We start from the raw sequence: 124,774 nt of genomic DNA, 5'->3' as shown, positions 1-124,774 counted from the left end.
CTCCCACCAGGGGCAGCCTGGGGAAAACCCGAGATTAGCCCCCTTGAACCAAGGGAGGGCGCTCATGTGTGCCCGAGCCCAGGGACTGCTCTTGCCTACGAGGTCGGTCATGTCACGGGCTTCTCCCCTCTGAGGTGTGGACTTTCGGACCGAATGCAACCAGGCAACCTAACGTGTTCAGTGGCTTTCTGCGCCTCTGGAGAAGCCGCACTCTCTCTCGAGCCTGTTACTCCCTCCCTCATTTCCCCTTCCTAAAAGCCTCCAAATAAAATGTTCCTGCTTCATGCTCATCTCCTGAAATGATTTTCTGCGAGAAGGACAAAGGCCCGGGGGCCTGAGGAGGTCGAGGATCGACTCCCTTTCCCTGAAAAGGGCAACCCTTCACTCCGGCCCGAGACCCCGGGAAGGCCTAGTGGGCGTTGTGGGGCTGGCAGGGCTCATCGCGCTCATCAGTGCCAGCGCTCCCGCCAGTCCCGGGGGAGTGACATCTTCTCCTCTGCTTCTCATCAGCCCCCCATGAGGGCCCACTGACTTCAGAGTCATTCCACATTGAATAGAAAAGTCCGCAGGGGGCAGAGAGGCAGGACAGTGGGGAGGGCACTTGCCTTCTATCCAGTTGTCCTGGGCTCGATCTCCGTAAGCACAGGGACGTTAGCCGGCCAGGGTGACCCCTGGGCACAGCCAGGTATGGCCACCCCACCCCACCCCACCCCCACCCCCCAAAAATATATATATATGTATATATAACTACTAAAAAAACTTAAACGAACTACAGATTAAAAACTATCATACACTAAAGAACTGTTAGAGAAAAAAGCCACCCGCACGCGGGCAAAAAGCCCAGAGACTCAGATTCACCTGTGTCACACTGCACTCGCAGCTTAAAGAACTGAGCTCTGCCAAACAGGCTCGTGCCAGTCTCCTACAGAGACTGAAAATGGCACTTGGAGTCTAGAATGTTCCAAGGTAGAATGAGAATTCCGCAAGGAGGAGGGCATCATGGGCCCTTCTTAAAGGGGCAGGCGCCACCCTTCGTGATGCCAGGGTCCGGCTGAGGCTCCGGAGGGCTGCCCTGCAGACACCAGCACTAGCTGGCCAATGTGCCTCTGGTCCCTGCGGGGCCCAGTTCTGGACTCCTGGGCCCTGAGAAAGTGGTTTCAGAAAACGTTTGACAAATGTTTGGCAGTTACAGATCTCCAACTGAGGTCATTCGGCATCCCCCGAGTGTGACCTGGACCCAGTGACTGTGCCCAGGGCCCTCCTCAGGAGCTGGGCCATAAAATCTATGGGCGGGCGGGGGCGGGGGCGGAGGGGCAGAGCGACAGGGCAGAGGCCCTGAGCCCGACCCTGATAGCCCTGCTCTCTGTGACCCCAGTGCTGTGAGCAACACCTGCCGCACTGTGGCCAGGGCGTGGCCCAGCCCACTAAGGCCTGAGAGCTGTACAGAGGAGTCTGGCCTGGCCTGCTCGGATGGGAGCACAAGCTGAATGAGTGCGGGTCCCCTCGAGGATGAGTGAGCAGGAACGGGGGAGTGGTGGGGAGGTGGGGAGGGCAGAGTGACCTAACCTGGGGGCTCAGGACGGGACACTTGGACGGGACACCTGGCCGTGCTCAGGGCCGACTTTGATCTAGTCATCGGGGCTCATGCTGGCAGGACCTGGGGGGGGGGGGTGACGTACAGGGTGGGGTGGGGTCAGCCGCAGGCAAGGCAGGCTCCTTGGCCCTGGGCTACCTTTCCGGTCAAGGATACCTATTTTCTTTCTTTCCTTTTGTTTTTTGGGACACCCGGCAGTGCTCAGGGTTACTCCTGGGTCTGCTCTCGGGAATCACTCCTGGCGGTGCTCAGGGGGACCTATGGGGTGAGCCATGCACCAGGCAAGTGCCAAGTCTTGATGCCAAGGTGCCCACGAAACACAGTGTGCAACAAGGGACTCTACAGAGAACGTCAGGGCCAGCAAACGCTACGAGGAAGTCAATCAATTCTGAAAAAAACACAAAAAGATGCGAAAGGAGGGGCTGAAGTGAGAGCACAGTGCGGAGGGGTTCGCCTTGCTCACGGCTGACCAAGTTCGATCACCAGTCCTGAGCACTGCCAGGAGTAATTCCTGCCATCCCTGAGTGTGACCCAAAAAGCCAAAAAAAGAGAAAAAAACAGCGCGAAAGAAAAAGTGTTTGAGCTTCACGCCCTACCGAGGTCGCCAGTTGCCCCCCACGAGCGGCTCTCCGGCACGGCCATGGCCCCAGAAGCACAGAAACTAATCTCTTAGTTATCTAACTTTTAATAGAAATATTTCCAGGGTTAATAAGTAAAAGAGCAGAAATCCAAACCCAGCTGTAGAAAGCAAATCATTTCACAACGCTTTTTCAGCATGTCTGATTTGGGGGCGGTCGTAAGATCTAAACAATAATGGTGCATCTTTTATCGAAACAATGAATCTAGTCAAAGTCGACAGAGTGTTAACTAGAACTCATCTGCCTCACAGGAATTGGGAGGGGTGGGAGGTGGGGTTCTATTGGGGTTCGCGGTTAAAAATAAGTATTGATAAAGGGAAATGTGTTTGATATTTACACGACTGAGACCTAAACCTGAAAGCTCTGTAACTTTTCCCACAGTGATTCAATAAATAAATAAATTATAAAAAAAAAGAAAAAAAAGAAAATGTGTTTGAGCCTCACTGTCTCCCTGACACTTGAGCACTCAGTGCCGTGTGTGAGCCCAGTAGAGCCAGTATAGTCTCCGGCCTGAACAAGTCCCGACCCTCTCACCCCCATGCTCCTGTGTTTGGACCGTGACCCTAAATCCTGTGATGGGATCGCGTGTGTCCATGACAAAGACGCTAGCAGGCTCACACCCCAGAACATCCCTGCTTCACACAGGCGTGGCACACGGGTCCTGGCCTGCTAGCGGCTGGCAGTGATTCGGCAGGAAGCAGAGGTGTGAGCCTGAATGTGGGTCAAGTCCGTTCCTTCAGCTTGGAGGGGAGGAATGTCCGAGAGGGGGTTTTGAGCACTGCCTCACAAGCATGAGGTCCTGAGTCCAAGCCCCCGGGGTCGCACGTGCACCTGGCACAAAGCCGGCACAAATCCGGCAGCTCTGCTGTCCCAGCTCCACGCAGGAAGGGGGGTGACCCCAGGGGGAGGGCCATGAGAGAGGAGGGGAACACCACAGAAAGGAGGAGGGAACACAGGGCAGGAGTTGAGGGCTGCAGGCCCGGGAGCACTGGGCAGAGAGTAGCCCTGGGGAGCAGGAGAACAGGCGGGTGCCCTTGTCACTGGCCACTCGAGGCAGTCGCACAAGCCGTGTGCAGACCCACGAGGCTGACAGAGCGCCAGGGACGGGGCAACCCCAGCAAGGATTTTTCTTTAAGTTTTGGGCCATGGGGCCAGAACTCTAGTACAGCAGGGAGGGCGTTTGCCTTGCACACAACTGACCCGGGTTCAATCCCGGCATCCCATAGGGACCCCAGAGCACCTCCAGGAGTAAGTCCTGAGTGCAGAGCCAGGAGTGACCCCGGAGCATGTCCAGGTGTGACCCAAAAACGAAACAACAGCAGAGCAAGCGGAAGGGCCCGGAAGCTCTGAGCCACGGAAACGCCAAGGTTGGTTGGTGCCCACTCGCCCCCGACCCCCGCCAGGCCAGGCCGGCCTGGGATCAAGGTGCCCGAGCGTCCCCAGACAGGATCTGTCTCAGCGGCTCGGTGCGTTATCTCAGCCTATCACCCAACTCGACTGGGATTGACTCTGGTTATCTCCTTGACTGGTTATCTTGGGCATCTCCGGGGCCAGCCGCCAAGCTCCGTCCTCCCACCTGGCCAGGGCGGGATCAGGTGTCAGCAGCTGGGCCCTGAACACCCCACCTGCCCGTCCAAACGCAATGCAAGCACAAAGGCCAGGCTCGCCCCCAACTCGTAGGACACGACCAAGCCAGGGGCCCCGGAGAGCACTGGGCCCGAGGTCGGGTCCCAGAGATCCCCAAATTTCCCTTGCTCGACGGCCCGGCCCAGCAATCTGCATCAACCACTGGGCCCGAGCTCTCTGCTTTCCTTCTGCTTGCTCAGCGAAATGCAGCACCTCACACCTGTGTTTGGAGGGGAGGAACTCCAAACTTTTTTTTTTGGCTTTTTGGGTCACACCTGGCGATGCACAAGGGTTATTCCTGGCTCTGCACTCACAGGGGTTACTCCTGGCTCTGCACTCAGGAGTGACTCCTGGCGGTGCTCAGGGGACCATATGGATGCTGGGACTCAACCCGGGCTGGCAACGTGAAAGGCACACGCCCTACCCGCTATGCTATCTCTCCAGCCCCGAACTCCAAACTTTATATAGAAAACAACGTATTTCACAATGCCTTTTCAGCCATTCTGATTGCTGGGGGGTAAATTCTAAACAATCATGGTGCATATTTTTTTTTTTTTTGCTTTTTGGGTCACACCTGGCAATGCACAGGGGTTCCTCCTGGCTCTGCACTCAGGAATCACCCCTGGCGGTGCTCAGGAGACCATATGGGATGCTGGGAATCGAACCCGGGTTGGCCGCGTGCAAGGCAAACGCCCTACCCACTGTGCTATTGCTCCAGCTCTCATGGTGCATCTTTTGTCGAAATAATGAATGTAATCAATGTAGAGAAGAGTTAAGTAGAAATCATCTGCCTCATAGGCATTGGGTGGGTGGGAGCTGGGGTATAGTGGGGTTCTTGGTGGTGAAAAATGAGCACTGGTGAAGGGTGAAGGGAAAGGTGTTTGATCATTGCATGACCGAGACTTAAATCTGAAAGCTTTGTAACTTTTCCCACGGTGATTCAATAAATAAACATAAGAAGAAAAATAAATAAATAAATAAATAAATAAAATTATGAAAAACAAAAAAAGTAAGGTGGAGTTCAAGCCCAATTCAATCAGCTAATCAGTGGCGGAATAAATAGCAGTACTCCTACATTAAAAACAAACAAACAAACAAACAAACAAACGAAAAACACTGTCCTTGTGAGGCGAATGCATCAGCAGCCTGATGGCACCTTCAGACTCCAGATACCCCAAAATTGCTTCTGTGTCTTTGGCCAGAACCCAAAAACTTGGGGCAAAGTTTACCAAGAAAGTAAACAGCCAAAGTTAGGTATGTGTGAAACACACCCACAAGCCCCCTCCGGCTCAGCTGTATCATTGGAGGCATGGCCTCTCTGCTTCCTGATTGAACTGCTTAATGGCCATGATCCCACAGACTCAGAAACAATTCTCGAAACCCAGTGGCTTTTGGCAGAAAGGCGTCTGGTCCCTGCAGTGCTGGGCCCATGGGTTCATGCCTTGGCCTGTTCCCCCTGGCGGCCAGGTGGCCGCCATCCTCCAGAGGTCACTGGACAGTCAGGCTTGGGCCCTCAGTGACAAAACTTGTTGGGCCTCACAGGATGGGGGTGGAGCCAGTCCTGTCCTCCCCGTCCCAACGAGACCCCAAGTCATCGTCCATGAACAGCCTCTCTGACTCCTGATCAAGCTGCTTAATGACTAGGATGCCAGAGACTCAGGAGCAAATCTCGGAACCCAGCAGGTTTGGGCAGAAATCCCTCCAGACTGAAGTGTTCAAATTTGGAATTTCAAAATCATGTGGCCACTACTGCAGCCACACAACATCATAGGTTATTCATAACCAGCAATAGAAAACAAACTGTCTACTGTTGCCTTTTCAGCAGATCTGAGTGTTGGGGTAAAATCTCAAACAATAATTGTGGGTCTGGTGTCAAAATATCGAATGTGATCAAAGTCGAGAGAAAATAATTTGGAAATCATCTGCCCCACACGTAGGGGGAGGGTGTGGGATGGGGATATACTGGGGTTGTTGGTGGTGGAAAATGGGCACTGGTGAAGGTACGGGTGTTTCATTGTATGACCAAGACTTAGACCTGAAAGCTTTGTAACTGCTCTCACGGTGATTCAATAAATAAAATCATAAAAAATAAAAAAAAAGTAAGGTGGAGTTCATGCAGAATTCAATCAGCTAATCAGTGGCTGGATAAATAGCAGTACTCCTAAATAAAAAAAAAAAAAGAGGGAGACAGAGAAATCCAGAAAAACGCCGCCAATCTGTACCCCAAGCACACTCCTCCACAAATGATCTGTTTTTCCCCCAACTGAGATAAAGCTGACATACTATGGGTCATATCCTCCTGCCACTGACCCCCAAAACCTGACGCTCCCTCCTCCCACCCCGGGGACTGATGGCACAAACTCCATCTTTGTGTCACGCCGTACATGAGACATTTGTCACTAGAACCTGATGACTCACTTCAGAACCTCAACAGAAGCCACAAAGATGGGGAGCACTGCTCAGGGAGCACCATTCAGGGGCTGCTCAGACCCTCTCTGCCTCTGTCCCCTGCCTGATCTGGGGACGATGCATAGAAAAATGGCCAGGGGTTGAGAACAGAGGAACCAGGCCTGGAGGAAGCGGGTGCTTGTGTTTTGTTTTCTCTGGAGGCCTGTAACTACGGTTGTTCCTCTTAAGAGACAAAGAAGGCCACAAATAAGCAAACACTCTGAACTCGGTTAGCACCCAACTCTGATTTAACGCCAAGATCTGCTCTAAATGAACCTTGAAAGGGTAAGCTAAATATCTCGCAGGGAAGCAAATAACCTTAGGGGATTATCTGCTCTGGTACTAAAAATGGGGAAAAAAAAGTCTGTTTTGTATTTCTTGAAAATGTCAGCTTGACTCAAAGCTGGGGGTTCCGAAGGCTGTTCTGTTTCATCCCGCAGCACAAATGCTTCCTCTCTGCTAGAGCTTTGGCTCACGTCTGTCCAGCGTCTTCTGGACAGGGAAACACCAGCCCTGGGAGGTGTGGCGTGATGGGACATTGGCACACAGGAAGCACCTCAATTTGGGTCATTTTCCCCCCTTAGGGCTCCGAGGACCCCTTACCCCTCGGGCAGCACCTCACGACATTCTATCAGGAAGTTACATAAAAATCAGTCTTCCGTTCCAAACAAAATTTCAGGAGCTGCAGACACAGTTCAAGACTATATACAGCCTGAAGGCACAGGACATATGCAAATGGCATCTATTCACTGTCATCAGCAAGCCCTGTCACCCGTCTCATGCTGGCATTCAACTTCAAAATATCCAGATAGAGGAAATTTTTATGTGTCAGGGGGAAAAATCAGAGTTAGCAAGAGCTCGAAGAGTAAGCCGGCAAACAGGACTGAGAGAAGGTGACTGGAGGTGAGGCCGGTCTCCCAGCTGCCCTGCAGAACCGGCCAGGGGACACCCCACATGCCTCGGAAAACTCACGGACACCCCACATGCCATGGAATCCCCCCAACGCTCACAGCCGCTCAGTTCTGACTCACACCCGCCCTTCCATGCAAAAGAGCTGAAGGAACAAGGATCCCCAGGTCAAAGCTTCTAGTGTCGGGGCTGGAACGATAGTACAGCGGGGAGGGCATTTGCCTTGCATGCAGCCAACCTGGGTTCAAATTCCGGCATCCCATATGGTCCCCTGAGCACCGCCAGGAGTAACTCCTGAGTGCACAGCCAGGAGTAAGCCCCGTGCCTCTCCGGGTGAAAAAATTAACAATAAAAAGATAACACTGTGGAGGTGTGCAGACTGGGGGCGGGGTGCAGAGGGAGACCTCCCAGAGAGCCTGGCCCAGAGTGAGCATAACATCCCCAAAGACCCCGTAGGATGGCTCCGCCAGGTCTGGGGTGCAGCCTCACACTTGAGTCTAAGCCACCCTGGTCAGGATTCCAAAGAGCCCTCAGAAAAGAACGGAATACTCTGCATTGGAGCAGACCACAGAGGATGATGCAGGGGAAGGAAAGCATTAGGGGGCCTCTTTCGAACTGCTCAGGGGCCCAGGTGACTGTTCAGAGCGGGAACTGTGTCTGCCTGCGGACAGCTAAGCCGGCTCCTGCCCGGCCCTGCCCAGCCCCGAGCACCCAAACAAAACATTCATGTTTAAAAACGGTGTATTACTACAGAGACACCTCTAACAACTCCCACCCGGCGAGGCTCAAGGGATAGGCTCTGCACTCAGGAATTATTCTGGTGGTGGTTTGGGGACCACATGGGATGCCGGGGATTGAACCTGGGTCAGCCTCGTGCAAGGCAAATGCCCTCCCAATGTATATTGCTCCAGCCCTTGTAATTCCTCTTTAAAAGCCCCTAGGGCTCCGAGTGTGTGTGTGTGTGGGGGGGATCGGACACGAGCAGCAGACTCTGTTCTGTGAGGGCTGGAAGGTCCCTCATATTCACACGAGGAAGCCTCAGAGACGGACCTTGGTGAGGGCGCCTGGGCCCTTGGCAAACTCCACCAGGTGGGGCGAGCCCCCCAGCGCCTTGAGCCCAATCTGACTGCTCACATGACACACGCCAGGGTGCCCATGTTCTGGGGTCCCTTGAGCAGAATACCCGGAGTGAGGGCCACTGCGAGCAGCTCAGGTGAGCAGAGCCATGGCTTCCCCCACCGGGATGCGGGCTCGGGGGCCATCGTGGCTCAGGGCGGGAGAGAAGATGTGAATGCAGCATCCACGGGGGGATGTGGGGCCCTTGGTTCCGACCTGTCTCGGGTCTGCCTGTTGGGATGGCCCCACCCCGCCTGCGCAGGGCCAGGAGCGACCCTGGGTGTGACCGAGACAGCCCCTACCCTCAGCTGGGGTGACCAAGCCGCTTCCTCAACGCTTCCGCACTGCTGACTGGGAACAGAAGGAGCAGAGAGGCCTCTCCCAGACATGCAATGAATCGCATGGAAGGTGAACTCCGTGTCCTGTCACCACACAGGGCCGGGCAGGCCCCTGTCCTGTCACCACACAAGGGCATGCAAGCCCTTCCCTGCTCCAAGACTGGGGTGGGGAGAGACCATCGGGGGATCCCAGGAAAGTTCTGGATTCCACAGGCCGAAGCCCAGGGACGTGAGCAAACCCATGGGTAGCTGGGTGACAGCAGCCCAGAACACAAGCGAGCCCCAGGTTCTTTCTCTTAAGGTGCTGCTGAGACCAACATGCTGAGGGGAAAGGGGGCCCGGAAATCTGGTGATGCACCTGCGTTCTGAAAGGTCAAGTCCTGAGACCAGCAGTACCAGTACCACAAATCAACTCACATGGCCAAGAACGCAGGGAAATGCGATCGCGTCTCAAACACACCTGCACAAGCTTCCAATGGCAGAGGGCGCAGAGGGCGCAGGCAGGCACCGGGGGCGCTGGGGCCGTGCACGGGTTCAAGTTGACTCCCTGGCTTGGCACTGGGGGTCACACCAGGCAGGGCTTGGAGGACCATATGGAGTGCCAGGGAACGAACCCGGGTCTGCCAGGGGCAAGGCAAGTGCCCTACCCACCTTACTATCTCTCTGGCCCTGGTATGCCGTTTTTAGAGGACATTATCAAGCTGATGTGTTTCCCCCTTGCATCTTCCCCTTCATTTCGGTATTTATTTTCCCTTTCCCTCCCTTTCTCGCTGAGGCTGAGGGTCACACACTCTAGGTGGTGGTTACCCACTTGGGGGCGGGGGGGGGGGTTCTCACTCGGCCTGCCAGAACTCCAGCCATGCCCAATTTTCCCTATTTACAGCGAAGAACACGTCATAGGAAAAGCATCTGGTTGAAATCTCACATAAATCAATGCTTTTGGGTCTACAGATTGTCTTAAGGGACTAAGCATGGAGAAACCTCACCGCACAGAAGAAAGAGCCAGAGTTCTGGCCCGGGCGCCCCTAAGAGCCAAGCTGACACTTTGAAAGAGAAATATTTCAGAAGTGCTCCCTGTCATAAAGATAGTAAACAAAACATATAAAATCATATTTGCAAACAAAAATCCATCTTTCAGAAAAAGACAACATTTAAAAAAGAAAAACTCCGGGGGGCCATATATATAGTTCAGTGCAAAGGTGCTTCCCTGGCATCAAAGAGTCAAATATGGACCCCTGAGAACCCCCTAGAGTAATTCCTGAGCATCACCAGGTGAGGTCCGAAGCAAAAACCAAAGCAAAGCAAACAAATAAATATGTGCTGAAAATAACTAGTAGGAAACAGGCTGGGACGGGCGTGTGGGAGAAACAGAATTTCCCGCACACCCTGCACCCAGCCCTGAGGTCACACTGCAGAACCTCAAGAGTTTGAATGAAAAATGTAGGCAATTGTATTTCTAGAAAATGAGAATGTAAGATTAGAGGCTTCAGGTCTTGCCAAGACTCAATCAAGGGGAAAGGCAGGTCATGAAAATAAAATCCCTCACAAACCTATGTTTCTTCTGCAGGCCCGTGGGCAGCGGCTGCGCTCCTCGAAGTGGGGGCCCGGGAGAATGCGCAGAACTTCCTCGATTCTGCGCCAACCAGGCCGGGAGAGCAGCTGGGCCAGCCGCATGCTGAGGGGGGCATAGCCGAGATGTCCGTGGGGTTCTGCGGAGGGTTCGAGAGGGACACCTGGAGTCAACCAACTCCTCACTGCCTAATGGGCCATGGGATTTTTCTTTTTTTTTTTTTGGCGTAGGCCATACCCTGCGGTGCTCAGGGCTCCCTCCTGGTGCTGCACTCAGGGATCACAACGTGGGTTGGCCGCATTAAAGGCAAATGTCCTCCACGCTGCCGTCCTGAATTTGACTTTGGGGAGGAACACAGTGTGCTCCAGCCTAGCCCGCTGAGCCCTGCCATCTCCACCCTCTACCCAATTCCCAATCTCTCTCTTCTCTCCTTCTCTCTCTCCCCCCCACCCCCACCCCTACAGCTTTATGCATCAGACCTCGTGGTGCAGAGCTGACGCATGGCTCTGCCCTCACCTCTCCTGGCCCTGAGTCCTTCTGTCTCAAACCAATCTCAGAAAGCTGCTTGGTGCCCCTGTGTGCTGGAAGGTGCCAGTGCCCGGCAGCCCGTGCAGAGGGCAGGGGCGTGGCCAAACCCCAGCACCGCTGGGTCTGAACATTCAACGGTCTGCCCAGGAAAGATTCCATCTGACCCCCACAGAAGAAAAACTGTTCATCGATTTGGTGAGAAACTTCTCCTATGGAAACTTGGCCAACTGGGGGGACGGAATGTGGAGAGCTCTAAGCCCAGCCAAGCTACTCTCAGGCATTCTTCCGGGGGCGAGGCCCCAGGGCACAGCCACGCCCAAATCTCCCAAGAGTGAGAGTGACAGCACCCAGCATCACAGTGACCCCCAGTCTGAAACTCCCCTCTCTCACAGTGACTCTGAGTCCAGCAGCCCCAACTGCCCACGGTGAGTCAGTTGTGTTGTTCCCCAATCCTCTTACTTGAGGCTGGCCTTTTCGCTGACCAGAGGCTTCCTTGAGTCCAGACCAGCCTCCCCCTCCCTGAGGCCTAAGTGGACAAGGGCCCCCGCTTCCCACCCCCAGCCCCCATCTTCAAAAAGTGTCCCCCAACAAGCCCCACTCAGTCCTGGCTTCTGCAAGGGCAGCGCCTTCCCACCAGCAGGACGCCACACCACTGGGGAAATGTGTGTGTATGTCTATGTACGTGTCTGTGTGTATGTTGGTGCGCGTGCATGTGCGTGAAGGCTCGGCTCGCCTATTAGATGGTGTGCATGTGACTGCGTGTGCTCGAAGACTCGGCTCACCTGCTCATTCACATCGTCCATCCAGAGGCGCAGGGTCTTCCGGAAGGTGGGGTAGCTGTTCCTGCCCCCTGCTGGGGCCGCAGCAGCCCGGCCTTCTCCAGGTTCTCTAACGTCAGGATGTGCTCGTAGCCGTATGTCTGCAAGAGAAGTTGGGGAGCCTGCTAGATCTCCCACTTCCGAAGAGGGAGCGAACATTTTCACTCTCATTCTGATACTTTTGTTCTTGAGTCATACCCGGCAGCATGCAAGACAAGTGCCTTACCCCTTTCTAGCTCTTGGTTTGTTTTTGTTTTTTTTTCTTTTCAGGTCACACCCGGCGAAGCTCAGGGGTTACTCCTGGCTCTGCGCTCAGGAATCACTCCTGGCGGTGCTCGGGAAACCATATGGGATGCTGGGAATCGAACCAGGGTCGGCTGCGTGCAAGGCAAACGCCCTACCCGCTGTGCTATTGCTGCAGCCCCTTTCGAGCTCTTTGGACCCCACATTTTCACTTTAAAGCCAGAATGCATGGGCCCAAGGTAAGGAAGATAGATGACAGTGTACTGAAATAACTGAGTAGGAAAAGGAGGCCAAACACACCTCCTGACGTGCTATTTTCCAGATGTCTCCTTTGTTTTGTTTGCTTTTGCCCCCCACTTCCTGTGCTCAGGGGTCAGTGCTGGTGGGGCTCAGGGGACCCATATGGGTGCCGGGGATCGAGCCTAGGTGGGCCACGTGCAAGGCCAACTGCCTTTTTAAAAAATTTCGCCCTTGGCAAATGAGTCACTTAGAAACACTGACCTGGAGAATTTCTCTTTTTTGTAATAATCCAGAACCTTCTGCTTGAGCCCACTGTTGCACACCGACTGCAGGCAAATGAGCCTGAGCACCTTGATGAGTGGATGCTTCTGGGCGATGCAGTCCTCGATATAACTGTTGACCTAGAGTCATGGCAGGTTTGTGCGTGAGCGCCGGGTCTGGGCCTGCAGGCCTGGGCGTTCCCGGGCCCCTCAGAGGCCCGATCAAGGAGAGGCTGGAGATTGGCTCACGCTCCTGCCCACACTCCCTGGACAACCTAAGCTCCAGGGGCTGCGGGCGGGTGCAACTGTCCCACTTGTCAGCCACACCTGAGCAGCATCAGTAAAGTAGCAGGGACTGTGGGGAATTTGGGCGCTTGCTTGCTGCAAGTGAGAATGCGGGATTTATTGACAGGCAGACAGGAAAAGGGATCATACAACCCACGCTCTTAAATTATCCGTGATGGGCTTCAATAGTCTTGGGCTTCAGGGCTGGGTCTTGTTTCTCTGAGGACAGCAAACAGCAATGGAACACATGCACACACACACACGCAATGGAACACACACACACACACACATGCACGAACACACACACAATGGAACACACACACACACACACACCACCCCCGGTCAACAGAAACCTATCTCTTGGCAGAATCTCTTTCCGCACATTTTGCACTGCCCTGACAGGTATTTAGGCCAGACACGGGAATCAAAGTGATTCCTTTCCTACCTCGAGTTCTGTTTGCCAATCTGGTTAACTATCGGCTAAAACGGTTTTAGTGTTCACGTACCTGATCAGTGTCTATTCCAGACATCAACTCCTGCTCCCCGGTTAACTGATCAAAGAAGTCTTCAGACGCTGAAACATAATTCACACACGAGCATCTCAGAAGTGGGAGAAATGCTCATTTCTCCCGGAGGCATGCAAAGTAGCAAGCAAGCACCAAGTTTAAGTCATCACCGGGAAGGCACCTTCCAGAACAGTGAGGCTGACGGCCTGTGCCCCAAGGTGCGCCTAGACACAGAGCCCCGGGGCCTGGGCCCTAGCAGCTCCCCCTTCAATTTCCCAAGGGCATTTTACTTTGGTTCGTTTGGGGGCCACCCCCGGTGGTGCTCAGGGATCACTCCTGGCAGGCTTCGGAGACCATATGGGACTCTGGGACCCAACCCGGGCCGGTTGTGTGCCAGGCACTGCAGTACCGCTCCAACTCCAGCTCCTTGCAACATCCGACTGAAACCAACCTCAGCAATCAGTGCCAGGTCTGGCGAAGCAGTGCTGGTGCCACCCGGAGCCTGGGAGAGCCCTGCTGCACCACCTGACCCCGCAGAACCCAACAGTCACACTCGGAACATTTCTGCGAGGACCCAGCGGCTGGCACAGGGAACAAAGCACAAGTGAAATAGTAGCCGGGGCCCCCAGAAGTAGCAGGGAGCCAGTGACACACCCTGAGCCTGAGCCCGGGACAGGGCACTCACTCGTCACGTCCTGGATGAGCTCGGCGATGGAGGTGTGGTTGGCCAGGGAGCCCCGCGCCACCTGCATGTGGGGTAGCTGGGAGACTAACTGCTTGATCTCGCCCACCGTCTTGGCGTTGTGCCTTTCCTGAGGGAGGGGAGAAGGTCACGACAGTACTGGGGACAGCACTCAGGGCCTCGCACACTCAGGGCCTCGCATACACACACACACACACACACACACAATGTGCCTCAGCCCCAGCCCTGGCTGCCAAGAGTGCATTTTTAAGAGTTTGGGTCTTTGGGTTGCCCAGGGCATGTTTGAATCACGTGCAAGGCAGTGCCCCGGGCTTCCTCCTGGCCTGGAGCTCAAGGATCACTCCTGGCCTGCACCGGGACCACATGGAATGCTGGGGAGTGAACCCAGGTCAGCTGCATGCAAGGTAAGCGCCTGGCCCGTTGTGCTATCCCTCCGGCACCCCCAAATTAATTTTTAGTGTGAGAAACGGACACAAAACGAATTAGGCTATAACCAGATCCCACAGCCACACGAAAATAGAAAAGGCAGGTTGGTGGGTCCAGGGACTCCGACAGCCACTTCCTGCAGCACTGGGAGACCATGTGGACAGGGAGGGAGCCCAGGGGCCACGCAGGCCACACCTGACACTGCATGGTCCCTGCCAGGGATGTGGAGCTCAGAAAACTGCCTTGAAGCCACAAAAGCTAACGCTCGTATAGCCTGAGACCTCAACAACAGCAAATCAAGTGTAAAACGTTTCCTGGGTCCAAGCTATACAGTGGGGGAGGCGCTTGCTCAGTCCCCGGCCTCCCCACAGAACCCCGAGGCCTGCCAGGAGCCAGCCCTGAGCACTGGCAGCGGGAAAGGAGGGAACTGGACACCACGGCGAGCTCGGAGCTGGCACAGTGAATGCCCGACACTTCTTATCCATAGCTTTATAAGTCACGATGAGGAAATAAAAAATTGAGGAACAAAACCCAAGTGAGACAAAAGCAGCTTCAGAAATACAACAACCATGGGGACAGAGTGACAGAACAGTGGCGAGGTGCTCACCTTGCATGCGGCCAGCCTGGGTTCGATCCCCAGCATCCCATGGGGTTGCCTCAGCCCACCAGAAGTGATCCCTGAGCGCAGAGCCAGGATTTAGCCCTGAGCACCTCTGGGTGTGCCTCCCCTCAAAAACAAAATCCAAAGAAATACAAATACTGATATAGTGGAGATAACTCCTAAAAAAGATGAAATCAGGAAATCCATCCTTCAAGGGAAAAAGTGATTTTTAAAAACTTCCCCAGAGTTAAAAAATTCAGCTTCTATCATTTTACTGATTCAGGTTTCAAAAGTGACCTGAACCCAGAATAAAGAGCAGCAGGAGGGCGCGAGGCACTAAGGAAGCTGGGGGCCGGGGACTGTGCTCTCAGTATCACCCGCCGTCCCCGCCTGCTCGGGCTGATCCCGGATTCCCTAGATGCAGGAGCTAGCGGAGATGCCGCCACCGCCAGCGGCTGGGAGGAAGGAGAGAGGGACAGGGAGTGTGGACGGTGACTGGCAAAGGACCTGACACCAGGAGAGGGCCTGGCACCACCCTTCCCCAGGCGCCCGCAGCCTGCCTGCCGCCTGGCCCCAGGCCCCAGTCACCTCAAAGGCAGCCGAGATGACCTTGGCCTTCTTGCTGAGCACGGCGCCCACGGCGTTGAAGTTGCAGTCTCGGATCTCGGCGTGGAGCTCCTCGGCTGAGTTCAGCGGCAGCTTCTTGGCCTCTGTGGGCAGGTCCTGCCCGTCACCCTGCCTCTTCGGGGCGAATTTCTCGGGCGGCAACTTTACATGACCTGCACGGGAGGGGACACCCCAAGTGAGACTCCAGAGACTTCCTGTCAGGGGAGAGCACTGGGCTTTGAGTCACTAGCTGTGCACGAGCAGAGGACGCTCACACTTTTCACGCACGGCTTCCCTGGCCTGGCCCGTGGGCCGCCTTCTGCCACTGCCAGCCCGAACCGAACTCAGGATGGGGCCACCCGAGGAAACATGCCCCTGGGCGGCCCACTGTCTGTCCTGCTGGCGCGTGCAAGTGCATGCAGTCTACACCGACATCTCAACAAGCCAAGAGGAGCCCAGGATGGGGCTGGAGTGATAGCACAGCAGGGAGGGTGTTTGCCTTGCACTGGGCAGACCCTGGTTCGATTCCCAGCATCCCATATGGCCCCCTGAGCACCGCCAGAAGTAACTCCTGAGTGCAGCGCCAGGAGTAACCCCTGTGCATTGCCAAGTGTGACCCCTGTCACTGTCCTCCCATTGTTCATCGATTTTGCTCAAGCGGGCCCAGTAACGTCTCCATTTTGAGACTTGTTACTGTGTTTGGCATATCGAACACGTCACGGGTAGCTTGCCAGGCTTTGCCGTGTGGGCAAGATACTCTCCAAAAAAGAAAAAGAAAAACAAGATCCCAGGAATCACCTCAGCATGGAAGTGTGCATGAGGGCGGAGACAGCTCCGAAGGCTTCTTTCCTTTCTTTTTCCTTTCTCTGATATTTGGGCCACACCTGTCAGTGCTCAAGGCTTATTCCTGGCTCTGTGCTCTGGGCTTATTCTTGGCAGTGACTGGGGGAACCATATGCGGTCCTGGGGACCAAACTCACCCTAACTGCTGTTCTGCCTCTAGCTCCAAATTGGTTCCTTTCAAAAAAACATCTCCAGTTTCAACACAAATCCCGACGTGTCTACATACAATCAGCTCCACTGCTGTGGGTCCAGAGAGACGGGTCATCGGGGGCAGCACACGCTCAAGTCCAGCTGTCTGTTCCTCTGAGCACTGCCCCGTGTGGGCCCTGAGAACTGTGGGGTGGAGCTGAGAATCATAAAGCAACAAGAACTCCTGCATCGGAGAATGTGGGGAGAGAAAGTGACCGACGGAAGGAAAATATTTCTCGGATGCTTTCCAAATCCTAAGTCCCTCCGAACAGCCCGGGCGCCAGCGTCTGGAGACAGCACGCCACGGGACCCGGGGCCTGAGCACATGCTGAGATACACGAGGTCGGCAAGACCTCGCATTCCAGCTCAAAGCAGAGGGGCAGCCGCTGGCCCAGGCAGCCTGCACGCAGCTCCTGCACGGGCCTGCCATCGCCCTCGGTCCAGCCACGGGCGCAGAGCTGGGGGGCTATGGGGAAGCCCAATTTCCCCTTGTTTTTCAGATTTCTCTTAACGGTTTCTTTTGGGGGGGGTTACACCCAGCGATGCATTGGAATTACTCCTGGCTCTGCACTCAGGAATTACTCCTGGCGGTGCTCAGGGGACCATATGGGATGCTGGGAATCGAACCCGGGCTGAGCCGCGTGCAAGGCAAATGCCCTACCCGCTCTGCTATCACTCCAGCCCTCTCCCTTAATTAAATGTTTGATCAGCAGGAAGTGTGTGATATGAAGAGACTGTGAGTTCCCGAAACTCCTTCCTCCCGGAGGCACCCCACGAGTCCCATCTCTCACACCTCCGCACCCCCAACCCCAGCACCTCTGCCAGATCCCCCGAGAGACTTGCAGAAGCACCAGGAGGTGGGGACCCCTCGCACAGGGTGCTCCCGTGCCAGGACAGCTCGGAGCAGGAGTCTGGGGAGGGGCTGTGTGTGTGGCATCACCCCCAGCTGCTACCAGGCACAGCCCTGGTGGCTCCAGGGCCACAGACTGGCCCCACAGAGCAGAAAATCACCGAGATCAGCCCCACGGCCCCTTGGGCACTGCTTACGACTGTCCCCACAAAAGGAAACAACTTAAGAGGTTATCCTTCGGAACAACTGGTAAAAAACAAACCGGAAACACCTTCATAATCATTAAAGAGCAGGAAAACGGGTTGTTGTGTGGAAATGCCTCCACATGTGGTCCTGCTCTGCTTCCGTGGCCGCCGTCACTGAGCCACACATTCACCACTGCAGAAACACACACACACACACACAAGCCATCGCAATCCACTCTGCAATAACAAGCTTGGCACACTGGACAGACAGCACTGTCTGGACTCGACCAGCACTCAGCGGCTGCAGGGCTCTGTGTCCCCAGAGAGACCCCATGCAGTTAGCTGCATCCCCGTCCTTCCAGACCGGGGCTCCATCCCCAGGGCTGTTTCCCCAGCCCACAACCAGGGCCACTCCTGAAGGCGCCGGAATTACCCCTCTTGAGGCCTAGGGCTCCCTGTTCTGAAGAAAAGACACAAATCAGACTGTGGGAAACTTCTCAGACTGTATCCCAGCAGGAGCTACTCCCGGCTCAGTGCTCACTGGACGAGGCAGGAGTGTGGATGGAACTGAGCGCTGGCTGTGTGCCTGGCACTAGCCCTGTGAGCTTTCCTAGTCCCCACTCAGATCTGAAATGCTACAGAATCTAACATCCGGGGCCAAACCTCCGTGACCTTGGACCCAGGCACCCCTCAGAAACGCTCTATTCCTCACGCCTCCCTGGGCGGCCCGAGCAACGGGGCTGCACACCGCATGGCCCTCTGCACAAGGCCTTCACCTCGGTTTCCCCGATGGTGACCTGGCTCGAGCTCGCTTTAACCTTGGGCTGAAAGTCAGTGCCTGACATTTTCAAGTATTCTGACTTACACACAAAGGCCGCACCTTCGAAAACAGACACTTTTGAGATTGATTTTACTCAGCTAACCTATTAGTAACTGATGTCACTTCACTTACTGTTCTGGATGCCATAAATTTCATCGATGAGTCCCTCGTATGTCAGCTGAGTCGAAAGGGGCGTTAATAAATCCACATTTCGATCAAGCAACAAGAGGTTATCAAAAACAGGAAATATGGAATTCTGGCTTCCTGCAAACTCTCTCTTCATCCTGATCATCATATTGGCCACTTGCTGGAAACAAAGTACAGAACCAGGCAGAGCCTTTTTAGCAATGGGCAGATTTTAAAATGAAGCTAAAAAAGAGTCTGGCAATCCAAAATTTAAAAATAAGACGGAAAAAAATCGAACAATAAAATAAAACAAGATAGGCCTGAGACGGTATGGTGGGTAGGATGCTTGCCTTGCAGGTGGCTGACCCAGGTTCAATTCCTGGCACCACATACGATCCCTCAAACCCTGCCAGGAGTGAGCCCCGAGCACTGCTGGGTATGGAGAGGGTGGGAGGAGGGAGAGGGCGAGAGAGGGAGGGATGGAAAAGAAAAGATAAAGAACAGAAAAGAGAAAAGGAAAGAGGGCTGGGAGACAGCAGAGGGGCCAGGGGTCACGCCTTGCACGCAGACAGCCTCAGTTTGGTGGCCCTAGCACAGAGCCAAGAGCACTGCGAGGTGGAGCCCCAATCTCCACCCACAGGAGAGAGGCCCCCCTCCCCGCCCCGGCTCACCCTGGCGCACTCGCCCTTGCCGAAGATCTGGGGGATGGTCCCGTACAGGGCCTGCAGCGTCATCAGGTCCTTGGCCGCGTGGTACAGGCTCGTCTGGTCGCTGTCCAGGTAGCACTCCTGTGGGAGAGGGCCGGGCGCCTGGGCACAGGCTCTGCGAGTCAGCACTGAGGCCCCAAGGCAGCGCCTCTACTGGGGGTGAGCATCGCTGGGCGGGCGAGGAAAGGCTGGCCTCTGCATGCCCGCGTGACCCCACAGCAGGACACTCTGGGCTTGCAGAAGGGCAGGCAGCCTCTCCCACATACAGCAGCGAGTGTCACAGGGGACAGGAGCAGGGCAGCCACGGTCTCGGAGAAGGGCCACAAGGTCCATTTAACACACAGACAAAAAGAAACATCTTTGGCCCAGAAAGAGGGAAGAGGACGCACGCGCCCCCAGCCGGGCGGTTCAGCAGGGCTGACAGAGCACACACGATCCCCAGCGGGGCCTCAAGATCACTCCTGCGCCTCAATCCCTTCATCCAGTAAGTGCAGAGAGCAGAGGAGGGAAACCACGCAACGTGCTTCACCTGCACTCCACCTGATGCGGAGGCACTGCTGGTGCCCATCGCGGGACTCTATTTTTTTTCTTTTTGGGTCACACCCGGCAATGCACAGGGGTTACTCCTGGCTCATGCACTCAGGAACTACTCCTAGTGGTGCTCGGGGGACCGTATGGGATGCTGGGAATCGAATCCGGGTCGGCCTCATGCAAGGCAAACGCGCTACCCACTGTGTTCTTGCTCCCGCCCCTCATCGTGGAATCTTTGACCCTGTCTAAGGCAGCGGCCAACAGGCGTGCAACCCAAAGGCGTGAGGACAAGGGGTGCAGACTGGGGGCGGGGTTCCTAGGGAGACCTCCCAGAAAGCCCGGCCCAGAATGAGCACAGTATCCCCAAAGGTCCCATAGGATGTCTCTGCCAAGTCTGGGGTGTAGCCTCACACTTCAGTCCAAAACATCCTGGTCGGGATGTCCAAAGAGTCCTCAGAAAAGGACCAGAAATTCCGCACTGGAGCAGAGCAGAGAGGAAGATTCAGGGGAAGGAAAGCATTAGGGGGCATCTTTCGAACTGCTCAGGGGCCCAGGTGACTGTTCAGAGCTGGAACTGTGTCTGCCTGCGGACAGCTAAGATGGCTCCTGCCCGGCCCTGCCCAGCCCCGAGCACCCAAACAAAACATTCATGTTTAAAAACGGCGTATTACTACAGAGACACCTCTAACAACTCCCACCCGGCGAGGCTCAAGGGATAGGCTCTGCACTCAGGAATTATTCTGGTGGTGCTTTGGGGACCATATGGGATGCCGGGGATTGAACCTGGGTCAGCTGCGTGCAAGGCAAATGCCCTCCCAATGCATATTGCTCCAGCCCTTGTAATTCCCCTTTAAAAGCCCCTAGGGTGGTGTGTGGGTCCCTCCTGTTCTGAACCCAGGGCTCCCCAGGTGATGCTGGGGCTCTAGCCCTCTAAGCTATCTCCCTACCACCCATAATTCCGTATTAAAAAATATTTTTTAAAGTTAACCACAGGGGCCGATAGCACAGCAGGTAGGGCGTTTGCCTTGCACATGGCCTACTCGGGTGAGATTCCTCTGTCCTTCTCGGAGAGTTCGGCAAGCTACCAAGAGTATCCTGCCCACACAGCAGAGCCTGGCAAGCTCCCTGTGGTGTATTCGATGTGCCAAAAACAGTAACAACAAGTCTCAGAATAGAGACGTCACTGGTGCCCGTTCCAGCAAATCGACGAACAATGGGAGGACAGTGCTACAGTGCTAACAACAGAGGCCAGAGCGATAGTGACCAATGCCAGGCTACTAGACTGCCAGGAGTACCCTCTGAGCATCGCCAGATGTGTCACTCACACACACACACACACACACACACACGTTAACAACACATGTCTACCCTGCATGTTTTGCTCGGTTGTAACTGGGACTGGGGTGAACCTTTGCATTATCAGCCCAGTTCTACTCTTCTCAGTGGATTTCACAGGGCCGTTCAGCCCCCAGGGCCGTTTGCGAGGGCCCAGCGCTAAACCCACGGAGACTACATACACACATTTTTACTCAGTCGCGCCTCTCTGAGCAGCGCCGGGAGCATTGGGGCTGGGCACGGGTTCAGGCTGACTCCCTGGCTCAGCACTGGGGTCACACCAGGCGAGGCTTGGAGGACCATATGGGGTTCCAGGGAACGAACCCGGGTCTGCCAGGGGCAAGGCAAGTGCCCTACCCACCTTACTATCTCTCTGGCCCTGGTACGCCGTTTTTAGAGGACATTATCAAGCTGATGTGTTTCCCCCTTGCATCTTCCCCTTCATTTCGGTACTTATTTTCCCTTTCCCTCCCTTTCTCGCTGAGGCTGAGGGTCGCACACTCTAGGTGGTGGTTACCAACTTGGGAGGGGGGTCTCACTCGGCCGGCCAGAACTGCAGCCATGCCCAATTTTCCCTATTTACAGTGAATAATATGTCATAGGAAAAACATCTGGTTGAATGTGTAAACACACAAAAAATTAAAGGGCCGGCGGTCTATCTCTCCCGCCGCCCGCGTTCGGTGGTCTCAGGCCGTTTCCCCACTCCAGGGAGGTGGATGGCGTTGGTCAGGCGAAGGAAGGAAACGGGGACCAGGCTGGTTGGTCTTAGCAGCAGTTTATTACAGGGAAGAGATGTATGTCATGGAGGCCCCAGGATCTCTCAAGCATGTGCTCCTTCGTTCTCTCAGCTTTGGTCCTCAGCCCCATCTTCCCAGGTTCTCTGATGCACATGTCCCCCCAGAGAGCCCTTAAATCTCCCTTACATAGATCACAGTACCTCTAAAGGGCGCAATATAGTGATGTCATCAAAAGGAGTTACAGAAAGAACATTGAGGCAGCAAACCATACATTGTTTCTTTACATCCACATTGAATCCTGGCCTCACCTTTTACAAGCTACAAGCACTTGGATTAGCACAACAAAGACCAGTCCCTAGAGCTTGGAATCTACATCAGCCTGCCTGGAGCCAGGCATCTACATCCCAAAGATCAGGCCTGGCTAAGCACCTGGGATCTGCATACCTAAGGCCTGCTAGGTTCATGTGAATAAGGGAAACTGCCTCAATATACTGAAATCATTTACTGAAGGCAGTTTGAAGGGGAGAAAGTTCAGTCTCATCCAAGCTAGTCAGGACACACAGGGAAACTGCTTCTAGGACATGTTTCTCCTCTCCTCGTCCAACCAACATATAAGCATACATAATATTAATCATTTTGTATGGACACAATAAGAAATACTTTGAGCTTATAGAATTGCTCTCCTAGGGCCATCTCAATCTCAGACTGCAGTGCTCAGGCCAGATATCTTTCCTATTCCTAGCAGCAGGGTCCTAGTCTCATCGTTACTTTTGGATCATGACAGCATTTGCCTATGATCAAACTCTTAACTTATAGTCAAGAATTGTGGCACCTTGGCCTGGCCCATCGCGATGCCAGGGTAGCACATAACTTACCGGCTTGCCCTGGTTCCATCTAGTCCCTCATCGGGACCCTGCCCTTGGGGTACTAGGAAGTGAGGGCAACTGAGGCTTAAGTTGAGAAAGCAGATGCCCGGGAGTGAATAATATCCAAAGCCAATTAAATTCTAAGTTATAAAGCATAATATGAATTAATTGTCTTCCTGTATCTATACAAAAGGACACTGCATTAAAGTAAACTGCTCAAAAGACATAAGGGAGGAGAAAGGCAATATTAACTTACAGTACAGCTTCAGTGTCTAAGAAGGATGAGACCTTACAAATTGGTTGGGGAAGAGAGCATAGAAGTGGTTACAGACAGACAAAGTAATGGGAGTGACTCGGGAACACTGTGATGGGTGCAACCTGATAAACCTAAGCTCCGTGTACTCCAACAGTTGAAAACTCACATAAATCAATGCTTTTGGGTCTACAGATTCTCTTAAGGGACTAAGCATGGAGAAATCTCACCCTACAGAAGAAAGAGCCAGAGTTCTGGCCCAGGAGCCCCTAAGAGCCAAGCTGACACTTTTAAAGAGAATTTTTTCAGAAGTGCTCCCTGTCATAAAGATAGTAAACAAAACATATAAAATCATATTTGCAAACAAAAATCCACCTTTCAGAAAAAGACAACATTTGAAAAAGAAAAACTCTGGGGGGCCAGATAGGTAGTTCAGTGCGAAGGTGCTTCCCTGGCATCAAAGAGTCAAATATGGACCCCTGAGGACCCCCAAGAGTAATCCCTGAGCATCACCAGGTGAGGACCCAAGCAAAAACCAAAGCAAAGCAAACAAATAAATATGTGCTGAAAATAACCAATAGGAAACAGGCTGGTTCAGGCATGTGAGAGAAACAGAATTTCCGCACACCCTGCACCCAGCCCTGAGGTCACACTGCAGAACCTTGTGAGGGACGGGCCCAAAATGGACTACCACCAGAATTAATTTAGCTTAGCTTAATAGGAACCTGCATTGCAAAATAACTTGTTTTTCAAGGAACAGGTCTAGATAGCTTTTTCAGATCGCTTTATAGGAGTCTGCACTGCAAAATAACTGGTTTTTCTGCCCCTGACCAAGGAATTCAGATACAGGCACAGGTAAAGGGTGGGGGTCAGACCAGATAACCGGATGTCTCTCACAAGACCCATGTTGCAAGACCCAGGACTGCCTTAAAAACCTGTCAGTTCCTAAGCACTGACGCAAAATGCTGATCTTTAAACTATAGGCTAAGAAGTGATGTACCCTTAATGGGATTGGTTAAGAAAGCATATGTTGTTACAAATCTATTGGTTATGAAATGCGCGGGCTTTGCTGCAACGGCCAGTGAAGGCCTATATAAGATCCCCTTTGAAGAAGTTCGGGGTCTTGCCTCACCTAACTGACCTGCGTGTCTGTGTAGGAGGCTTGACCCTGGCTAGCCAGTCTTACAATAAACCTTGCTTGCTGTTTGCAGTCTCTGGAGTCTCTGTCGTTAAAGGGAGATCACGATCCGCGCCCTAACAACCTCAAGAGTTTGAATGAAAAATGTAAGCAATTTCACTTCTAGAAAATGAAAATGTAAGATAAGAGACTTCAGGTCCTGCCAAGTCTCAATCAAGGGGAAAGGCGGGTCATGGAAACAAAATCCCTCACAAATGGCTAACTGGAAAAACGCAGTGACAGACTTGAGTATTTCTGGCTAGAGCGGCCCTGCCTTCCACTCTCGAAGCTTCCTCCACAGCCAGTCAAGTCAGGGTGGGACGGGCACAAGGACAAACATCGACCAGCAGCAGAGAAACACCAGAGATAAACACATTTAAGGACAATTGATTTTTGAGAATTCAGTAAGGGCAATCACAATTTTAAGCCAATTTGTTGAAACAGGAGCGTCTCCATACGCAAGAGGAGCAGCGGCCCGAGAGACAGCACAGGGGAAGGCGCTGGTCTTGCACGCAGCCAACCTGGGTTCTATCCCCGGCAGCACATATGGTCCCCGCGCATGGGCAGGAGTGATCCTTGAGCACAGAACCAGGAGTAAACCTTGAGCACTGCTGGGTGTGGCCCAACTCCCGTCTCTCCCCAAAAGGAAGAAACTGGCGGCTTCCAGGAATCACTGAAATGCCAGTGTCAGTGTCGCCATCACGAACGAGGCAGAAACGAGTGTCAAGTTCAAAGGGCAAACACTGAACTTACTCTGAAGGCGCCCTCCGACTCCATGGAGAGAAGGTCCCCGTCGAAGGGAAAGAGGTCCAGGCTGTACTCCTCCCTGTGGATGAAGGAGCCCAGGACGCCCAGGTCCGTCAGCCGCTGCTCACACAGCAGGCGACGCCGGGGTACAAACAAGATGTGAAAATCTCTTGTGGGGCCACGTCTGTCTTCACTGCAAGAGAAGGACCGTGCATTGGCCCGAGGCCCCAAGGCGAGGACTGCTCCCCAGGGCCCCCCCGTGCCTGACAAACAGTGGGCTGTAAAGAGACGCTTATGAGCTACCCCCCACCACTGACTCGGCCCAAGATTCTAGTTTTCTTGCTCTCTTGATTTTGATGCTTTTTGATGCAGGTATGGCGTTTGCCTTGCACACAACCGACCCGGGCTTGATTCCCAGTTCCCAGCATCCCATATGGTCCCTTGAGCACCACCGGGGGTAATTCCTGAGTACAGAGCCAGGAGTAACCCCTGTGCATTGCCGGGTATCACACAAAAAGAAAAGAAAAAAAAAACCTCTCAGGGTTATTGCAACGGACATCTGTTTCTTGCAGAGAAAACATGTTTTTATTTAATCAAGCAATGTGTTGGCTTGTCTCTAGGAAAATAAAAGGTTGCTCCACACCGTGCCCGATCTCGCGCAAATAGCCCCCATGCTTTTAAGTCCTTAGGGGCCATGTCGATTAAACGTAATGCAGACTGGGCTGGTGCACTTCCTCCACAGATGCTGCAGCATTAATTTTTAATCAGTTTCTCCTGACTTTGCTTATAAAATTTGAGCATATGGTGAAAGGAGCTAGGAAGGCTAGGAAGGAGTTAATTAACTTGCAAAATTGCTTTCTGTAAACAGTTCAGCAGCCTTGAGGTTGCAAAATTGGATTGAACCCAGTAGATGTGTAAGGTATGAGCTAGAATAAGACATAACTATTTAAGGATAGGTAGAATGTTTTGACCATCCTGGAAACTGAAACTATGTGACCAGGTCAAGAAGGTTGGGTCGAGATACTCCAAGAAAAACTGCAAGGAACCCAGCAAACCACGTATTGGCAAAACTTGTGCAAAATAACACGTATTGGCAATATGTGGTCTTTGTTCTCAAACTGTATAAAAGATTACCTGCTTCTGAGTTCGAGGCTCCCAGCCTCTGCCCGTTCTTGGGTATGCTGTGGAGCCCCTGCATGCTGGTCTGAATAAAACCCCGCTTGAATTCCTGCAGGAACGTTGTCTGTCTGGTCTCTCGTGCCTCCCAGGGCTAGGGAACTCCTGCCCAACAATGGTATTCAGTACTTGAAAAGCTGTTTTTTTTTTTTTTTTGCTTTTTGGGTCACACCCGGTAATGCACAGGGGTTACTCCCAGCTCTGTGCTCAGGAATTACCCCTGGCAGTGCTCAGGGGACCATAGGGGATGCTGGGAATCAAACCCGGATTGGCTGCATGCAAGGCAAACACCTATCCGCTGTGCTATTGCTCCAGCCCTAGCTGCTTTTCTTTTTATAACGAAATTTGGGTCCTTCTACTGAGACAGGACGCAGCTTTCTACTGTCCTGAGAGAGGGGGTTTATGTGGTTAGCCCTGCCTCCCCAACCCCCAATACACAAAATTTCCCATTCTCTATTTACAGTTTTTGGGCCACCCCGGCAGGTGCTCAGGGATAACTCCTGGCTATGCACTCAGAAGTCACTCCCGGGAGACTTGGGGACCGCACTGGGTTCCGAGGATCTATCCTTGGCTGACTGCAGAGTATCCTGCTCCTGACCCCCCATTCTCCTCCGACACACTCTCACATCTTTCCAAAGATCCACTTCCTAAAGCGCTGGCAAGCAAAGGTGTCCTGATGAGCACTCAAACCACTAGAGGAATGATTCCGTATGGACCCAGCATCAGCTCTGAGATACCTAAGCACATTTTCAGCCATTATATCCATCAGTTCTAGCCGGGGTCTGACGAAAAAATTGATATTCTTGACATCGGCTGCTGGCAAGAGGCTTCCTTTGAGTGTGAACATTTTCTCCACCTCATGTTCCTAGGAAAGCACACATACAAAAGGTGAACAGAACCCTTAAAACTTACCAGCCGACCCAAACTTGCGCATCACTGCAGGCAGCCAACCTGGGTTGGACTGCTGGCGTCCCACACTGTCCCCAAACACCACCAAGAGTCAATCGTGAGTGCAGAGCCAGGGGTATGCCTGAGCACTGCCAAAGGTGGCCCAAACAAAACAGACCAACAAAAACTCAGGTGTTGTAACACTCCCGCTCCAAAGCACAGTATACTTTAGTGTAGAGTCAGAGAGTGCAGGGGTTAAGGTACATGCCTGACACATGACTGCCAACTTCGCCCCCTGGCACCACAAGGGTCTCTAGCATTGCCATGTGCATCCCTGGAGAGGCCACTGGAGTGGCCTGGGATATTGCTGCCACCACAGCACCAAGCATCATCGAACTGCTAAGAATCACCACCAGGAGGTGCCCTGGGGCAGTGCTCAGGAGACCCGGGGCCAGGGAGAAAGTAGAGCGGGGAAGGTGCTGGCTTTGCATTCAGCTGACCCGGGGTTCTATCCCCAGCACCCCATACTGTCCACTGAGCACTGCCAGGAGTGATCCTGAGTGCAAAGCCAGGAGTAAGTCCTGAGCACTGCCTGGCACGAGCCTCCAAATAAAATTCAAAACCACTTTAGTATAAAAATTTAGATTCCCCAAAGCCAGGTGTATAAATTCAGGCTGAAGTAACCAATCCTGTGTCTGAAAAACTTTGAGCCACATTAAGTAACAATCAGAAGACATGCTGATCCGTCGAGAAGAGGGGGGAGCACACCCACCCTTGAAAGGTCCACTGAAGGCTCCGATGCTGCCCGAGCCCCTGAGCTGCCTGTGCCCATGTAGCCGAGCCAATGCGGTGCCCGCAGCTCTCCTTGAGATGGGGACTTTTGTGCTTTCCTGTCTAATCTTGGGATGTGTGTAGGGGTTCTCTCTGCCTTTGCAGAAGCCCGCGGTCTCTCTTGAAATGTTTCTCTCTCCGCTCGTCCTCTTCCTAAAAGTCACCAAATAAAAGGTTTTTTCCTTCAAATAAATAAACAAAAGGTCCACAGAAGATAAAACATTTACCACTCATACAAGCGTCAGTGATTCTAAAAGCCAGACAGCTCTGCACACCAGTTACTCCAGAAGTGGAACATCACATTACTCTTGCTAGAGTCCAGAATGACAGTTTCAAAAAAAAATAACCAAAACCCTTTTACCTTTAGAAGTGAGCACTGTGCAAGCAAGCTAAACGGTCCTGTGAGATGCTCATCCCAAACTACTGCCTGCGGGAGGGAGAAGCATCCCGTCCTTTGAGTAAAAGGAATTTCAGTAACGGCCAGCAGCAAACAACAGTCATTTGCAAACTCCGGACAAACAAAGCTTGCAGTGAGCAACAGCTGACACACTCATATTCCGGGGCCTGAAGAAAAACACCATCAGGGCAAGGGGCGCGACTGGCCACGGACGCACAGTCACTGTCCTCCACAAAGAGTGTGTCTGCAGGGTCCTGGGGTCGGACTGGGGTCATGGACCCCCGGGTGAACTGCCAAGGAGACCGTGGAGGAGCAGGCAGCTGGGAAAGTGGCTCCAGGGTCGCAGGCGGCGACACCCGCACGCGGGACAGCGGGGAGGGCCTGGACGCGGGGCTGCGCTCGGCCTGCCAGACGGACGCGAGTCGCCCCGTTTCCCTCCCAGGGCCGGGCCGCAGGGCGGGAGCGCAACGCCCCCTCGCTCGGGCTGCACTGGGGGCGCCCCCGGCTCCAGAGGCCGCCGCCTGCCCCGCCCTCCCCTCGCTGCCTGGCCCGGGAATCGCGCAGGGCGTCCAGGGTCTCCCGCGCGGAGGACAGGTGCGGCCTTGGCGCCCCCCAGCCCCGCCGCCACGTGACGCCCGGGTCACGTGAACGTCGTGACGTCACGCCTCCGCCAAAGCCGGAAACGGCCGGGACCCCGTGCCTCTTCCGGGTCTGGGGTTCCGCCTCTTGGTTCCGCCCAGCCCCGACTAACCCACCCCAGGCCCTAGGGGTGGGCGTGGCTCAGGCCAATGTGGGCGTGGTTCAGAGAGATGGGCGTGGCTCGGCCCTGTGGGCGTGGCCCGGGCGGAGATGGGCGTGGCTCGGGTCCACGTGGGCGGGGCCGGGGCTCGACCTCATTTCTCAGCTTCTCCAGCTCTGCGTCCTTCTCCCTGAGCAAAGCACTGGTAATACTGATGGATTTCTGCAGGGAAGCTTTCTCTTCATCGGGGTCTCTTATGAACACGGATTCTCTAAAAGACCAAAGAGTTCAAAATGCCAGAAATCAAGCCAGAGAGAGGCCAGTGCACAACTGCCCTAGAACGTAGGCTCAACGGCTCCCTGGACTGTTGCAGGGGGAGGGGCCCAGGCTTTGATGCTTGCAGTTTAGTGAAATTTTACTTACTGTGAGGGAGAAAAAGTTTGCCTATGTGTACATGCCAGAACCTGCGTATCGTTGTGTCCATTTGAATTTAAAGAAACAAGTTAATAACTTTGGGAGATGGAGAACAGAAAGAAAAAAGAAAAAAAAGGACTTGTTGCACCCCCCCAAAAAAAAGAATTCTTTTAAACACCTAATCCCAGGTTGAAGTGCTATTTCTGGAATAAATTATTACCAAGCAATGACAACAATTAAAACACACACATGCAAAGCAATTATACGAATGTCTTGCAGAGCGGCTTTATGCTGGGAGTATCCATTGGTTCTCACTCATTTCAGTAACTTTCAGCAAGTTCGGAGATTTTGTTTTTGAAACCTTTCTGAGCCTGAACAGGGGCAAAGATTGTTCCGACTAATCCAACAGAGAATGGTTTTCATCCAGTCTCTGGAGAGGACCAAAGTGAGTTGCTCTTAAACAAAAAGGCAATTTGCAAAAGGCCAGAACAGAAAGATGAACATGGTTTCCGGTAGAGGATGAGAGCTCGGGGCCTACAGAGTGGGTGGCCTCACACCCTCGGCCAGACTCTCCTCCGGGCTGGCTTGCAGAGCAGGAGGATTTGGACCTGGCCTGGGGAGAGAGGGCGGCAAGACAGAGAAGGAGCAAAGACACAATAGATACAACCCAACGGGTGCGTGTGTGGCTGTGTGTGTGTGTGTGTGAGCATTTACACCACAAAAGGACGTGTGTGGGAGAGCACAGGGCGGGGACGGACGGCCAGTCAAGACGGGGCAATGCCACAGCCTGGAAAGGACATGAGAGGGGACAGAAGTGTGGCTCCTGGGATGCATATTTGGAGAGAGACAGAGGTGCGTGTGAAGTGGGGGATCTCATTAAAGTCTGGGGTCCAGGACAGCTGTGGATGTTCGTGTCATACTCACTGGTTCAAATCAGTTCAATATTTGTTTTAAAATTTTTTAATAGTTTAAAAATTTTTTACTCCCACAAAAAAAAATAAAGTCATCATTTGTTCCTTTGATTCACTGAACGTTTTTTTTTCTTTGGGGTGGATGTGTGTACACCTGGCCATGCTCAGGGTTTACCCTGGCTCTGGGCTCAGGGTACCACATGGGGTGCCAGGGATTGAACCCAGCTCAGCTGTGTACAAGACAAGATAGTACCAGTTCTACGACTTCCGCGGTCCCTGAAGGAGTGACTTTCCATGGATGGCTGCATAAACATTCCTGGGACATGGGGGGGAAGGGGAACAGAGGTGATGAGACAGCAGAGGGAAATGGACAAGTGGGTAAATGGGTCATTTATTTTTCAAAATTTATTTATGTATTTATTTTTGCCGGGGGTCACGCCCAGCGATGCACAGGGGTTACTCCTGGCTCTGCACTCAGGAATTACTCCTGGTGTTGCTCAGGAGACCATATGGGATGCTGGGAATTGAACCCGGGTCGGCCGCATGCAAGGCAAACGCCCTACTCCGCTGTGCTACCGCTCCAGCACTAAGTTGCATGCCCAAGACGAGTGCCTTAAAAAAGAAAACCAAAATGAAACAAAAAACTGCTTCCCGTTCTGATGGATGTTTCCTCCTCAAGCCAGGGCACCAGTCTAGATTCTGGGGGGCTGTGCGTTGTGTGGAGCATAGGGGAGGATGGGACTCTGGTGTCTGTGTGCCCCCAACTTTGGAGCTGTCTCCTGCAAACAGCACCAGGGATGAACCGACCATTTGGGACCAGCTCTGGGGGGCTGGGAGGATGAGCGGATGGAAGGAGCTGAGACGGACGGCAACCGTGGACGCGCAGCAGACCCCGGCAATCGCCACTCAAGAGTACAGAGGAGGGGGTCTCCCCGCAACCAGAACTCACAGTGGGGTGGGGTGGCGGGTGCGCTGTGTCACAGGGAATTACAGCACAGTAGAATTCATGGGAAACGCATTTCCCTTCCTTGTGTCCTCCATCTTCAGCAGCCTGGCAGTGGGCTGGCCTTGGGGATACTCCTGGGTCCTTGCTGGGGGCTGGGTGGAGGGAGGGAACTCTGCCTCCTGCAAAGCCTGTGCTCCCTGCGGCCCCAGACTTCAGAGCAAAGCTCAGATATGCTTAGGCCCATCTGCCTTTTTCTTTTCTTTTCTTTTCTTTTCTTTTCTTTTCGGGCCACACCTAGTGATGTGAGGGGCTTACTCCTGGCGGTGCACTCAAGCATCACTCCTATTAAAGAGAGGAAAGACTTACCTAGATTCATACAAACCAACATAGTGCCATGGAGCATTAAAGAACATACTGAAGGTACAAAAGAAGAGAAGAGCAAGCATTTCACCTTACTCACGGTGAGGTGCAATCCACCCATTTGCTGTGGGTCCTAGTCAAAAGAAGCTTAAATCTGTAGCGAAAAAGGATACAATTTAGCATCATGTTTAAATCTTGACTTCCATTTTCTAAGAGCACTGTACCAGGAGTCTAGCCAATCTGTCCAATATCTTTTCCATAGAGCTTACCAAAAATTCACTAGAACAATTCTGCAGGCGTAATTCAAATTTTCTTGTAACAATACAGTTTGACAACCTCTAACCTTCTGCACATTCCTTAACATTCATTCCGTCCTGTAAAAAAACATCTTCACTTTCACAGGATCCCTTTCCCTTTTCCCACTGACGATATCTCCATCATTTATCTTTCTGACTTAAGACATACATCTATATTCCTGTCATCCCACAAGTTTGAACTCTTATTTTACTGATCTTAGTTCAACACGATCTCCCAAGTTTGGACACAGCTACCAATAATCTCACTTAACATAACAAAACTGTACTCTGCAGTGCTATTTCAAAAGCATTAGATCAGTTCTAGAGCTACTCAAAAAGTCTTAAAAATGCTCACAATTAAAGCTCTTACAAGGTATTCACTGGGCAAAAGATCACTTGACATTGGAAGTTAACCAGAAGACGTCTTAAAATTTTGATTTCCAGGAAAAAGATTAAAACAGTCCTAGATTATCATGCAACATTAAGGATTTCACACTTGTGTACAAAGCTCTCTGGAGATCAGGGCTGGTGACAAGGCTTTGCATGGAATAAAGTTATCAAAATAGTAGCATGTACTTTCAAGCACTGGACATGCTGACTCACAATATAGTTAGTAAAATTTCCCACCTTTCCCATGAAATTCTCCATTTTCAGAAACTATTACAGCAAGCTGACATCTGAGATGAACCCATTTTATAACTCTAGAAACTCATGTTGAAACTAAACCATTAGCAGCCTCCCTGACTTTGCTGGCAACAAAGTCGCAGCACCCGCCTCCTAGGAGACATCCAGGCGTTCCCAAGTTCCTTTATCACACCACCAGGGCGCCCCCGGGGGCGTGACCTGGGCTCCCGGACACGACTGTCAGCCACAGTCCGAGAAGGCTCACGCCTCGCACCGACAGTCACCATGCCAGTCAGGACCTGGCCTTATGCGATGGCGATTCCCAGTTTCGGGGTGCCTTACTTACCCCGAGAAGAGCCCGTTGGAGACGGCCGGGGCAGCAGAGCAGATCTCGGTGGGACCTCCAAATGTTAGGGTCAAGACGCTCGCTGCCCGTGAAGGAGACTCCAGGAGACTTTCTCATGCAACACGCACAGGGTTTATTGTCCAAGCATGCTGGGGCTCACTACATGTCCTGAAAACAGGACAGAGGCAGAGAGCCCCGAGCCAAAGTACAGTGGGATTTTATAACCAAGAGTAAACAAAGGAATCTGACAGTACAGCAATCTGCAGCTTTACCAAGAACAGCACGACACTTGACAAGATGAACTTCTTCGGAACATCTGAGCACATGTCCCCATATCCGGGCCAGCCACAAGGTCATAGCAGGGTGTAGGTGGGAGCTACCTTATGACTCTTTTGAGCCAGCTTTTGCAGCTCTAGTTTCACAGCTTTTACAGTTCTCTGGTGAACTCTTTCCTACCACTTAACTCTTTCATGACTATTAGCCCGGGCGGCCCTTACATTTCCATCTCTGGCCTTACAGTAGCACAGGGTCCAAGGCATTTGCCTGCAGGAGGGATGTGCTTCATATGCGTCAGCCCCTGCAGCCCCCAAAGGAACGCTGATGAGTAAGGCTCAGTTTGGGCCAGGGAGAGGGCGCCAAGCTTCGGAAGCTTCTGGAGCGTGGGAGCTGACTCCATCACAGCTGCCAGGTGAGGCTCTGCTAGCACCGCTCACCAGCCCACTGCACTGCTGCTCGCTCAAAATTTCACGATTGACTTAGATTTGTTTTGTCTTTTTTAAAATGTTATTTTCTTTGTGAATTTTTTCAATCCTAGTGAAATACAGAGTTGATCATGATTGGATTTCAGTCATATCACGTCCCAACACCTGTCCCTTCACCAGTGGACATCGCTCACCACGAATCTTCCCGGTCTCCCTACTCCCCCAGACAGGCAAGGCCCCTCTCTCTCCCTCCTCCTTTCTGCAGTGCTCTCTCTCTACCCCTCTCTCCCTCTTTTCTCTCTCCCCCTCTCTCTGACACACGCCTTTCGGTTTACAATACAGACATGGAAAGGTTATTATGTGTATCTCTTTACCTACTTTCAACACCCAGTTCCCGTCCAAAGTGATTTCCAACCATTTCCAAGCATTATTGCCAGACTGGTCCCTACTCTATCCTAACTACCCTCTGTCCCCAATGCTTATGGGAGCTTCCAACCATTGACCAGTCCTCCTGGCCCCATTTTCCTAACCTTGGATATCAATCTCATATTTATGTATATATGTATATTATTATCATTTCTGCTCAGGGGACGCAGCTGTCAGCAAAACACCTGTGAGTGATCTCTCACTGTGTGTGTGTCTCTCTCTTCCCAGAGTTCTGGAGCCCAGCAAGCACCGGATTGTCATCAGTGATCATCAGAGAAACTGGCTCCCTGCAGCTGCCCCATTTAGGGGTCCCCGAGAGCAAGAAAACGGACCTTCGCCCACACCCCTCAGCTCAGAGTGCCCACGCCTGACAGGGGGCAGGAACTTCCCAGACACACAGGCACATGTGTTGGCACAGCAGCACTTATCATGGAGGGAGGTACCCCCCAGCACATCAGTCACACTCATGGGGGGCACTGGAATAGGCTGAGCTGGTGGAACGACAACGGTGACGGTTATTGAGGCAGCAATGGCAATGCCAAGGATTGTGGCGGTGGTGATGGTGGCAGGAATAGCTGTCGCATGGTGCTGTGGTGATGATGCTTTGGTGGTGAAAATGGCACCTTTGTTGGGGATGCAGTTGCGGTGATGATGGTGACATGGTGATGCGGACAGAGCTGGCGGGCCGCTCTGCCGATCAGATCATGCTGGTGATCTGGTGATCATGGTCTGAGGCTGGTCATGGTCATTTTCGTGGTGGTGGTAATCATGATGTCGGGCATAAAATGAAGTCATGCACAAGTTCGATGACTCTTGGTGACGATATGGTGAATTTGGCGATGAGATGGCAAGATTAGTGACTTTTGGCATGGCTATTATGGGGGCATTTCCGTTTTGGTTGACTGTGGCACAAATCTGGTGAATTTGGCAATGCTACGGCAAATTTGGTGACTTTGGCACTAGAGCTTTTGGGGTAGTTTGGTTTTGGTTGGCTGTGGCACAAATCCGGTGACTTTGGTGATGCTATGGCAAATTTGGTGTCGTTTATCTCTGCTGTTTTTTGTATTTGTTTTGGTTGGCTGTGGCACAATTCTGGTTAATTTGGTGAACTGGTACATTCAGTGAAGTTTGGCATTGCTATTTTTTTGTTATTTCTGTTTTGATTGGCTGTGGCACAAATCTGGCAAGTTTGATGATATTATGGAAAATTAGGTGATGTTTGGCACCACTATTTTGCTATTTGTGCTTTGTTTGAATGTGGCACAAATCTGGTGAATTTGGCACACGGCGGTAAAATTTGGTGAGGTTTGGCACTGCTGTTTTATATTTCCGATTTTGGTTGACTTTGACACAGATCTGGTGAATTTGGTACACTGTGGCCAAACATGGTGAATCTGGTATTGGTATGGTGAATTCGGTAACGTTTGCCACTGCTGTTTTGGGGAGGTGTTTCCGTTTTGGTTTGCTATGGCACGAATTTGGTGGGCTTGGTGACATTGGGACAAATTTGGTGGAATTTGGTGGCTGTATGGTAAACATGGCCATGATACTGGCAATGTCGGCAATCTAATGCAAGAATTATGATGTCTTTTTATCGAAAAAAGATTTTCAATAAAATTCTTCAGTAAAATGTTTTTATTGAAAGAAAGTTAGAGAAATGTGAGGGGGTGAGAAAGAGATCACGAGGGGGGCTGGATGAAACAAGGCAGACAGGGTCACCTGGGGGCAAAGGCAGGGGTGGCTGGCCAGATCTTGACTCCCCGGCCTTTGACTAAGCTGCAGTTCCCCCAAGCTGCCACGGGAGGGCGCGCTTCTCGCCGGCGGGGGTGATCTGGCCAGATCTTGATTTGATCCAGCTCTTGTCTAAGCTGCAGTTCTGTCGAACTGCCACGGGAGGGCGCCCTTCTCGCTGGGGGGGGGTGGCCCTGGCCTGCTTTTAATTATCCAGCTCCTGTCTGAGTTGCAGTTCTCCAAATCTGCCACGGGAGGGCGCGCTTCTCGCCGGCGGGGGTGATCTGGCCAGATCTTGATTTGATCCAGCTCTTGTCTGAGCTGCAGTTCTGCCGAACTGCCATGGGAGGGCGCCCTTCTCGCTGGCGGGGGTGGCCCTGGCCTGACCTTAATGTTCCAGCTCCTGTCTGTGTTGCAGTTCTCCAAAGCTGCCACGGGAGGGCGCGCTTCTCTCTGGCAGGGTGGCCCTGGCCTGATCTTGATTCTCTAGCCTGCGTCTGAGCTGCTGTTCTCCCAAGATGCCACAGGAGGGCGCCCTTCTCGCGGGCGGGCTGGCCCTGGCCTGATCTTGATGATCCAGCTCTTGTCTGAGCAGAGTCTCCTGCCCCTGCGCCTGGCTCTCCTCACTGGGGCCCCTTGGAGGGGGGAGGGTTGAGTTTCTCTCCCCCCGCCCCGCCCCGAGCAGAGCCACAGCAGCTGAGGACCTCTGGAGCCAGCCACGGCCATGCTGGGCCCACTCTCCACACGTCCGGATGGGCCTCATGCATGAAAGAACTGGCAGAGGAACCCAGGCATGCGGGTCCCAGGGCTGAGGTCTCCAAGCCTACTCAGATCGGGACTGGGCCTTCTCCACCCAGACCCCTTCCTCATCTTCCAGTAGGTAAACGTCACACCCACCAGCTGCCGCAAGGGCCAGGTTGGTCCCATCAACGGCCAAAATCCAGAGACTATAAAACCCAGCTCCCGGAATAATGACATCTTATTATCGCGTTCTTACTTTGGAGAACCCGGCAGGCTAACCGAAAGTATCCTGCCCACATGGCAGAGTCTGGCAAACTTCCCGTGTCCTACTCAATATGCCAAATACCAGTAACCATGACGGGGCTCATTCCCTAATCCTAAAAGAGCATTGAAATGGCTCTTTTTAAATCTCAGGGCTAGGAAGAAGGAGACATTACTGGTGCCTGCTCAAGGAAATCGACGGACAACAGGATGATCCTGATCCTGATCCTGGTGTATATTATGGGCTGGAGCAATAGCACAGCGGGTAGGGGGTTTGCCTTGCACGCTCCGCCCCTCTCGGAGAGCCCGGCAAGCTGCTGAGGGTATCTCGCCCGCATGGCAAAGCCTGGCAAGCTACCCATGACGTATTCAATATGCCAAACACAGTAACAAGTCTCACGATGGAGGCGTTACTGGGCCCGCTCAAGCAAATCGATGAACAGCGGGAGGACCGTGACCATATATACCATGTTCCACAAAATGGGTGCTTACTTATATTTGTGAAGGGACTCGGGAACCATATCCAGCAGTGCTGAGGCTCCTCCGAGCTCTGCTCAGGCATCACTCCTGGAGGGGATGCTGGGGACCATAGGAAGTGCCAGGGAAAAGACTCTGGGTTTGCTGCTTGCTAGGCATCAGCCTTGCCCCAGGGCTCTCTCTCCAATCTAGAGTTTACTGACTTACAACCTCGTATTACAGAATATGCACAGTACGATGTAATATTTGTATATCCTGCCAAGTAACCATGATTCATGTATAGACCGTTTGAATTCCCTACCATAGATTCTAAAGTCAAGGACTGCTATTGGGGATTATGTAGGCTAAAAGTGACGGTCTTGTTCAAGCTCTTTCTCCAGAAAGATCAACCTGAGGACACGTGCGTCAAACGTACAGGAGTTGGTGCTTATAAACATCTTTGGATCTGTTCATTTTGGGTTAAAAATATAGCAACTTCCAGTTTCTTTCCCAGACTTTATGGATTGATGGTGTCTGTACTGCATGGTGTCCCTTTCATTTCTTCTTGTGAAATAGCTATGGAGAATCACTGAAGGTATTCATTTTAGGCTACGTTGGTTAGGAAGCTTTGCAATAATACAATAAAGGTTTTATTTGTTTTGGGTTTTTTTTTGCTTTTTTGGTCACACCTGGCGATGCACAGGGGTTACTCCTGTCTCTGCACTCAAGAGTTATTCCTGGCAGTGCTCAGGGGACCATGTGGGATGCTGGGAAGTGAACCCGGGTCCGCTTCGTGCAAGGCAAAGGTCCTACTCATTGTGCTATCTCTCCAGCCCCCTGTGTAGGGTTTTTTATACCTTTAAACCTCACCAGTGGTTCTTTATTTTCCTTTTTTATAATTTTATTTATTGAATCACCATGATAGCAGTTACAAAGCTTTTGGGTTTAAGTTTTGGTCATACAATGAAACACCCGTACCTTCACCAGTGCTCATTCTTCACCACCAAAACCCCTAGTATACCCCCACCCCACACCCTCCCCTTACCTGTGGAGGAGATGATTTCCACATTACTCTATCTCTACTTTGATTTCATTCAATATTTTGACACTGGATCCACTATTATTATTTGGGATTTTACCCCAAAATTCAGATCTCCTGAAAAGGCATCAGTAGACAATTTGTTTTCTATTCCTGGTTATGAATAACATATGGTGTCGTGTGGCTGCAGTAGTGGCTGTGCGATTTTGAAATTCCAAAATTTTAACAATTAAATCTGGAGGAATTTCTTCCCAAAACCTGCTGGGTTCCAGGATTTGTTCCTGAGTCTGTGGGATCATGGCCATTAAGCAGATTGATCGGGAGCCAGAAAGGCCGTTAGTGGGTGGTGACTAGGGGTCTTGCTGGGATGGGGAGGAAAGGGCTGGTCCCACCCCATCCCGTGAGGCCCCACGTGTCTCATCACTGAGGGCCCAAACTTGACTGTCCAGTGGCCTCTGGAGGATGGCGGCCACCGAGCCGCCAAGGGGGAGCAGGTGGAGGGACAGCACCCTTTCTTCCCTGGAATGGCTGAGCGACAGTAACCTACTGCAGGTTCTGGATGCATTTCTGCCAAAAGCCACTGGATTCCGAGATTTGTGTCTGAGTCTATGGGATCATGGCCGTTAAACAACTTGATCAGAAGCCAGAGAGGCCGTTTGTGGGTGACGACTTGGGGTCTTGTTGGGGAGGAAAGGGCCAGCTCCACCCCCATCCCATGAGGCCCTACGTGTCTCGTCACTGTGGGCCTAAATCTGACTGTCCAGTGGCCTCTGGAGAATGGCGGCCAGCGGGCTGCCAGAGGGAACAGGCCAAGGCACAAAATCTATTCCCACCTGGGGTGGCCCAGCGCCTCTAACTTACTGCAGGGACTGGACACATTTTTGCCAAAAGCCGTTGGGTTTCGAGATTTGTTTCTGATTCTCTGGGATCATGGCCGTTAAGCAGTTCAATCAGGAACCAGAGAGGCCATGTCTCCAATTATATAGCTGAACTGGAGGTGGTTTGTGGGTGTATCTCCCACATATCTTTTACCTGTTTACTTTCTTGGTCAACTCTGCCTCAAGTTTTTGGGGTCTGGCCAAACGCACGGCAGCAATTTGGGGGTACCTGGAAGTCTGAAGGCGCCATCAGGCTGCTGATGCACTCGCCTCACAGGTACAGACTGACCTGCTGGTGGCACCATACCCCCAACCCAGTGCTTCTTAGGGTTTACTCCTGCCTCTGCACTTAGAGATTGCTCCTGCCAGGGCACAGATGACTGGATGGGATTCCTGCCATCGAACCCAGATCAGCCACATGCAAGTACCCTACTCACTGCACTATCTCTTTAGCCCAAGATAAACGCTTTTAAGAAAATGGTTTACAGGTCCAGAGCAATAGTGCAGCTGGTAGGGCATTTGCTTTGGCCAATCTGGCTTCAATCCCTGACATTCCATATAGTCTGACCAAGCACTGTCAGGAGTGATTCCTGAGTGCAGAGCCATGAATAAGCCCTAAGACATCACCAGGGGTGGCACAAACATAAAGAAACAAAAAGAAATTGGTGTATCAGAATTCCATTGTAGAAACTGTTTGACTTATTTGACTCTATAATTCTTGATTGTTAGCCAAAAATCTTTTATAAATGAACCTGAGCATAATCAGTTATCACTGGCAAAAAGAAATAATTTTATTAAGTAGATATAGGACACTTGTTTGCTCAAATTTTAATACTGCTTTACATAGTTTGTGAAACAATTTCAATAATGGTTATTACTAAAAATTTCAATTGATACAGATCTTTCACTTGTCAGACAGTTGATAATCTCCAGAGGAAAATACATCAAAAGCATATATACAATGATAGAAGTTCTTATTATACATGTAGCCTGGATGGTACATTATTTATCACTTTTTACAGAACTAGAAAACATTCAAGTGAAAAAAATAGATTCAAACTGGATGATAAACTTCTGATGGTTGAGGTCCTTCATTTAATTTTTTTGTGATAAGAAAATCCAAAAGAATTAATGTTGAATTTCTCATCATACATCATCTAAACGCACAGTCAAAAAAAGTAAAGCTTATAAAAACAGTAAATTGGTTATTATAGGTGTTTCACAAGTACACTGTTAGGTCATCCATCAACTGCTGGAGATTTCTGCACAGTGCAGAGAATGGGGTGGCCGGGCCGAAACCATTGTTGTCGTAATTGTTCAATTGTTGAGGTCGTCCCCCTTCCTGGAGAGCAGCCTCGGACATCATCTCCACTTTATTGTTGAGGTCCCGATTCTTTCTTTGGAGGTCCACAATCACGGAATTCAGGAAATCAATCTGTGGTAAAGGAGAGCGTGAGACGGTGAGCCATCTGCGGGAGCCATCGGAGCCCGCCACAGAGGAGGCTGGGCCCCGCTTCCAGTCCCCGCCCCAGGGTTTGAGGCAGCCAGAGCTCCCCTTTCCCTTCCTGAGCGCAAGCTCCCGGGTGCCCCAGGGAAGACCCCAGGAGGACATGCTGGGCCCCCTCGGTTCCTCTCAGAGCAGGGAGTCAAGAGGGCCTTCCCTCTCCTACAAAGACAGACTCACTTCTTTAAAATCCACGGGGGGAAAAATCCCACTTTACAAAAGCAAGCATGACTGTCGGCACAAACATTCATGTTTCATTTAAAAACTGGCAGGTTTGGGTCTGAGTGATAGCACAGCGGGAAAGGTGCTTGCCTCGCACGCAGCCAACCCAGGTTTGATCCCTGGCATCCCACAGGGGCCAGCGGAGAGCAGCCAGGAGTGATTCCTGAGTGCAGAGCCAGGAGGAAGCCTGGAGTATCGTCAGGTGTGGCCCCCAAAGAAAGAAGAAAGAAAACCAGAAAAACAGACTGATTCTTTTTCTCCCTCAGGGCAAGTTCTGATGAGGAGTCTCTGAGAGTGCCCAGGCCCCCCCACACTGGAGCCAAGAAACACAGATCTCTCTTCCTCCAGCTGAAAAAAAAAATAAAAAAAACCATGGAAATGTTCAGTTCCCAACAAGCCCATGCAGGGTCCACGTCCACAGCCCACATGTAAAGTTCACTTCAGCCCACATGTGCCGTCCAGGGCCACCGGCTGTTAAGTACAGAAGTGCAGGAAGTGAGGAACTGAGGGTGTGCGGAACTCCTCAGGGCACTGGGACCCAGATGGTCCCCTTCCTCAGAGAGGATTCAAACTATAAAGCGCTGCAGGCCCGGGTGTGATGGAAGAGGGTTGGGGAAGGAGAGACATCAAGGAGGCCCCAAGGCTGACTCCTGCCGCAGGCCAGACCTGAGCCTGCTGATGGTAGGTGCGGGCACTGGGATCTGCAGCCAAGTGTGCACACCCCAGAGGACCCCACCCAGCTGTCTCCCTCGACAGGAGCAAGAAGCAGGAAGGCAGCCCAGAGGACCAGACTCCCCCAGCTCTGCGCCCAGAGCACGCGCAACGTGGCCGGGACAGTCACATGTTGCTGGACGTTTCCGTTTGTGACCGGACCTTCCTGATGGGAAGGAGGCCCTTCAAAGTGGTGTTCGACTCTGGCAAAGTGAAGATTTGCCAATTTTATGGGAGCCCGAAGCCCAGGTTCTGGGAGAGCAGCAGGAGTAAGGGCAGTGGAGGGGTCTGGCTTCTCGGCTCTGGCAAGGACGTGACCCCTTGACTGAAGGGATGTGTCCTTGTCCATGGGGCCTTTCACTCCGTAAGCATCACCTCTTGTGCTGGGAGCGTGTGGGGGTGGGGTTCTGGCAGCAGGTGCCCGGGCCCTGGTTCTCACGCGTGCCAGGTGAGCACAGTCCCTTCTTCCTCAGCTTCCTTCTTTTTGGCTTCTTTTATTGTGATTAATCAATTCATTTGGGAGGGGGGATTTTGGGGTTACAACCGGGCGTTGCTCAGGAGTGACTCCTGGCTCTGCACTCCGGAATTACTCCTGGCTGTGCTTCGGGGACCATATGGGATGCCGGGGATGGAACCTGGGTTGGCCACGTGCAAGGCAAACACCCTTCCTGCTGTGCTATAGCTCCGGCCCCATTCTCGGATATTTTCAATGGTAGATATTCCCCGACTCTTTTGAAGCATACATGCATATATACATATGTACATGTCTGTGTATGTATACATGCTTATCTATAACCTTTGTGGGTAGTCAGTTTGGTTTGTTTGGTGGGTGGGAACTAAGCCCTGGCTCTGTTCTCAGGGATCACTCCTGGCAAGGGAGGAGCAGCCCAGGCCGTCAGCAGTCACTTGAGCCCGGGAAAGTGGGGCTGTGAGGTCAGAGGGCACTGGCTCGCCTTCTCACGGTCATCAAAGAGCCTTGAGACGCTGTGTATGTCAACACATGTGGCTTCTCTTCCTGTCCCGGCCCAGGCTCTGGGCGAGCTAACTGGGGCGTCCAGTCCCTGCCGGGCTCATTGCTCCTCCGAGCAGTCTGGGAGTGGTCAGCTGTTCAGTGATCTGGCCAGGCCGCCCCATGTCCCCCGGATCCTGTGTGGTCACTCCGCGCAGCACCTCCCCAGGGGTCATACAGGGGTCACGCAGGGGTACACTTCCCCTCCTGTCCCATGCGAGAACCAGGGACCAATTACTCCTGGCGGTGCTCAGGGGACCATATGGGATGCCGGGGACTGAACCTGGGTCTGGCATGTGTAAGTCAAACGCCCTCCCCGCTGTGCTATCGCTCTGGCCCAGGATATGGTTTTTCTCAAGGCTGAGGCCGGGCCTATACGCCCTGGTCACCACCATCACCCACCTCATTCTGCAAGTTTGCATTGGTGTTCCTGGTGTCCTCCAGGGAGGCCAGGGTCTCTGTCTTCTCTTGGGACAGTTGTTCCATAAAATGCCTGGCATCTTCCGCTGTCTGCACAGCCTGGAGAGAGAAACCTCGTTGAGCCAGGCCTGGGGGCCAGGGAGGGGTTGGCCGCAGTGGCAGAGCACAGCGCGAAACGCCACACAAACCTGCCACAGTGGTTCCGGCCCCCGCTGGGCGCCGCTCACCCCTCGGGGACTCACGTCTAAACCGCTCAGCGGCAAGACTGATGCCCCGAAACAGCCTAGTGCTCCCAGAGAGCCTCCATTCCTCACACAGAATAAAAATGACATGAGCGGACAGCTAAGCAGGCCTGGTTGGAAAGCGTTGTGGGCAGGGGGGAAAGGAAGGAGAGGAGATGTGAGCCGTGAGCACAGGTGTGGGAGTGGGAGAAAGGCAAACCCTGAGTGAGCTGGGAAGAGAGAACACCTGCCCGGCACCAGGCACCCTCGAGTCCAGGCTGCCCTGCACCGGGCACACTGCTGGTGGCACAGGGCACCCCCGAGTCCCAAGTGAGCAGACTCAGGGCAACCGCTCAAAGTCCCCCCGGAAGACACCGCTTTACTTTACAACTCAGTGCCTCTCTCATGACTTCCCTTACGTCTTGAAGAGCCACAGTGCAATCTTCCGTGAGAACTCCCCCCGGATATGAACATACTGTTCTTTTTGGTTTTATTCACAGCTTATGCCTTGTCCTAGAGGTCAGCAGGCACGTGGTGACGAGCTGTCCCTGCGCCCGCAGCAAACAGCCCGTGACACACGGGTTCCGTGGGGATCCACCGCTCCTTGTGCCGACGAAGAGCAATCCTCTTAACCGCTACAAGGGGGTGCCCGGGGCCAACGGGGGTCGGGCCTGCTCCACTTTACCGTAAATGACGGCAGCGTCTCGAGCTCTCTGATTTTAACGGCGAGCCTGATCTTGTCCTTTCTCAGCAGGCGGTTCTCCTTCTGGGCCTCCAGAAGGTTGGCCGAGACGTGGCTGCTGGTCTGGGCCAGCCGACTGACCTCCTTCTGGAGGAGGAAGTAACTGCCGGCCAGCTGCTCCTTCTCCCGCAGGATCTCGGCCACCTTCTTGTCTGACCGCGCCTTCTCCTCCACCAGGTCCAGGTGCTCGGCCTGCAGCCCCTGGGCACGCACCCGCAGCTCCTCCACCTCCTGCTCCAGCAGCCCCAGGCGGCCTCGCAGCTGGCTGGCCTCGTGGGCGGCCGCCTGGGTCTCCTGGGCACGGGCCTCCCGCTCCTGCACCAGGGCCTGCTGTGCCGCGAGCCAGTCCTCCGCCAGCCGCCGGCACTCCTCCTGCCGCTCGGCGTCAAGCGCCTCCTTGGCCTGCAGCACGCTGGCGTGTGTCTTCTCCAGGCTGCGGGCCGCGTCCCGGGCCTCCTGCAGCGCCGCCTCGAGGGCCAACTGCTTCTCGAGGGCCGACTTCTTCTCGGCCGTGAGCTCCTCGATCTCTTGCACCAGCGACTTCTGATCCCGAGCCAGCTCCTCGTAGGAGCACTGCAGCTTCTGGATGATGTTGTCCTTGTCCTTGGCCAGGGATAGGTTCTCCAGAACCAGCTTCTTCGCATGCTCCTCCAGCTGGCCCCTCTCCTCCAGGCCCTTCTTACACTCGGCCACCAGACCGCTCTTGCTCATCTGCAGCTCCTCCACCAGGGCCTGCAGCCCCACCTTGGCGACCTGCAGGGCGTCGTTCTCCGCGCGCACCCTCTGGAGCTCCTCCTGCACTGCCCTGCCCTCTTCCAGCACTTTCTCTTTCTCCGCCTCGAGGGCTTCTCGGCCGAGCCGCTCCTCCTGCCAGAGCTTCTCTGCGGCCCGCCTGGCCTCGATGACCTTCTCTTTATCGAAAAGAATCGCTTGGTTCAACAGCCAGAGCTTCCTCTGCTCTTCCCGCAGCGAAGAGTTTTTGGCCTCCGCTTCCTTCAACTTCAATAGCAATGACTCTCTCTCTGACTTCAGAGAGAGCTTCTCCTTCGCCAGCAATTGATTCTCTGACCTCAGGGCCCTGCGATCCTCCGACATCAGCTCAATTTCCTCTGATGTTATTAGGGAAGTTAATGACTACAGAAACAAAAGCGGGGAAGAATGGAAACAAGAATGAGATCAAGCAGGCACAAGCAAGCCAAGCACTTCATGTGGCCTAAATACCAGAAATGAAAATGGCAGAGTAGTCTTACCTGCACACGCGTGTATATGCGCGCGCACACACTCACACACTCACACACACACGCACACACACACGCAGGATGGAGAGGCTGAAACAGCTTCACAGGGTCAACATATCTACCTGCCTTTTTTGTGGATGGGGGCCCCACACCTGGAGGTGTTCCGGGCTCGCTCAGGGTTCTGTGCTCAGGGATCACTGCTGGCAGGGCCGGAGGACCATACGGGATGCTGGGGATCAACCCGGGTTGGCTGAGTACAAGGCAGCACTACCCATTCTGACTATCAGCCATTTTATTTTTGAAATGCCGTCTTAAATTATTCCTGACAGCTCCCCGGAAGGTTTAAGTACAGTTGGATCTTGACGTTGGGGCATAAGATTTTTCCCCCCACTTCAATTATTCTATTATAAAATCCATCACTGTCATAGAAGGGATGCATTAAAAAACTAGTTTTCAGTACAATTCAAAGAACTACAAAAAGTATTTTGTTTTTGAACTTTGTGCAGAAGGGGAAGGCAAAAGCAACCACTGCTGGTCAAACGATTTTCACAGGGACAAACAGAGGCAGGAAATGGACTTAGTCCCAAAAGTTATACACTTTATAGAAAATCCAGACTAATCCACCAAGCTTTGGAGACTGAAGCCAACAGGTTTTGCTTGCCAAACACAGTAACAACAAGTCTCAAAATGGAGACATTAGTGGGCCCGCTCGAGCAAATCGATGAACAATGGGAGGCAGTGTTTGCAGTAATTTGGGAGGGACCCAGAGGATCCAGGAGGAGTGGCCGCACACGGGCCAGGGTCTCCCTCACCTGCTCTCCCTGCCCGTCAGCAATGGGTTGTGCGTTTTCTTTTCTGAGTCTCAATGCACACCATAGTTTAACCGCCATGTACTTTCCAGAACTTTCTGCAGCAAGGGCTATCTTCTCTGTCCAGCTCAGCAGCCATGAGCTGCAGCAGGCTACTGGTGTGCGCTGGGCAGCTGACCGCTGACGGTCAGGTTACCGGAATGGGGCTGACCTGAGCATGTACACGAGGCTGCTGGCCACAGAACTGGGCTGTGCAGGTGGTCCAGAGAGGAGACGTAGCCCTGGCTCTGGTGCGTGGTGGAAAGAGGCCGGGCACCAACACACACGCGGGCCATGGCCGCCACTCAGCAGCCCTGGTTTCCTCTGATGTAAGCTCGCTTCCGTTTTCTTTCCACTGGCTTATAGATATGTATACACACACATATATATACAAGCACATATATGTATAGGCATACACATATATGTATAAACTATACATGGGACCAAGCGTGTAAAACTAAAAATGTATCAAAATATGTACATATGAATTAAAATACACTTATTATATGGATATAAAGATGTACACATATGTACATGTTATGTATGTACACACATATATGTGTGTGTACATTATTTTCCTTCTTGTTTTGGGGTTCACACCCGGCAGAGGTCACGGCTTCCTCCTGGGTGCTTGGGGGACCCTGGGGGATGCTGGGGATCCCCCGGTGGGTCACATGCACAGCAAGTGCCCTCTCACTGCACTATTCTAGCCGCTCTATTTCTCCCCACTGAGCTTCGAACCTTAACATTTCTCTGATACACTAAAAAATGCCTTTGAGCAATCAAGTGAAAACACGAAGGCCTGAACTTACTGAGCAAGCTAAAGACAAAACGGACAACCCAAGCTGGGGTCCCTGGGCTTCTATGTGCTCTGCCGGGCGCCCCGGGAGCAACCCCCTTCCAGCTCTCACAGGCGCCAACGGGCGGAGGAAGTGTCTGAGGCTGCAGGCCGAGGCCCCCAACAGAACCCGACCCCGAGACGGCGGCCCTGCGCCCACACACCTTGGCCTTGTCGGCTTGCGTCTTCAGCTCAGCCACCTCCCGCAGCAGGCTCCCGTTCTCCGCCTGCACCGCCTGCAGCTTCTCCTCCGCCTGCAGCTGCAGCTTCTGCAGGGCCTGCAGCGCCTCCTCGTGCTGCGCCTGGCTCTCCGTGGTGGACTTGGCGTGCTCGGCCTGCAGAGCCTGGGACTGGCTGCGGCTCACGTCCACCTTCTCCCCCTGCGGGGAGCCGGGGGCCACCATCAGCCGCAGGCCTCCTGCCTACCCCCAGCACACACGCGCGCACACACATACACACACACACAACGCACACAAACACATAAACATACCCGCACACACACGGGCGACTCTGCTCTGCTCACCAGCACACACACACAATGTTCATGAAAATGAACTTGCACTTAGAACATAGATATTGGGGGCTGAAGGGCTGGCACAGGGTCCAGGCGCCCGAGAACAGCCAGCCGGTTAGACCCTGAGCCAGGAGTACCACCGAGTTTGGAGGGAGCCCCAATAAACATGGTGATCATCTGGGGGCTGGGAGAGAGAGAGCACTGAGTAAGGCCACTTGGCCCTGGTCTGAATCCCGGCACTAACAGGAATATCCTGAGCACAAAGCCAGGAGTCGCCTCCAAGGACTGACAGGCATGGCACTAGTCCCCCACAACCACCATCAAAAAAAATATATTTATACACACACCCCAGGGCCAGAGCAATCACCCAGCGGGGAGGGTGTTTGTCTTGCACAAGGATGACCCGCCTTTGATCCCCAGCATCCCATAGGGGATGCACCGTCAGTAGTAATTCCTGAGTGCAGAGCCAGGAGTGACCCCTGAACGTCCCCAACTGTGACAAAAAAAGACAAAAAACAACAAGAACTACAACAGGAACAAAAAAACCACAGAAAACAAAAATAATCTACCCCGAACTCACACACACAAAAAAACAAACACACACACACACACACAAAAATCCTAAAAAGAAAACCAGAAAAAACACTTTGATCCAGTGCAGGAAGGTGTCTGGAAGGTTCCAGAAAAGCGGCCTTCCCAGTGCATGTCTCTCACCCCCTCCCCTTGATGTGAGCCCCCAGTGCTCCCGGCTGCCAGGGGAGACCGAGCCGAGGGGGCAGGGGCACGGGAGAGGAGCCTGAGGCGCTGCTGAGGGGAGGAAGGAGCCTGGCACTCAGGGAGCATCGCTGGCCACTCACTGATCAGGCAGAGGCGGAGGGCACAGCGCGGACAGAGCAGCGCACCTACCTTTGCTGCCCCAATGGGGGCTCGCGCAGCCCCTGGGGCTTTCTAGCTGACACGCTCGTGAGCCTCAGAGGCAATAGGGCCGAGCTCGCCTGAGGAGGCATCGCTTTACCCTCAGCAAGGGAAAGATCAGCGTCCGACTCCCCTGGTACTCACCAAACTCCGAAGCTCTTTCTCCAAAGCCTCCTTCACTCGAGTGACTTCGTTCAAGTTCTCCTGAAGACTACGAAGCGCTAGCTCCTTCCCCTGCAGCTCCTCAGCCAGGCTCTCGGCCTACCAGAGTGACAAGGATGGAGTGAATGGACCAAAAATACGAACAGGAACAGGAAGGGGAAAACAAAACAGAAAGCACATATGAGAAGCCCATGACCCAACACAACCCCGAAGAACAGAGGCGTGAGGTGAGCGTGATTGCCTGAAGCTCTCAAAGCCAAGGCCTTGGCGCCATCAGTTCTGGTGATGACTGTCTAGTGGTTATTGAAAATGGCTCAAACAGAGGCATTTTCTAGACCTACATTTGGAGTGACCAGAAAATAAGAAAGCCTATGAGAAAGACTGACTTTCCAGGGGCGGGGAGACGGCACAAAGGGCTGGAGTACACACCAGGCCCGAGTTTGAACTGCAGCACCACTGGGCGAGCCTGAGATCGGTCCACAAGCTGAAAAGACCAGCTACTGCTGGGTGGGAGGACCCCAGAGCCGAGAGCATGGCTTGGCGAGGAAGAAGGAAGTAAGCAAGGGAGGAGGGAGGCTAAGGATACGAAGGAGGGAGGGAGGAAACAGGGAAGAAAGAGAAAGGGAGGGGAGGGAGGGAAGAAAAGGTTTATCTCTTTTTTTTTTTTTTTGGCCTGCTCGAGCTAATCGATGAACAACGGGAGGACAGTGACAATGACAGTGACCCTATGGGGTGCTGGAGATCGAACTCACTTAGGCCGTGTGCAAGGCAAATGCCCTTCCCACTGTACTATCACTCTGGCCCCCAAGATTTACTTTCTTGTAGTTTCTTGTCTGTGACTTTAAAAGTTTGAGGGGTTTCAATATGAATTTAAAATGAAGAACCTGTAATCCACTAGGCAGCAGTCACCAGAACTTGACGTTTGTTACATCTTGATGCGAACAAGTGGCTCAACTATCCCCTGCTGTGTCCTAGGAATTGATTCCGTTTGTTTCAGCCGGTGTTTCCGGAATGCCAGCTAAGGAGTCCTAAGTCCTGAGAGGAACTCCCGGGGGTCTCTGGGTCCTTCTGTTATGTCTGTCACTCCTGTCTACAAATCCCACAGCCCTTCCATCTTGGCCAACAGAGAAGTTTCTCCAACAAAGCGCCCAGCGCCGGGAGGGGGGGAGAAACGGGGAGAGGGGGGCGGCTGGGAGGGCATGTCTCTGCCACCACAATCCTATAGGAGGAAAAGGGCATTTCTCGGGGCTCCTTGGTGAGAACTGCAGCTTCCTCGGCTTGGCCCAGATCTCACTGTCTTGTCCTTCCGCAGGGTCAGGGCTACCATGAGAGTCCATGCCCGTGGTCAGCAGGAGGCCATGATGGAAGGCGGACTTGGCCCAAGCACCCCTTAGAGACTGAAAGGGATGAAATCTCTGCAGGGCTGGGCGGGGGCTTGTGCTGCAGGCAGGGAGGGGCCGGCAATGAGAAATACCAAGATGGGCCACGTCACCAGCCCTGAGGGAGCGCAGAGGCTCAGAGGCATTGAGCACGAGCTGGAAACTGAGGCACCTCGGGGACAGGATGGCAAAGCCAGTCACACGAGCAAGTGGTCAGCAAGGTCAGGGAAAGACTCCTGCGGCCAGACTCGAGCCCAAGGGTCTGGGCAGACTTGGTGAGTACACAGGGGGCCCAAGGCGGGGGGGCCGAGGTTTGCTCTGGGGGCTCCTATCTTGTTTTCTCACTGGCCTTGTGAAGAGTTCTCAGTTTCAGAAAGACCCCAGACGGGCCCAATTAGCCGGGGCCAAGGCTTGCATGGCATCCGGGTGCTGGGGACCAATGACAGCCCCAGAATCGTGCCGACACGTTCTCAGTCCCATCAGAGGGAACCGCACGGGACGTGACCGGGAGACCTGTCAGCACCAAGCCGGAACACGGCGGAGAGCAGACTGACACACAGCATGCAGGGAGCGAGCGTGGAAGTGGGCGAGGGCGCCCGGGTACCAACCTGCCGCTCTCGGCCCACTTTGCATTCTCTAACTCCTGAATCTGCCGCTCAGCCACCTGGAGCTGCTGCCTGATCCTCTCCATTCCCAATTTACCTCGGAACTGGCCTTCCGGAGCCCATCGAGCTGCAAGAGCTTCTCCTGGGTGGCCTCCAGCTGCTCCGTGGCGTCGGCCAGGGCCTGGGCTTGCTGACTACACATGGCCCGCAACCCCTCCAGGTGCTTTACCTTTGTCTCCGCCTCCTGCAGCTTGTTCAGGGTGTCCTCCATCTCCACCAGGTGCTGGTCCTCGGTCTGGTCGAGCTTGGCCCGCGCGGCCTCCAGGCTGTTCTTCTGCTCCTGGGCCATCCTGACCAGCCGCGACCTGAGCGTCTGCAGCTCAGAGGCGTGTGCTGCACGCCCAGCCACCTGCTGGGCCTTTAAGTTCTCCACCTCCTGCTGGGACTCGAACTGCAGCCTCTCCATCTGCATCTTGAGCTCGGCCACCTCGGCCGCCTCGGCACCCACGCCCCGGCTCACGGACGCCTTCGGCTCGCCCATGGCCTGTTGGGGCGGGGCGATGGCCGTCTCCAGCTTGGACTTCCACGGGGCGATCAGGTCCACGTTCTCCTTGTTGGCATGGTCCTGCTTGGTCCTCCCCCACTCGTTCTCCTTGGCGAGCTTCTCGGAGGCCGCCTCCTTCTGGTGGGAAAACAAAATTTCCATGAACTTAAAACAGGAAGGAAAAGAAGCAGAAATAGAAATTATTCTTTTGCAAACTGACTGTTTGCTTTTTCTTGTTTTAAGGAATTTCATTGTTTTCATTTCATCATCCTGTTATTCGTCGATTGCCTCGAGCAGGCCCCAGTAACGTCTCTTTCATCCTAGCCGTGAGATTATATTCAAGGCTATTTAGGAGAATGAGACCCATCATTGTTACTGGTATTTGGCATATTTGGTACGCCACGGGGAGTTTGCCAGACTCTGCCCTGTGGGCAGGCTACATTCGATAGCCTGCAAGTTTGTCCAAAATAGGAATGAGACAATAAGGTGTCATAAAACAAAAGTTCTGATAAGATGTCGCGTGGCCGCGAGGTTCCGGGATCTGGATTTTATAGTCTCTGAGTCTTGGCCGCTGATGGGATTACACGGCGCCAGGGGGCCAGGTGGTCGGTGTGACCCCCGCCTACTTAAAAAAACTGGGGTTCTAAAGGATTTGATTTGTGCTGCTTGACTGAAAATCAAAGCTGAGGCAAAGGCGTAGACCCAACTGTCAGAACGAGAGAAAAACGCTCATCAACAGCAGCCTCCGGCCCCAAGGAGCAGAGGTGCCTCCGCCGGGCCCTGCCAGGTGCATGACACCAGGTATCCCTGTCTGATTTGGAGTCTCCAGCAGAAGTGGTCCCGGCGGGGTCGGCCAGGCCACCCCGCATCCTTGCCTGCACCCTGCAAGCCTCTTGACCTGCCCGGGCTTTACCTCCAGGTCGCCTTTGGTGATAGACTCCTCTTCGACTCGGAACTGGAGGTCCTCCACTTTCCTGTGGGGGAGAGGGAGAGTTGTGAGGGGCGTCACTGCTGCCCCCCATGAGGGCCACCATCCTGTAGATGCGCGCCTGACCCAGCCCCCGCCTCCACACACAGGAGGGCTGAGAGAGTCAGCGAGGGCCAGAGCGAGAGTACAGCGGGCAGGGCATTTGTCTTGCACGTGGCCGACCCGGGTTCAATTCGGACCTGAGCAATGCCAGGAGTAATTCCTGAGTGCCGAGGCAGGAGTAACCCCTGAGCATCGCTGGGTTGACCCAAAAAGAAAAAAGAGAAAGCGAGTCCCCTCGGCTGTGAGCACTGGGTGGTACCCGCAGGCTACAGGAGTAAGCTCTGTCGAGCCAACGCCAGACGCAGTGCCATATCAGCCTTTTCTGCCTCGCAGCTAACAGAGGTGGTTAGAGACTGACCAGGTGCGCGTGCCAGTCCCTCCCAGCCAGCGCCTGTCCCCGCATCGGGACAACAACTGAGCCCCTGGGAGAGAAGCAGCAAATGACTCGGGGCCAGGGCGGGGGGGTAGGAGGGGTGAGTTCAGCATGTGGAGCTGAGGGGCTGAGCCGGGCACTGGCAGTGCCCCTGGGCACCACACTGCCAGGAGCCCATCTGAGAAGACGGTCTTGGCCGGCACCCCGTGTCCGTCTGTCTGCAGCCTGGCCTGAGCCCTGCCTGTCTGCTGCCGTGCCCCATGGGTGCTGCAGGTTTCCTCCCGCCCAGGACTTAACCCCAGGGACTCCCACAGGGCCCCACTGGGATACGACAGTTCCCAGCCAGCCAGCACAGGTCTCCTGAACACCAGGCCACGTGGACACAGCAGGGAGGGCCGGGGGTGGCTGGGCTCCAGTGAGCTCCCCCCATGCCCCCCAATGAGGCCACTCTCCGGACTGGGCACCCGCTGGTTTGTGGTTCTCACAGCCCTGGAAGGCCAGGAGCACCCCACCCGAGGCAGCCCCCCAGCTCCTGGCACGGCCTCACCTCTTCTCCTCCTCCAGCTGGTTCAGCAGCTCCACCTTCTCCCAGTCGCTCGCTTTCAGCATGGCCCGCAGCTCGTCCATCTTGGCCTCCAGCTCCAGGATGTACTGTGGAGGCAACTGTGCGTGAGTGTCCTCGCCCGCCCCCGACAGCCCTCTGTGGGCTGGCACCGCCACCTGCCACCGTGGCACGCTGAACGCGTCTCCCACCTAAGATGCAGCATTTCTGGAAGGCGGGACGGGAAACACAGCACGAAAGCACCGGCGGGGACAACTCGGCGCTCCCTGAACCCCCACGGGGCGAGCAGAAGGTGCATGCGATCAAACCACTTGGCGGACGCCACCGCAACGATGGCAGACGGGGACCCACTGCCTCTCCCTGCACTGCCTGCACCAAGCTCGCGCCCAGCCTCTGCTGCAGGTGTCTCTCGGACCCGGCACTGCCGTCTGCACAGACGTCACCTGGTTGTGCCCGTCCTGGCCAGGGCCAGCTCCTGCTCTATCTCCCCCACATGGCTCGTGGCCTTGGACACCTCCACCCGCTCCAGGTCTCGCTTGGCCAGCAGCTGCTCAATGTGCTGCTGCTTCTCCTTCAGCGCCTCCTGGAGGGCGGTGGTGCCGGAGATCTTGCGGGCGCAGCGGGAGGAAGTTACCGGCAACTGGAAAGGAAAAAGAGACGTGAAGGGGGTGGGGGCGGCGGACGCGGGCATGCATGTGGCTATCCTCAGCAAAGCAGATGGAGGAGCGCTGCATCCGTGCATATGGGCCACTGACTCTCAGCAGAAGCGTCTTGAAACCTTCCCGAAGATCCTTGGACGGGACCTGGGCTCCACTGACCTCGGGCCTCATGGGAATCCAGAGACTCTTCTGCAGAGCCGGAGGCAGCCCCCTCCACAGCCCGCTCTGGCCTGAGCTTCCTTAAGGCTGAGCCCTTGGCTTGAGCTTGAGGCCGGCTCCAGCATCTTCAACCTTGCACGTCCGTCCATCAGGGTCTCCCCAGGGCAGCCTGGCCCTTCTCTCTTCCTCTTCCTTCCAGCTCACCTCGCTCTCCCCAGCACCTGCCCCAGGCCTGAACAGCAGTAACCAGAGACTCTTGTCTCTGGGAATGGCCCCGTGCCCCTGAGGGTCACTGGGTGTGACCCCATAAAAGACCCCTGTGCCATCTGCCTTCGAAAGTGGGGGATGAGAGGCTAGAATGGTAAATTTGCGGGGAAGGCGCTGGCCTTGCACGCCGCTGACCCGAGCTGGATCCCAGGTACCCACCCCACAGGGTCCCGAGCCCACCAGGAGTGAGTCCTGAGTGCAGAGCCCGGAGTAAGTCCTGAGCATTGCTGGGGGGTGGCCCAAAATCCAGGAAAAAAAGGAACAAGTGGTGGGTGAGCATTGTGAGGGCTCACGCCCAGCGAGCAGGACAGCAAGGGCAGCTCAGGGGAAGACCAAGCACAAAGGGAAGGAGAGAAGAGGCAAAGACAGTGAGGAGGGGAGGGGGTGGGCTGGAAGGCCGCGGGGACCGGGGGTCCTGTCCGTTCTGTCCTGGGCTCATGGTCACTCATGGTCGCTCTGCAGACCAGTTTCCTTGCGGCACAACGGCCCCTGCAGGCGGGGACACAGCGGGACCTGGTCTTCATTCTTCAGGCACACGGTGGCGGGGGCTGGGGCGGGGGTGGCCGAGGACGTCCGCTCCTTCTGCCTGGCCACCCCTGACCCATTGCCCTGCTGCGAGCCAGCCGCAGGGTCTCTTGCCGCTTCCCTGCATCATCTGAGGTGCTGCCAATTGCCTGCTGACTGACGGGCCCAGCAGGGCCCAGGCTGTCCACCGCTGCTTTGCCTGCTGGGAGCTCTCAAGCTTCCTGTTTCTGTCCGGGGAGCAGCTCATCCTTGCCTCTGCGTAAGGATCTGGCCGTGACTCCCCAATACACTTAAAGTATATTGGTCAGATTAAATGCTCTCCCCAGGGCCAAAGAGTTTTTTTTTGGGGGGGGGGGAAGGTGCTTGCAGAGGTTCAAGATCCAGCACCATCAGGAGTGACCCCAAGAGCAGAGAGCCAGGCATAAGCCCTGAGCACCCCTGAATGTGGCCCCAAAACCAAATAATAAATAAATAAAATTTCTAGGAGGACACGAGCTCTCGGGCCCAGCCATGTGCAGTGCTGCCGGGAAGTGCACTCAACTCTGATTTCAAGGGGTGGCTGGGAAGAGCTTGACAGCCTTGGGGGTCTCCACCAAGACCTGGGCTTAAACCCCCTCAACCGGGAGCAGCCCCCAAGCACCACGCCTGGAGTCCCTGAGCACTGCCAGGTGAGCCCCAAAACCAAAGAGCAAAAATAAAAACTAGGAAAGGCGGGCGGCGGTGTTCCCTGAGCCTCCTGGCCTGAGCGGGTGGGGCAGGCCGGACGCATGCGCTTCCTGGGTCCGAGACAACTCCCTGAGGAAACGAGCACGGGAGGGAAGGGCTTTAAGCAAACCATGGAGATGAGACTGTGAGGTTCAGGCGCTGGAGCAGGGAGAAAGCAGCACCCCTGGCATGGGGGGAGGCGGGCGCTGAGGGGCTGGGCAAGGTCGGGGCCACGAACTGAACTCAGGATGTTGATGCCAAAGCCTCTGCCCTGCGCATGGTGTGTGAGGCCCCAGGCTCCATGCCAGCAAGGCCAGCCCCTCTGTGGGAGCCTGGTACCTCAGAAGAGCAACTCAGCCAACAAGCGAACCGGGAGGCCTCCCACAGGGCACGCACGGACCTGTGTGCATGTATGTATGCATGCACGTACGTTCCTGTGGGCATGTCTACACAAACCCGTGTGCATGTGTGCGTTGTGTTTATGCATGTACGTGCCTGTGTGTATATACCCATCAGCCTGTGTATATACGGTATGCACTACGTGTACATGTATGAGTGGCTGTGTGTGTGTGATCGCTTGTGTGTGCACGTATGGAATTATGTTGTCGAGGTATACTTCCATGAAGTCACACAGACTCATTCTATATCCCTGTCATAGACGCTAACGGTGATGTGCAGTGTAGGAGTGAGCTCCACCCTGCGTAAAGATATGCAAGGCAGGGGCCAAAGGGCTGGAGAGCGAAGCCCCAGCGCTGCCCAGGCTCAATCCCGGAGGCCCGCCAGGAAGAATCCCGAGCACAGAGGCGGGAGAAAGCCCTGGGCTCTGCCAGGTGTGACCCCAGAACAGAACAAAGCAAGACAGCAGGGGGAGGCTGGAGATACGGCTCAGGCGTGGGGCTCTTGCTCGGATGTGGGAGGCCCCGGCTCAACCCCAGCACTGCAAACGGCCTCTTGAAGCACTGCAGGGTGTGGCCCACAGTCAAGCAGAAAAACAAAACCGAATTCCACAAACGGGCTGGCTCGCGAGGGAAGGAGAGGGGCTTCTGAGTCTGCTCCCCTCCTGAATGGCGAGGCGAGGGGAAGGAGGAGTCGGACGTGAGGATGGAGGCAGGCCAGGGAAACCTGGTGGTGGTCAAGCAAGACAGGACTGGCCCCAGGCCTGTGCCCACGGCACGTGGCCTCCTGGCTCCCGTTCCCGTGTCACCTGTTTTGTATCTTCCGTTGCACACACACTCACTCCCTCCTCTTCCGCATCGAGGGTCAATGCAGGGAGCAGAGGAGGTGGCAGGAAGCGCAGCCCCCAGCAAAGCCAGCCCCCCGGGACACGTCTCCATCGTGGGCCCGTTTCCCTGTGGACAATATCTCAGGACACCCTTGCACATTCGGACACACTTTAGTGTTTAGGACTCAGAGAGACGTGAGGGGAGAAGCCACGAGGCCCCAGCTTTGACTTGCGGCCCCGCAATGGACAGAAGTCGAGGCCCCTCTGTGTCGACAGGGGTGCAGAGGGACAGGAGGGAGCAGGGAGGGACGGAGAGAGCAAACGGGCAACGCCAAGCACCAAGCGTTCCCCAGAGTCTCTGGTTCCCGCTCTGACCCTCCGACGCCCCCTTCAGCTCCCCCACTTCATCCCTAAGGCGGCCTGAGCCCTGAGCACCTGAGGAAAGGCCCATCCCTGCTCCTGTCACCGGTGGTGGCTGGGAAGCCACTTGCCTGCCACGTGGAGCTGCTCAGCCCACCCGGTCCTGTTCCGCCTCTCGCCCCTGGGGCCCTGGGAGTCTGTGGGGGCCTGAGCATCGCACAGGGCGGGGGAGGGGGCTGCTTACTAGTTCCGTGTGGCTGGGCCTGCTGCTCACGGATAAGGCCACGGAGCTCACAGAGCTGAGCGAGGAGGCCGACGGGCGGCACTTCAGGCTGGCGGGGGTGGTGGCCATCACACGCCTCCCAGGGGCCGCCTTGGCCTTGGCCGGCGTCGTGGAGGGGAAGCCGATCTTGGTGACTTTGTGAATGCGAACAAACAAGCCATACTTGGGCTGACACTGGAAGTACCTGCGACATCGAGGAGGGGAGGGACAAAAGACACCTTTGGCAAGAGAGACAGGCGCCGACCGCGGAGTCCACTGAGTCCCACAGTCTCACACCCCCACAGACTAACACGCTCCCATAGCCCCACACTCCCACACACTCACACCACAGCCAACACTCCCACACTCTCACACCCCAACCAACAGTCCCACACTCTCACACTCCCACTCACCCCAACAAACACACTCACACCCCAACCAACACTCCCACATTTCCACAGCCCCACACTCACACACACTCACTCCCAAACAAACATTATACCCTCATGCAGCCTCACACTCACACACACTCTCACCCAACAAACACACACTCACACCCCAACCAACACAAACTCACACTCATCCCCCAACCAACACTCCCACACACTCACACCCCAACAAACACACACTCACATCCCAACAAACACTCCCACACTCACCCCAAGAAACACACACACTCACATCGCAACCAACACTCCCACACTCTCACACTTCCACCACAACAAACACTCACACTCACACCCCAACCAACACTCCCACACTCCCACACACTCAAACCCCAACACACACACACTCACACCCAACAAACACTCCCACATGTCCACAGCCCCACACTCACACACACTCAAACCCCAACTAACACACACTCACACACAACCAACACTCCCACACACTCACACCCCAACCAACACACACTCACACCCCAACAAACACTCCCAGACTCACCTCAAGAAACACACACGCTCACAACCCAACACACACTCCCACACTCTCACACTCCCACCCCAACCAACACACTCACACCCCAACCAACACTCCCACATTTCCACAGCCCCACACTCACACACACTCACTCCCAAACAAACATCATACCCTCATGCAGCCTCACACTCACACACACTCTCACCCAACAAACACACACTCACACCCCAACCAACACAAACTCACACTCATCCCCCAACCAACACTCCCACACACTCACACCCCAACGAACACACACTCACATCCCAACAAACACTCCCACACTCACCCCAAGAAACACACATACTCACAACCCAACCAACATTCTCACACTCTCACACTCCCACCCCAACAAACAAACACACCACAAGAAATACTCCCACATTTCCACAGCCCAACACTCACACACACTCACTCCCCAACAAACACTCATACCCTCCCACAGCCCCCACACTCACACACACTCAAACCCCAACTAACACACACTTACACCCCAACCAACACTCCCAAACACTCTCACCCCAACAAACACTCCCACACTCACCCCAAGAAACAAACACACTCACACCCCAACCAACAATCCCACACTCTCACACTCCCACCCCAACATACACACACACTCACAGCACAACAAACACACCCACATTTCCACAGCCCCACACTCACACACACTCACCCCCCAACAAGCACTCATACCCTCCCACAGCCCCACACTCACACACGCACACCCCAACTAACACACACACTCACACCCCAACCGATATTCCCACACTCCCACACTCCCAACGTCCCACACTCACACTCACACCCCAACAAAAACACACTTACACTCAAACCCCAACAAACACTCCCACACTCCCACAGCCCCACAGTCACACACACGCATACCCAACCAACACTTGCACGCTCTCAAACCAACAATGACACACTCTCATTCCCTCACAAATATGCTCACACCCCCAAGCAACACTCACATGCTCATGCCCTCACCAACACTCACAGCCCCACACTCACACGCTCACATACACACACCCTCATACATACATATCCACACTCCGAAGCACACACATTCATACATTCACACACACACTCCCTCGCACGCCGCCCACCCCCACTGCACAAACCAGGGGCGATTCCAAGCAGCCTCCCCGGCATCTGAAGGGCGACAGCAGGCCGGGGGGTTCCTGCGGGCCGAGCACAGCTGCATGTGGGAGCCCCAGGCTGTCCCCACATCCCTGCAGGGTCCCCGAGTGCCACCGGAAGTGGCCCCGCCTAAGAACCAAGTGAAGTGGCCTGCAGTCCCCTCAGCACCTCCCGGGCACCGTGCATTGCCCCAGGCTGTCTGGGGGGGGGCAGGAGGACCCACCTCGTTCCAGCCACGGCGCCATCGTTCTTGCCCAGCGGCTTGTCCAGCTCCACGCCACACCAATTCCCCTTGGCGAAGTACGTCTCCCCGAGGAAGCGCACCACACCGGCCTTCACGCCTCCCACCTGCCAGAGGGACGCGGGTCAGGCACCATGGACTGCGCACAGTGCCCCCACCCCCGCTAAGGAACATTCTGGCTTCAGAGTAGGGATTTCCGGAAGAAACCCCAAAGGTCAAGGTGCCACTTCCCCCCGCAACCCCTACAGGGTGAGCAGACGCTGCTGCTCAGTGTCCATGCAAGGCAGCGGCGTTCACACCCACTCGCTGTCACTGGCGGCCTGGCTGACCACACCCCTGGGAATCTCTGACCCAGGCCAGCCACCTGGTGTGGCGAGGGGGTCCCTGCCCCGCGGGTGTGGGAGCGGAGCCGTGGCAACCCCACCGCTGGAGAACAATTCAGCCAGAAACCAGCTAAAGGAAAATGACTGTTCTCATATCTTAGCAGAGTTCGATTTTCCAGTTCTCCTTCACTATGCCTTGGCTTGATGCTTGGCCCCTGGGACGCAGAGCAAAACAGAATCACAGCGCTGGACACCGACGGGAATGCTGACAAAAAGGGCCAGAGCACCGGGGGAAGGGCACTTGCTTTGTGTGCGGCCACCCTGGGTTCAATCCTCAACACCCAAGATGGTCCCCCTAGCCCGCCAAGAGTGATTCCTCAGTGCAAAGCCTGAGTGACCCATAAGCACTGTCAGGAGTGGCCCCAAAACCAAAAAGTCAAAACAGAAAGGGGAGCGAGAGAGAGAGAGAGAGAGAGAGAGAGAGAGAGAGAGAGAGAGAGAGAGAGAGAGAGAGAGAGAGAAACCTCAACTAATAATGCCTGAGAGCGTGGTTTTCTTTTTTCGGGTCTGGGGCAGGACTGGGTTCACGTGCTCGGGGGTCACTCGCAGCACGAGGGGTAGCAGCGTCACCCAGGACTGTCTCTGTGAGTCCTGAAGTCCCATCTGCAAAGGCCCTGGCACAGCCTCCGTGGCCAGGCGTGGGCCCTGGGAACTGTGAGTGTGACAAAGAATAAAAGAACAAGAGACAGGTGGCTGGGGTGGCGGCCCTGGGCTGAGAAGAGGCTGCAAAGTTCATCGGCAAAGAATCTGGCACAGAACATGCCATCCCTGACCCGGAAACAGCCTCCTGGAACAGCACAGCTGGAAGGCAGTCAAGTCTCTCAAGACCCTGACATTATATCCTGGAAATATCATCTGCCCAAAACTGCTGCAAGCCTGTCTCCAGAACATTCTGTCAGAGCTCAGCTGGAGAGAAGGGAAGTGATCTCCCAAGGTCAGGAGAACCACCGCACATCAGCCCGGAGAAACTCCTCACGGTTGGATTCTGAGACGCCACAGGACGGACAGAGTGACCTCCCGCTCTGAGACACCATAAGACTGACCAGAGCGACTGACTGTTCCGCTCTGCGACCCCTGCCTACTTGCGAGCACAGACGGGACTTGAGGTCAGAGCTGGGCATTTCCAGTGACCCCAATGAGGGTCCCTGAGTCTCCAGAGAGAACCAAAGTAGCACAAGCATGGGGGCAGTCTGTCCACTGCCAGTGACAGGGACTGCAGGGGGCAGGGGACCGTCTTCCACAGGCCTGGAGGCTGGAACAGCCATGTCAGAGCCTTCGAAGGGCTCCTCGGAGGTCAGTCCCGTAAACATCGGGGCCAGCTGGCACAGAACCTGGACTTCCTGTGCGCAGGGAAAAATGGGGCAAAGGGCAGGAGGCCCTTTGGAGAGTCGGGAGGGCGCCAGCCCTGCACGGGAGCTTCGCCTCAGTGCCCCGAGGCCAGCCCCCACTCGCCACGGCCTCCTGACCACGGCTGCGTTAGGCCGTGGAGTGCCAAGCAAACCTTCCTTGAATTAGGAAAAAGACCAAATAAAGTGTTTGGGTTTTCTTTTTTCCCCTTCTTCTTTCAGAGAACAGCCATTATGCTGGTTGTGGTCCCCCAAAAAAACCCCCAAAAACTTTTTTTTGAAAGGCGTGCTCTAGCTGAGGTATGGAGCGATGAAACAGCACAGACAGAGGGCAGGGCGTTGGCCTTGCACACACCTGCCCGGATGTGGTCCCTGAGCACAGGGCCAGGACTCAGCCCTGAGCACCACCACCAATAAATGAATAACTGATCAGAGTTATTCACTGCAGAGCCAGTGGCGGTGTCCCCGCTCCCTTGTTCCAACGACACTGGTGTCCCTGTGTCCGGGTGTGGACGGTTGTGAATGCAAGTTAAAAAAAAAAGTCTTTTTTCTTCTTTGGGTCTTTGGGTCACACCTGGCGATGCTCAGGAATCATTCCTGCATTCAGGAATCATTCCTGCGATGCTTGGGGGACCCTATGGGATACCGGGGAACCCAGGTTTGCTGAGTGCAAGGCAAACGCCCTCTCTGCTGTTCTACTGCTCCAGCCCCCCCAAACAGTCTTTAAACCGTGTGTCTCCTCCAGCTCCAATTCCCTCCCCGTGTTACTCTTTGGCCATCCCTGAACCCTGACCGTGACCCTCCAGGACCCTCCGAGGGCCACCCTGCGCCTGCAGGCAGGTCTCCTCACAGCTCTCCTCTCCGGCCTCCACAGCTCTGACACCGGTCTGGCGATGGCCATCCCTGTGGTCCCCGGGAAGCCACTGGCTCCGGGCCAGCCCCCAGTCTGTCTGGTCAGAGCCGCCCGCCTCAGAGGTTCCCAAGGGGACTTTTCCCGGCCGCTTCCCACGGGTTCTGAAAGCGTTATTGAGTGCTTCTGCTGGGGGAGAACAGTTGTCTACAGCCAAGCGCCTCTGCTTTGGGGACCTGTGCAGAGGAATGGGCTTGGGGTGGACTGAGGATGCCACGTGCAGGGACCTGGTGACCCCCACCAGAAACTCATCTCACGGGGGTGCCCCCTCGCCCCCACCAAAGGGCTTCCAGGAGCTGCTCAGAGAAACACAAGAGCAGGTGCTGAGTCTGAAGATCAAGCAACCAAGTCAGCAAAACATACTTTTGAGAATGTTCTGGAGACGGGTCCCTACCCATGGCCTACCCAGGGTCCATCCCCGACACCCCAGATGGTCCCCTGAACCCTACCAGATCCCTGAGTTCAGCACCAGGAGGAAGCCCTGTGCACTGCCAGGTGTGGCCCAAACACCAAACCACACACGTCTGGAGAGACGGCTCAGGGCTTGCGCACAGCCGGGCACGGAATGGCCCAGAGCGGCTCAGGGTGAGCCCCGTGACGCCCCAAACACAAACATCACAAACCAGAGAAATGGAACCGATTTCCAACTTCGTACATTGGTTTGTTTTTTGAGTCACAGTCAGAGTGCTCAGGGCTTACTTCTGGCTTGGTGCTCAGGGATCACTCCGGGATGTGCTTGGGGGACTGTACATGGGACCAAGACTTAAACCCCGGGTCAGAGGCATCCAAAGCACACGGCCTCCCCACGGCATGACCCCTCCACCCTGTTTTGGCTAAACTGGTAAAACTGGCAGCATCCCCGCACGCATCCATCACGCTGGAAACTGCAGGACCAGGTGTCCTGGCTGCTCGTGCTTCCACCCAAACCGCGAGTCTGGGAAAGCTGATGGACCAGACAGGCGAATGGACACCCACCCGCGACCGCTGCCCTCGGCACTCACCAGCACCCGGTCCCCGAGCTTCAGCTCCTGCTCCCCGTTCTTGAGGGAGCCAGCCTCCGAGAGGTTGGAGATGGACTCGCTGGCCGTCCTGGTCAGGTTGCTGATGTGAGGGGCGGCCGGTGCCTCCTTTGTGGAGGGCTGGGGCGCCTTTGGGGCGGCGGCAGGGGCCGGGGAGGCCGACCGGGGCGGTGTGGCCGGGGCAGCAGGCGCTGGCTGCAGGCCGTTGGTCTCATCTTCAGCCTGCCAGTTCCTGCTCAGCTTGGACGGCCGGGTGAAGATGCCCTTCAGCGGCTCGCACTGGAAGTAGCGCACACCCGCCACCGAGCCGTCGTTCTTGCCGATGGGCTCGTCCAAGACGATCCCGGCCCACTGACCAGGGGCAAACTGGGTCTCCCCGAGGAACTGGATGAATCCAGGCTTGTTCCCCTTCACCCAGACTCGTTCCCCGACCTGGAAGTCGTCCACAAACTCCTCCTGCGTCTCCGAGGAGGGGGCGCTGGGGGTTTTCTCCCCAGGCACGGACTTCTCAACGGGAGCAGCCGCTGGAACAGCAGAAAGGGTCAGAAGGGTCAGAAGGGTCAGGAAGGGCCTGTCCAGGTCCAGTTAAAGTGTGGTTGGGGGTGGCCACACCCAGCAGTGCTTGGGACTACTCCCAGCCAATGCCGGGGGCTGCTTGTGGTGAAGCCTGGCCGGGCCCGCCGTGAAGGGGACGTGCCTACCTACTGCAGCATCCCAGGCCACAGTCATATTTGGGCAGCTGAGGGGAAATCTTTGGACACACCCCGTGATGCTAGGGACCAAGCCAGGCGAAAGCTCCAATACAGTGTCTTATTTCTGCTGTGTCCACTGGCCCATCTTCTTTTTCTTTTAGGGGGGGAGCACTCCAGCCAGTCCGCAGGGCCTATTTCTGGCTCTGCGCTCAGGGTCACTCATGTGAGGTTGAGGCTGGAGAGTCACATGGGGTGCCGGTTGCCCTCCCCACTGTACTGTGGCTACGGCCGGCAATGAGGCCCTTTAGTCCAGGTGAGTCCACCTCCCTCAGCCTGTCCCCAAGCCCGGGCGAGGGGGCTAGCAGTTAGGAGGGAGCGTGTTGGTCGCCTCAGCTGTCACCAGTTGCCGTGACACTAAAGTCACACAACGTGAGACTCATGTGTGAGAGCTGTCCCCAGAGCCGCGAACGTGCCTACAGCTCAGGGAGCCCTTCCCGGGCGAGGACTCGGGAGGGGGTTCCCGGGTGGAAATGAGTCTCCCCTGGCCCGGGCTGAGCGCACTTACCGGCCGAGGGCGCCTTCAGGGCCCAGCTCCCATGCTTGAAGATCTTGGTGGGGGCCTTCAGCCCGCTGGGCCTCAGCAGACTCATGGTCAGGTGGTCAGACGCTGCCGCGGCCACTACCGGGCCCTGACTCTCGAGCCCACTGTGGGGCCTTCTGAGGCGCACTCGTTCTCAGGGATAAATCTCTGAAGAGCAGAGGAGAGAGTCTGTCTCACGGTAGCGACCACAGCAGCTTCCGGAGCCCAGAGAGCTGCCAGTCTGAGACTCGCCACCCCGAGTGCGACCCCCAGCCTCCCGCACAGCTCCCTGAGCCCACCAAGTGTCATTCCTGCACAAAAACTCAATCCCAAACAGACAAACAAACAACAGCAGATTCAGGGCCAGAGGGCAGAGGGGACAGGTACTTGCCCTGCGGGCAGCTGACCCTCACGCCCTCCCTGGCATCACACCCACCCCCAAACACATTCAGGAGCCAGAAATCGTCCCTGATCACTGTGAGTGCCACTGACCACCTTCCCGTCCAGACACTGACTAGCCGGGAGGCGACTCAGCAGTGATGGCTGGTCTTGTGTGTGCATGTGTGCGTATGTATGTGTGTGAGAGGCCCGGGGTTACACACAGAAGCTAAGGCAAGCAACAGGCACACTTTTTTCTATGGGCTGAGAAGTGCCAGGGAAAAGGGCCCAGCAAGACTGCGCCAAAAGGGGGCTGGAGAGCGATAGCACAGTGGGTAGGGCGTTTGCCTTGCACGTGGCCGACCCAGGTTCGATTCCCAGCATCCCATATGGTCCCCTGAGCACTGCCAGGACTGATTCCTGAGTGCAGACCCAGGAGTAAACCCTGTGCATCACCAGGTGTGACCCAAAAAGGAAAAAAAATGCGCCAAAGGGGAGCGAAGGAGGTTTTGGCGTTTCCTTCGTTCCTTGTGACGGTGCCCAAGTTTGATAACCACAAGCCAGTATTAACTGCATTTCTTAACCCACAGAACTGAGGCAGACAGGTGAATGGGGGAAGCGTCGCCATGGCAATGGAACTCCGAGGAAGTCAACAATAGCTTCATGGCCACCAAAAGACCACCTGAGGGCACGGGACCCAGGGTCTGGTCAAAATTAACCCACATTAGGAGGCCCAGAGCAGGCTGGACCCCCCGAGGGAATAGGAACAAAGGCCAGGAAAGGAATTTCTAAGAGGACCTTGGACCACTCAACTCTACCCCCTTGGCAACCACCCTAGCAACGGACTCTAGGTAGCTAGAAACTCCCACCAGGGGCAGCCTGGGGAAAACCCGAGATTAGCCCCCTTGAACCAAGGGAGGGCGCTCATGTGTGCCCGAGCCCAGGGACTGCTCTTGCCTACGAGGTCGGTCATGTCACGGGCTTCTCCCCTCTGAGGTGTGGACTTTCGGACCGAATGCAACCAGGCAACCTAACGTGTTCAGTGGCTTTCTGCGCCTCTGGAGAAGCCGCACTCTCTCTCGAGCCTGTTACTCCCTCCCTCATTTCCCCTTCCTAAAAGCCTCCAAATAAAATGTTCCTGCTTCATGCTCATCTCCTGAAATGATTTTCTGCGAGAAGGACAAAGGCCCGGGGGCCTGAGGAGGTCGAGGATCGACTCCCTTTCCCTGAAAAGGGCAACCCTTCACTCCGGCCCGAGACCCCGGGAAGGCCTAGTGGGCGTTGTGGGGCTGGCAGGGCTCATCGCGCTCATCAGTGCCAGCGCTCCCGCCAGTCCCGGGGGAGTGACATCTTCTCCTCTGCTTCTCATCAGCCCCCCATGAGGGCCCACTGACTTCAGAGTCATTCCACATTGAATAGAAAAGTCCGCAGGGGGCAGAGAGGCAGGACAGTGGGGAGGGCACTTGCCTTCTATCCAGTTGTCCTGGGCTCGATCTCCGTAAGCACAGGGACGTTAGCCGGCCAGGGTGACCCCTGGGCACAGCCAGGTATGGCCACCCCACCCCACCCCACCCCCACCCCCCAAAAATATATATATATGTATATATAACTACTAAAAAAACTTAAACGAACTACAGATTAAAAACTATCATACACTAAAGAACTGTTAGAGAAAAAAGCCACCCGCACGCGGGCAAAAAGCCCAGAGACTCAGATTCACCTGTGTCACACTGCACTCGCAGCTTAAAGAACTGAGCTCTGCCAAACAGGCTCGTGCCAGTCTCCTACAGAGACTGAAAATGGCACTTGGAGTCTAGAATGTTCCAAGGTAGAATGAGAATTCCGCAAGGAGGAGGGCATCATGGGCCCTTCTTAAAGGGGCAGGCGCCACCCTTCGTGATGCCAGGGTCCGGCTGAGGCTCCGGAGGGCTGCCCTGCAGACACCAGCACTAGCTGGCCAATGTGCCTCTGGTCCCTGCGGGGCCCAGTTCTGGACTCCTGGGCCCTGAGAAAGTGGTTTCAGAAAACGTTTGACAAATGTTTGGCAGTTACAGATCTCCAACTGAGGTCATTCGGCATCCCCCGAGTGTGACCTGGACCCAGTGACTGTGCCCAGGGCCCTCCTCAGGAGCTGGGCCATAAAATCTATGGGCGGGCGGGGGCGGGGGCGGAGGGGCAGAGCGACAGGGCAGAGGCCCTGAGCCCGACCCTGATAGCCCTGCTCTCTGTGACCCCAGTGCTGTGAGCAACACCTGTCGCACTGTGGCCAGGGCGTGGCCCAGCCCACTAAGGCCTGAGAGCTGTACAGAGGAGTCTGGCCTGGCCTGCTCGGATGGGAGCACAAGCTGAATGAGTGCGGGTCCCCTCGAGGATGAGTGAGCAGGAACGGGGGAGTGGTGGGGAGGTGGGGAGGGCAGAGTGACCTAACCTGGGGGCTCAGGACGGGACACTTGGACGGGACACCTGGCCGTGCTCAGGGCCGACTTTGATCTAGTCATCGGGGCTCATGCTGGCAGGACCTGGGGGGGGGGGGGTGACGTACAGGGTGGGGTGGGGTCAGCCGCAGGCAAGGCAGGCTCCTTGGCCCTGGGCTACCTTTCCGGTCAAGGATACCTATTTTCTTTCTTTCCTTTTGTTTTTTGGGACACCCGGCAGTGCTCAGGGTTACTCCTGGGTCTGCTCTCGGGAATCACTCCTGGCGGTGCTCAGGGGGACCTATGGGGTGAGCCATGCACCAGGCAAGTGCCAAGTCTTGATGCCAAGGTGCCCACGAAACACAGTGTGCAACAAGGGACTCTACAGAGAACGTCAGGGCCAGCAAACGCTACGAGGAAGTCAATCAATTCTGAAAAAAACACAAAAAGATGCGAAAGGAGGGGCTGAAGTGAGAGCACAGTGCGGAGGGGTTCGCCTTGCTCACGGCTGACCAAGTTCGATCACCAGTCCTGAGCACTGCCAGGAGTAATTCCTGCCATCCCTGAGTGTGACCCAAAAAGCCAAAAAAAGAGAAAAAAACAGCGCGAAAGAAAAAGTGTTTGAGCTTCACGCCCTACCGAGGTCGCCAGTTGCCCCCCACGAGCGGCTCTCCGGCACGGCCATGGCCCCAGAAGCACAGAAACTAATCTCTTAGTTATCTAACTTTTAATAGAAATATTTCCAGGGTTAATAAGTAAAAGAGCAGAAATCCAAACCCAGCTGTAGAAAGCAAATCATTTCACAACGCTTTTTCAGCATGTCTGATTTGGGGGCGGTCGTAAGATCTAAACAATAATGGTGCATCTTTTATCGAAACAATGAATCTAGTCAAAGTCGACAGAGTGTTAACTAGAACTCATCTGCCTCACAGGAATTGGGAGGGGTGGGAGGTGGGGTTCTATTGGGGTTCGCGGTTAAAAATAAGTATTGGTAAAGGGAAATGTGTTTGATATTTACACGACTGAGACCTAAACCTGAAAGCTCTGTAACTTTTCCCACAGTGATTCAATAAATAAATAAATTATAAAAAAAAAGAAAAAAAAGAAAATGTGTTTGAGCCTCACTGTCTCCCTGACACTTGAGCACTCAGTGCCGTGTGTGAGCCCAGTAGAGCCAGTAGAGTCTCCGGCCTGAACAAGTCCCGACCCTCTCACCCCCATGCTCCTGTGTTTGGACCGTGACCCTAAATCCTGTGATGGGATCACGTGTGTCCATGACAAAGACGCTAGCAGGCTCACACCCCAGAACATCCCTGCTTCACACAGGCGTGGCACACGGGTCCTGGCCTGCTAGCGGCTGGCAGTGATTCGGCAGGAAGCAGAGGTGTGAGCCTGAATGTGGGTCAAGTCCGTTCCTTCAGCTTGGAGGGGAGGAATGTCCGAGAGGGGGTTTTGAGCACTGCCTCACAAGCATGAGGTCCTGAGTCCAAGCCCCCGGGGTCGCACGTGCACCTGGCACAAAGCTGGCACAAACCCGGCAGCTCTGCTGTCCCAGCTCCACGCAGGAAGGGGGGTGACCCCAGGGGGAGGGCCATGAGAGAGGAGGGGAACACCACAGAAAGGAGGAGGGAACACAGGGCAGGAGTTGAGGGCTGCAGGCCCGGGAGCACTGGGCAGAGAGTAGCCCTGGGGAGCAGGAGAACAGGCGGGTGCCCTTGTCACTGGCCACTCGAGGCAGTCGCACAAGTCGTGTGCAGACCCACAAGGCTGACAGAGCGCCAGGGACGGGGCAACCCCAGCAAGGATTTTTCTTTAAGTTTTGGGCCATGGGGCCAGAACTCTAGTACAGCAGGGAGGGCGTTTGCCTTGCACACAACTGACCCGGGTTCAATCCCGGCATCCCATAGGGACCCCAGAGCACCTCCAGGAGTAAGTCCTGAGTGCAGAGCCAGGAGTGACCCCGGAGCATGTCCAGGTGTGACCCAAAAACAAAACAACAGCAGAGCAAGCGGAAGGGCACGGAAGCTCTGAGCCACGGAAACGCCAAGGTTGGTTGGTGCCCACTCGCCCCTGACCCCCGCCAGGCCAGGCCGGCCTGGGATCAAGGTGCCCGAGCGTCCCCAGACAGGATCTGTCTCAGCGGCTCGGTGCGTTATCTCAGCCTATCACCCAACTCGACTGGGATTGACTCTGGTTATCTCCTTGACTGGTTATCTTGGGCATCTCCGGGGCCAGCCGCCAAGCTCCGTCCTCCCACCTGGCCAGGGCGGGATCAGGTGTCAGCAGCTGGGCCCTGAACACCCCACCTGCCCGTCCAAACGCAATGCAAGCACAAAGGCCAGGCTCGCCCCCAACTCGTAGGACACGACCAAGCCAGGGGCCCCGGAGAGCACTGGGCCCGAGGTCGGGTCCCAGAGATCCCCAAATTTCCCTTGCTCGACGGCCCGGCCCAGCAATCTGCATCAACCACTGGGCCCGAGCTCTCTGCTTTCCTTCTGCTTGCTCAGCGAAATGCAGCACCTCACACCTGTGTTTGGAGGGGAGGAACTCCAAACTTTTTTTTTTGGCTTTTTGGGTCACACCTGGCGATGCACAAGGGTTATTCCTGGCTCTGCACTCACAGGGGTTACTCCTGGCTCTGCACTCAGGAGTGACTCCTGGCGGTGCTCAGGGGACCATATGGATGCTGGGACTCAACCCGGGCTGGCAACGTGAAAGGCACACGCCCTACCCGCTATGCTATCTCTCCAGCCCCGAACTCCAAACTTTATATAGAAAACAACGTATTTCACAATGCCTTTTCAGCCATTCTGATTGCTGGGGGGTAAATTCTAAACAATCATGGTGCATATTTTTTTTTTTTTTGCTTTTTGGGTCACACCTGGCAATGCACAGGGGTTCCTCCTGGCTCTGCACTCAGGAATCACCCCTGGCGGTGCTCAGGAGACCATATGGGATGCTGGGAATCGAACCCGGGTTGGCCGCGTGCAAGGCAAACGCCCTACCCACTGTGCTATTGCTCCAGCTCTCATGGTGCATCTTTTGTCGAAATAATGAATGTAATCAATGTAGAGAAGAGTTAAGTAGAAATCATCTGCCTCATAGGCATTGGGTGGGTGGGAGCTGGGGTATAGTGGGGTTCTTGGTGGTGAAAAATGAGCACTGGTGAAGGGTGAAGGGAAAGGTGTTTGATCATTGCATGACCGAGACTTAAATCTGAAAGCTTTGTAACTTTTCCCACGGTGATTCAATAAATAAACATAAGAAGAAAAATAAATAAATAAATAAATAAATAAAATTATGAAAAACAAAAAAAGTAAGGTGGAGTTCAAGCCCAATTCAATCAGCTAATCAGTGGCGGAATAAATAGCAGTACTCCTACATTAAAAACAAACAAACAAACAAACAAACGAAAAACACTGTCCTTGTGAGGCGAATGCATCAGCAGCCTGATGGCACCTTCAGACTCCAGATACCCCAAAATTGCTTCTGTGTCTTTGGCCAGAACCCAAAAACTTGGGGCAAAGTTTACCAAGAAAGTAAACAGCCAAAGTTAGGTATGTGTGAAACACACCCACAAGCCCCCTCCGGCTCAGCTGTATCATTGGAGGCATGGCCTCTCTGCTTCCTGATTGAACTGCTTAATGGCCATGATCCCACAGACTCAGAAACAATTCTCGAAACCCAGTGGCTTTTGGCAGAAAGGCGTCTGGTCCCTGCAGTGCTGGGCCCATGGGTTCATGCCTTGGCCTGTTCCCCCTGGCGGCCAGGTGGCCGCCATCCTCCAGAGGTCACTGGACAGTCAGGCTTGGGCCCTCAGTGACAAAACTTGTTGGGCCTCACAGGATGGGGGTGGAGCCAGTCCTGTCCTCCCCGTCCCAACGAGACCCCAAGTCATCGTCCATGAACAGCCTCTCTGACTCCTGATCAAGCTGCTTAATGACCAGGATGCCAGAGACTCAGGAGCAAATCTCGGAACCCAGCAGGTTTGGGCAGAAATCCCTCCAGACTGAAGTGTTCAAATTTGGAATTTCAAAATCATGTGGCCACTACTGCAGCCACACAACATCATAGGTTATTCATAACCAGCAATAGAAAACAAACTGTCTACTGTTGCCTTTTCAGCAGATCTGAGTGTTGGGGTAAAATCTCAAACAATAATTGTGGGTCTGGTGTCAAAATATCGAATGTGATCAAAGTCGAGAGAAAATAATTTGGAAATCATCTGCCCCACACGTAGGGGGAGGGTGTGGGATGGGGATATACTGGGGTTGTTGGTGGTGGAAAATGGGCACTGGTGAAGGTACGGGTGTTTCATTGTATGACCAAGACTTAGACCTGAAAGCTTTGTAACTGCTCTCACGGTGATTCAATAAATAAAATCATAAAAAATAAAAAAAAAGTAAGGTGGAGTTCATGCAGAATTCAATCAGCTAATCAGTGGCTGGATAAATAGCAGTACTCCTAAATAAAAAAAAAAAAAGAGGGAGACAGAGAAATCCAGAAAAACGCCGCCAATCTGTACCCCAAGCACACTCCTCCACAAATGATCTGTTTTTCCCCCAACTGAGATAAAGCTGACATACTATGGGTCATATCCTCCTGCCACTGACCCCCAAAACCTGACGCTCCCTCCTCCCACCCCGGGGACTGATGGCACAAACTCCATCTTTGTGTCACGCCGTACATGAGACATTTGTCACTAGAACCTGATGACTCACTTCAGAACCTCAACAGAAGCCACAAAGATGGGGAGCACTGCTCAGGGAGCACCATTCAGGGGCTGCTCAGACCCTCTCTGCCTCTGTCCCCTGCCTGATCTGGGGACGATGCATAGAAAAATGGCCAGGGGTTGAGAACAGAGGAACCAGGCCTGGAGGAAGCGGGTGCTTGTGTTTTGTTTTCTCTGGAGGCCTGTAACTACGGTTGTTCCTCTTAAGAGACAAAGAAGGCCACAAATAAGCAAACACTCTGAACTCGGTTAGCACCCAACTCTGATTTAACGCCAAGATCTGCTCTAAATGAACCTTGAAAGGGTAAGCTAAATATCTCGCAGGGAAGCAAATAACCTTAGGGGATTATCTGCTCTGGTACTAAAAATGGGGAAAAAAAAGTCTGTTTTGTATTTCTTGAAAATGTCAGCTTGACTCAAAGCTGGGGGTTCCGAAGGCAGTTCTGTTTCATCCCGCAGCACAAATGCTTCCTCTCTGCTAGAGCTTTGGCTCACGTCTGTCCAGCGTCTTCTGGACAGGGAAACACCAGCCCTGGGAGGTGTGGCGTGATGGGACATTGGCACACAGGAAGCACCTCAATTTGGGTCATTTTCCCCCCTTAGGGCTCCGAGGACCCCTTACCCCTCGGGCAGCACCTCACGACATTCTATCAGGAAGTTACATAAAAATCAGTCTTCCGTTCCAAACAAAATTTCAGGAGCTGCAGACACAGTTCAAGACTATATACAGCCTGAAGGCACAGGACATATGCAAATGGCATCTATTCACTGTCATCAGCAAGCCCTGTCACCCGTCTCATGCTGGCATTCAACTTCAAAATATCCAGATAGAGGAAATTTTTATGTGTCAGGGGGAAAAATCAGAGTTAGCAAGAGCTCGAAGAGTAAGCCGGCAAACAGGACTGAGAGAAGGTGACTGGAGGTGAGGCCGGTCTCCCAGCTGCCCTGCAGAACCGGCCAGGGGACACCCCACATGCCTCGGAAAACTCACGGACACCCCACATGCCATGGAATCCCCCCAACGCTCACAGCCGCTCAGTTCTGACTCACACCCGCCCTTCCATGCAAAAGAGCTGAAGGAACAAGGATCCCCAGGTCAAAGCTTCTAGTGTCGGGGCTGGAACGATAGTACAGCGGGGAGGGCATTTGCCTTGCATGCAGCCAACCTGGGTTCAAATTCCGGCATCCCATATGGTCCCCTGAGCACCGCCAGGAGTAACTCCTGAGTGCACAGCCAGGAGTAAGCCCCGTGCCTCTCCGGGTGAAAAAATTAACAATAAAAAGATAACACTGTGGAGGTGTGCAGACTGGGGGCGGGGTGCAGAGGGAGACCTCCCAGAGAGCCTGGCCCAGAGTGAGCATAACATCCCCAAAGACCCCGTAGGATGGCTCCGCCAGGTCTGGGGTGCAGCCTCACACTTGAGTCTAAGCCACCCTGGTCAGGATTCCAAAGAGCCCTCAGAAAAGAACGGAATACTCTGCATTGGAGCAGACCACAGAGGATGATGCAGGGGAAGGAAAGCATTAGGGGGCCTCTTTCGAACTGCTCAGGGGCCCAGGTGACTGTTCAGAGCGGGAACTGTGTCTGCCTGCGGACAGCTAAGCCGGCTCCTGCCCGGCCCTGCCCAGCCCCGAGCACCCAAACAAAACATTCATGTTTAAAAACGGTGTATTACTACAGAGACACCTCTAACAACTCCCACCCGGCGAGGCTCAAGGGATAGGCTCTGCACTCAGGAATTATTCTGGTGGTGGTTTGGGGACCACATGGGATGCCGGGGATTGAACCTGGGTCAGCCTCGTGCAAGGCAAATGCCCTCCCAATGTATATTGCTCCAGCCCTTGTAATTCCTCTTTAAAAGCCCCTAGGGCTCCGAGTGTGTGTGTGTGGGGGGGGGGATCGGACACGAGCAGCAGACTCTGTTCTGTGAGGGCTGGAAGGTCCCTCATATTCACACGAGGAAGCCTCAGAGACGGACCTTGGTGAGGGCGCCTGGGCCCTTGGCAAACTCCACCAGGTGGGGCGAGCCCCCCAGCGCCTTGAGCCCAATCTGACTGCTCACATGACACACGCCAGGGTGCCCATGTTCTGGGGTCCCTTGAGCAGAATACCCGGAGTGAGGGCCACTGCGAGCAGCTCAGGTGAGCAGAGCCATGGCTTCCCCCACCGGGATGCGGGCTCGGGGGCCATCGTGGCTCAGGGCGGGAGAGAAGATGTGAATGCAGCATCCACGGGGGGATGTGGGGCCCTTGGTTCCGACCTGTCTCGGGTCTGCCTGTTGGGATGGCCCCACCCCGCCTGCGCAGGGCCAGGAGCGACCCTGGGTGTGACCGAGACAGCCCCTACCCTCAGCTGGGGTGACCAAGCCGCTTCCTCAACGCTTCCGCACTGCTGACTGGGAACAGAAGGAGCAGAGAGGCCTCTCCCAGACATGCAATGAATCGCATGGAAGGTGAACTCCGTGTCCTGTCACCACACAGGGCCGGGCAGGCCCCTGTCCTGTCACCACACAAGGGCATGCAAGCCCTTCCCTGCTCCAAGACTGGGGTGGGGAGAGACCATCGGGGGATCCCAGGAAAGTTCTGGATTCCACAGGCCGAAGCCCAGGGACGTGAGCAAACCCATGGGTAGCTGGGTGACAGCAGCCCAGAACACAAGCGAGCCCCAGGTTCTTTCTCTTAAGGTGCTGCTGAGACCAACATGCTGAGGGGAAAGGGGGCCCGGAAATCTGGTGATGCACCTGCGTTCTGAAAGGTCAAGTCCTGAGACCAGCAGTACCAGTACCACAAATCAACTCACATGGCCAAGAACGCAGGGAAATGCGATCGCGTCTCAAACACACCTGCACAAGCTTCCAATGGCAGAGGGCGCAGGCAGGCACCGGGGGCGCTGGGGCCGTGCACGGGTTCAAGTTGACTCCCTGGCTTGGCACTGGGGGTCACACCAGGCAGGGCTTGGAGGACCATATGGAGTGCCAGGGAACGAACCCGGGTCTGCCAGGGGCAAGGCAAGTGCCCTACCCACCTTACTATCTCTCTGGCCCTGGTATGCCGTTTTTAGAGGACATTATCAAGCTGATGTGTTTCCCCCTTGCATCTTCCCCTTCATTTCGGTATTTATTTTCCCTTTCCCTCCCTTTCTCGCTGAGGCTGAGGGTCACACACTCTAGGTGGTGGTTACCCACTTGGGGGCGGGGGGGGGGGTTCTCACTCGGCCTGCCAGAACTCCAGCCATGCCCAATTTTCCCTATTTACAGCGAAGAACACGTCATAGGAAAAGCATCTGGTTGAAATCTCACATAAATCAATGCTTTTGGGTCTACAGATTGTCTTAAGGGACTAAGCATGGAGAAACCTCACCGCACAGAAGAAAGAGCCAGAGTTCTGGCCCGGGCGCCCCTAAGAGCCAAGCTGACACTTTGAAAGAGAAATATTTCAGAAGTGCTCCCTGTCATAAAGATAGTAAACAAAACATATAAAATCATATTTGCAAACAAAAATCCATCTTTCAGAAAAAGACAACATTTAAAAAAGAAAAACTCCGGGGGGCCATATATATAGTTCAGTGCAAAGGTGCTTCCCTGGCATCAAAGAGTCAAATATGGACCCCTGAGAACCCCCTAGAGTAATTCCTGAGCATCACCAGGTGAGGTCCGAAGCAAAAACCAAAGCAAAGCAAACAAATAAATATGTGCTGAAAATAACTAGTAGGAAACAGGCTGGGACGGGCGTGTGGGAGAAACAGAATTTCCCGCACACCCTGCACCCAGCCCTGAGGTCACACTGCAGAACCTCAAGAGTTTGAATGAAAAATGTAGGCAATTGTATTTCTAGAAAATGAGAATGTAAGATTAGAGGCTTCAGGTCTTGCCAAGACTCAATCAAGGGGAAAGGCAGGTCATGAAAATAAAATCCCTCACAAACCTATGTTTCTTCTGCAGGCCCGTGGGCAGCGGCTGCGCTCCTCGAAGTGGGGGCCCGGGAGAATGCGCAGAACTTCCTCGATTCTGCGCCAACCAGGCCGGGAGAGCAGCTGGGCCAGCCGCATGCTGAGGGGGGCATAGCCGAGATGTCCGTGGGGTTCTGCGGAGGGTTCGAGAGGGACACCTGGAGTCAACCAACTCCTCACTGCCTAATGGGCCATGGGATTTTTCTTTTTTTTTTTTTGGCGTAGGCCATACCCTGCGGTGCTCAGGGCTCCCTCCTGGTGCTGCACTCAGGGATCACAACGTGGGTTGGCCGCATTAAAGGCAAATGTCCTCCACGCTGCCGTCCTGAATTTGACTTTGGGGAGGAACACAGTGTGCTCCAGCCTAGCCCGCTGAGCCCTGCCATCTCCACCCTCTACCCAATTCCCAATCTCTCTCTTCTCTCCTTCTCTCTCTCCCCCCCACCCCCACCCCTACAGCTTTATGCATCAGACCTCGTGGTGCAGAGCTGACGCATGGCTCTGCCCTCACCTCTCCTGGCCCTGAGTCCTTCTGTCTCAAACCAATCTCAGAAAGCTGCTTGGTGCCCCTGTGTGCTGGAAGGTGCCAGTGCCCGGCAGCCCGTGCAGAGGGCAGGGGCGTGGCCAAACCCCAGCACCGCTGGGTCTGAACATTCAACGGTCTGCCCAGGAAAGATTCCATCTGACCCCCACAGAAGAAAAACTGTTCATCGATTTGGTGAGAAACTTCTCCTATGGAAACTTGGCCAACTGGGGGGACGGAATGTGGAGAGCTCTAAGCCCAGCCAAGCTACTCTCAGGCATTCTTCCGGGGGCGAGGCCCCAGGGCACAGCCACGCCCAAATCTCCCAAGAGTGAGAGTGACAGCACCCAGCATCACAGTGACCCCCAGTCTGAAACTCCCCTCTCTCACAGTGACTCTGAGTCCAGCAGCCCCAACTGCCCACGGTGAGTCAGTTGTGTTGTTCCCCAATCCTCTTACTTGAGGCTGGCCTTTTCGCTGACCAGAGGCTTCCTTGAGTCCAGACCAGCCTCCCCCTCCCTGAGGCCTAAGTGGACAAGGGCCCCCGCTTCCCACCCCCAGCCCCCATCTTCAAAAAGTGTCCCCCAACAAGCCCCACTCAGTCCTGGCTTCTGCAAGGGCAGCGCCTTCCCACCAGCAGGACGCCACACCACTGGGGAAATGTGTGTGTATGTCTATGTACGTGTCTGTGTGTGTGCTGGCGCGCGTGCATGTGCGTGAAGGCTCGGCTCGCCTATTAGATGGTGTGCATGTGACTGCGTGTGCTCGAAGACTCGGCTCACCTGCTCATTCACATCGTCCATCCAGAGGCGCAGGGTCTTCCGGAAGGTGGGGTAGCTGTTCCTGCCCCCTGCTGGGGCCGCAGCAGCCCGGCCTTCTCCAGGTTCTCTAACGTCAGGATGTGCTCGTAGCCGTATGTCTGCAAGAGAAGTTGGGGAGCCTGCTAGATCTCCCACTTCCGAAGAGGGAGCGAACATTTTCACTCTCATTTTGATACTACTCTTTTTGAGTCATACCTGGCAGCATGCAAGACAAGTGCCTTACCCCTTTCTAGCTCTTGGTTTTTGTTTTTTTTTCTTTTCGGGTCACACCCGGCGAAGCTCAGGGGTTACTCCTGGCTCTGCGCTCAGGAATCACTCCTGGCGGTGCTTGGGATGCTGGGAATCGAACCAGGGTCGGCTGCGTGCAAGGCAAACGCCCTACCCGCTGTGCTATTGCTGCAGCCCCTTTCGAGCTCTTTGGACCCCACATTTTCACTTTAAAGCCAGAATGCATGGGCCCAAGGTAAGGAAGATAGATGACAGTGTACTGAAATAACTGAGTAGGAAAAGGAGGCCAAACACACCTCCTGACGTGCTATTTTCCAGATGTCTCCTTTGTTTTGTTTGCTTTTGCCCCCCACTTCCTGTGCTCAGGGATCAGTGCTGGTGAGGCCCAGGGGACCCACATGGGTGCGGGGGATCAAGCCTAGGTGGGCCACGTGCAAGGCCAGCGGCCTTTTTAAAAAATTTCGCCCTTGGCAAATGAGTCACTTAGAAACACTGACCTGGAGAATTTCTCTTTTTTGTAATAATCCAGAACCTTCTGCTTGAGCCCACTGTTGCACACCGACTGCAGGCAAATGAGCCTGAGCACCTTGATGAGTGGATGCTTCTGGGCGATGCAGTCCTCGATATAACTGTTGACCTAGAGTCATGGCAGGTTTGTGCGTGAGCGCCGGGTCTGGGCCTGCAGGCCTGGGCGTTCCCGGGCCCCTCAGAGGCCCGATCAAGGAGAGGCTGGAGATTGGCTCACGCTCCTGCCCACACTCCCTGGACAACCTAAGCTCCAGGGGCTGCGGGCGGGTGCAACTGTCCCACTTGTCAGCCACACCTGAGCAGCATCAGTAAAGTAGCAGGGACTGTGGGGAATTTGGGCGCTTGCTTGCTGCAAGTGAGAATGCGGGATTTATTGACAGGCAGACAGGAAAAGGGATCATACAACCCACGCTCTTAAATTATCCGTGATGGGCTTCAATAGTCTTGGGCTTCAGGGCTGGGTCTTGTTTCTCTGAGGACAGCAAACAGCAATGGAACACATGCACACACACACACGCAATGGAACACACACACACACACACATGCACGAACACACACACAATGGAACACACACACACACACACACCACCCCCGGTCAACAGAAACCTATCTCTTGGCAGAATCTCTTTCCGCACATTTTGCACTGCCCTGACAGGTATTTAGGCCAGACACGGGAATCAAAGTGATTCCTTTCCTACCTCGAGTTCTGTTTGCCAATCTGGTTAACTATCGGCTAAAACGGTTTTAGTGTTCACGTACCTGATCAGTGTCTATTCCAGACATCAACTCCTGCTCCCCGGTTAACTGATCAAAGAAGTCTTCAGACGCTGAAACATAATTCACACACGAGCATCTCAGAAGTGGGAGAAATGCTCATTTCTCCCGGAGGCATGCAAAGTAGCAAGCAAGCACCAAGTTTAAGTCATCACCGGGAAGGCACCTTCCAGAACAGTGAGGCTGACGGCCTGTGCCCCAAGGTGCGCCTAGACACAGAGCCCCGGGGCCTGGGCCCTAGCAGCTCCCCCTTCAATTTCCCAAGGGCATTTTACTTTGGTTCGTTTGGGGGCCACCCCCGGTGGTGCTCAGGGATCACTCCTGGCAGGCTTCGGAGACCATATGGGACTCTGGGACCCAACCCGGGCCGGTTGTGTGCCAGGCACTGCAGTACCGCTCCAACTCCAGCTCCTTGCAACATCCGACTGAAACCAACCTCAGCAATCAGTGCCAGGTCTGGCGAAGCAGTGCTGGTGCCACCCGGAGCCTGGGAGAGCCCTGCTGCACCACCTGACCCCGCAGAACCCAACAGTCACACTCGGAACATTTCTGCGAGGACCCAGCGGCTGGCACAGGGAACAAAGCACAAGTGAAATAGTAGCCGGGGCCCCCAGAAGTAGCAGGGAGCCAGTGACACACCCTGAGCCTGAGCCCGGGACAGGGCACTCACTCGTCACGTCCTGGATGAGCTCGGCGATGGAGGTGTGGTTGGCCAGGGAGCCCCGCGCCACCTGCATGTGGGGTAGCTGGGAGACTAACTGCTTGATCTCGCCCACCGTCTTGGCGTTGTGCCTTTCCTGAGGGAGGGGAGAAGGTCACGACAGTACTGGGGACAGCACTCAGGGCCTCGCACACTCAGGGCCTCGCATACACACACACACACACACACACACAATGTGCCTCAGCCCCAGCCCTGGCTGCCAAGAGTGCATTTTTAAGAGTTTGGGTCTTTGGGTTGCCCAGGGCATGTTTGAATCACGTGCAAGGCAGTGCCCCGGGCTTCCTCCTGGCCTGGAGCTCAAGGATCACTCCTGGCCTGCACCGGGACCACATGGAATGCTGGGGAGTGAACCCAGGTCAGCTGCATGCAAGGTAAGCGCCTGGCCCGTTGTGCTATCCCTCCGGCACCCCCAAATTAATTTTTAGTGTGAGAAACGGACACAAAACGAATTAGGCTATAACCAGATCCCACAGCCACACGAAAATAGAAAAGGCAGGTTGGTGGGTCCAGGGACTCCGACAGCCACTTCCTGCAGCACTGGGAGACCATGTGGACAGGGAGGGAGCCCAGGGGCCACGCAGGCCACACCTGACACTGCATGGTCCCTGCCAGGGATGTGGAGCTCAGAAAACTGCCTTGAAGCCACAAAAGCTAACGCTCGTATAGCCTGAGACCTCAACAACAGCAAATCAAGTGTAAAACGTTTCCTGGGTCCAAGCTATACAGTGGGGGAGGCGCTTGCTCAGTCCCCGGCCTCCCCACAGAACCCCGAGGCCTGCCAGGAGCCAGCCCTGAGCACTGGCAGCGGGAAAGGAGGGAACTGGACACCACGGCGAGCTCGGAGCTGGCACAGTGAATGCCCGACACTTCTTATCCATAGCTTTATAAGTCACGATGAGGAAATAAAAAATTGAGGAACAAAACCCAAGTGAGACAAAAGCAGCTTCAGAAATACAACAACCATGGGGACAGAGTGACAGAACAGTGGCGAGGTGCTCGCCTTGCATGCGGCCAGCCTGGGTTCGATCCCCAGCATCCCATGGGGTTGCCTCAGCCCACCAGAAGTGATCCCTGAGCGCAGAGCCAGGATTTAGCCCTGAGCACCTCTGGGTGTGCCTCCCCTCAAAAACAAAATCCAAAGAAATACAAATACTGATATAGTGGAGATAACTCCTAAAAAAGATGAAATCAGGAAATCCATCCTTCAAGGGAAAAAGTGATTTTTAAAAACTTCCCCAGAGTTAAAAAATTCAGCTTCTATCATTTTACTGATTCAGGTTTCAAAAGTGACCTGAACCCAGAATAAAGAGCAACAGGAGGGCGCGAGGCACTAAGGAAGCTGGGGGCCGGGGACTGTGCTCTCAGTATCACCCGCCGTCCCCGCCTGCTCGGGCTGATCCCGGATTCCCTAGATGCAGGAGCTAGCGGAGATGCCGCCACCGCCAGCGGCTGGGAGGAAGGAGAGAGGGACAGGGAGTGTGGACGGTGACTGGCAAAGGACCTGACACCAGGAGAGGGCCTGGCACCACCCTTCCCCAGGCGCCCGCAGCCTGCCTGCCGCCTGGCCCCAGGCCCCAGTCACCTCAAAGGCAGCCGAGATGACCTTGGCCTTCTTGCTGAGCACGGCGCCCACGGCGTTGAAGTTGCAGTCTCGGATCTCGGCGTGGAGCTCCTCGGCTGAGTTCAGCGGCAGCTTCTTGGCCTCTGTGGGCAGGTCCTGCCCGTCACCCTGCCTCTTCGGGGCGAATTTCTCGGGCGGCAACTTTACATGACCTGCACGGGAGGGGACACCCCAAGTGAGACTCCAGAGACTTCCTGTCAGGGGAGAGCACTGGGCTTTGAGTCACTAGCTGTGCACGAGCAGAGGACGCTCACACTTTTCACGCACGGCTTCCCTGGCCTGGCCCGTGGGCCGCCTTCTGCCACTGCCAGCCCGAACCGAACTCAGGATGGGGCCACCCGAGGAAACATGCCCCTGGGCGGCCCACTGTCTGTCCTGCTGGCGCGTGCAAGTGCATGCAGTCTACACCGACATCTCAACAAGCCAAGAGGAGCCCAGGATGGGGCTGGAGTGATAGCACAGCAGGGAGGGTGTTTGCCTTGCACTGGGCAGACCCTGGTTCGATTCCCAGCATCCCATATGGCCCCCTGAGCACCGCCAGAAGTAACTCCTGAGTGCAGCGCCAGGAGTAACCCCTGTGCATTGCCAAGTGTGACCCCTGTCACTGTCCTCCCATTGTTCATCGATTTTGCTCAAGCGGGCCCAGTAACGTCTCCATTTTGAGACTTGTTACTGTGTTTGGCATATCGAACACGTCACGGGTAGCTTGCCAGGCTTTGCCGTGTGGGCAAGATACTCTCCAAAAAAGAAAAAGAAAAACAAGATCCCAGGAATCACCTCAGCATGGAAGTGTGCATGAGGGCGGAGACAGCTCCGAAGGCTTCTTTCCTTTCTTTTTCCTTTCTCTGATATTTGGGCCACACCTGTCAGTGCTCAAGGCTTATTCCTGGCTCTGTGCTCTGGGCTTATTCTTGGCAGTGACTGGGGGAACCATATGCGGTCCTGGGGACCAAACTCACCCTAACTGCTGTTCTGCCTCTAGCTCCAAATTGGTTCCTTTCAAAAAAACATCTCCAGTTTCAACACAAATCCCGACGTGTCTACATACAATCAGCTCCACTGCTGTGGGTCCAGAGAGACGGGTCATCGGGGGCAGCACACGCTCAAGTCCAGCTGTCTGTTCCTCTGAGCACTGCCCCGTGTGGGCCCTGAGAACTGTGGGGTGGAGCTGAGAATCATAAAGCAACAAGAACTCCTGCATCGGAGAATGTGGGGAGAGAAAGTGACCGACGGAAGGAAAATATTTCTCGGATGCTTTCCAAATCCTAAGTCCCTCCGAACAGCCCGGGCGCCAGCGTCTGGAGACAGCACGCCACGGGACCCGGGGCCTGAGCACATGCTGAGATACACGAGGTCGGCAAGACCTCGCATTCCAGCTCAAAGCAGAGGGGCAGCCGCTGGCCCAGGCAGCCTGCACGCAGCTCCTGCACGGGCCTGCCATCGCCCTCGGTCCAGCCACGGGCGCAGAGCTGGGGGGCTATGGGGAAGCCCAATTTCCCCTTGTTTTTCAGATTTCTCTTAACGGTTTCTTTTGGGGGGGGTTACACCCAGCGATGCATTGGAATTACTCCTGGCTCTGCACTCAGGAATTACTCCTGGCGGTGCTCAGGGGACCATATGGGATGCTGGGAATCGAACCCGGGCTGAGCCGCGTGCAAGGCAAATGCCCTACCCGCTCTGCTATCACTCCAGCCCTCTCCCTTAATTAAATGTTTGATCAGCAGGAAGTGTGTGATATGAAGAGACTGTGAGTTCCCGAAACTCCTTCCTCCCGGAGGCACCCCACGAGTCCCATCTCTCACACCTCCGCACCCCCAACCCCAGCACCTCTGCCAGATCCCCCGAGAGACTTGCAGAAGCACCAGGAGGTGGGGACCCCTCGCACAGGGTGCTCCCGTGCCAGGACAGCTCGGAGCAGGAGTCTGGGGAGGGGCTGTGTGTGTGGCATCACCCCCAGCTGCTACCAGGCACAGCCCTGGTGGCTCCAGGGCCACAGACTGGCCCCACAGAGCAGAAAATCACCGAGATCAGCCCCACGGCCCCTTGGGCACTGCTTACGACTGTCCCCACAAAAGGAAACAACTTAAGAGGTTATCCTTCGGAACAACTGGTAAAAAACAAACCGGAAACACCTTCATAATCATTAAAGAGCAGGAAAACGGGTTGTTGTGTGGAAATGCCTCCACATGTGGTCCTGCTCTGCTTCCGTGGCCGCCGTCACTGAGCCACACATTCACCACTGCAGAAACACACACACACACACACACACAAGCCATCGCAATCCACTCTGCAATAACAAGCTTGGCACACTGGACAGACAGCACTGTCTGGACTCGACCAGCACTCAGCGGCTGCAGGGCTCTGTGTCCCCAGAGAGACCCCATGCAGTTAGCTGCATCCCCGTCCTTCCAGACCGGGGCTCCATCCCCAGGGCTGTTTCCCCAGCCCACAACCAGGGCCACTCCTGAAGGCGCCGGAATTACCCCTCTTGAGGCCTAGGGCTCCCTGTTCTGAAGAAAAGACACAAATCAGACTGTGGGAAACTTCTCAGACTGTATCCCAGCAGGAGCTACTCCCGGCTCAGTGCTCACTGGACGAGGCAGGAGTGTGGATGGAACTGAGCGCTGGCTGTGTGCCTGGCACTAGCCCTGTGAGCTTTCCTAGTCCCCACTCAGATCTGAAATGCTACAGAATCTAACATCCGGGGCCAAACCTCCGTGACCTTGGACCCAGGCACCCCTCAGAAACGCTCTATTCCTCACGCCTCCCTGGGCGGCCCGAGCAACGGGGCTGCACACCGCATGGCCCTCTGCACAAGGCCTTCACCTCGGTTTCCCCGATGGTGACCTGGCTCGAGCTCGCTTTAACCTTGGGCTGAAAGTCAGTGCCTGACATTTTCAAGTATTCTGACTTACACACAAAGGCCGCACCTTCGAAAACAGACACTTTTGAGATTGATTTTACTCAGCTAACCTATTAGTAACTGATGTCACTTCACTTACTGTTCTGGATGCCATAAATTTCATCGATGAGTCCCTCGTATGTCAGCTGAGTCGAAAGGGGCGTTAATAAATCCACATTTCGATCAAGCAACAAGAGGTTATCAAAAACAGGAAATATGGAATTCTGGCTTCCTGCAAACTCTCTCTTCATCCTGATCATCATATTGGCCACTTGCTGGAAACAAAGTACAGAACCAGGCAGAGCCTTTTTAGCAATGGGCGGATTTTAAAATGAAGCTAAAAAAGAGTCTGGCAATCCAAAATTTAAAAATAAGACGGAAAAAAATCGAACAATAAAATAAAACAAGATAGGCCTGAGACGGTATGGTGGGTAGGATGCTTGCCTTGCAGGTGGCTGACCCAGGTTCAATTCCTGGCACCACATACGATCCCTCAAACCCTGCCAGGAGTGAGCCCCGAGCACTGCTGGGTATGGAGAGGGTGGGAGGAGGGAGAGGGCGAGAGAGGGAGGGATGGAAAAGAAAAGATAAAGAACAGAAAAGAGAAAAGGAAAGAGGGCTGGGAGACAGCAGAGGGGCCAGGGGTCACGCCTTGCACGCAGACAGCCTCAGTTTGGTGGCCCTAGCACAGAGCCAAGAGCACTGCGAGGTGGAGCCCCAATCTCCACCCACAGGAGAGAGGCCCCCCTCCCCGCCCCGGCTCACCCTGGCGCACTCGCCCTTGCCGAAGATCTGGGGGATGGTCCCGTACAGGGCCTGCAGCGTCATCAGGTCCTTGGCCGCGTGGTACAGGCTCGTCTGGTCGCTGTCCAGGTAGCACTCCTGTGGGAGAGGGCCGGGCGCCTGGGCACAGGCTCTGCGAGTCAGCACTGAGGCCCCAAGGCAGCGCCTCTACTGGGGGTGAGCATCGCTGGGCGGGCGAGGAAAGGCTGGCCTCTGCATGCCCGCGTGACCCCACAGCAGGACACTCTGGGCTTGCAGAAGGGCAGGCAGCCTCTCCCACATACAGCAGCGAGTGTCACAGGGGACAGGAGCAGGGCAGCCACGGTCTCGGAGAAGGGCCACAAGGTCCATTTAACACACAGACAAAAAGAAACATCTTTGGCCCAGAAAGAGGGAAGAGGACGCACGCGCCCCCAGCCGGGCGGTTCAGCAGGGCTGACAGAGCACACACGATCCCCAGCGGGGCCTCAAGATCACTCCTGCGCCTCAATCCCTTCATCCAGTAAGTGCAGAGAGCAGAGGAGGGAAACCACGCAACGTGCTTCACCTGCACTCCACCTGATGCGGAGGCACTGCTGGTGCCCATCGCGGGACTCTATTTTTTTTCTTTTTGGGTCACACCCGGCAATGCACAGGGGTTACTCCTGGCTCATGCACTCAGGAACTACTCCTAGTGGTGCTCGGGGGACCGTATGGGATGCTGGGAATCGAATCCGGGTCGGCCTCATGCAAGGCAAACGCGCTACCCACTGTGTTCTTGCTCCCGCCCCTCATCGTGGAATCTTTGACCCTGTCTAAGGCAGCGGCCAACAGGCGTGCAACCCAAAGGCGTGAGGACAAGGGGTGCAGACTGGGGGCGGGGTTCCTAGGGAGACCTCCCAGGGAGCCCGGCCCAGAATGAGCACAGTATCCCCAAAGGTCCCATAGGATGTCTCTGCCAAGTCTGGGGTGTAGCCTCACACTTCAGTCCAAAACATCCTGGTCGGGATGTCCAAAGAGTCCTCAGAAAAGGACCAGAAATTCCGCACTGGAGCAGAGCAGAGAGGAAGATTCAGGGGAAGGAAAGCATTAGGGGGCATCTTTCGAACTGCTCAGGGGCCCAGGTGACTGTTCAGAGCTGGAACTGTGTCTGCCTGCGGACAGCTAAGATGGCTCCTGCCCGGCCCTGCCCAGCCCCGAGCACCCAAACAAAACATTCATGTTTAAAAACGGCGTATTACTACAGAGACACCTCTAACAACTCCCACCCGGCGAGGCTCAAGGGATAGGCTCTGCACTCAGGAATTATTCTGGTGGTGCTTTGGGGACCATATGGGATGCCGGGGATTGAACCTGGGTCAGCTGCGTGCAAGGCAAATGCCCTCCCAATGCATATTGCTCCAGCCCTTGTAATTCCCCTTTAAAAGCCCCTAGGGTGGTGTGTGGGTCCCTCCTGTTCTGAACCCAGGGCTCCCCAGGTGATGCTGGGGCTCTAGCCCTCTAAGCTATCTCCCTACCACCCATAATTCCGTATTAAAAAATATTTTTTAAAGTTAACCACAGGGGCCGATAGCACAGCAGGTAGGGCGTTTGCCTTGCACATGGCCTACTCGGGTGAGATTCCTCCGTCCTTCTCGGAGAGTTCGGCAAGCTACCAAGAGTATCCTGCCCACACAGCAGAGCCTGGCAAGCTCCCTGTGGTGTATTCGATGTGCCAAAAACAGTAACAACAAGTCTCAGAATAGAGACGTCACTGGTGCCCGTTCCAGCAAATCGACGAACAATGGGAGGACAGTGCTACAGTGCTAACAACAGAGGCCAGAGCGATAGTGACCAATGCCAGGCTACTAGACTGCCAGGAGTACCCTCTGAGCATCGCCAGATGTGTCACTCACACACACACACACACACACACACGTTAACAACACATGTCTACCCTGCATGTTTTGCTCGGTTGTAACTGGGACTGGGGTGAACCTTTGCATTATCAGCCCAGTTCTACTCTTCTCAGTGGAATTCACAGGGCCGTTCAGCCCCCAGGGCCGTTTGCGAGGGCCCAGCGCTAAACCCACGGAGACTACATACACACATTTTTACTCAGTCCCGCCTCTCTGAGCAGCGCCGGGAGCATTGGGGCTGGGCACGGGTTCAGGCTGACTCCCTGGCTCAGCACTGGGGTCACACCAGGCGAGGCTTGGAGGACCATATGGGGTTCCAGGGAACGAACCCGGGTCTGCCAGGGGCAAGGCAAGTGCCCTACCCACCTTACTATCTCTCTGGCCCTGGTACGCCGTTTTTAGAGGACATTATCAAGCTGATGTGTTTCCCCCTTGCATCTTCCCCTTCATTCCGGTATTTATTTTCCCTTCCCCTCCCTTTCTCGCTGAGGCTGAGGGTCGCACACTCTAGGTGGTGGTTACCCACCTGGGGGCGGGGGGTCTCACTCAGGCTGCCAGAACTCCAGCCATGCCCAATTTTCCCTATTTACAGTGAATAATATGTCATAGGAAAAACATCTGGTTGAATGTGTAAACACACAAAAAATTAAAGGGCCGGCGGTCTATCTCTCCCGCCGCCCGCGTTCGGTGGTCTCAGGCCGTTTCCCCACTCCAGGGAGGTGGATGGCGTTGGTCAGGTGAAGGAAGGAAATGGGGACCAGGCTGGTTGGTCTTAGCAGCAGTTTATTACAGGGAAGAGATGTATGTCATGGAGGCCCCAGGATCTCTCAAGCATGTGCTCCTTCGTTCTCTCAGCTTTGGTCCTCAGCCCCATCTTCCCAGGTTCTCTGATGCACATGTCCCCCCAGAGAGCCCTTAAATCTCCCTTACATAGATCACAGTACCTCTAAAGGGCGCAATATAGTGATGTCATCAAAAGGAGTTACAGAAAGAACATTGAGGCAGCAAACCATACATTGTTTCTTTACATCCACATTGAATCCTGGCCTCACCTTTTACAAGCTACAAGCACTTGGATTAGCACAACAAAGACCAGTCCCTAGAGCTTGGAATCTACATCAGCCTGCCTGGAGCCAGGCATCTACATCCCAAAGATCAGGCCTGGCTAAGCACCTGGGATCTGCATACCTAAGGCCTGCTAGGTTCATGTGAATAAGGGAAACTGCCTCAATATACTGAAATCATTTACTGAAGGCAGTTTGAAGGGGAGAAAGTTCAGTCTCATCCAAGCTAGTCAGGACACACAGGGAAACTGCTTCTAGGACATGTTTCTCCTCTCCTCGTCCAACCAACATATAAGCATACATAATATTAATCATTTTGTATGGACACAATAAGAAATACTTTGAGCTTATAGAATTGCTCTCCTAGGGCCATCTCAATCTCAGACTGCAGTGCTCAGGCCAGATATCTTTCCTATTCCTAGCAGCAGGGTCCTAGTCTCATCGTTACTTTTGGATCATGACAGCATTTGCCTATGATCAAACTCTTAACTTATAGTCAAGAATTGTGGCACCTTGGCCTGGCCCATCGCGATGCCAGGGTAGCACATAACTTACCGGCTTGCCCTGGTTCCATCTAGTCCCTCATCGGGACCCTGCCCTTGGGGTACTAGGAAGTGAGGGCAACTGAGGCTTAAGTTGAGAAAGCAGATGCCCGGGAGTGAATAATATCCAAAGCCAATTAAATTCTAAGTTATAAAGCATAATATGAATTAATTGTCTTCCTGTATCTATACAAAAGGACACTGCATTAAAGTAAACTGCTCAAAAGACATAAGGGAGGAGAAAGGCAATATTAACTTACAGTACAGCTTCAGTGTCTAAGAAGGATGAGACCTTACAAATTGGTTGGGGAAGAGAGCATAGAAGTGGTTACAGACAGACAAAGTAATGGGAGTGACTCGGGAACACTGTGATGGGTGCAACCTGATAAACCTAAGCTCCGTGTACTCCAACAGTTGAAAACTCACATAAATCAATGCTTTTGGGTCTACAGATTCTCTTAAGGGACTAAGCATGGAGAAATCTCACCCTACAGAAGAAAGAGCCAGAGTTCTGGCCCAGGAGCCCCTAAGAGCCAAGCTGACACTTTTAAAGAGAATTTTTTCAGAAGTGCTCCCTGTCATAAAGATAGTAAACAAAACATATAAAATCATATTTGCAAACAAAAATCCACCTTTCAGAAAAAGACAACATTTGAAAAAGAAAAACTCTGGGGGGCCAGATAGGTAGTTCAGTGCGAAGGTGCTTCCCTGGCATCAAAGAGTCAAATATGGACCCCTGAGGACCCCCAAGAGTAATCCCTGAGCATCACCAGGTGAGGACCCAAGCAAAAACCAAAGCAAAGCAAACAAATAAATATGTGCTGAAAATAACCAATAGGAAACAGGCTGGTTCAGGCATGTGAGAGAAACAGAATTTCCGCACACCCTGCACCCAGCCCTGAGGTCACACTGCAGAACCTTGTGAGGGACGGGCCCAAAATGGACTACCACCAGAATTAATTTAGCTTAGCTTAATAGGAACCTGCATTGCAAAATAACTTGTTTTTCAAGGAACAGGTCTAGATAGCTTTTTCAGATCGCTTTATAGGAGTCTGCACTGCAAAATAACTGGTTTTTCTGCCCCTGACCAAGGAATTCAGATACAGGCACAGGTAAAGGGTGGGGGTCAGACCAGATAACCGGATGTCTCTCACAAGACCCATGTTGCAAGACCCAGGACTGCCTTAAAAACCTGTCAGTTCCTAAGCACTGACGCAAAATGCTGATCTTTAAACTATAGGCTAAGAAGTGATGTACCCTTAATGGGATTGGTTAAGAAAGCATATGTTGTTACAAATCTATTGGTTATGAAATGCGCGGGCTTTGCTGCAACGGCCAGTGAAGGCCTATATAAGATCCCCTTTGAAGAAGTTCGGGGTCTTGCCTCACCTAACTGACCTGCGTGTCTGTGTAGGAGGCTTGACCCTGGCTAGCCAGTCTTACAATAAACCTTGCTTGCTGTTTGCAGTCTCTGGAGTCTCTGTCGTTAAAGGGAGATCACGATCCGCGCCCTAACAACCTCAAGAGTTTGAATGAAAAATGTAAGCAATTTCACTTCTAGAAAATGAAAATGTAAGATAAGAGACTTCAGGTCCTGCCAAGTCTCAATCAAGGGGAAAGGCGGGTCATGGAAACAAAATCCCTCACAAATGGCTAACTGGAAAAACGCAGTGACAGACTTGAGTATTTCTGGCTAGAGCGGCCCTGCCTTCCACTCTCGAAGCTTCCTCCACAGCCAGTCAAGTCAGGGTGGGACGGGCACAAGGACAAACATCGACCAGCAGCAGAGAAACACCAGAGATAAACACATTTAAGGACAATTGATTTTTGAGAATTCAGTAAGGGCAATCACAATTTTAAGCCAATTTGTTGAAACAGGAGCGTCTCCATACGCAAGAGGAGCAGCGGCCCGAGAGACAGCACAGGGGAAGGCGCTGGTCTTGCACGCAGCCAACCTGGGTTCTATCCCCGGCAGCACATATGGTCCCCGCGCATGGGCAGGAGTGATCCTTGAGCACAGAACCAGGAGTAAACCTTGAGCACTGCTGGGTGTGGCCCAACTCCCGTCTCTCCCCAAAAGGAAGAAACTGGCGGCTTCCAGGAATCACTGAAATGCCAGTGTCAGTGTCGCCATCACGAACGAGGCAGAAACGAGTGTCAAGTTCAAAGGGCAAACACTGAACTTACTCTGAAGGCGCCCTCCGACTCCATGGAGAGAAGGTCCCCGTCGAAGGGAAAGAGGTCCAGGCTGTACTCCTCCCTGTGGATGAAGGAGCCCAGGACGCCCAGGTCCGTCAGCCGCTGCTCACACAGCAGGCGACGCCGGGGTACAAACAAGATGTGAAAATCTCTTGTGGGGCGACGTCTGTCTTCACTGCAAGAGAAGGACCGTGCATTGGCCCGAGGCCCCAAGGCGAGGACTGCTCCCCAGGGCCCCCCCGTGCCTGACAAACAGTGGGCTGTAAAGAGACGCTTATGAGCTACCCCCCACCACTGACTCGGCCCAAGATTCTAGTTTTCTTGCTCTCTTGATTTTGATGCTTTTTGATGCAGGTATGGCGTTTGCCTTGCACACAACCGACCCGGGCTTGATTCCCAGTTCCCAGCATCCCATATGGTCCCTTGAGCACCACCGGGGGTAATTCCTGAGTACAGAGCCAGGAGTAACCCCTGTGCATTGCCGGGTATCACACAAAAAGAAAAGAAAAAAAAAACCTCTCAGGGTTATTGCAACGGACATCTGTTTCTTGCAGAGAAAACATGTTTTTATTTAATCAAGCAATGTGTTGGCTTGTCTCTAGGAAAATAAAAGGTTGCTCCACACCGTGCCCGATCTCGCGCAAATAGCCCCCATGCTTTTAAGTCCTTAGGGGCCATGTCGATTAAACGTAATGCAGACTGGGCTGGTGCACTTCCTCCACAGATGCTGCAGCATTAATTTTTAATCAGTTTCTCCTGACTTTGCTTATAAAATTTGAGCATATGGTGAAAGGAGCTAGGAAGGCTAGGAAGGAGTTAATTAACTTGCAAAATTGCTTTCTGTAAACAGTTCAGCAGCCTTGAGGTTGCAAAATTGGATTGAACCCAGTAGATGTGTAAGGTATGAGCTAGAATAAGACATAACTATTTAAGGATAGGTAGAATGTTTTGACCATCCTGGAAACTGAAACTATGTGACCAGGTCAAGAAGGTTGGGTCGAGATACTCCAAGAAAAACTGCAAGGAACCCAGCAAACCACGTATTGGCAAAACTTGTGCAAAATAACACGTATTGGCAATATGTGGTCTTTGTTCTCAAACTGTATAAAAGATTACCTGCTTCTGAGTTCGAGGCTCCCAGCCTCTGCCCGTTCTTGGGTATGCTGTGGAGCCCCTGCATGCTGGTCTGAATAAAACCCCGCTTGAATTCCTGCAGGAACGTTGTCTGTCTGGTCTCTCGTGCCTCCCAGGGCTAGGGAACTCCTGCCCAACAATGGTATTCAGTACTTGAAAAGCTGTTTTTTTTTTTTTTTGCTTTTTGGGTCACACCCGGTAATGCACAGGGGTTACTCCCAGCTCTGTGCTCAGGAATTACCCCTGGCAGTGCTCAGGGGACCATAGGGGATGCTGGGAATCAAACCCGGATTGGCTGCATGCAAGGCAAACACCTATCCGCTGTGCTATTGCTCCAGCCCTAGCTGCTTTTCTTTTTATAACGAAATTTGGGTCCTTCTACTGAGACAGGACGCAGCTTTCTACTGTCCTGAGAGAGGGGGTTTATGTGGTTAGCCCTGCCTCCCCAACCCCCAATACACAAAATTTCCCATTCTCTATTTACAGTTTTTGGGCCACCCCGGCAGGTGCTCAGGGATAACTCCTGGCTATGCACTCAGAAGTCACTCCCGGGAGACTTGGGGACCGCACTGGGTTCCGAGGATCTATCCTTGGCTGACTGCAGAGTATCCTGCTCCTGACCCCCCATTCTCCTCCGACACACTCTCACATCTTTCCAAAGATCCACTTCCTAAAGCGCTGGCAAGCAAAGGTGTCCTGATGAGCACTCAAACCACTAGAGGAATGATTCCGTATGGACCCAGCATCAGCTCTGAGATACCTAAGCACATTTTCAGCCATTATATCCATCAGTTCTAGCCGGGGTCTGACGAAAAAATTGATATTCTTGACATCGGCTGCTGGCAAGAGGCTTCCTTTGAGTGTGAACATTTTCTCCACCTCATGTTCCTAGGAAAGCACACATACAAAAGGTGAACAGAACCCTTAAAACTTACCAGCCGACCCAAACTTGCGCATCACTGCAGGCAGCCAACCTGGGTTGGACTGCTGGCGTCCCACACCGTCCCCAAACACCACCAAGAGTCAATCGTGAGTGCAGAGCCAGGGGTATGCCTGAGCACTGCCAAAGGTGGCCCAAACAAAACAGACCAACAAAAACTCAGGTGTTGTAACACTCCCGCTCCAAAGCACAGTATACTTTAGTGTAGAGTCAGAGAGTGCAGGGGTTAAGGTACATGCCTGACACATGACTGCCAACTTCGCCCCCTGGCACCACAAGGGTCTCTAGCATTGCCATGTGCATCCCTGGAGAGGCCACTGGAGTGGCCTGGGATATTGCTGCCACCACAGCACCAAGCATCATCGAACTGCTAAGAATCACCACCAGGAGGTGCCCTGGGGCAGTGCTCAGGAGACCCGGGGCCAGGGAGAAAGTAGAGCGGGGAAGGTGCTGGCTTTGCATTCAGCTGACCCGGGGTTCTATCCCCAGCACCCCATACTGTCCACTGAGCACTGCCAGGAGTGATCCTGAGTGCAAAGCCAGGAGTAAGTCCTGAGCACTGCCTGGCACGAGCCTCCAAATAAAATTCAAAACCACTTTAGTATAAAAATTTAGATTCCCCAAAGCCAGGTGTATAAATTCAGGCTGAAGTAACCAATCCTGTGTCTGAAAAACTTTGAGCCACATTAAGTAACAATCAGAAGACATGCTGATCCGTCGAGAAGAGGGGGGAGCACACCCACCCTTGAAAGGTCCACTGAAGGCTCCGATGCTGCCCGAGCCCCTGAGCTGCCTGTGCCCATGTAGCCGAGCCAATGCGGTGCCCGCAGCTCTCCTTGAGATGGGGACTTTTGTGCTTTCCTGTCTAATCTTGGGATGTGTGTAGGGGTTCTCTCTGCCTTTGCAGAAGCCCGCGGTCTCTCTTGAAATGTTTCTCTCTCCGCTCGTCCTCTTCCTAAAAGTCACCAAATAAAAGGTTTTTTCCTTCAAATAAATAAACAAAAGGTCCACAGAAGATAAAACATTTACCACTCATACAAGCGTCAGTGATTCTAAAAGCCAGACAGCTCTGCACACCAGTTACTCCAGAAGTGGAACATCACATTACTCTTGCTAGAGTCCAGAATGACAGTTTCAAAAAAAAATAACCAAAACCCTTTTACCTTTAGAAGTGAGCACTGTGCAAGCAAGCTAAACGGTCCTGTGAGATGCTCATCCCAAACTACTGCCTGCGGGAGGGAGAAGCATCCCGTCCTTTGAGTAAAAGGAATTTCAGTAACGGCCAGCAGCAAACAACAGTCATTTGCAAACTCCGGACAAACAAAGCTTGCAGTGAGCAACAGCTGACACACTCATATTCCGGGGCCTGAAGAAAAACACCATCAGGGCAAGGGGCGCGACTGGCCACGGACGCACAGTCACTGTCCTCCACAAAGAGTGTGTCTGCAGGGTCCTGGGGTCGGACTGGGGTCATGGACCCCCGGGTGAACTGCCAAGGAGACCGTGGAGGAGCAGGCAGCTGGGAAAGTGGCTCCAGGGTCGCAGGCGGCGACACCCGCACGCGGGACAGCGGGGAGGGCCTGGACGCGGGGCTGCGCTCGGCCTGCCAGACGGACGCGAGTCGCCCCGTTTCCCTCCCAGGGCCGGGCCGCAGGGCGGGAGCGCAACGCCCCCTCGCTCGGGCTGCACTGGGGGCGCCCCCGGCTCCAGAGGCCGCCGCCTGCCCCGCCCTCCCCTCGCTGCCTGGCCCGGGAATCGCGCAGGGCGTCCAGGGTCTCCCGCGCGGAGGACAGGTGCGGCCTTGGCGCCCCCCAGCCCCGCCGCCACGTGACGCCCGGGTCACGTGAACGTCGTGACGTCACGCCTCCGCCAAAGCCGGAAACGGCCGGGACCCCGTGCCTCTTCCGGGTCTGGGGTTCCGCCTCTTGGTTCCGCCCAGCCCCGACTAACCCACCCCAGGCCCTAGGGGTGGGCGTGGCTCAGGCCAATGTGGGCGTGGTTCAGAGAGATGGGCGTGGCTCGGCCCTGTGGGCGTGGCCCGGGCGGAGATGGGCGTGGCTCGGGTCCACGTGGGCGGGGCCGGGGCTCGACCTCATTTCTCAGCTTCTCCAGCTCTGCGTCCTTCTCCCTGAGCAAAGCACTGGTAATACTGATGGATTTCTGCAGGGAAGCTTTCTCTTCATCGGGGTCTCTTATGAACACGGATTCTCTAAAAGACCAAAGAGTTCAAAATGCCAGAAATCAAGCCAGAGAGAGGCCAGTGCACAACTGCCCTAGAACGTAGGCTCAACGGCTCCCTGGACTGTTGCAGGGGGAGGGGCCCAGGCTTTGATGCTTGCAGTTTAGTGAAATTTTACTTACTGTGAGGGAGAAAAAGTTTGCCTATGTGTACATGCCAGAACCTGCGTATCGTTGTGTCCATTTGAATTTAAAGAAACAAGTTAATAACTTTGGGAGATGGAGAACAGAAAGAAAAAAGAAAAAAAAGGACTTGTTGCACCCCCCCAAAAAAAAGAATTCTTTTAAACACCTAATCCCAGGTTGAAGTGCTATTTCTGGAATAAATTATTACCAAGCAATGACAACAATTAAAACACACACATGCAAAGCAATTATACGAATGTCTTGCAGAGCGGCTTTATGCTGGGAGTATCCATTGGTTCTCACTCATTTCAGTAACTTTCAGCAAGTTCGGAGATTTTGTTTTTGAAACCTTTCTGAGCCTGAACAGGGGCAAAGATTGTTCCGACTAATCCAACAGAGAATGGTTTTCATCCAGTCTCTGGAGAGGACCAAAGTGAGTTGCTCTTAAACAAAAAGGCAATTTGCAAAAGGCCAGAACAGAAAGATGAACATGGTTTCCGGTAGAGGATGAGAGCTCGGGGCCTACAGAGTGGGTGGCCTCACACCCTCGGCCAGACTCTCCTCCGGGCTGGCTTGCAGAGCAGGAGGATTTGGACCTGGCCTGGGGAGAGAGGGCGGCAAGACAGAGAAGGAGCAAAGACACAATAGATACAACCCAACGGGTGCGTGTGTGGCTGTGTGTGTGTGTGTGTGAGCATTTACACCACAAAAGGACGTGTGTGGGAGAGCACAGGGCGGGGACGGACGGCCAGTCAAGACGGGGCAATGCCACAGCCTGGAAAGGACATGAGAGGGGACAGAAGTGTGGCTCCTGGGATGCATATTTGGAGAGAGACAGAGGTGCGTGTGAAGTGGGGGATCTCATTAAAGTCTGGGGTCCAGGACAGCTGTGGATGTTCGTGTCATACTCACTGGTTCAAATCAGTTCAATATTTGTTTTAAAATTTTTTAATAGTTTAAAAATTTTTTACTCCCACAAAAAAAAATAAAGTCATCATTTGTTCCTTTGATTCACTGAACGTTTTTTTTTCTTTGGGGTGGATGTGTGTACACCTGGCCATGCTCAGGGTTTACCCTGGCTCTGGGCTCAGGGTACCACATGGGGTGCCAGGGATTGAACCCAGCTCAGCTGTGTACAAGACAAGATAGTACCAGTTCTACGACTTCCGCGGTCCCTGAAGGAGTGACTTTCCATGGATGGCTGCATAAACATTCCTGGGACATGGGGGGGAAGGGGAACAGAGGTGATGAGACAGCAGAGGGAAATGGACAAGTGGGTAAATGGGTCATTTATTTTTCAAAATTTATTTATGTATTTATTTTTGCCGGGGGTCACGCCCAGCGATGCACAGGGGTTACTCCTGGCTCTGCACTCAGGAATTACTCCTGGTGTTGCTCAGGAGACCATATGGGATGCTGGGAATTGAACCCGGGTCGGCCGCATGCAAGGCAAACGCCCTACTCCGCTGTGCTACCGCTCCAGCACTAAGTTGCATGCCCAAGACGAGTGCCTTAAAAAAGAAAACCAAAATGAAACAAAAAACTGCTTCCCGTTCTGATGGATGTTTCCTCCTCAAGCCAGGGCACCAGTCTAGATTCTGGGGGGCTGTGCGTTGTGTGGAGCATAGGGGAGGATGGGACTCTGGTGTCTGTGTGCCCCCAACTTTGGAGCTGTCTCCTGCAAACAGCACCAGGGATGAACCGACCATTTGGGACCAGCTCTGGGGGGCTGGGAGGATGAGCGGATGGAAGGAGCTGAGACGGACGGCAACCGTGGACGCGCAGCAGACCCCGGCAATCGCCACTCAAGAGTACAGAGGAGGGGGTCTCCCCGCAACCAGAACTCACAGTGGGGTGGGGTGGCGGGTGCGCTGTGTCACAGGGAATTACAGCACAGTAGAATTCATGGGAAACGCATTTCCCTTCCTTGTGTCCTCCATCTTCAGCAGCCTGGCAGTGGGCTGGCCTTGGGGATACTCCTGGGTCCTTGCTGGGGGCTGGGTGGAGGGAGGGAACTCTGCCTCCTGCAAAGCCTGTGCTCCCTGCGGCCCCAGACTTCAGAGCAAAGCTCAGATATGCTTAGGCCCATCTGCCTTTTTCTTTTCTTTTCTTTTCTTTTCTTTTCTTTTCTTTTCTTTTCTTTTCTTTTCGGGCCACACCTAGTGATGTGAGGGGCTTACTCCTGGCGGTGCACTCAAGCATCACTCCTATTAAAGAGAGGAAAGACTTACCTAGATTCATACAAACCAACATAGTGCCATGGAGCATTAAAGAACATACTGAAGGTATAAAAGAAGAGAAGAGCAAGCATGTCACCTTACTCACGGTGAGGTGCAATCCACCCATTTGCTGTGGGTCCTAGTCAAAAGAAGCTTAAATCTGTAGCGAAAAAGGATACAATTTAGCATCATGTTTAAATCTTGACTTCCATTTTCTAAGAGCACTGTACCAGGAGTCTAGCCAATCTGTCCAATATCTTTTCCATAGAGCTTACCAAAAATTCACTAGAACAATTCTGCAGGCGTAATTCAAATTTTCTTGTAACAATACAGTTTGACAACCTCTAACCTTCTGCACATTCCTTAACATTCATTCCGTCCTGTAAAAAAACATCTTCACTTTCACAGGATCCCTTTCCCTTTTCCCACTGACGATATCTCCATCATTTATCTTTCTGACTTAAGACATACATCTATATTCCTGTCATCCCACAAGTTTGAACTCTTATTTTACTGATCTTAGTTCAACACGATCTCCCAAGTTTGGACACAGCTACCAATAATCTCACTTAACATAACAAAACTGTACTCTGCAGTGCTATTTCAAAAGCATTAGATCAGTTCTAGAGCTACTCAAAAAGTCTTAAAAATGCTCACAATTAAAGCTCTTACAAGGTATTCACTGGGCAAAAGATCACTTGACATTGGAAGTTAACCAGAAGACGTCTTAAAATTTTGATTTCCAGGAAAAAGATTAAAACAGTCCTAGATTATCATGCAACATTAAGGATTTCACACTTGTGTACAAAGCTCTCTGGAGATCAGGGCTGGTGACAAGGCTTTGCATGGAATAAAGTTATCAAAATAGTAGCATGTACTTTCAAGCACTGGACATGCTGACTCACAATATAGTTAGTAAAATTTCCCACCTTTCCCATGAAATTCTCCATTTTCAGAAACTATTACAGCAAGCTGACATCTGAGATGAACCCATTTTATAACTCTAGAAACTCATGTTGAAACTAAACCATTAGCAGCCTCCCTGACTTTGCTGGCAACAAAGTCGCAGCACCCGCCTCCTAGGAGACATCCAGGCGTTCCCAAGTTCCTTTATCACACCACCAGGGCGCCCCCGGGGGCGTGACCTGGGCTCCCGGACACGACTGTCAGCCACAGTCCGAGAAGGCTCACGCCTCGCACCGACAGTCACCATGCCAGTCAGGACCTGGCCTTACGCGATGGCGATTCCCAGTTTCGGGGTGCCTTACTTACCCCGAGAAGAGCCCGTTGGAGACGGCCGGGGCAGCAGAGCAGATCTCGGTGGGACCTCCAAATGTTAGGGTCAAGACGCTCGCTGCCCGTGAAGGAGACTCCAGGAGACTTTCTCATGCAACACGCACAGGGTTTATTGTCCAAGCATGCTGGGGCTCACTACATGTCCCGAAAACAGGACAGAGGCAGAGAGCCCCGAGCCAAAGTACAGTGGGATTTTATAACCAAGAGTAAACAAAGGAATCTGACAGTACAGCAATCTGCAGCTTTACCAAGAACAGCACGACACTTGACAAGATGAACTTCTTCGGAACATCTGAGCACATGTCCCCATATCCGGGCCAGCCACAAGGTCATAGCAGGGTGTAGGTGGGAGCTACCTTATGACTCTTTTGAGCCAGCTTTTGCAGCTCTAGTTTCACAGCTTTTACAGTTCTCTGGTGAACTCTTTCCTACCACTTAACTCTTTCATGACTATTAGCCCGGGCGGCCCTTACATTTCCATCTCTGGCCTTACAGTAGCACAGGGTCCAAGGCATTTGCCTGCAGGAGGGATGTGCTTCATATGCGTCAGCCCCTGCAGCCCCCAAAGGAACGCTGATGAGTAAGGCTCAGTTTGGGCCAGGGAGAGGGCGCCAAGCTTCGGAAGCTTCTGGAGCGTGGGAGCTGACTCCATCACAGCTGCCAGGTGAGGCTCTGCTAGCACCGCTCACCAGCCCACTGCACTGCTGCTCGCTCAAAATTTCACGATTGACTTAGATTTGTTTTGTCTTTTTTAAAATGTTATTTTCTTTGTGAATTTTTTCAATCCTAGTGAAATACAGAGTTGATCATGATTGGATTTCAGTCATATCACGTCCCAACACCTGTCCCTTCACCAGTGGACATCGCTCACCACGAATCTTCCCGGTCTCCCTACTCCCCCAGACAGGCAAGGCCCCTCTCTCTCCCTCCTCCTTTCTGCAGTGCTCTCTCTCTACCCCTCTCTCCCTCTTTTCTCTCTCCCCCTCTCTCTGACACACGCCTTTCGGTTTACAATACAGACATGGAAAGGTTATTATGTGTATCTCTTTACCTACTTTCAACACCCAGTTCCCGTCCAAAGTGATTTCCAACCATTTCCAAGCATTATTGCCAGACTGGTCCCTACTCTATCCTAACTACCCTCTGTCCCCAATGCTTATGGGAGCTTCCAACCATTGACCAGTCCTCCTGGCCCCATTTTCCTAACCTTGGATATCAATCTCATATTTATGTATATATGTATATTATTATCATTTCTGCTCAGGGGACGCAGCTGTCAGCAAAACACCTGTGAGTGATCTCTCACTGTGTGTGTGTCTCTCTCTTCCCAGAGTTCTGGAGCCCAGCAAGCACCGGATTGTCATCAGTGATCATCAGAGAAACTGGCTCCCTGCAGCTGCCCCATTTAGGGGTCCCCGAGAGCAAGAAAACGGACCTTCGCCCACACCCCTCAGCTCAGAGTGCCCACGCCTGACAGGGGGCAGGAACTTCCCAGACACACAGGCACATGTGTTGGCACAGCAGCACTTATCATGGAGGGAGGTACCCCCCAGCACATCAGTCACACTCATGGGGGGCACTGGAATAGGCTGAGCTGGTGGAACGACAACGGTGACGGTTATTGAGGCAGCAATGGCAATGCCAAGGATTGTGGCGGTGGTGATGGTGGCAGGAATAGCTGTCGCATGGTGCTGTGGTGATGATGCTTTGGTGGTGAAAATGGCACCTTTGTTGGGGATGCAGTTGCGGTGATGATGGTGACATGGTGATGCGGACAGAGCTGGCGGGCCGCTCTGCCGATCAGATCATGCTGGTGATCTGGTGATCATGGTCTGAGGCTGGTCATGGTCATTTTCGTGGTGGTGGTAATCATGATGTCGGGCATAAAATGAAGTCATGCACAAGTTCGATGACTCTTGGTGACGATATGGTGAATTTGGCGATGAGATGGCAAGATTAGTGACTTTTGGCATGGCTATTATGGGGGCATTTCCGTTTTGGTTGACTGTGGCACAAATCTGGTGAATTTGGCAATGCTACGGCAAATTTGGTGACTTTGGCACTAGAGCTTTTGGGGTAGTTTGGTTTTGGTTGGCTGTGGCACAAAACCGGTGACTTTGGTGATGCTATGGCAAATTTGGTGTCGTTTATCTCTGCTGTTTTTTGTATTTGTTTTGGTTGGCTGTGGCACAATTCTGGTTAATTTGGTGAACTGGTACATTCAGTGAAGTTTGGCATTGCTATTTTTTTGTTATTTCTGTTTTGATTGGCTGTGGCACAAATCTGGCAAGTTTGATGATATTATGGAAAATTAGGTGATGTTTGGCACCACTATTTTGCTATTTGTGCTTTGTTTGAATGTGGCACAAATCTGGTGAATTTGGCACACGGCGGTAAAATTTGGTGAGGTTTGGCACTGCTGTTTTATATTTCCGATTTTGGTTGGCTTTGACACAGATCTGGTGAATTTGGTACACTGTGGCCAAACATGGTGAATCTGGTGTTGGTATGGTGAATTCGGTAACGTTTGCCACTGCTGTTTTGGGGAGGTGTTTCCGTTTTGGTTTGCTATGGCACGAATTTGGTGGGCTTGGTGACATTGGGGCAAATTTGGTGGAATTTGGTGGCTGTATGGTAAACATGGCCATGATACTGGCAATGTCGGCAATCTAATGCAAGAATTATGATGTCTTTTTATCGAAAAAAGATTTTCAATAAAATTCTTCAGTAAAATGTTTTTATTGAAAGAAAGTTAGAGAAATGTGAGGGGGTGAGAAAGAGATCACGAGGGGGGCTGGATGAAACAAGGCAGACAGGGTCACCTGGGGGCAAAGGCAGGGGTGGCTGGCCAGATCTTGACTCCCCGGCCTTTGACTAAGCTGCAGTTCCCCCAAGCTGCCACGGGAGGGCGCGCTTCTCGCCGGCGGGGGTGATCTGGCCAGATCTTGATTTGATCCAGCTCTTGTCTAAGCTGCAGTTCTGTCGAACTGCCACGGGAGGGCGCCCTTCTCGCTGGCGGGGGTGGCCCTGGCCTGCTTTTAATTATCCAGCTCCTGTCTGAGTTGCAGTTCTCCAAATCTGCCACGGGAGGGCGCGCTTCTCGCCGGCGGGGGTGATCTGGCCAGATCTTGATTTGATCCAGCTCTTGTCTGAGCTGCAGTTCTGCCGAACTGCCATGGGAGGGCGCCCTTCTCGCTGGCGGGGGTGGCCCTGGCCTGACCTTAATGTTCCAGCTCCTGTCTGTGTTGCAGTTCTCCAAAGCTGCCACGGGAGGGCGCGCTTCTCTCTGGGAGGGTGGCCCTGGCCTGATCTTGATTCTCTAGCCTGCGTCTGAGCTGCTGTTCTCCCAAGATGCCACAGGAGGGCGCCCTTCTCGCGGGCGGGCTGGCCCTGGCCTGATCTTGATGATCCAGCTCTTGTCTGAGCAGAGTCTCCTGCCCCTGCGCCTGGCTCTCCTCACCGGGGCCCCTTGGAGGGGGGAGGGTTGAGTTTCTCTCCCCCGCCCCGCCCCGCCCCGCCCCGCCCCGAGCAGAGCCATAGCAGCTGAGGACCTCTGGAGCCAGCCACGGCCATGCTGGGCCCACTCTCCACACGTCCGGATGGGCCTCATGCATGAAAGAACTGGCAGAGGAACCCAGGCATGCGGGTCCCAGGGCTGAGGTCTCCAAGCCTACTCAGATCGGGACTGGGCCTTCTCCACCCAGACCCCTTCCTCATCTTCCTGTAGGTAAACGTCACACCCACCAGCTGCTGCAAGGGCCAGGTTGGTCCCATCAACGGCCAAAATCCAGAGACTATAAAACCCAGCTCCCGGAATAATGACATCTTATTATCGCGTTCTTACTTTGGAGAACCCGGCAGGCTAACCGAAAGTATCCTGCCCACATGGCAGAGTCTGGCAAACTTCCCGTGTCCTACTCAATATGCCAAATACCAGTAACCATGACGGGGCTCATTCCCTAATCCTAAAAGAGCATTGAAATGGCTCTTTTTAAATCTCAGGGCTAGGAAGAAGGAGACATTACTGGTGCCTGCTCAAGGAAATCGACGGACAACAGGATGATCCTGATCCTGATCCTGGTGTATATTATGGGCTGGAGCAATAGCACAGCGGGTAGGGGGTTTGCCTTGCACGCTCCGCCCCTCTCGGAGAGCCCGGCAAGCTGCTGAGGGTATCTCGCCCGCATGGCAAAGCCTGGCAAGCTACCCATGACGTATTCAATATGCCAAACACAGTAACAAGTCTCACGATGGAGGCGTTACTCTGCCCGCTCAAGCAAATCGATGAACAGCGGGAGGACCGTGACCATATATACCATGTTCCACAAAATGGGTGCTTACTTATATTTGTGAAGGGACTCGGGAACCATATCCAGCAGTGCTGAGGCTCCTCCGAGCTCTGCTCAGGCATCACTCCTGGAGGGGATGCTGGGGACCATAGGAAGTGCCAGGGAAAAGACTCTGGGTTTGCTGCTTGCTAGGCATCAGCCTTGCCCCAGGGCTCTCTCTCCAATCTAGAGTTTACTGACTTACAACCTCGTATTACAGAATATTCACAGTACGATGTATTATTTGGATATCCTGCCAAGTAACCACGATTCATGTATAGACCGTGTGAATTCCCTACCATAGATTCTAAAGTCAAGGACTGCTATTGGGGATTATGTAGGCTAAAGGTGACGGTCTTGTTCAAGCTCTTTCTCCAGAAAAATCAACCTGAGGACACGTGCGTCAAACGTACAGGAGTTGGTGCTTATAAACATCTTTGGATCTGTTCATTTTGGGTTAAAAATATAGCAACTTCCAGTTTCTTTCCCAGACTTTATGGATTGATGGTGCTTGCAATGCATGGTGTCCCTTTCATTTCTTCTTGTGAAATAGCTATGGAGAATCACTGAAGGTATTCATTTTAGGCTACGTTGGTTAGGAAGCTTTGCAATAATACAATAAAGGTTTTATTTGTTTTGGGTTTTTTTTTGCTTTTTTGGTCACACCTGGCGATGCACAGGGGTTACTCCTGTCTCTGCACTCAAGAGTTATTCCTGGCAGTGCTCAGGGGACCATGTGGGATGCTGGGAAGTGAACCCGGGTCCGCTTCGTGCAAGGCAAAGGTCCTACTCATTGTGCTATCTCTCCAGCCCCCTGTGTAGGGTTTTTTATACCTTTAAACCTCACCAGTGGTTCTTTATTTTCCTTTTTTATAATTTTATTTATTGAATCACCATGATAGCAGTTACAAAGCTTTTGGGTTTAAGTTTTGGTCATACAATGAAACACCCGTACCTTCACCAGTGCTCATTCTTCACCACCAAAACCCCTAGTATACCCCCACCCCACACCCTCCCCTTACCTGTGGAGGAGATGATTTCCACATTACTCTATCTCTACTTTGATTTCATTCAATATTTTGACACTGGATCCACTATTATTATTTGGGATTTTACCCCAAAATTCAGATCTCCTGAAAAGGCATCAGTAGACAATTTGTTTTCTATTCCTGGTTATGAATAACATATGGTGTCGTGTGGCTGCAGAAGTGGCTGTGCGATTTTGAAATTCCAAAATTTTAACAATTAAATCTGGAGGAATTTCTTCCCAAAACCTGCTGGGTTCCAGGATTTGTTCCTGAGTCTGTGGGATCATGGCCATTAAGCAGATTGATCGGGAGCCAGAAAGGCCGTTAGTGGGTGGTGACTAGGGGTCTTGCTGGGATGGGGAGGAAAGGGCTGGTCCCACCCCATCCCGTGAGGCCCCACGTGTCTCATCACTGAGGGCCCAAACTTGACTGTCCAGTGGCCTCTGGAGGATGGCGGCCACCGAGCCGCCAAGGGGGAGCAGGTGGAGGGACAGCACCCTTTCTTCCCTGGAATGGCTGAGCGACAGTAACCTACTGCAGGTTCTGGATGCATTTCTGCCAAAAGCCACTGGATTCCGAGATTTGTGTCTGAGTCTATGGGATCATGGCCGTTAAACAACTTGATCAGAAGCCAGAGAGGCCGTTTGTGGGTGACGACTTGGGGTCTTGTTGGGGAGGAAAGGGCCAGCTCCACCCCCATCCCATGAGGCCCTACGTGTCTCGTCACTGTGGGCCTAAATCTGACTGTCCAGTGGCCTCTGGAGGATGGTGGCCAGCGGCCTGCCAGTTGGAACAGGCCAAGGCACAAAATCTATTCCCACCTGGGGTGGCCCAGCGCCTCTAACTTACTGCAGGGACTGGACACATTTTTGCCAAAAGCCGTTGGGTTTCGAGATTTGTTTCTGATTCTCTGGGATCATGGCCGTTAAGCAGTTCAATCAGGAACCAGAGAGGCCATGTCTCCAATTATATAGCTGAACTGGAGGTGGTTTGTGGGTGTATCTCCCACATATCTTTTACCTGTTTACTTTCTTGGTCAACTCTGCCTCAAGTTTTTGGGGTCTGGCCAAACGCACGGCAGCAATTTGGAGGTACCTGGAAGTCTGAAGGCGCCATCAGGCTGCTGATGCACTCGCCTCACAGGTACAGACTGACCTGCTGGTGGCACCATACCCCCAACCCAGTGCTTCTTACGGTTTACTCCTGCCTCTGCACTTAGAGATTGCTCCTGCCAGGACACAGATGACTGGATGGGATTCCTGCCATTGAACCCAGATCAGCCACATGCAAGTACCCTACTCACTGCACTATCTCTTTAGCCCAAGATAAACGCTTTTAAGAAAATGGTTTACAGGTCCAGAGCAATAGTGCAGCTGGTAGGGCATTTGCTTTGGCCAATCTGGCTTCAATCCCTGACATTCCATATAGTCTGACCAAGCACTGTCAGGAGTGATTCCTGAGTGCAGAGCCATGAATAAGCCCTAAGACATCACCAGGTGTGGCACAAACATAAAGAAACAAAAAGAAATTGGTGTATCAGAATTCCATTGTAGAAACTGTTTGACTTATTTGACTCTATAATTCTTGATTGTTAGCCAAAAATCTTTTATAAATGAACCTGAGCATAATCAGTTATCACTGGCAAAAAGAAATAATTTTATTAAGTAGATATAGGACACTTGTTTGCTCAAATTTTAATACTGCTTTACATAGTTTGTGAAACAATTTCAATAATGGTTATTACTAAAAATTTCAATTGATACAGATCTTTCACTTGTCAGACAGTTGATAATCTCCAGAGGAAAATACATCAAAAGCATATATACAATGATAGAAGTTCTTATTATACATGTAGCCTGGATGGTACATTATTTATCACTTTTTACAGAACTAGAAAACATTCAAGTGAAAAAAATAGATTCAAACTGGATGATAAACTTCTGATGGTTGAGGTCCTTCATTTAATTTTTTTGTGATAAGAAAATCCAAAAGAATTAATGTTGAATTTCTCATCATACATCATCTAAACGCACAGTCAAAAAAAGTAAAGCTTATAAAAACAGTAAATTGGTTATTATAGGTGTTTCACAAGTACACTGTTAGGTCATCCATCAACTGCTGGAGATTTCTGCACAGTGCAGAGAATGGGGTGGCCGGGCCGAAACCATTGTTGTCGTAATTGTTCAATTGTTGAGGTCGTCCCCCTTCCTGGAGAGCAGCCTCGGACATCATCTCCACTTTATTGTTGAGGTCCCGATTCTTTCTTTGGAGGTCCACAATCACGGAATTCAGGAAATCAATCTGTGGTAAAGGAGAGCGTGAGACGGTGAGCCATCTGCGGGAGCCATCGGAGCCCGCCACAGAGGAGGCTGGGCCCCGCTTCCAGTCCCCGCCCCAGGGTTTGAGGCAGCCAGAGCTCCCCTTTCCCTTCCTGAGCGCAAGCTCCCGGGTGCCCCAGGGAAGACCCCAGGAGGACATGCTGGGCCCCCTCGGTTCCTCTCAGAGCAGGGAGTCAAGAGGGCCTTCCCTCTCCTACAAAGACAGACTCACTTCTTTAAAATCCACGGGGGGAAAAATCCCACTTTACAAAAGCAAGCATGACTGTCGGCACAAACATTCATGTTTCATTTAAAAACTGGCAGGTTTGGGTCTGAGTGATAGCACAGCGGGAAAGGTGCTTGCCTCGCACGCAGCCAACCCAGGTTTGATCCCTGGCATCCCACAGGGGCCAGCGGAGAGCAGCCAGGAGTGATTCCTGAGTGCAGAGCCAGGAGGAAGCCTGGAGTATCGTCAGGTGTGGCCCCCAAAGAAAGAAGAAAGAAAACCAGAAAAACAGACTGATTCTTTTTCTCCCTCAGGGCAAGTTCTGATGAGGAGTCTCTGAGAGTGCCCAGGCCCCCCCACACTGGAGCCAAGAAACACAGATCTCTCTTCCTCCAGCTGAAAAAAAAATAAAAAAAAACATGGAAATGTTCAGTTCCCAACAAGCCCATGCAGGGTCCACGTCCACAGCCCACATGTAAAGTTCACTTCAGCCCACATGTGCCGTCCAGGGCCACCGGCTGTTAAGTACAGAAGTGCAGGAAGTGAGGAAGTGAGGGTGTGCGGAACTCCTCAGGGCACTGGGACCCAGATGGTCCCCTTCCTCAGAGAGGATTCAAACTATAAAGCGCTGCAGGCCCGGGTGTGATGGAAGAGGGTTGGGGAAGGAGAGACATCAAGGAGGCCCCAAGGCTGACTCCTGCCGCAGGCCAGACCTGAGCCTGCTGATGGTAGGTGCGGGCACTGGGATCTGCAGCCAAGTGTGCACACCCCAGAGGACCCCACCCAGCTGTCTCCCTCGACAGGAGCAAGAAGCAGGAAGGCAGCCCAGAGGACCAGACTCCCCCAGCTCTGCGCCCAGAGCACGCGCAACGTGGCCGGGACAGTCACATGTTGCTGGACGTTTCCGTTTGCGACCGGACCTTCCTGATGGGAAGGAGGCCCTTCAAAGTGGTGTTCGACTCTGGCAAAGTGAAGATTTGCCAATTTTATGGGAGCCCGAAGCCCAGGTTCTGGGAGAGCAGCAGGAGTAAGGGCAGTGGAGGGGTCTGGCTTCTCGGCTCTGGCAAGGACGTGACCCCTTGACTGAAGGGATGTGTCCTTGTCCATGGGGCCTTTCACTCCGTAAGCATCACCTCTTGTGCTGGGAGCGTGTGGGGGTGGGGTTCTGGCAGCAGGTGCCCGGGCCCTGGTTCTCACGCGTGCCAGGTGAGCACAGTCCCTTCTTCCTCAGCTTCCTTCTTTTTGGCTTCTTTTATTGTGATTAATCAATTCATTTGGGAGGGGGGATTTTGGGGTTACAACCGGGCGTTGCTCAGGAGTGACTCCTGGCTCTGCACTCCGGAATTACTCCTGGCTGTGCTTCGGGGACCATATGGGATGCCGGGGATGGAACCTGGGTTGGCCACGTGCAAGGCAAACACCCTACCTGCTGTGCTATAGCTCCGGCCCCATTCTCGGATATTTTCAATGGTAGATATTCCCCGACTCTTTTGAAGCATACATGCATATATACATATGTACATGTCTGTGTATGTATACATGCTTATCTATAACCTTTGTGGGTAGTCAGTTTGGTTTGTTTGGTGGGTGGGAACTAAGCCCTGGCTCTGTTCTCAGGGATCACTCCTGGCAAGGGAGGAGCAGCCCAGGCCGTCAGCAGTCACTTGAGCCCGGGAAAGTGGGGCTGTGAGGTCAGAGGGCACTGGCTCGCCTTCTCACGGTCATCAAAGAGCCTTGAGACGCTGTGTATGTCAACACATGTGGCTTCTCTTCCTGTCCCGGCCCAGGCTCTGGGCGAGCTAACTGGGGCGTCCAGTCCCTGCCGGGCTCATTGCTCCTCCGAGCAGTCTGGGAGTGGTCAGCTGTTCAGTGATCTGGCCAGGCCGCCCCATGTCCCCCGGATCCTGTGTGGTCACTCCGCGCAGCACCTCCCCAGGGGTCATACAGGGGTCACGCAGGGGTACACTTCCCCTCCTGTCCCATGCGAGAACCAGGGACCAATTACTCCTGGCGGTGCTCAGGGGACCATATGGGATGCCGGGGATTGAACCTGGGTCTGGCGTGTGTAAGTCAAACGCCCTCCCCGCTGTGCTATCGCTCTGGCCCAGGATATGGTTTTTCTCAAGGCTGAGGCCGGGCCTATACGCCCTGGTCACCACCATCACCCACCTCATTCTGCAAGTTTGCATTGGTGTTCCTGGTGTCCTCCAGGGAGGCCAGGGTCTCTGTCTTCTCTTGGGACAGTTGTTCCATAAAATGCCTGGCATCTTCCGCTGTCTGCACAGCCTGGAGAGAGAAACCTCGTTGAGCCAGGCTGGGGGGCCAGGGAGGGGTTGGCCGCAGTGGCAGAGCACAGCGCGAAACGCCACACAAACCTGCCACAGTGGTTCCGGCCCCCGCTGGGCGCCGCTCACCCCTCGGGGACTCACGTCTAAACCGCTCAGCGGCAAGACTGATGCCCCGAAACAGCCTAGTGCTCCCAGAGAGCCTCCATTCCTCACACAGAATAAAAATGACATGAGCGGACAGCTAAGCAGGCCTGGTTGGAAAGCGTTGTGGGCAGGGGGGAAAGGAAGGAGAGGAGATGTGAGCCGTGAGCACAGGTGTGGGAGTGGGAGAAAGGCAAACCCTGAGTGAGCTGGGAAGAGAGAACACCTGCCCGGCACCAGGCACCCTCGAGTCCAGGCTGCCCTGCACCGGGCACACTGCTGGTGGCACAGGGCACCCCCGAGTCCCAAGTGAGCAGACTCAGGGCAACCGCTCAAAGTCCCCCCGGAAGACACCGCTTTACTTTACAACTTAGTGCCTCTCTCATGACTTCCCTTACGTCTTGAAGAGCCACAGTGCAATCTTCCGTGAGAACTCCCCCCGGATATGAACATACTGTTCTTTTTGGTTTTATTCACAGCTTATGCCTTGTCCTAGAGGTCAGCAGGCACGTGGTGACGAGCTGTCCCTGCGCCCGCAGCAAACAGCCCGTGACACACGGGTTCCGTGGGGATCCACTGCTCCTTGTGCCGACGAAGAGCAATCCTCTTAACCGCTACAAGGGGGTGCCCGGGGCCAACGGGGGTCGGGCCTGCTCCACTTTACCGTAAATGACGGCAGCGTCTCGAGCTCTCTGATTTTAACGGCGAGCCTGATCTTGTCCTTTCTCAGCAGGCGGTTCTCCTTCTGGGCCTCCAGAAGGTTGGCCGAGACGTGGCTGCTGGTCTGGGCCAGCCGACTGACCTCCTTCTGGAGGAGGAAGTAACTGCCGGCCAGCTGCTCCTTCTCCCGCAGGATCTCGGCCACCTTCTTGTCTGACCGCGCCTTCTCCTCCACCAGGTCCAGGTGCTCGGCCTGCAGCCCCTGGGCACGCACCCGCAGCTCCTCCACCTCCTGCTCCAGCAGCCCCAGGCGGCCTCGCAGCTGGCTGGCCTCGTGGGCGGCCGCCTGGGTCTCCTGGGCACGGGCCTCCCGCTCCTGCACCAGGGCCTGCTGTGCCGCGAGCCAGTCCTCCGCCAGCCGCCGGCACTCCTCCTGCCGCTCGGCGTCAAGCGCCTCCTTGGCCTGCAGCACGCTGGCGTGTGTCTTCTCCAGGCTGCGGGCCGCGTCCCGGGCCTCCTGCAGCGCCGCCTCGAGGGCCGACTGATTCTCCACGGCCGACTTCTTCTCGGCCGTGAGCTCCTCGATCTCTTGCACCAGCGACTTCTGATCCCGAGCCAGCTCCTCGTAGGAGCACTGCAGCTTCTGGATGATGTTGTCCTTGTCCTTGGCCAGGGATAGGTTCTCCAGAACCAGCTTCTTCGCATGCTCCTCCAGCTGGCCCCTCTCCTCCAGGCCCTTCTTACACTCGGCCACCAGGCCGCTCTTGCTCATCTGCAGCTCCTCCACCAGGGCCTGCAGCCCCACCTTGGCGACCTGCAGGGCGTCGTTCTCCGCGCGCACCCTCTGGAGCTCCTCCTGCACCGCCCTGCCCTCTTCCAGCACTTTCTCTTTCTCCGCCTCGAGGGCTTCTCGGCCGAGCCGCTCCTCCTGCCAGAGCTTCTCTGCGGCCCGCCTGGCCTCGATGACCTTCTCTTTATCGAAAAGAATCGCTTGGTTCAACAGCCAGAGCTTCCTCTGCTCTTCCCGCAGCGAAGAGTTTTTGGCCTCCGCTTCCTTCAACTTCAATAGCAATGACTCTCTCTCTGACTTCAGAGAGAGCTTCTCCTTCGCCAGCAATTCATTCTCTGACCTCAGGGCCCTGCGATCCTCCGACATCAGCTCAATTTCCTGTGATGTTATTAGGTAAGTTAATGACTACAGGAACAAAAGCGGGGAAGAATGGAAACAAGAATGAGATCAAGCAGGCACAAGCAAGCCAAGCACTTAATGTGGCCTAAATACCAGAAATGAAAATGGCAGAGTAGTCTTACCTGCACACGCGTGTATATGCGCGCGCACACACTCACACACTCACACACACACACGCACACACACACGCAGGATGGAGAGGCTGAAACAGCTTCACAGGGTCAACATATCTACCTGCCTTTTTTGTGGATGGGGGCCCCACACCTGGAGGTGTTCCGGGCTCGCTCAGGGTTCTGTGCTCAGGGATCACTGCTGGCAGGGCCGGAGGACCATACGGGATGCTGGGGATCAACCCGGGTTGGCCGAGTACAAGGCAGCACTACCCATTCTACTATCAGCCATTTTATTTTTGAAATGCCATCTTAAATTATTCCTGACAGCTCCCCGGAAGGTTTAAGTACAGTTGGATCTTGACGTTGGGGCATAAGATTTTTTCCCCCCACTTCAATTATTCTATTATAAAATCCATCACTGTCATAGAAGGGATGCATTAAAAAACTAGTTTTCAGTACAATTCAAAGAACTACAAAAAGTATTTTGTTTTTGAACTTTGTGCAGAAGGGGAAGGCAAAACAACCACTGCTGGTCAAACGATTTTCACAGGGACAAACAGAGGCAGGAAATGGACTTAGTCCCAAAAGTTTTACACTTTATAGAAAATCCAGACTAATCCACCAGATTTGGAGACTGAAGCCAACAGGTTTTGCTTGCCTAACACAGTAACAACAAGTCTCAAAATGGAGACATTAGTGGGCCCGCTCGAGCAAATCGATGAACAATGGGAGGCAGTGTTTGCAGAAATTCGGGAGGGGCCCAGAGGCTCCAGGAGGAGTGGCCGCACACGGGCCAGGGTCTCCCTCACCTGCTCTCCCTGCCCGTCAGCAATGGGTTGTGCGTTTTCTTTTCTGAGTCTCAATGCACACCATAGTTTAACCGCCATGTACTTTCCAGAACTTTCTGCAGCAAGGGCTATCTTCTCTGTCCAGCTCAGCAGCCATGAGCTGCAGCAGGCTACTGGTGTGCGCTGGGCAGCTGACCGCTGACGGTCAGGTTACCGGAATGGGGCTGACCTGAGCATGTACACGAGGCTGCTGGCCACAGAACTGGGCCGTGCAGGTGGTCCAGAGAGGAGACGTAGCCCTGGCTCTGGTGCGTGGTGGAAAGAGGCCGGGCACCAACACACACGCGGGCCATGGCCGCCGCTCAGCAGCCCTGGTTTCCTCTGATGGAAGCTCGCTTCCGTTTTCTTTGCATTGGCTTATAGATATGTATACACACACATATATATACAAGCACATATATGTATAGGCATACACATATATGTATAAACTATACATGGGACCAAGCGTGGAAAACTAAAAATGTATCAAAATATGTACATATGAATTAAAATACACTTATTATATGGATATAAAGATGTACACATATGTATATGTTATGTATGTACACACATATATGTGTGTGTACATTATTTTCCTTTTTGTTTTGGGGTTCACACTCGGCAGAGGTCACGGCTTCCTCCTGGGTGCTTGGGGGACCATGGGGGATGCTGGGGATCCCCCCGGTGGGTCACGTGCACAGCAAGTGCCCTCTCACTGCACTATTCTAGCCGCTCTATTTCTCCCCACTGAGCTTCGAACCTTAACATTTCTCTGATACACTAAAAAATGCCTTTGAGCAATCAAGTGAAAACACGAAGGCCTGAACTTACTGAGCAAGCTAAAGACAAAACGGACAACCCAAGCTGGGGTCCCTGGGCTTCTATGTGCTCTGCCGGGCGCCCCGGGAGCAACCCCCTTCCGGCTCTCACAGGCGCCCACGGGCGGAGGAAGTGTCTGAGGCTGCAGGCCGAGGCCCCCAACAGAGCCCGACCCCGAGACGGCGGCCCTGCGCCCACACACCTTGGCCTTGTCGGCTTGCGTCTTCAGCTCGGCCACCTCCCGCAGCAGGCTCCCGTTCTCCGCCTGCACCGCCTGCAGCTTCTCCTCCGCCTGCAGCTGCAGCTTCTGCAGGGCCTGCAGCGCCTCCTCGTGCTGCGCCTGGCTCTCCGTGGTGGACTTGGCGTGCTCGGCCTGCAGAGCCTGGGACTGGCTGCGGCTCACGTCCACCTTCTCCCCCTGCGGGGAGCCGGGGGCCACCATCAGCCGCAGGCCTCCTGCCTGCCCCCAGCACACACACGCGCACACACATACACACACACAACGCACACAAACACATAAACATACCCGCACACACACGGGCGACTCTGCTCTGCTCACCAGCACACACACAATGTTCATGAAAATGAACTTGCACTTAGAACATAGATATTGGGGGCTGAAGGGCTGGCACAGGGTCCAGGCGCCCGAGAACAGCCAGCCGGTTAGACCCTGAGCCAGGAGTACCACCGAGTTTGGGGGGAGCCCCAATAAACATGGTGATCATCTGGGGGCTGGGAGAGAGAGAGCACTGAGTAAGGCCACTTGGCCCTGGTCTGAATCCCGGCACTAACAGGAATATCCTGAGCACAAAGCCAGGAGTCGCCTCCAAGGACTGACAGGCATGGCACTAGTCCCCCACAACCACCAGCAAAAAAAATATATTTATACACACACCCCAGGGCCAGAGCAATCACCCAGCGGGGAGGGTGTTTGTCTTGCACAAGGATGACCCGCCTTTGATCCCCAGCATCCCATAGGGGATGCACCGTCAGTAGTAATTCCTGAGTGCAGAGCCAGGAGTGACCCCTGAACGTCCCCAACTGTGACAAAAAAAGACAAAAAACAACAAGAACTACAACAGGAACAAAAAAAACACAGAAAACAAAAATAATCTACCCCGAACTCACACACACAAAAACACACACACACACACACACACAAAAATCCTAAAAAGAAAACCAGAAAACACACTTTGATCCAGTGCAGGAAGGTGTCTGGAAGGTTCCAGAAAAGCGGCCTTCCCAGTGCATGTCTCTCACCCCCTCCCCTTGATGTGAGCCCCCAGTGTTCCCGGCTGCCAGGGGAGACCGAGCCGAGGGGGCAGGGGCACGGGAGAGGAGCCTGAGGCGCTGCTGAGGGGAGGAAGGAGCCTGGCACTCAGGGAGCATCGCTGGCCACTCACTGATCAGGCAGAGGCGGAGGGCACAGCGCGGACAGAGCAGCGCACCTACCTTTGCTGCCCCAATGGGGGCTCGCGCAGTCCCTGGGGCTTTCGAGCTGACACGCTCATGAGCCTCAGAGGCGATAGGGGCCGAGCTCGCCTGAGGAGGCTTCGCTTTACCCTCAGCAAGGGAAAGATCAGCGTCCGACTCCCCTGGTACTCACCAAACTCCGAAGCTCTTTCTCCAAAGCCTCCTTCACTCGACTGACTTCATTCAAGTTCTCCTGAAGACGACGAAGCGCTAGCTCCTTCCCCTGCAGCTCCTCGGCCAGGCTCTCGGCCTACCAGAGTGACAAGGATGGAGTGAATGGACCAAAAATACGAACAGGAACAGGAAGGGGAAAACAAAACAGAAAACACGTATGACAAGTCCATGACGCAACGCAACCCCGAAGAACAGAGGCGTGAGGTGAGCGTGATTGCCTGAAGCTCTCAAAACCAAGGCCTTGGCGCCATCAGTTCTGGTGATGACTGTCTAGTGGTTATTGAAAATGACTCCAACAGAGGCGTTTTCTAGACCTACATTTGGAGTGACCAGAAAATAAGAAAGCCTATGAGAAAGACTGACTTTCCAGGGGCGGGGAGACGGCACAAAGGGCTGGAGTACACACCAGGCCCGAGTTTGAACTGCAGCACCACTGGGCGAGCCTGAGATCGGTCCACAAGCTGAAAAGACCAGCTACTGCTGGGTGGGAGGACCCCAGAGCCGAGAGCATGGCTTGGCGAGGAAGAAGGAAGTAAGCAAGGGAGGAGGGAGGCTAAGGATACGAAGGAGGGAGGGAGGAAACAGGGAAGAAAGAGAAAGGGAGGGGAGGGAGGGAAGAAAAGGTTTATCTCTCTTTTTTTTTTTTGGCCTGCTCGAGCTAATCGATGAACAACGGGAGGACAGTGACAATGACAGTGACCCTATGGGATGCTGGAGATCGAACTCACGTAGGCCGTGTGCAAGGCAAATGCCCTTCCCACTGTACTATCACTCTGGCCCCCAAGATTTACTTTCTTGTAGTTTCTTGTCTGTGACTTTAAAAGTTTGAGGGGTTTCAATATGAAATTTAAAATGAAGAACCTCTAATCCACTAGGCAGCAGTCACCAGAACTTGACGTTTGTTACATCTTGAAGCGAACAAGTGGCTCAACTATCCCCTGGTGTCCTAGGAATTGATTCCGTTTGTTTCAGCCGGTGTTTCCGGAATGCCAGCTAAGGAGTCCTAAGTCCTGAGAGGAACTCCCGGGGGTCTCTGGGTCCTTCTGTTATGTCTGTCACTCCTGTCTACAAATCCCACAGCCCTTCCATCTTGGCCAACAGAGAAGTTTCTCCAACAAAGCGCCCAGCGCCGGGAGGGGGGGAGAAACGGGGAGAGGGGGGCGGCTGGGAGGGCATGTCTCTGCCACCACAATCCTATAGGAGGAAAAGGGCATTTCTCGGGGCTCCTTGGTGAGAACTGCAGCTTCCTCGGCTTGGCCCAGATCTCACTGTCTTGTCCTTCCGCAGGGTCAGGGCTACCATGAGAGTCCATGCCCGCGGTCAACAGGAGGCCATGATGGAAGGCGGACTTGGCCCAAGCACCCCTTAGAGACTGAAAGGGATGAAATCTCTGCAGGGCTGGGCGGGGGCTTGTGCTGCAGGCAGGGAGGGGCCGGCAATGAGAAATACCAAGATGGGCCACGTCACCAGCCCTGAGGGAGCGCAGAGGCTCAGAGGCATTGAGCACGAGCTGGAAACTGAGGCACCTCGGGGACAGGATGGCAAAGCCAGTCACACAAGCAAGTGGTCAGCAAGGTCAGGGAAAGACTCCTGCGGCCAGACTCGAGCCCAAGGGTCTGGGCAGACTTGGCGAGTACACAGGGGGCCCAAGGCGGGGGGGCCGAGGTTTGCTCTGGGGGCTCCTATCTTGTTTTCTCACTGGCCTTGTGAAGAGTTCTCAGTTTCAGAAAGACCCCAGACGGGCCCAATTAGCCGGGGCCAAGGCTTGCATGGCATCCGGGTGCTGGGGACCAATGACAGCCCCAGAATCGTGCCGACACGTTCTCAGTCCCATCAGAGGGAACCGCACGGGACGTGACCGGGAGACCTGTCAGCACCAAGCCGGAACACGTCGGAGAGCAGACTGACACACAGCATGCAGGGAGCGAGCGTGGAAGTGGCCGAGGGCGCCCGGGTACCAACCTGCCGCTCTCGGCCCACTTTGCATTCTCTAACTCCTGAATCTGCCGCTCAGCCACCTGGAGCTGCTGCCTGATCTTCTCCATTCCCAATTTACCTCGGAACTGGCCTTCCGGAGCCCATCGAGCTGCAAGAGCTTCTCCTGGGTGGCCTCCAGCTGCTCCGTGGCGTCGGCCAGGGCCTGGGCTTGCTGACTACACATGGCCCGCAACCCCTCCAGGTGCTTTACCTTTGTCTCCGCCTCCTGCAGCTTGTTCAGGGTGTCCTCCATCTCCACCAGGTGCTGGTCCTCGGTCTGGTCGAGCTTGGCCCGCGCGGCCTCCAGGCTGTTCTTCTGCTCCTGGGCCATCCTGACCAGCCGCGACCTGAGCGTCTGCAGCTCAGAGGCGTGTGCTGCACGCTCAGCCACCTGCTGGGCCTTCGAGTTCTCTACCTCCTGCTGGTACTCGAACTGCAGCCTCTCCATCTGCATCTTGAGCTCGGCCAGCTCGGCCGCCTCGGCACCCACGCCCCGGCTCACGAACGCCTTCGGCTCGCCCATGGCCTGTTGGTGCGGGGCGATGGCCGTCTCCAGCTTGGACTTCCACGGGGCGATCACGTCCACGTTCTCCTTGTTGGCATGGTCCTGCTTGGTCCTCCCCCACTCGTTCTCCTTGGCGAGCTTCTCGGAGGCCGCCTCCTTCTGGTGGGAAAACAAAATTTCCATGAACTTAAAACAGGAAGGAAAAGAAGCAGAAATAGAAATTATTCTTTTGCAAACTGACTGTTTGCTTTTTCTTGTTTTAAGGAATTTCATTGTTTTCATTTCATCATCCTGTTATTCGTCGATTGCCTCGAGCAGGCCCCAGTAACGTCTCTTTCATCCTAGCCGTGAGATTATATTCAAGGCTATTTAGGAGAATGAGACCCATCATTGTTACTGGTATTTGGCATATTTGGTACGCCACGGGGAGTTTGCCAGACTCTGCCCTGTGGGCAGGCTACATTCGATAGCCTGCAAGTTTGTCCAAAATAGGAATGAGACAATAAGGTGTCATAAAACAAAAGTTCTGATAAGATGTCGCGCGGCCACGCGGTTCCGGGATCTGGATTTTACAGTCTCTGAGTCTTGGCCGCTGATGGGATTACACGGCGCCAGGGGGCCAGGTGGTGGGTGTGACCCCCGCCTACTTAAAAAAACTGGGGTTCTAAAGGATTTGATTTGTGCTGCTCGACTGAAAATCAAAGCTGAGGCAAAGGCGTAGACCCAACTGTCAGAACGAGAGAAAAACGCTCATCAACAGCAGCCTCCGGCCCCAAGGAGCAGAGGTGCCTCCGCCGGGCCCTGCCAGGTGCATGACCCCAGGTATCCCTGTCTGATTTGGAGTCTCCAGCAGAAGTGGTCCCGGCGGGGTCGGCCAGGCCACCCCGCATCCTTGCCTGCACCCTGCAAGCCTCTTGACCTGCCCGGGCTTTACCTCCAGGTCGCCTTTGGTGATGGACTCCTCTTCGACTCGGAACTGGAGGTCCTCCACTTTCCTGTGGGGGAGAGGGAGAGTTGTGAGGGGCGTCACTGCTGCCCCCCATGAGGGCCACCATCCTGTAGATGCGCGCCTGACCCAGCCCCCGCCTCCACACACAGGAGGGCTGAGAGAGTCAGCGAGGGCCAGAGCGAGAGTACAGCGGGCAGGGCATTTGTCTTGCACGTGGCCGACCCGGGTTCAATTCGGACCTGAGCAATGCCAGGAGTAATTCCTGAGTGCCGAGGCAGGAGTAACCCCTGAGCATCGCTGGGTTGACCCAAAAAGAAAAAAAAGAAAGTCAGCGAGTCCCCTTGGCTGTGAGCACTGGGTGGTACCCGCAGGCTACAGGAGGAAGCTCTGTCGAGCCAACGCCGGGCGCAGTGCCATATCAGCCTTTTCTGCCTCGCAGCTAACAGAGGTGGTTAGAGACTGACCAGGTGCGCATGCCAGTCCCTCCCAGCCAGCGCCTGTCCCCGCATCGGGACAACAACTGAGCCCCTGGGAGAGAAGCAGCAAATGACTCGGTGCCAGGGCGGGGGGGGGTAGGAGGGGCTCCCAGGGGACGTGGTGAATTCAGCATGTGGAGCTGAGGGGCTGAGCCGGGCACTGGCAGTGCCCCTGGGCACCACACTGCCAGGAGCCCATCTGAGAAGACGGTCTTGGTCGGCACCCCGTGTCCGTCTGTCTGCAGCCTGGCCTGAGCCCTGCCTGTCTGCTGCCGTGCCCCATGGGTGCTGCGGGTTTCCTCCCGCCCAGGACTTAACCCCAGGGACTCCCACAGGGCCCCACTGGGATACGACAGTTCCCAGCCAGCCAGCACAGGTCTCCTGAACACCAGGCCACGTGGACACAGCAGGGAGGGCCGGGGGTGGCTGGGCTCCAGCGAGCTCCCCCCATCCCCCCCAATGAGGCCACTCTCAGGACTGGGCACCCGCTGCTTTGTTGTTCTCATAGCCCTGGAAGGCCAGGAGCACCCCACCCGAGGCAGCCCCCCAGCTCCTGGCACGGCCTCACCTCTTCTCCTCCTCCAGCTGGTTCAGCAGCTCCACCTTCTCCCAGTCGCTCGCTTCCAGCATGGCCCGCAGCTCGTCCATCTTGGCCTCCAGCTCCAGGATGTACTGTGGAGGCAACTGCGCGTGAGTGTCCTCGCCCGCCCCCGACAGCCCTCTGTGGGCTGGCACCGCCACCTGCCACCGTGGCACGCTGAACGCGTCTCCCACCTAAGATGCAGCATTTCTGGAAGGCGGGAAGGGAAACACAGCACGAAAGCACCGGCGGGGACAACTCGGCGCTCCCTGAACCCCCACGGGGCGAGCAGAAGGTGCATGCGATCAAACCACGTGGCGGACGCCACCGCAACGACGGCAGACGGGGACCCACGGCCTCTCCCTGCACCGCCTGCACCAAGCTCGCGCCCAGCCTCTGCCGCAGGCGTCTCTCGGACCCGGCACTGCCGTCTGCACAGACGTCACCTGGTTGTGCCCGTCCCGGCCAGGGCCAGCTCCTGCTCTATCTCCCCCACATGGCTCGTGGCCTTGGCCACTTCCACCCGCTCCAGGTCTCGCTCGGCCAGCAGCTGCTCAATGTGCTGCTGCTTCTCCTTCAGCGCCTCCTGGAGGGCGGTGGTGCCGGAGATCTTGCGGGCGCAGCGGGAGGAAGTTACCGGCAATTGCAAAGGAAAAAGAGACGTGAAGGGGGTGGGGGCAGCGGACGCGGGCATGCATGTGGCTATCCTCAGCAAAGCAGATGGAGGAGCGCTGCATCCGTGCATATGGGCCACTGACTCTCAGCAGAAGCGTCTTGAAACCTTCCCGAAGATCCTTGGACGGGACCTGGGCTCCACTGACCTCGGGCCTCATGGGAATCCAGAGACTCTTCTGCAGAGCCGGAGGCAGCCCCCTCCACAGCCCGCTCTGGCCTGAGCTTCCTTAAGGCTGAGCCCTTGGCTTGAGCTTGAGGCCGGCTCCAGCATCTTCAGCCTTGCACGTCCGTCCGTCAGGGTCTCCCCAGGGCAGCCTGGCCCTTCTCTCTTCCTCTTCCTTCCAGCTCACCTCGCTCTCCCCAGCACCTGCCCCAGGCCTGAACAGCAGTAACCAGAGACTCTTGTCTCTGGGAATGGCCCCGTGCCCCTGAGGGTCACTGGGTGTGACCCCATAAAAGACCCCTGTGCCATCTGCCTTCGAAAGTGGGGGATGAGAGGCTAGAATGGTAAAGTTGCGGGGAAGGCGCTGGCCTTGCACGCCGCTGACCCGAGCTGGATCCCAGGTACCCACCCCATAGGGTCCCGAGCCCACCAGGAGTGAGTCCTGAGTGCAGAGCCCGGAGTAAGTCCTGAGCATTGCTGGGGGGTGGCCCAAAATCCAGGAAAAAAAGGAACAAGTGGTGGGTGAGCATTGTGAGGGCTCACGCCCAGCGAGCAGGACAGCAAGGGCAGCTCAGGGGAAGACCAAGCACAAAGGGAAGGAGAGAAGAGGCAAAGACAGTGAGGAGGGGAGGGGGTGGGCTGGAAGGCCGCGGGGACCGGGGGTCCTGTCCGTTCTGTCCTGGGCTCGTGGTCGCTCATGGTCGCTCTGCAGACCCAGTTTCCTTGCGGCACAACGGCCCCTGCAGGCAGGGACACAGCGGGACCTGATCTTCATTCTTCAGGCACACGGTGGCGGGGGCTGGGGCGGGGGTGGCCGAGGACGTCCGCTCCTTCTGCCTGGCCACCCCTGACCCATTGCCCTGCTGCGAGCCAGCCGCAGGGTCTCTTGCCACTTCCCTGCATCATCTGAGGTGCTGCCAATTGCCTGCTGACTGACGGGCCCAGCAGGGCCCAGGCTGTCCACCGCTGCTTTGCCTGCTGGGAGCTCTCGAGCTACCTGGTTCTGTCCGGGGAGCAGCTCATCCTTGCCTCTGCGTAAGGATCTGGCCGTGACTCCCCAATACACTTAAAGTATATTGGTCAGATTAAATGCTCTCCCCAGGGCCAAAGAGTTTTTTTTGGGGGGGGGAAGGTGCTTGCAGAGGTTCAAGATCCAGCACCGTCAGGAGTGACCCCAAGAGCAGAGAGCCAGGCATAAGCCCTGAGCACCCCTGAATGTGGCCCCAAAACCAAATAATAAATAAATAAAATTTCTAGGAGGACACGAGCTCTCGGGCCCAGCCATGTGCAGTGCTGCCGGGAAGTGCACTCAACTCTGATTTCAAGGGGTGGCTGGGAAGAGCTTGACAGCCTTGGGGGTCTCCACCAAGACCTGGGCTTAAACCCCCTCAACCGGGAGCAGCCCCCAAGCACCACGCCTGGAGTCCCTGAGCACTGCCAGGTGAGCCCCAAAACCAAAGAGCAAAAATAAAAACTAGGAAAGGCGGGCGGCGGTGTTCCCTGAGCCTCCTGGCCTGAGCGGGTGGGGCAGGCCGGACGCATGCGCTTCCTGGGTCCGAGACAACTCCCTGAGGAAACCAGCACGGGAGGGAAGGGCTTTAAGCAAACCATGGAGATGAGACTGTGAGGTTCAGGCGCTGGAGCAGGGAGAAAGCAGCACCCCTGGCATGGGGGGAGGCGGGCGCTGAGGGGCTGGGCAAGGTCGGGGCCACGAACTGAACTCAGGATGTTGATGCCAAAGCCTCTGCTCTGCGCGTGGTGTGTGAGGCCCCAGGCTCCATGCCAGCAAGGCCAGCCCCTCTGTGGGAGCCTGGTACCTCAGAAGAGCAACTCAGCCAACAAGCGAACCGGGAGGCCTCCCACAGGGCACGCACGGACCTGTGTGCATGTATGTATGCATGCACGTACGTTCCTGTGGGCATGTCTACACACACCTGTGTGCATGCACGCGTTGTGTCTATGCATGTACGTGCCTGTGTGTATATACCCATCAGCCTGTGTATATACGGTATGCACTACGTGTACATGTATGAGTGGCTGTGTGTGTGAACGCTTGTGTGTGCACATATGGAATTATGTTGTCGAGGTATACTTCCATGAAGTCACACAGACTCATTCTGTATCCCTGTCATAGACGCTAACGGTGATGTGCAGTGTAGGAGTGAGCTCCACCCTGCGTAAAGATATGCAAGGCAGGGGCCAAAGGGCTGGAGAGCGAAGCCCCAGCGCTGCCCAGGCTCAATCCCGGAGGCCCGCCAGGAAGAATCCCGAGCACAGAGGCGGGAGAAAGCCCTGGGCTCTGCCAGGTGTGACCCCAGAACAGAACAAAACAAGACAGCGGGGGGAGGCTGGAGATACGGCTCAGGCGTGGGGCTCTTGCTCGGAGGTGGGAGGCCCCGGCTCAACCCCCGCACTGCAAACGGCCCCTTGAAGCACTGCAGGGTGTGGCCCACAGTCAAGCAGAAAAAGAAAACCGAATTCCACAAACGGGCTGGCTCGCGAGGGAAGGAGAGGGGCTTCTGAGTCTGCTCCCCTCCTGAATGGCGAGTCGAGGGGAAGGAGGAGTCGGACGTGAGGATGGAGGCAGGGCAGGGAAACCTGGTGGTGGTCGAGCAAGACAGGACTGGCCCCAGGCCTGTGCCCACGGCGGGTGGCCTCCTGGCTCCCGTTCCCGTGTCACCTGTTTTGTATCTTCCGTTGCACACACACTCACTCCCTCCTCTTCCGCATCGAGGGTCAATGCAGGGAGCAGAGGAGGTGGCAGGAAGGGCAGCCCCCAGCAAAGCCAGCCCCCCGGGACACGTCTCCATCGTGGGCCCGTTTCCCTGTGGACAATATCTCAGGACACCCTTGCACATTCGGACACACTTTAGTGTTTAGGACTCAGAGAGACGTGAGGGGAGAAGCCACGAGGCCCCAGCTTTGACTTGCGGCCCCGCAATGGACAGAAGTCGAGGCCCCTCTGCATGTCGACAGGGGTGCAGAGGGACAGGAGGGAGCAGGGAGGGACGGAGAGAGCAAACAGGCAACGCCAAGCACCAAGCGTTCCCCAGAGTCTCTGGGTCCCGCTCTGACCCTCTGACGCCCCCTTCAGCTCCCCCACTTCATCCCTAAGGCGGCCTGAGCCCTGAGCACCTGAGGAAAGGCCCATCCCTGCTCCTGTCACCGGTGGTGGCTGGGAAGCCACTTGCCTGCCACGTGGAGCTGCTCAACCCACCCGTTCCTGTTCCGCCTCTCGCCCCTGGGGCCCTGGGAGTCCATGGGGGCCTGAGCATCGCACAGGGCGGGGGAGGGGGGCTGCTTACTAGTTCCGTGTGGCTGGGCCTGCTGCTCACGGATGAGGCCACGGAGCTCACGGAGCTGAGCGAGGAGGCCGACGGGCGGCGCTTCAGGCTGGCGGGGGTGGTGGCCATCACACGCCTCGCGGGGGCCGCCTTGGCCTTGGCCGGCGTCGTGGAGGGGAAGCCGATCTTGGTGACTTTGTGAATGCGAACAAACAAGCCACACTTGGGCTGACACTGGAAGTACCTGCGGACCACGAGGAGGGGAGGGACAAAAGACACCTTTGGCAAGAGAGACAGGCGCCGACCGCGGAGTCCACTGAGTCCCACAGTCTCACACCCCCACAAACTAACACACTCCCACAGCCCCACACTCCCACCCCAACAAATACTCCCAAACTCTCACAGCCCAACCAACAGTCCTACACTCTCACACTCCCACTCACCCCAACAAACACACTCACACCCCAACCAACACTCCCACATTTCCACAGCCCCACACTCACACACACTCACTCCCCAACAAACACACACACTCACACCCCAACCAACACTCCCACACACTCACACTCCAACCAACACACACTCACACTCACACCCCAACCAACACTCCCACACTCCCACACACTCAAACCCCAACACACATACTCACACCCCAACAAACACTCCCAGACTCACCCCAAGAAACACACACACTCACATCGCAACCAACACTCCCACACTCTCACACTTCCACCACAACAAACACTCACACTCACACCCCAACCAACACTCCCACACTCCCACACACTCAAACCCCAACACACACACACTCACACCCCAACAAACACTCCCACATGTCCACAGCCCCACACTCACACACACTCACTCCCCAAGAAACACCCACTCACACACAACCAACACTCCCACACTCTCACACCCTAACCAACACACACACCCCAACAAACACTCCCAGACTCACCCCAAGAAACACACACACTCACATCGCAACCAACACTCCCACACTCTCACACTTCCACCCCAACAAATACACACACTCACACCCCAACACACACTCCCACATTTCCAGAGCCCCACACTCACACACACTCAAATCCCAACTAACACACACTTACACCCCAACCAACCCTCCCAAACACTCTCACCCCAACAAACACTCCCACACTCACCCCAAGAAACACACACACTCACACCCCAACCAACACTCCCAAACACTCTCACACTCCCACCCCAACATACACACACACTCACAGCACAACAAACACACCCACATTTCCACAGCCCCACACTCACACACACTCACCCCCCAACAAGCACTCATACCCTCCCACAGCCCCACACTCATGCACACACACCCCAACTAACACACACACTCACACCCCAACAGATATTCCCACACTCCCACACACTCACACGCCAACCAACACACCCACACTCCCAACGTCCCACACTCACAAACACTCACACCCCAACAAAAACACACTCACACTCAAACCCCAACAAACACTGCCACACTCCCACAGCCCCACAGTCACACACACGCACACCCAACCAACACTTGCACGCTCTCAAACCAACAATGACACGCTCTCATTCCCTCACAAACATGCTCACACCTCCACCAACACTCACATGCTCATGCCCTCACCAACAATCTCACAGCCCCACACTCACACGCTCACATACACACACCCTCCTACATACATATCCACACTCCGAAGCACACACATTCATACATTCACACACACACTCCCTCGCACGCCGCCCACCCCCACTGCGCAAACCAGGGGCGATTCCAAGCAGCCTCCCTGGCATCTGAAGGGCGACAGCAGGCCTGGGGGGTTCCTGCGGGCCTAGCACAGCTGCATGTGGAAGCCCCAGGCTGTCCCCACATCCCTGCAGGGTCCCCGAGTGCCACCGGAAGTGGCCCCACCTAAGAACCAAGTGAAGTGGCCTGCAGTCCCCTCAGCGCCTCCCGGGCACCGTGCATTGCCCCAGGCTGTCTGGGGGGGGCAGGAGAACCCACCTCGTTCCGGTCACGGCGCCATCGTTCTTGCCCAGCGGCTTGTCCAGCTCCACGCCACACCAATTCCCCTTGGCAAAGTCCGTCTCCCCGAGAAAGCGCACCACACCGGCCTTCACGCCTCCCACCTGCCGGAGGGACGCGGGTCAGGCACCCTGGACTGCGCACAGTGCCCCCACCCCCGCAAAGGAACATTCTGGCTTCAGAGTAGGGATTTCCGGAAGAAACCCCAAAGGTCAAGGTGCCACTTCCCCCCGCAACCCCTACAGGGTGAGCAGACGTTGCTGCTCAGTGTCCATG

General features: G+C 54.4%; 2 pseudogenes; both read right to left on the bottom strand.

Annotated features, from left to right (window-relative positions):
• Nucleotides 1–8,253: 8,253 nt before the first annotated feature.
• On the bottom strand, nucleotides 8,254–28,140 carry LOC130021556 (vacuolar protein sorting-associated protein 33A-like; annotated as a pseudogene).
• A 3,491-nt stretch (nucleotides 28,141–31,631) lies between these two features.
• LOC130021555 (vacuolar protein sorting-associated protein 33A-like) lies at nucleotides 31,632–93,608 on the bottom strand (annotated as a pseudogene).
• Nucleotides 93,609–124,774: the final 31,166 nt, after the last annotated feature.

The sequence above is a fragment of the Sorex fumeus genome, unplaced genomic scaffold, assembly GCF_029834395.1.
Source record: "Sorex fumeus unplaced genomic scaffold, SorFum_2.1 ptg000017l, whole genome shotgun sequence".
Taxonomy (NCBI): Eukaryota; Metazoa; Chordata; class Mammalia; order Eulipotyphla; family Soricidae; genus Sorex; species Sorex fumeus.
This window is presented reverse-complemented; position numbering and strand designations above follow the sequence as displayed.